General features: G+C 37.4%; 2 protein-coding genes across 3 annotated transcripts; both read left to right on the forward strand.

The window, feature by feature from the left end:
- Positions 1 to 16,541: 16,541 nt before the first annotated feature.
- On the forward strand, positions 16,542 to 31,464 carry dnal1 (dynein, axonemal, light chain 1). The gene is made up of 8 exons (XM_088648854.1): positions 16,542 to 16,616; positions 16,851 to 16,889; positions 18,299 to 18,408; positions 19,371 to 19,426; positions 20,261 to 20,316; positions 20,703 to 20,829; positions 25,924 to 26,064; positions 30,027 to 31,464. The coding sequence occupies exons 1-8, from the start codon at positions 16,557 to 16,559 to the stop codon at positions 30,074 to 30,076; spliced, it is 639 nt and encodes a 212-aa protein (XP_088504980.1). The 5' UTR covers positions 16,542 to 16,556; the 3' UTR covers positions 30,077 to 31,464.
- A 7,650-nt stretch (positions 31,465 to 39,114) lies between these two features.
- On the forward strand, positions 39,115 to 100,633 carry tedc1 (tubulin epsilon and delta complex 1). Of its 2 annotated transcripts, XM_088648855.1 has the most exons (8): positions 39,115 to 39,475; positions 39,890 to 39,980; positions 42,455 to 42,657; positions 53,031 to 53,195; positions 59,159 to 59,257; positions 74,663 to 74,749; positions 88,738 to 88,959; positions 99,816 to 100,633. In XM_088648855.1, the coding sequence occupies exons 1-8, from the start codon at positions 39,344 to 39,346 to the stop codon at positions 100,179 to 100,181; spliced, it is 1,365 nt and encodes a 454-aa protein (XP_088504981.1). In that variant the 5' UTR covers positions 39,115 to 39,343; the 3' UTR covers positions 100,182 to 100,633. The 2 variants fall into 2 exon arrangements, with proteins under 2 accessions (XP_088504981.1, XP_088504982.1); XM_088648856.1 differs by lacking the exon at positions 88,738 to 88,959 and having other exon boundaries at positions 39,116 to 39,475.
- Positions 100,634 to 144,179: the final 43,546 nt, after the last annotated feature.

Here is a 144,179-nt window from a genome sequence, read left to right on the forward strand (position 1 = left end):
AACCTACTGTACCTATGTCTTTGGTTTGTGGGAGAGAATCAGAGTACCTGGTGAAAACCCCCACAAACTGGGGATCCACACAGATAACACCCCAGAAATTGAATCCGGGATCCCCGTGTTGCAAAGCAGCCATGCTATCCACTGCACCATGTGACCCTTGTAGTTCAGATACAAAATACAGATTAAAAAATATCTTATTTCTAGGATTAAATTGGACTAACTTTTAAAATCATCTTTATAAGATGTGGATAATATCTAAAATATTGTCAGCTTAAAACTGGACTGGGATGCATTTGTGTGAAGCTTGCATCCTCTTCTGTGTCCACATTATTACTTCAATTCTTCCATCTTCCATCATCAAGTTAATTGATGTCTCTAAATTGTTTATAATGCCTACAATGGGCCAGCATTATGTCTAGGTTGCAGTCCTATATTTTACCTCTTCTTCCAGAAGGGTTATTACAGACAAACATCATCTTTTGAAATAATTGTTGATGTGTTGGTTGACTCTGTGATTGCACAATAGCAAATGGAGAATGTAGACAAAAAAAAATAAGCTTTACTACCACTCTCACTACATTAGAAAAAAGAGGGCATAAAACAAGAACCTGTTTTTTCAAACATTTCAAGATATTCAATAACTGGGGGAAAACTACAGGCGATTAAAGTTGAGAAAGCAGTGAGAGAGCAAATAAACCAGGAAATCTTGATAAAGATATCAGTATAACAGGCCTTAGTAGTAAAAAAGAATACTTTGGCCTTGTTATCATTTTCTCTTTAGAAAAGTATCCTTTCTTTCCCACTCAGGTTACAAATGCACAAAATTTATCATAAGGTAAATGAAGGGGTCAGTTCTTCCACTGGAATTGAATAGAAGATTCTTTTTGAAATTCCTCCAATGTTTCTGCCATTTAACAGTTAACTGTATTCTGCCGTTTTACTTTTATACTCTAGATCTCAAAATTTTATATTTAAGACAAAACATCTGTGAGGACGTTAGAGGTGGTTTTACCAATGTTACCACCTTCAACTAAAAAATATACCATATTTCAGTGTTCAAACCGAGGTTTTCAGTGTTCAAAAGAAATTGTTCTTAATTAATGCTTTAAGTTATAATACACAGCCCTGCTACATGAAAATTTAGCACTGTGACTAAAAAGATCATTGAAGTCTTAAATTCCAACAGGACGTGTGTGCATTACAAGTTGGACATCAGAAATTCTAATCAAATATCATTGGTCTGTAGTGTGTCCCTGAGGTTGCAGGAGAGTGACCCGGTTGTGAAGAGAATATTAAAACATCCCTTTGTGTCCTGTGCCTGATTTGTAAAAGGAATTTTCTTTCTGCTTTCATAGCTGCAGTCTTCTAAAGAACAGCAGAGCGAATTATTTAACTCCTGCATATACCAGCATCACTGCAATCTACTGTAGATACTCCTGATGGAGCACAAATTGAATCCAGTTACATAAAAAGCAGTGCATATACTGTAGCTATGCATTTATGTATAATACTAAGTCATGTAAGTTATTCTTTTCACCATTCCTTTGAGATGCTTTGCCAAGCCTTTGCTGGATTCACTTTGAGTTTTGAATAACTCAATAGTTTTGAATAACTTGAATATTGTCTGGGACTTACAAGGGCAGAGCGGTGGCACTGTGGGTAAGGATCTGTGCCTGTGGCTGGAAGGTTCCCAGTTCAAATCCTATGGCTAGCAGAAGAATTCTACTCCTTGGCCCCTGAACAAAGCCCTTAACCCCAGCTGCTCTGGGGGAGCTGTATAAGCAGCTGACACTATGCTCTGACCCCAAAATTGTGTGTCCCATAGACAGCAAGCTGGGGTATACAAAAAGACAAATTCCTAATGGAAGAAATTGTATATGGCTAATCTACTTTAGTGTCATCAGCTTTTGAAAAGCTAACTGCCAATGAGAATGAGGGTTGTATTTGGTCAGATGTGTCACACCCGTGTCATGAAAAAGAGTGACCACTTTTTACAGCATCTTTGTAGTAGGAGATACTGTAGTTCAAGTAGGTAGCTGCGTCACCATGCATAGGCTGCAAAGGAACAGGTAACGGGATTATTCTATGCTGAAAAGAAATGAAAGGAAACACCTGAATTTGCTCCACGGCTGAAACATTGTTTTTCCTTTCTTTTCAGCATGGAATAAACTCGTTACCTGATCCGATACGGTTCACTTGCACTTGGATTTTGAAACCCTTCCATCAGTATTGCAATCTTCCTGTGCTTGACAAGTGCTAACATACAAACAGCAGTATTGTCACCTATAAAAATAATTAATTTGGTTAATATCTGTCTTAGAAAATATTATATAATAAAATATTATATATGAGATATTCAGTTGATATCTGTCTTGTATATAAAATATACAAGTTAGTTGAATCTGATTTGCTATTTGTGCCCCTCCTTTCATTTTAGGTGCCAGAATGAATTGGCATGTTGTGCCCTCTAGGAATTTCATTCATATTGAAATAAGGCTTGAGAATGTTTACGAGCGCAATTTGTTTTTTCTCTAAGTTTTGAGATGACAGGGTTAATTATAATTTTTGGTAGCATTCACACTGCAAAAATATACAAAAATGTTTTCTTCTTTGCTCCATCATGATTTCATTTGTATTGGTATAAATTCATTTGTTGTTGATCTAACAATATGTATGATCTGTGAAATGATTAAAGGAAACTTTTGTATGCAGTTAATTGGCAGATAAAGTAAATCTGCCTGAATGCATTCATGAATCAATTGGCTCTTATCTACTGACAAATTTATTTTTCCTGATAAACATTCTCACATCTGCTAGTCACTATACCATACAGCACAAAATGTTTGGAAATCTTCTGAGTGTTGAATGTTGAACTCATAATTATAGAGCACACATTGATTAGTAACTAATCAGACTTTAATTGCTCTGGGGAAAGGGAACTACTCAGTGATTAGCATGCAAATTGCTGAGTCTTGGTTACAGTCAGAGAGTCACCTTCTCTAAACTCATTAAAATCCAGACTCAAAACCTTCTTCTTTAGAAAAGCCTTTACTTAACTGTTCCATTCTTCACCTCTCTGCTTTTCTTAGTACCACCATCCTCAGTCTCCTCTGTGTATTGTAATTGTTTTATCGTATGTATTATTTTTATTTATTGTTGTTGACATTCTGTTAAGCGCTTTGAGAAGCCACCTTTAAAGGCGCTATATAAAATAAAGTTCATTTATTATTATTATTACTTTCTGGCTTCAAGATAATTCTAATAGTTGTATAACCATCTATAAGGAGAGTTGCATTTTAAGGTTTGGATAACACAGTCAGGGTGTCAAATGGGAGGAGTAGTAGAGAGGAATGGACACAGTAGGGATAACAAAGTCGGGGTGCAAATAGTTGCATCAGGGAAGCATGTGCCAAAGACTGAGCTCTTAGAACAGGCACAAAATAGCAGGATTGTACAGTAACAGCTATTTACATTGGTAGAATGTTTTTTTTGCTGCCCCTTTTCTTTTTACTGGTTGATATAATTATATTATAGGTTTATTCCACGCTGAAAAGAGAAGAAAGAAAACACTATGTTTCGGCCGTGGAGCCTTCTTCAGGTGTGAGGCTTCAGTTGTGAAAGCTCACACCTGAAGAAGGCTCCACAGCAGAAACAATGTGTTTTCTTTCTTCTCTTTTCAGCATGGAATAAACCTATTACTTGTTCCTCAGCAGCCTACGCATGCTGGCGCAGCTACCCACCATAATTATATTATATCAGTTATATATTATATCATTGTATTGATAGTTTTATAATTATTTGGCTTCACCGCAATTGTTTGAAAAAGTTGTTGGAAATATGCGTGAACAACAAAGTTTCACTTGTGGCATGTAGCACCCATTTTATCTTAACTTTTCTGATGTAGCATTCGAGGGAATGTATTGTGCTTAGTGGTGCATTGTCTCCTCACAGTAAGGGGGAGAGAAACTGGGTGTGGGCTTTTATTTTCACTCTCCGTCTTCAATACACATTCCCAATAGTCACTGATGTAGTTTTAGTTTAGGAACTTTAACTCCACAGGATGACTTCTTGGCACAATCTTCATCTCCTGGTTACTAATGCCGCTTAACATAAGGCAAATGTTACAGAACTCCACAAATTCATTCAAATTACTTGAAAGTTTAGCTTTAATCTGGACTATTAAATATGAAGGTTTTAAGGTCACTATGTCTAATATATTTGTATAATTAAAATCTTAAATAAATACTAATAATAATTAAATAGAATTAATACTGTTGTAACAGAAAGAATAAGGTTCTTGATCCCGAGATGAAGTAAAACAGATGAGTTTATTGCATGCAAGGAACAATAAAGCCGAAGTCTTGTTTCCTGCAAGAAACAACAAAACCGAAGTATTGTTCCCCGTACCGGTACAATCTTTTGGGTTATATAGTATCTTCTTCTCCGTTTCTGACGTCACTCGGTCTGATGGTAAAGAGGGGGGTTCATGGTATTTGGCCAGTTTATGAGGTCAGTTTAAGATTACACCCAGGGGGGTTCCTAGCTTGCATCTGCAATCCTTATCAGTTAACCCCCTTTCCTGCCATAAACCCCAGCTTGTGACTTAGAAGTCTAAACCTCATACAGAAAGGATTAAATTCAAACCCCCGTCTTCACATCTTTCTTCATTCCCTCCTTATAAAATACGGCATACGTCAGTGTAGCCTATTTTTATACATACAATGTCAGGGCTGATCTTTCCTTTCTAGGTGAACAGGTATGTATTGCCATGACATTGTACGTTCCACGGTTATAGCAAGATGTGATACATGTTTTTGTGCACGTGATGATTACAATTACACATATAAGCAATACTATTCCTACAAATAAACACTGTAAAAAGTTTCCACCCCAGGCCCCAAACACAGACTTTTACCCAATTCCCCAATTTTCAGTATAATAGTCCTGATATTTCTGTCCCTCATTGTAATGTCTTGGGCCAGATCTGAGATGTGCTCAGAATTATCAGGAATATATGTGCAGCATTCCTCCTTGGGCCGCCAGTATATAATCTAAAGCTAGTCGGTTCTGCATGGCCACTGTTCTGAGGGCTACCATCTCATCATTAACAGCCTTCAGACTAGATGAGGTAGAATTTGCTAATTCCTCTAAAGTCGAGGCCATTTGAATTAACTCTCGACTCAGAAAGTTCATGCCGGCTTGTGGAAATATTATACCTAAATAATATTCCCAATCAGCCAGTTTTCTTTGTGGTCTATGGTTAGGTCCGAAGGGGCTGTGGGTTTGAACACGGATATGAGGAACCATATATCCTAAATAACATGAGCCAGACCACTGGGCTGGCAACCATGGGTAGGCTCGTTTTCCACAAATGAAGTATATTCCGTTTGGCGCTCCCCATGCCTCTGAAAATAAGAAGCTTATACCGAATTGTGGGGTGTGCCGATCCCATCCTGGAATTTGGAAGGTAGAGGTGGATATATCTGCAGCGATGGTAAGGTTGCAACGACTCCATCCAACCAAGTGCAGACCATTAGTGTGCTGAAAACATATGTTTCCCTCACGTTCCTTATTTAGTCAGGTATGGTGGTGTATGGCTTCTGTTATATTTAGGAGCGTAAGAGCCTGTGAAACTCGTGGGCTCTAAGCCTCGCTCCTGTAGATATTGTAATGTTGTGCAGGTTAAAGTCGTGTTATGGCAACCCCCATAGTTTGTCATATTAAAATCTCCTATATTATCTCTCCAAATGATCATGCCTATAACTTCCTCGAGACGCCAAGGAATGGCCCCCATAGGAAGTCCTCCCTGTACATATTTGGGTAATGCGGCACACACCCAGCAGGCACTTTGGTTGGTTTTCTTGGCTGTCAGATAGGAGAGGCCTAAAAAGGAATTAATTCCATGTTCTCCTTTGTGGGAGTGATGTTCATTAATCCCTGTGGAACATAGTCCTACAGCAACCATTAACGTTATTAACAGAAATGATTTCATTCTGAGTCTGCAACTGGGGATGAGGCTCGTCGGCAGTGTGACGCGTGGATCCAGCGATCTTTTCCTTCCACTCGAACCGCAGACTCGGTTGTCAACAGGATCTGGTAGGGTCCGTCCCACCTGGGCTGGAGAACCTGTGAGGGAAATTTCCTGATCCACACCCACTCTCCTGGGATGAGGTCGTGTCCTCCTTCAGGTGGTGGTCCCCACGCCTCCAGGACCTGCTCGCGGGCTCCTTGGGTGGCCTCTGTCAGCAACTTGCAATAGTAGAGGTAGAATGGTTGATCCGTCTGAGGAAACCCCAATGCAGGAGCCTGTAACAGAGCTTGTTTTAAATCATTAAAAGCATGTTCAGCTTCAGGACTCCAAGCAATAGGATCAAGGGACCTCCCTCCCCCCTTTAATAGGTCTGTAAGTGGTTTGGCCCTTTCAGAAAAAGCATCAACCCAATTTCTATTGAAATTGCACAGGCCCAGAAATGATCGGAGCTCTCTTACCGTATTGGGACTAGGGTGTGTTCGGATTGCCTGGGCCCGATCTTCTGTCAATTCCCTTTTTCCCTGACTAATCTTCTGTCCCAAGTAAATTACGGTGTCTAGGCATAACTGTGCTTTACTATAACTAGCCTTGTGTCCTTTTTTAACCAAATGGTCGAGAATAATTTGGAGGTCCTTCTTGTGGGTTTCCTCGTCAGGAGACGCGATTAAAATATCATCCACATATTGGATAACGACGGAGGACACTGGAGGCAACTCCCGGAGATGCCTCCAAAGTGCCATGTGATACATGGTGGGGCTGTTATGAAACCCCTGTGGTAACCTGGTCCAAGTATATTGTTCTCCATCTACAACAAAAGCGAACCAATCTTGTACCTCTGGGTGTAGAGGAACAGACCAGAACCCATTAGCCATGTCAATTACTGAAAACACCTGGTGCTCAGGGGTCAGCAGTTGAAAAATAGCAGAGGGGTCTGCTACCAAGGGGGTGAGACGGTTGATGTGTTGATTAGCTTTTGAGTAATCAACTGTGAATCGCCATGCTCCGCTGGCTTTCTTTACGGGCCATATTGGACTGTAGCTTGTACTATGTGTTTTTCGTACAATGCCTTGAGTCAATAGTTTTTGTATTACTGGTCAAACCCCTTCCTCCGCCTCTTTGTTGATTTTATATGGCTTTGTGTATGGCGGGGATTTCCCAGTAAATGTGGCGGGTTCCATATCCAGAAGCCCGCATTCGTCCTTATCCATAGTCCAAATTGAATGCCCTTTTAGTTCTTCTTTTTGGAGGGACCAGATGTTTACCTCCACCCTCTCCTCATGTACGGTTAATGTAACCCCTTGTAGGTATTTCAGAGCATCCCATCCCAACAGATCTGGGGTAGGTCCTACCCACATGACAGCGTTAAATGTTACCTCCCCATCTCCTAGTCTAATCTTGAGTTTTTGAGTTTCTCTGAGTATTATTCGATTGCCCCCTACACCAGTGGCCTCCAGCTCCCTCCCTGTGAACATGACACCACACCGTTTGGCTGACTGTTCAGATAAACAAGATAATTGAGCCCCAGTGTCCCATAAAAGTGACATTTGAATCCCATTACTCGTGCATTGTAATTTGAGTTCTTTTTCACTCAGCTCCTGAGATAGGCATAGGGAGGCCACTAGGGGGAGTCCTAGTTTAAAAGATCCCTGATTGCACGTTTGTCTGCTTCGCTCAAATCCTGTAATTGTGACAATAGGCTTTTTTGCCCCTCTCGATTCGAGGGATTGAAAGGGGGATCGCGGTATCTTCCAATCCTGCCTTCACTGGCTAATCGCTTTTTGCAATTCTTTTGCCAATGTCCGAAATTTTTACAATAATGGCACCGATTTGTAATTTCGCCTTTTGGACTTAGTCGGGTGTCAGGGCCAGCTCCACCCTTCAGTATGAGGGGTGTCCACCCTGTTTGTATTGCCCGCACCTTAGCATACATATTTCTTTCGATTTGCCGTGCCATTTTAACTATTTCCTCAAACTGTTTGTTCGTATCTTGCCCTATTTATTTTAACTGAAGGGCTTTGGCTATATCAGGCTTAAGACCGGCCAAATAAATTTGTTTAATCACAGCAGAGGCGTCGCTATTCACATCATCTTCATCACTTAGTCCTGAGCATTCCAGCCAGAGTGTGACGAAGCGGTCAGTGAAGTCGGCCACATCCTCGCTTTCTTTTTGCTGACACGCAGATATCTTTTTCCAATCTGTCTTTGGTGGATAATTTTGTTTAAGCCATCGCCAAACCCATTCCCATCGCCCTCCCCTGCCGTTATCCTCACACAATTGTTTAAGTTCTCCGACACGCTTTTCCCCAGTCCTTCTAAGGATCATAGCGGCAGTCAGGGGGGAGATACCATAAGTATCTTTTAATTCCTGAAGCGCACTCCAGGTTCGCTGCATTCCTAATTTCGGGTGCGGTACTTAAGCCCACCGGTCAATATCTTCCGGTTTTGGATTTGATCGTATGGGGGAATCAGGGAAGGTAGGTGCGATTGCGGACCCCCTCGACGGGGTGCGAGACACTTAGAGTGACGCTGTCATCAACAGCGCCAGCCTCCGCTACATCAGGCCCTCTCCCACTTAGGGTGAGAGTACAGGTCTGCGGGCGCCCTCTGTTTAAGAAGGGAGTTCCTGTTCCGTCTCTATCACACTCGTACCAGGTGTCATCCCACTCAGACCCCCCGTCTCCATATGGTCACTGTGGGAATTGATCCCAATTATTTTCATTTCCTGCCTGTCTGTTCCCTTATGGGAGAGCAAGATATAATTTAGTTGACGGTTGTAACACATTAACTAGTGCAGTGCGACCAGGAACTAATTCTTCCTTTAGTTTCTGATTCTCCTGCACTGCCTCTTTTTGCTTTTGTTTATACTCTTTCGTAGCGAGTAAAGTATCTTTTCTTCCGGGTTTTTGTTTTCCCCGTAAACACACTTTTAAGAAGTCACATCCCAATTTCTTTTTTTTTTCTCATGTATCTGCCACCACTGGTGCCGGCCGTGCACCAGGGTGGGAGCTACATGCTTGTGCTTTTGCCAATCAATACTCATATGCTTTCTTTACAGGCGTCTTCGCCCCAGACTCCCTCTGACAAACTCAACTTTTCGCATATTTTTCTCCTTTTTTTTCCCGTCAACTTACACTTTTCCGATATGTAAACGGACCCTTCCACCACTTTTTCAAACCATCAGTTAGCACACATGTTCGGTCTCTTTTACTTTTGTCGTGTGTGAGGTAATAGCTCATACAGTAAGGGGATGCTTTCACTTGAAAAACCTGTGCATTCCTGCACTCATTCAGCCAAGGGCGTCTGTTACCTCCAGATCTAAATGCCTCTCAGAGACTTTAGAGAGGACTTACACCACACTGTTCACAGGTAAGGAACGAGACCTCGAAAACCCCCTTTCTTGATCAGTAATTCACCATCCCCAGAACGCCAGCATTGCTGCTTTTGCCCCGGGGTGGACTTACACACTGAGCTCAATCAGGGCAATTCTCAACGTCCTTTAAATCCTGCTACTTAATGCTTTGCTCTTTTATTATGAGGTGTGTTTATGTTAGTGTCGTGCGTGTGTATATGTATTTCACAAACAAGGAAAACACCAAAAACATAAATATATATATCTCCTACTTCTGTTTCCTTTAAAACAAAAAACCACGCCACGCCAATCCGTGCACGATCAAAGCGTAGCTAATCTCAGGACCCCGGGCGCAATTAAGGCCCACACCAATCCTGGATTATACGTGCATTTAATGCACCACTCAGCTCCAGAACCCCGGGCGCAATTAAGGCCCACACCGATCCTGAGCCTCAGAACTCCGGGCGCAATTAAGGCCCACACCAGTCCTGAATTACGTGCATTTAATGCACCACTTGCTCCAGAACCCCGGGCGCAATTAAGGCCCACACCGATCCTGAGCCTCAGAACTCCGGGCGCAGTTAAGGCCCAAAACAGTCCTGAACTTCAGAACTCCGGGCGCAATTAAGGCCCACACCAGTCCTGAACTTCGCGGTAAAGGTCCAAAACCCGTTCAAAAACTCCACGCGCAATTAAGGCATACACCAGCTTCGAACGCCTGTACACAATACCGCGGACCGCCTGCCAGACCAAATTCTGGGCTTACAGAAAACAACCCATTACATACACCGGTCTTCCCCGGGCCAGAGGAATTCAGGAACTCACGTTTACTCTCTCATCTCGGGCGATTCTCGCAGGGAGCAGAGACTTCCCAATCAGTCAGAGAGAGTCTGGACTTTTTTTAAAAAAAGAGGAGTCCTTACCTCTTAGTAATGTGAGCGCTGACCGTCTCTCCTGCCGATGGGAAGTTCTGCGCCTTCTGGAGCATCCGCCGACTACGCCAAATTTGTTGTAACAGAAAGAATAAGGTTCTTGATCCCGAGATGAAGTAAAACAGATGAGTTTATTGCATGCAAGGAATGATAAAGCCGAAGTCTTGTTTCCCGCAAGAAACAACAAAACCGAAGTATTGTTCCCCGTACCGGTACAAACTTTTGGGTTATATAGTATCTTCTTCTCCGTTTCTGACGTCACTCGGTCTGATGGTAAAGAGGGGGGTTCATGGTATTTGGCCAGTTTATGAGGTCCTGGCCAAATGGTCAGTTTAAGATTACACCCAGGGGGGTTCCTAGCTTGCATCTGCAATCCTTATCAGTTAACCCCCTTTCCTGCCATAAACCCCAGCTTGTGACTTAGAAGTCTAAACCTCATACAGAAAGGATTAAATTCAAACCCCCGTCTTCACATCTTTCTTCAATACATATACTATATTGATATTTTTGATGATTCTACTGTTTATCGCCTAATATTGGGTGTCATACATGTGAGTTATTGGTTTGGTGGATACTGTTCCTTATAGGTTCAGACTTTGCGTTTTCACATTTAAACAAAATGCATGTGCTGTGTTGACATTAGTGGTTTTATAATAAATAAGCCTGTTTTAAGACTTCATCTTCATTACTTCATTACTTTGGCACTCCCTCAAAGACTGTATTTGGAAGATGGGAAGACAGAGCATAAAACAAAAACTCATCATAATCAATTAACAGGCTCTGGGAGGAGGAGATGACCGAACAAAGTTTTATTATTTTTCATGTTCTCCCGAAGATTGTAGAACACGGGGGACATTCAGGAATGTAATTTGCGTGATGTAAATTGAATGTAAAATGAATGCGTTTGTTCTGTCTTAAATTGTCACATTGTAAAACAATAAAAAAAAATTACTTTACTGGGGAGTGCGATGTTAATTATTATATCTACCCGCAATACGGAGCTGCTCAAGTATTATACTAAATGCTAACTTCATTGAATGACACAGCTTACAATGACACAGCTTCCAACAATTAGCTAACTAAAAACTACTTCCCTTGGAACCATAAACCACCTCACATCCCCTGTGAAGGGGAGGAACATCTATTGTTCATTTCCACAATACATCACATTAAAAAAAAATACTGTATAATAACAGAAATATGACATGAACACTGTATAATGCTGTACATTGTGTCTTCTCACCTTCTTGCCCCTTGTGGATAATAAATACACTCTTATTCCTATACTTAAATAAATATATTAAATAATATGTGTACTATTGACCTTTTTATTAAGTGATAGTAGTCTTTCATATATTAGTAGTTTGAAAGAACTGCATTCTCTCCACAGCATAACAGTTACTGGAAGTAGAAACATTACTTTCTACAGGACATTGTGCGATTAAAGGTGGTCCATCTCCATTTTTGTTGTGAGATGGTAAGGAGTCTTTCCTTTGCAGTATGTGTACAGTAGTTTGTAACAGTGCTGGTACCTGTTCTCACTTAGATTTCTCATCTAAGATTAGAAAAGTGGGAAGGCTTGAGAGAAAAAAAAATAGAAAAGTTTTACAAGGATTTTAAAAATGGAAAGAGAGCACTAGCTGGGAAGCCAATGGTGTGGTTCTAGGACGAACAATTTTGTTTTGTAAAACAGCCCTACTTTCTTTTTTAATATTAATTTAATATTTAACATATTAATATTTAAAATGTACAATTTAAAATTAATAAAAGTCAAAACAGTATATACTTTTGCTGCTATATTAATATAATGAGAGGTATATTAATATACAAGGAGATGTTTTTTAGTTCATGTAGGTAGCTGCATCAGCATGCGCAGGCTGCAAAGGAACAAGTAAAAGTAAAAGAAAATTCCATGCTGAAAAGAGAAGAAAAGAAAAACATCTTTTCATCTGTGGAACCTTCTTCGGGTGTGAAGAAGAGAGGCTCTACACTCCAAACCTAAAGAAGTCTCCACAGATGAAAAGTTGTTTCTTCTCTTTTCGGCACGTCTCTTAGATATTGCAAGTATTGGAAATAAAGTTGCCAACCAACTAAAATATACTCATATTAATTTTCAAGTTTTCAAAAGGCGCATTATCATTTACATTGGTGGTTATTTTATGGTAAATCACACTTAAAAGAAAAATTCTAGCAGGAAGTATATTTTTGAAGGACTTGTTGTGCTATAGCCTGTGTCGTCTTCTAACAGCTGATTTGAATTAGCACAACTGAATTGAATTCAATATATTGACTTTAAGATGGTTTTGACAACAAATACCACATACTTGATAACTCCCTTTGAACATTTGTGGTGTAAATTGTCTGCTGCACAACCTGTACATATTAGATACTTCACTCATTAAGTGAACTCATTAAGAAACTTGTTAATGGGACCAACATCAGTGCCTATGTTTATTACCCACCTCTTGGCTTGTCAGATCAGCCCTGACCCTCAAAATTAGACCTCTTGGAGGAATCAGCAGTGTAATCATGCACTTAAGAGAATGGTAAACACTTATAGTATGATTATTTTGTGGTTGATAGCAAAAACAAGTTAGCCCTTTATATGATGTAATTACATTATAATGGGATTGAGGATTACATCAACTTATGATATCATTGAGGCTGCCAGTAAGTAAAATAAATTGTATGCTTATTAAAGTACTGTATATGCATACTGTATATGCATACTGTTTATTTTAATAAAATATTGACTCAAACATAAGGCAGAGATATGACTTAGTAAATGTGACACCTAGCATTAAGGAAAATTCTGAAACACTCATAACCTGACCTTGTGAGAGCTCGCAAGCTCTGGACCTGGACAATACTGGGATGGGAGACCTTAAAATGAATCGAGATTTTTTCTGTCAGTGGTTTTTGCGTGCCAGAAGATGTCTCTCTTCCCCCAGATCAGAATTTCTAGACCCATGCTCTCGTACAGTGACTAGGGACACTCTGCTTTAGGAAGTTCTATCCATTGAATGTAACAATAAACCAAAGTCTTGATTAGATGGCCATTAATAATCCCATGGTAATTTTCAAAAGAGTATTGGTGTTAACTTGTTATGCTGGCAAGATTTCATTCTGGCCTTGAGCAACCTATCCTGCATAGTTCCCCTTTAACTGGCGAAGGAGTTTCTCACAGCCCCTCCTACTCTGTTGTGTAGTGTGGGTGCTTTGCTTCAGCCAGATCATATTAGAAGTGGAGAAGTTGGGTCCCCTTCTATGTGTAAAGCACTATGACTTCTGAGATGAAAACAATATATAAAGTTAAGCACTTATTATCATTTTTGAAAAAAAGCTACCACTAGAGGGGGTGAAAGGATCAGTGTGATTACATGTCTCTGCATCCATTGATTTTCCATTGATCCATTGATTTTCCTACACAGTTTACCTGGGAACCGATTGTCTTTTTATGAATGCTATTGTTTAGCCTACCAATTTCTACAGACTTTAGAAAAGGACTAAAGAAAACTTGTTTCCTTATGGGTCAGTATAGAAAATACATGTGTTAATATCTTTTTTAACGAAGTCCAGTTCCGGTGTACAGTATTTCTATAATGTCTGAATTGGGGTGTAGTAAACACCTATATGTCTCTCCTGCTAGGTCTAGGCTATACCACTCCATTCAAAAAGTGTAATACAAATTACAATAGACTGCAGTTCTCTTTTGTGGTCTGAAAACAGGGCTGAACAATATGCTGTACTGCATTCATAATATGCTGCTAGGTAACTGCATACTATACTTGGCATGCCCCAGTGAATACATACGAGCTTTAAAAATGTCTGTTACATTAACAGTGCAGCAATTTTATCAATTTGTTATACATTGCTGAACAAAAACGATTGAATCAAAAGGTGAAGACAACACCTCCCAGCTTCATACCCCAATTACATAATATGAAGGAGCCTGTATTTGATTGTGGGTAGCATTGTGGCACTGTGGTAAATATTGCTTACTTACAGTGCTGTGACTCATGCTTCAATTCTGGACCTGTGGTGCTATTTGTGGGGAATTTCTTTATGTGTTTCTGCGGGTTTTCTCTGGGTGCTCTGGTTTCCAAAAACATACTGGTAGGTTAATTGACTTCTAGGAAAATTGACCCTGGTGTGTATGTCTGTCCTGCAATGGGCTGGCATCCTGTCCAGAGTAAATCCTGCCTTGTACCTGTTTCTTGCTGTGTTAGGCTCCAGCGTCCCTGTGATCCTGAGTTGGATGAAGTGGATAGGAAATGAATGGAAAGATTGATAAAAGTAATTCGTTTGCTTTAAATTTTTTCTAATGCAATTTATGATTGTACCAATGTATACAGCTAGCCATTCTACTAAAAGCAATTTTGGTCAAGTACATTACCTAAAAGTAAAACAGCGTTATCTCCTTTGGAATTTGAATACATAATCTTCCAATTCAGAAACTCCTAACTCCTGCTCTACATTGTTCCCGTGAGTATTAAATATACCTATACAGCATAACATGTTTAATGTTTTTTTTTAACTAAATCACTATAGAAAATGTTGGGTATTTACTACATCCATAATAGTAAATCCATTCTTCTACCACAGTAGATAAGGAATACTGCGCATACATACGCTCTGGATACGTATGTGCGTGCGTGCTGAAGTTTAACAGTAATGAGCATGCGCTGAAGCCTAGTTGTGTCATAGCAACCGGGGAGAACAACATGGTGAGTGAGACCAGTTAGGGGCTCCGAGCACAACAAACATTGACACTCATATCGCTGTTTGTAGAAAATGTTAAATATAATTATATATTAATTACATTGCAATAATAACTCAGTGTAATGTTGGGATTAAGTAGATAAATAAAATAAACGCTTGTTACCTGTATTAGAATAACCCTGCCCGTCTCATAAGACATAGCTAGGAAAAGTGTGGCATTAATGCTCAGATTGTACCCGAATTTACTGAGGATACACGAAAAAATCGTTTTATTTACTTTGGTCTGTTATAGAAATGAACGAAGCAGCATATTTGTCATTACCTTGCAGTAGTATCTTTGTAAAAACAGTTGTCAAGCCAAGCGTGTACAGACGTTTACAGTTTTGGATGCTCTCAAATACCTTCGTATACTGTATGTTTCTGTCAAACGACTGCATTGCTGCATATGAAGAAATGATGTTTTTGTGTGTGTGTGTGTGGTGGGGGGGCATCTACGTTTTATATCCTTCTTTACAAATGTAGCATCAGTCACTGGGCTGTTAACATTAGAGGTATCTATGGAGGTTTGAGGTTTAACTGCTCTTTATTTTTTAGTTAGCTTTTGTTGATCAATTAATGTTCACTTAGCGACCACAAACATTTAGTATGGCTGAACGATTCTGTTTACTACACAATTTTGGAATGGGTTGATACATAAGTTCCTTGAAAACGTATTGCATATATTTTAACTTTTGCATACAGACATAGTACAGTTACTATGAAAGAAGCACATTTTTTTAGTTTGTCTTTCTAGTTGCAGCCTTGACTTTTGACCTTATTAAAGTGGCAGTGAATGTCATAACTTGCTCTAGGACTAACAATTGTGGTCTCTTAAGTGGGACTCCTTGTCAAATTGTTAGTGTTGTCTGGAAATGAAATGCCAGCATACTTTTGATATTGAACATGCTCAGATATTACAGCACTTTACAATGAAAGGCCTCTTTGTCCACCACTAGGTGCACTGAATCACTTGCTGATGTCTCTCAGTAACCAGAACAACATGTTGTTTACTAGGTAGACAATTTGAGACACCATCTAGAGAAATCTCAGAAAGTTGACTCATGTCCTTAATAATGCGTAATATGTGAATTTCAGTAGACGTCCATCTTTAGTTTTAATCTTTATTTGTTCACTTTTTAATTTTAAGATTTCAGTTATTTCTAATGATATTCTGTTTTGAACCTCATTAATCACTGTGGTCTGTAATGTTGTGAATCTCTTTACCAGCTATTTTTTTCTTTGTGGCAAGCCAGACAGGAAAAGTACCATTCGCTGAAAGGGAGATACAGCCTACTGTACTTCTCCCATTGACAATCTTACAGATTCATGAGTGCTCATGAAGTCTGAGTTTTTTTTACTGATATCATAGCTGACAGCAGCCTACACAACTCTGGCAGTGCCTAGCTATTGTTTTCCATTGTAATGTGAGGACTCCTGGCCACAGCACATTAATGACAGGGCACATGACTGACCTACTGTAGTAATGTATGGTTTGCAGAGGGTTCAGCCTGCTTTACTAAGAATTCCTGATGTTATAAACATTGTAAGTATTGAATAAAAAGTGTTTTCTTTTGATTTGGGGGCATGCTTTTCAATATACCATATACTGTAATGTATGATGCATACGGGTACATTCTAATTTCCACACTACAGTTGAGGTTTTTTAGTGAACTTTATTATCAAAATTTTTGGAAGCAGAAGCTTAGAAACATCTCAAGGAAAAAGTGATTATTCTTGTACTTATTCACCAAACTTATTCATTTTTTCTCTTTTTAAGGCCAAGGCAACAACAATAAAAGAAGCACTCGTAAAGTGGGTAAGTGAAGTGGTGAAGCATATCCCTTATCAAGGACTGTACTATGTATTTTCTTTTTATTGTTAAGTGTAATGGAGTGTATGTTGTATTAATAAACAGGTGATAGATGTAATACAGATTTTAACTGAGGAACTGGTGATGATTTGCTAATTTTCACATGTGTGATTAATTATTATACATAAATAATAATTTGCAAAATACAAAAATCTACATCTGTGGAGTTCACTGAATTAAATTTCTTCTGAAAACTATATTGTAGAACTTCCAGTATTGACACTCATTGCACCATTTTTTCTTAGCCTCCCATCTCTCACGTGAAAATTCCTCCCATTTCCTACAGTATATAGAATACTTCCCCCCACATGATACAAAAATCTACATAGGTAGGAAAGTAGAACACATCTGAAGAGTGGATGTTTTGAGCTGCATTTGCAATTAGAGACATTTTTCATTTATTGGTACCACTGTATAATAACAATATCATTGAATGTGACAGATGCATTTGTCTTGTGTGATTTGCACGTATACAAGGTATTTAATAAAAAGAAAAAATCCAACCATAAGGTACTTTTGTTCTTACTCAGTCTTATTCTGCAAGTCCTAATTTTCTGTAAGTAGTCCCTTTTTGTTTTGTTTTTTTTTTGCTGTTTTTTTCTTGTTCCTGCTTGTTAAAAAAGGTGTTTGAGAAGAATAAGTGCTGGAGAGTGTTGTCTTCAAGGTGCTTTTCAGCTCGATTTTGAGGCATGGTTTTGAAATAATCTGAAGTGATAATAGCAAGAAAATCTGATTCACTGTTTATAATGCCAAAAATACACCCTGGAGAGAGAAAAACTTTTTTAACATTTATTTACTGTTTTAGAGTAAAAAGAGCTACAGTATATATTTTAAAGTATATATTTCCTATATATATATAAGTCCTTAGATTAACAGATGCTAAACCTGTGACATTTTAAGGAAAAAGCCCAAATGCAAATGGCTTCATTCACTGTCCTAATACTAAGTGATGACCAGCGAATTTTCTTTGTTTTCCAGCACAAAATGAAAAGGTTAAATTCCGTGCATACTTTACAGTGGTGTTTCATGGTGTTTCAATTATGACTTCAATTATGGCATAGTGGTCATTCCTTTGTATTGCACACGCAGTGTTCTGAGTGACATCACTCGTTCTCGAAGTGGGCCTGAATGTGCCTTCTCCAGACTTCTCCCAGATTTTTTTTTAAATGATTGCAAATTGACTTCCTGATTATTAAACAGATTAAGCACAGATGATTAATTTGAATAAGGATTATTCTGTTTAATTAAATGCATATTGTATTCATTTTTTCATTTTTTTATATAGTGCTTTGTAATTGTTAAAGAACAAATCCCAAACTTGTGGCCAAACTGTAAGTTTCTTTTCTCTTAAACAGGAGGAGAAAGCAGGTGAAAAAGTAGGAGAAGCAACGGCAGTGAAACTGTATGGACAGATCCCTCCCATTGAAAAGATGGATGCCTCATTATCGACTTTGGTAAACTGCGAGTGAGTATACTGTATGATCAGTTTCTCAGAACAGATCTAGTTGCCTTAGCCTAATGTTTCACGTTGCTCAAGCACTATGTGTTCACCTGGGTTTCAGTTGTTGATCACTATGGCACAACTAGTCATTTTCTGGCCAGCCAGTCACCTAGGCTAGACTATCCAGAGCAGGCAGTGACTAAATGGAATACTTTGTATTCAATTCATTTTGAGGGATTTGTAATGAAACAGATTTGTGTGAAGCCCTGAATTCTCCATTTAGTTTGACCTTTGATTTGTGGCTGGTACACTTTTATTTCATGAATGTTCTATAACATGGTGTGCCTCTTGAAAATGAGCTATGTAAAAGAACTACAAGCATGCACTTTATTGCTTTCTCAGTCCACCAAAATAGTATTGAATAATGATGAGTACCACGTAATTGTATTTTCTTTGTAACTCTTATTTTCTACTAATCCTCACCAAGAAATGACAAAGTTAGTTACAATCACTTTTCATTTGAGTGCACATTCAAGGTATTGCATGTTATTTTACCTTATACGTAAACGCATACAGTGGTAGAGTTGTAAGTGATTTGTATTTGTGGTCATGTATCAGTCAGGTTATTGCAGCATAATTGTCTCCTGAAATGACACTTAAGTAACAAAATTGTTCGTTCTGTTTAGGTACGGTTTTCTTGTATTTAAATAGCTAGAAAAATGTAAGAGACAGTGACGGTTGCAATTTCTAGAACATTTGTCCATGACATCTCCGCATAAACTTCTATGCGGAATTATTATAATTTTATTATATATAAGCAGTAATATATATAATTCCCTTGCCAAATGTGACCTTTTAACATTTCTCTAATAAAATTCCTGTTTTATTATGCTTTCAAGGAAAAAATGTGATTGTTTATATAAAAATGTAAAAAGGTTACCGTAGGTCAAAATATTCATATTTTCTTTGATTTTCACTTAATACAGGAAATTATCACTGTCAACAAACTGCATTGAAAAAATAGCCAATCTCAATGGACTAAGTAAGTATAAACTGTGCAAAAAGTAATATCCATCTACCATACATGTCAGCATCACTGATTATGCAATGAAATAAATCTTTCCTTACTTAAGATCAAAATAACCCGTATTTAATGACATACAGTACAGTGGTTTCTGCTAAGGGAAGCTCCCATGCCATTAGCCCAAAACATAACGTCCAATTCCCACATTTAAATGAACTGTAAAGCTTTTCTGCTTTTGATGAGCTCTGTTGTACATGAAGCATCCACTGTTTTTACTTAATTATTAGCTTTGAGCACATAAAATGAATGTGTACTTAAACACATAAGTATGTTGTTTTATTTCTGTTATACAGTGATAAGCACGTCATAGAGAATATACATTTCACAACCTGTTTCAGGGTAGCTTTTGAAAATTAGTATGTTATATTGATTCCTGGTTTTAACTGATGCTGTCTTCTGAAAGAACACTAATGGTAGTAATTAAGCAGTTAAGTGAAAAATATCAAACTGTAATGCTACATCTGTTTTGTTATTAGTTTACTTCACTGAGCAGGTCAAGTGAGGGTAGTAGTAAATATTGTTTTGGACTTTTGGACATTCTGTATTTTATTTGACCAAAATCATTGTTCTTAAAGCAAATGTTTTAACTTTTTTTTAATGAATGTGATGATTAGGTACTTAAATAAGGTTTCTGTCATAGATAATCTATGACAGTCTTGGACATTCTTTAGTAAGTAACTTCTTGGATATGTCCTAAAATAAATGTATTTAAGCAGTTATTTTGTAGAATTGGATATAGATGATTTAATGCATACCTACTGGTTGTTTACACTTTGCTTTTTTCTCTCCTAGAAAATCTACGAATATTATCATTGGGGCGGAACAATATAAAGAATTTAAATGGACTGGTAATTTTTTTTTCTGGTAATTTGATTGTATCAATTAACAGTTAACATTGAAAAAGCAAGGGCAGATAATTAAAAAAAACTGTGTGTATTGATCCTTTATATAATGTTTTCTGTGTCATGCAGTATTGGATACTTAATTGGGTGTTTTATTATGTTCTTGTTTTTTGTATGCATTAAATATCAAACCAGACATTAATGTGTGAGGCTGCATTAGATATATCCTTATGGAACAAAAGTGAAAGTAAGCAGGAGTTAACCCATCCTGATACTTGATACTTGTATCAGAATATTGACTGGCATCATGTAGATAGTCATCAGGAATTTGATAGTCATTGTTTTCAGCAGTCACTAATCCTTCTATTTCACATTTCTGTTCTTCCCTGCAGGAAGCAGTAGGTGATACCCTGGAGGAACTCTGGATTTCCTACAATTTGATAGAGAAACTGAAAGGCATTCATGTGATGAAGAAGTTGAGGGTCCTGTACATGTCCAATAACCTTGTGAAAGAATGGGGTAGGCCAGTAAATAGTTGTCTCCATGCTCGATTAGATTTTAATTTGCAATTTAAATGTTTAGATTTAAATGTTTTATATTTTTCATTTTTACACCCACTGAATTTGAAATCTCCAGTTAGTTCTTTATGTCCCTGCTCACAGCAGTGGTATTTGAACAAAAGAGCTCAACCTATTCTTGGAGTAAATTACTTTTCTGGTTGAGTTTGCCGAGTTATAAGTGACCCCTGTAAAATTTTATAGTTGATCTTCAAGCCTCCAGATTTTTGGGTCCAGAAAACAATTTAAAAAGTCAGATTATTAATTCAAACAAGGGCTCAGTAAAGTTTATCAAGTGAGAGCACAAGTAGTATGAAGAAGAAACTGGGATGGGAGAACCCAGACTAATCAAGGCAAAGACAAGCAGTCAATAAACTAAAAGGAATCAATTAATTTCCTTTAGTATACTGAAATAATAGAAAAGAGCAATAAGTCCAAAATGTCACATTTTTTCAATGTGAAATGGCTACCATAGAAGCATAAATTGGTAGTTTAGAGTTACAAATCCGTTGTTAACTTTTACTACGCTGGGCAAACGTTCCAAGGTCAAATTCTTCCAGCACGGGGGTACCTTTAAAGCGGAGACGACGGCACCGAAAATTTTTGGCGCGCCCTCTCTTTAAAGCCCTGGCCAAATACGAAGACAGTACGTACAGTTATAATTCAAACGGAATTAAAAACTACACATCCCAGTTACCATGTTGGTGCTTGTGATCATTGCGTTTAACCAACGAAACAGGGCAAAAAATCAGTCACATGACTTTGGGGCAGAGTTTCGAAAGCTTAACCTATCAGCAACAAAGCGAAATTTACACGATAGGCTACCTCAAACTGTCAGTTACACGACTGTGTATGTCGCTTAAGCCACTCCTATTTGGCATTTTAGTTATGGAGGCGAGAAGACGCCCCCCCCCCCCTCTCTGGGTGTCTGATTTGCCGCCATGTTTAACCGTCCGTGTCCGAATCGCAGTAGCTACGCGTACGAAATAAAGTTCATCCCAGCTACAAAACATATCTATTTTTGTGGTAAGAGGGCGCAAAACATCAGTATTTACTGCTATTAATTACTGTACTATTTATAGTTGAAATCTGAGCCTAGATATAAAGTTAGATATAAAGTTAAAATCTCGACAAAGCAATGTAGGAAATATAGAGAAAATAAATCCTTTCTGACATCTAAAATCAGTTTCGATCAAGGTCTCTAAAACGAACAAGAAAAAGAGGATTTTTGGAGGGCAATTACGCTGTGTTTATATAGGATAAGTGATCTATGAGCAATCTAATTTCTTGTTTGTTTAAAACAGTGAAATGTCAGCTGCAAAAGATCGCTCCAGAAACAGCACTCTCTCTGCCTGTCATAGACGTTCAGGAAAGGCTGAATGAAGTCATGTCAAGAAAAATAATTCGGTGATCAATAATAACAGTTGTAGGACAAGAAACAAAAGATAATGAAAACTTAAGCTTTTTTAGGCTAAAACTCAAGTTCATTCTACAAATTAAGGCAAATGAAAATTCAGGATGTTAAAGTGCTAGAGGTGTAAAAAATACAAAAATGCACATGAGTAAAAAGTTTTAGAAATGGAGCAGGTGTTGCTTTGAAATAAGCAAACAGAAAAACAGCCATGACTATAGTGCAGAAGAGGGATGCATGAACATGTACATCAATTTCCCTTCATGATCAATAAAGTCTTATCTATAAACATGAAACAGAGTGAGGAATCAGAAAATTAGCATGCATAAAAAACAGCAATTCTGTCAATAAGCCCTAAATGAATTAATAGCAACCATGGTTTCATGGAGGGCTTCTCAGATAGTTGGGCATTCAGGTAGATTGCCAGGTGAAAGGATTTGTAAACATACTTTGTTAAAGCAAGTCAGTTTTTTCCGCAACACATAAAAGACATTTTTCCAAAGTTTAGCCTTTGTCACTAATGAAACCACTAAATAAAGACATAAATATAGAAATATTAAGATTTTTTTTATTCAATGTTGGTAGCAGGATGAACTGTGCTAAGTGTATATTTTGTCGCAGAGTTGCTGCAAGATGTTAACAGTGAAAAAAGGTATTTAGAAATGAGTTATTTCAAGAAGAAAATTTTCAGAATAATTGCAAATCTAGCAGGATAGAGAAAGCACAGAAAACAGGCAGTTAGATTGATCAGATTAGTATGAAAAGTTATTTAGCAAAGGGAATGAGAAGAGCGACAAACTAGTATACTTTAGAACTTTTTATCTGAACCAGGGAAAACTGATCATGTTTCTCTATAACAATAATAAAAAACTTTATTTTATATATCACCTTTAAAAGTGGCATCTCAAAGCAATACAGTAGATATAAAAACAGATAAAAGGACCACAGATTACAAAGTAAATATATATAAGAAAGACAAGCAGTTAGAGGTGCTACCAAAATTAGAAAATGAAGCAGATACAGACACTAAGTCTTCTGAAAAGAAAGGTTCTGAGGTTAGATTTAAATGCACTCAGGGTTTGTGACTGATATCACTGGGAATACAAATTGAGAGCTCTGGGGTGCAGCTAGTGAAGACCCTGTCACCCACAGAATGTAGATGTTCTTGAGGACAGCTAGAAGACCAGAGTCAGACGGACAAAGGTGGGGAGTAGACAGATAATAAGCCATATACTGTAGGTACTGAATGAGGATGAGGATTTTGAAGTTGACTCGAAACCTGATAGGTAACCAATGCAAGGACTTGAAAACAGGTGTAATGCATCCCTGATAGGATTCTCGCTGTCATATTCTGAACATATTGAAGATTGCTCAGTGTGGATTTAATTTCCCCAGTGAACAGGATGTGCATTTAATAATTCTAGAAAAAAAAGCCTTTCTTGATTTCTCTAGTTCTAAGTTTCTCTAGTTCCCTTTAAAATAAACTATTATTCCACAATGCAGAGTATTACATGGACAGTATTTACACATGATATTTGTGATTTAAAGAAATGAACACAAGCAGCTTTTGGAGATTTAAGTGTTGGCTGAGTTATTGCAGGATAAAAAACTAGAGATGTTGGTAAGAAAAAGATAATTTTGGGATAGCTGAGGAATACACTGATAACAAGAACACTTCCTAATGGGGTTAGGCATACTTTTGATGAAGATGATGAAGTTAACAGACTGTATGTTTACATAGATACTGAAATGAGGATTGTATTTTAGATTTTGTGTAGTTGCTAGCATTGAACTGTGTGTTGGATGCACATGAATTGAAGGAATGGGCAAACATAGCTGATGCGGATCCACAGAGCCAGCATATTAAGATGTTTATAATTAGAGGCAATTTGTTTAAATAACTAGGTATGGATACTGATGTGCAAGAGAGGTGGAAAGGCTGTTTCCTTAAGCCAGCACTATAAAATATTTTATTCTCAGTGAGATGCTGCCATTTCATAGTGGGTTTCTAACACTGTGTATAGTTCCATCCACACAGTGCCTTTACTTCCATCCATTTCTAATCTCTTTATCCAGTACAGAGGATTTGGAGCCTATCCCAGTAAGCAACACACACACCAGGGCCAGTTTTCCCATAAACCGATTAACTTACCAGTATGTTTTGGAGTGCGGGAGTCATATCACACATATGGAGAAAAACCATGTAACCCAGAGAGAACATGCAAACCCCACACACACAGGATGGCAGGAATTGAACCTAGGACCCCAGTGCTCCAAGATAGCAATGCTAACCACTTTGCCACCATTATAAATGGATGGATATCTTAGTTATCTTTCTAGTTCACAGGTTTGCATGCATAATTTAATTTTGAAAGCCACTGAGACATCAGGTACTACTGTTGTATTTATGAAAAAGAAACAAAACAAAAAGCATACTAACAACTGTGCCATCCTACTCTTTAGTTAATACAATTTATTATTTATAAACAGTTAACATTGTTAGCAAAATATTTTGAATTATATTTAACCCTATTTTTTCTTTAGTTTTGTATTTAACGTATTATATGATAGTCAGATTTAATGTATATTTGAACAATGAAAATATATTTTTACAAGATGCGGGGGAAAGTGCAACAAATTATTACAGTGCTAAATTTAATATTGATTGCTAATAGTTTATGCTAACACCTAACTTTCTTAATTAGATGTATTTAAAACAGTGAACTAAGTGTAACATACCATTCAGAAATACAATCGAGAATAGTTTTGTGGTGTTTGTATGGATGAAACGTTTCTAAAATGTATAAAGTAACAAAATTAAAGACGATTAAAATCTGTAATCTTTCCACTTGTAATGTCATTAGACAGAACAAGAAGTTTCTGCTTTGTCTAAGGATGGTATCAAAAAGTAGTCTGAGTGGTGAGAAAGCTGTGCTTAATGATAATTAAGTGACTTAAAAGTAAAAAGAGATGGTTCATATTGCTTGATTAATTTTAAAAACTAAGTTATAAATGCAGACGCAATTGCTGCCATAAGCGCTCCAGGCAGCAGAACGTTCGTTCTGTACTGCTGAGCTCCGCGCCTCCTCCCTCTCTCAGTGCCGCGCCCCTCTCTGATGGAGCGCAGTGGGCGGTACGCTATTTTTAGAGCCTCTGATTGGGGGAAAAAAAGACCTGCTGATCAGTTTCACACACCAGGAAGAGAAAAGAATGGGATTTTTTCTCTTCGAAACGTGTGTTGTCTTTATGAAATTCGTTTAATTAAGAAGTAAAAACCTTACAGCGTACACAAAGATTCTGAGCTGATCACGAGGAAGAAAAATCACCCATTTTTCACGCATAAAAAGTGTTTTTTAACTCTCGAAACCTGTTTTTATGTTTTAAAGTCGTGCAATGTCTAAGTTAAGCAGGAACACATCATTATATCTCATTATTTATTTATTTTTAAAAAATTTAAAAAATCGTTTGCCCAGCCTACTTTTACTATTAAAATTGTAACGTAATTGGAATGTGACTTTGCAGTATAATGGGATTGGCTGAGAACTATGTTGTTCTCAGCCAATCCCATTATACCAAGACTTTAATCATATCCTGCCAATCACTTGCCTGTATCAGTAAATTATTCTTTACTGTATGTTATTTCAGGGGAGTTCATCAAGCTGGCAGATTTACCTGCTCTGGTGGATCTAGTGTTTGTAGGAAACCCCCTAGAAGAGAAATATTCTGCTGAAGGCAATTGGATAGAAGAGGCAACCAAGCGACTTCCTAAACTAAAGAAACTAGATGGTAAGTTTTAAGTAGTTACATTTTTAACTAAAAACAAAATCCATATTTAAACACCAGTGTCTCCAAAGAATGGAAAAATTGATTAACCTAGTTATAGTATATAGATATTTTAATAAATAAGCAGTCAATTATAGAACTGTCAAATAATGTAGAAAGTCACTGGTTTCAAGCTTAGCTTGACTGTGTAACTGTGTAACTGTTTTTGGTGGCACTGCAATGTGTTAGAGTGTGAACTTCAGTGCCCTCCATAAGTCTTCAAAATGGCTATTTTTTCTACATGTATATACTCAAGCAGTTTGTATTTGAGATGAAAAGATAAATAGGAGGCAAAATTACAGAATGTCACATTTTCTGTGTTTCTCTACATATATGCTTTTTTTTAACATTTTAGAATAATACCTAGTTTTGTGTTCCGTCCCCCTATTTTAGTAAGTATTGGGACAAATTAAATAACCAATTAAGTAAATTTAAGTAGAATAAAATGTATTTTACCAAAAATTTGGTTGCAGATCTTCTGCACAAAATAACTGCATCAAGCCTGTGGCCACTGACATCACCAAACTCTTGGTTTGTTCTTATGAGATGCTTTGCCAAGTATTTGCTGCAGCCATTTACAGTTGCTGTTTGTCTTGGGATTGTTTCTGACTTCAATTTCCTTCTTAGCAAGTGAAATGCATGCCCGATTGGATTTAATTCAGGAGATTAACTTGGCCAGTCTAAGGCTTTCCACTTTTTTCTCCCCGATGAACTCCTTCATCATTGATATGTCATTGTATTGCTACAGTACATGATGAATCACCAGCCAATGAGTCTGCAGGCATTTTCTTGTACATAGGCAGAAAAGATGTTTACAGTATGTACACTTTTGAAGTTATTCTGCTGCTACAATCATTAGTAACATCATCAATAAAGATGAGTCAGTTCCAGAAGCATCCATGCGTGTCCAAGCCTTGACTACCTCCCCATGTTTCACAGATGAAGTGGTATGCTTTGGATTATCTGCAGTTCCTTTCTCCACTTTCTTTCACCTTACCATCACTTTGGGAGAGGTTTATCTTTGTCTGAGCTCTCTCTAACACTTTGATGTAGAACTCTTCTAGTGGCTCATCACTGTACTTTTAATCAAATTGTAATCTGGCCCTTTTATTTTTGGTTAAAAAAAAACACCTCCTGATGGGAGGTTTGTGTCTTCATAATTCTGTTGTTGCAGTCTTCTGCAAACAGTAGATTGTGATATCTTCACCTCTGCACTGTGAGGGTTGCTGGTGATTTTAGCAACAGTTGTTTTAGACTTTTTCTTCACAGCATTGATACTTTTACCATGATCAACTGTTTTCCTCAACTGACCTAGTCATCGCCGATTGCCAAGTATACCAATGGTTTCTTTCTTTTTCAAGATATTCCAAATTATTGATTTTGCAATGCTATGCCCAGTTTCATGCTTATTTAATTCTTCTTTTCTTTCATCATCCAAATTGCTTGCTTTTCTTTCACAGACAGTTCTCTAGAGTCCATGTTGGTTTAAGTCTGCTGACTCCTAAGGCAGACTCCAAAGGGAAGAGCAAAGGTTCAATCCAACACTACACATTCACTGATCTTTTATGTGTACATAATCAATACAACAGGAAATTCCTGACCAATAAGGAACACCTGGCAGCTAAGTGTCCCAATACTTACTCTCATCTGATATGGGGGGATTGAACACAAAAAATCCTATTATTCTAAAATGGCACAACATGTAAGTTGTGACATCATCAATATCGCCAAACATCACTAATACTGTGGAAACATCACTAATATGTGGAAAACACTGGAGTGGAAATTTGGCGCATTCAGAGCACATAGCAGCTATGTATACATGCACCATTACATTTCTAGCCAAGATAAGATTTGACTTATCTTATCAATTAATTGTGGTAATTAATTGTGGAAAGAAAACCAAATGCTTCTTCGTACCTTAAGCATTGAGATTTTCTATCCCTAGTTTACTATATCTTACTATGTCAGTAAAGTTGTTCTTAAACGCTCAGAAGCAAAAACATTACAAATGAGATGGTTGTTGTAAGTGTATGATCCACTGGGCACTAACAAAGTCATTAACAAAATCTACATGATGCCAGTCAATTTCTTGATTAAGAGAATACCACTATAAAATATATAGCTCTTCACCATTCTCCTTGATAATTGGCCCTTTTCACTTCATATAATTTGTCCATAGAGGACATTATTAGAAAGAGAGTTAGTCAGAAGAGCATGTTGATTTGGCACTGCTGTAAAAGAGCAATATTTTGGCAGTATTGTACTACTACCCCAGGCAACATCACCAGACGGCAAGCACATTGGTTCCCATGTGTGAGCCTTACACTTCTGTCTTGATCCCACAAAATTAGTAAATTTATGCTGTGTTTCCTGGTGTGGGCTACTGGTCACATTCAGCATTCCAGTAGTACAATACAGGATCTGTGGTCAACAGTGGCCAGGTCCAATTTAAGCATGCTCCAGTAACATGACTCAAATGAATATGGATTCGAATGTGTGCTGTCTCATTTCTACAGAAACTTACATCTAAGTCATTTTTCATAGACAAGTGACTAAAATTTGAAGGAGTCCTTTTTTAATGATTGAAGATGCAGTAGTGGCACAGGGAATATCAGATCAAGTGTCATCTTTGGGGTCCTACTTAATCATGGAAATTGCAAATCCCAAACATCCAGCTGCTAACACAATATACAGCACTGTACCATGCAAATGGTACCTCTGCATGTTACAGATTCTCTGGAATACATTGAATAAATTTAAATATAAATAAATACATTTAAATTAAATATAGACATAAAAATGTGAAACAGCAAGCACAGGTGGACCGGGTTCTCCTTGTCTGAGTTAAGTATAATATTTTTCATAATACATTATAGCATAAATGAACACCTTCCACGTCCACTTCTGTTTGTACTTAACTTGATGATTGAAACCAAATTAATGTCTGGGTCTTTAATTTCAGTGAAACAAATTAATAGTGTTCATAATATGCTTTGGTGTGTGGTGGTATTTTTTGTTAGGTCTCTGAGACTATGTGACTCTGTTATCCAACCAGTGTACTGAAATTATGGTATTGAAAGCAATCCCAGAATACTTCTAATTAATTTCTGGACATGTAAGAAGTATTTCAGACTTTTTTTATTATTTTAAGTGGGTAGCACTTTATTTGAATTTGATTTTATGTACGTACAATATCATGACATTTTGACTGAACTGCTGATTGGTTTACCAGACAAATTTGTTTGACCTCAAGGATATGATCATGACTTGTTTAACTCACTTTTCATTCTTCTGATAACCTAGTTTAGCTCTTTGATTTTTGCCACATGCTGTATAAAAGAACTGCTGACAATATTGTTTAACCATAAAATAGACAATACAAACATTTGTATACCTTCTTAAACAATATATGTTAAAGTTATCTAAAACACAAGCAATGTTAAATACTTTTCTTAGCCAGAATTAGATCAATTTAATCAATAATGGTAATTATGGTTTAAAGATAATTGTGCTACTTGAAAAATAAATACCACAAAACTTCAGCCATAATCATACACAATTCTGAATGTTATTATACGGTGAAATGTAACCTCTGTTGAGGTGTTTTGCTAAACCTGTATGTCCACATTCAAGTAAAACATGACCAATAAATATCAGACTGCTTCCACTTTTATCAGTGATGAAAAACTAAGACTTGTTTTCAATGTTGGAGTATTGAGTTGTCCGTTTTCAGCAATGATGTAAAAATTGATAAAATGAAAGGGGCCAAAAATGGTTCAGTATTATAGTCAAGCACATTGATGGATAACCATGTGGCATGTGTTGAGTTTAGCAAACTGCTGAAGTGAAAAGGCTACATTAAATAAATTAGCTTGATCTGAACACCAATATGATTCCTCAACCAATATATTCATTCTCTTTAGGAAACCCAGTTATCAAACAGGATGAAGAGGAAGGAGATGGAGAAAGCTAATTAAAAGCCGTGGCTTAAAATCTTTTTTATGTTATTTTTAAAGTTTTTTTTATTATTTTTACAGTTTTTTTTAATTGTTATAGCACCAGTACACTTTCATTGGACACTCCATGACCAATTGGTATTTTTGCTATTTATAAAATATGTATATGGAATCAACCAACTGCACTAGAGGCCTGATTCAAGGACAAGGAACAAGCAAGTATTAACTATTTGGTGTTCTGTCAACTCTTAGCTAGTTCAGGAAGCATTAATTTAAAGAATGCACTGTTTTTTTCTGGTCACATAAGCACATTTAGCATAAACTGGATACACCAGTTTCAGTATCACTTTTGATTTACATGTCTGGATGCTGTAATCAGTGAATTTATAGAAATGGTTGCCTCTTACTTACTTGAACAAGATTCTCTTTCACAGCAATTTCATATGCACAGTAATCTACCATATGTTAGTTTTGATAAATGTGTTTAAATTAAAATATTGAGTTTCCAGTGACACTTCAAAACCCCAACATGTCCAGTTTGATTTAGTAGAGGCATATCATAAGCAAAATGTGGTTTGGGTCATGACTATTTTTTCCATTATTGGCTATTATAGGCTGCTCAAAACTACCTTTTATGTTTATGAAGACAGTTGGCAGGATCAATTTCTCCATGTTGTAGCAAGCCTGACTTTCACGGAGCCTAGTAGGGGTCAAATTTTAGTACATTGCTACAATGTGCTGACTGTATTATGCTTCTATCTTGAAGCTTGTGCTGGTTTAACCTAGTTAAAGGACAACCTCACTGTCCATCATTGGCATGTACAAATTGACTTAATGTGTACAACAGTGATCAAAGAACCTCTAAAGTGAATGAAAAAGGTGAATCACTTTGGAGTTTTACAGTGAATGCAGTCTCATCTTTTTTTTTTCTGTGAACATGTGTCAGGAATGACAAATGTAGCCCATGTTCAAAGCATGGTTGTCTGTTAAATGGGATGGAATGTACAACACATTTATGACATACTAAACACACTGTTCAATTCACATAAGTTTAATTCCTTCTTTTTCACCTTTTATTACAACTTATTAAGGAAGACCTTGGGGTGTTATCCTGCCTACTGTCAGTTAAATGGTGTTTCACTTTGGTGCACTGCATTAACAAATGTCTGAGAGCAAGAAAAAAAAGTTTATTTTGTGAAAGAAAAAAAATCTATAGAATTGTTTACTTGTTAGATTGAAGAAAATATTATTTATAAAGTGATTTTTACTGGCTTGTAATAAATTATTAGATGAAGTATTTGTATAAATAAATATACAAGTTGAATGGCTATGTAAATAACACAGGTTGGATTGCTAGAGTGATCTACAGTATGTTCTATGTTTACATTAAATGTTTTTAAATTAACATTGTTCTGTGTTGTTTTTTCCTTGCATTCTGTAAAAAATGCAGTAGGTTATGTCATTTCTACATAGATTTAACTTTAAATCATTATTAAGCAGCATTATTTAAACTTTTTTTCCTATACTGTTTACTGAAAAATAATCTTCAGAGGTGATAAATTTAGGTCCTTTAGTCCATAGGAGGTGTTGTGTAAACCAGTGATTTTTTGTATTCTGAATTAAAAGACTCCAAGGTAGAAGTGTATCTGAAATACTTTGTGTTGAATTTAGAATATAATTGTCAAATGCCAACTGTTTATGTTTGAGCCATAGGCACTACAATACAGTAGTTAAGTTAGTTAAGAATAAAATGCAAGAATGTAAGAAAACGTCTTAAATGCTTTTTGTCTGTGGATTATTATATAATACTGCTGTGTATCCAGTATCCATATAAGCCTGTATAAGTACAGCTGTTCATATATTTTGTATCAAACTTTGTTTGATAGCTGCAGGTAATATCAAAACATTATGTATTTTTAAACAGTTACTTTTTGTTATAGCTCTTATTTAAATTGCTTTCCCCAGATAATCACACTTTGGGCTCTTGGGCTGTTATACAAGATGAATTCTATAGGATGTATTGCTGACAGAATCTACACCATTTTTTTGTATGTCTGTAAATGAAAATCCACCCTTTGTTAAAAAGTTTGAAATATTTAGTTCCTTGTTTTGACTTACATACAGCAGCAGTTCATTAAACAGAGGTAGTACATACAGCTGTATAACAGGAGTCCTTTTCTTTTGATATTAGATTTATTCTCTCCATAGAATTACAATAACTACGCTATATTATTAAATATTCAATGTTAAAGATATTTCACATGCTGTTCATAGTTTTAATAAAGACTTTTCATTTTGTTAAAACACAAAACTTTTTAGTACTTGATGATTCTTTCAATCTCATTTCATGATACAATACATTGATTTTGTATTAGAACAATATTTTCTTGTTTTAATATTTAATATATTTATAATGATGTTAAATAAAATTTGTATTTAAACTTCTCCATCTGTCCATTTTCTAACTGTTTTATCTAATACATGGTTGTGTGGTAGTCAGATCCTGGCCCAGCAAGTAACAGGAGCAAGGCATTATAAACCCTGAAAAAGACATCAGTCCATCACAGAGCACTTATACTGTAGACACAAATACTCACACCAGGGCAAGTTTTTTTTCCACAGAAACCAATTACCCAGGTGAACCACAGCCTTTGACACCAGTATATCTTTAGACTGTGGGAAGAAACCAGAGCACCTCGAAGGAATCCCAAGCAACCAAGGACAGAACATACAAAATCAACACCGATAGCATACCAGTTGTGGAATTGAACCAAGGGCCTCAGCACTGTGAGGCAGACATGCTAACCACCGTGCCACTGTACAGCCTTTTAAACAGTCCCATTTTCAATAATATTTTGGCGCCCTGATTGATCAGTGTGTCTAAATTACCTTCCATATGTATGTGTGGTCCTGCAACAGCCTGGCATCTCATCCAGGGTGCAGTCCCTCTTTTTCCCTTGTGTCTGCCTCACCTTCTTTAAGGATAAGACACTAACCTGGAGAACAGATACACCTGGGGAGTTTATGTTCTCCCCATGTTTTTGTGATTTTCCTTTTACATACTGGTAGGTTAATTGGCTTCTGGAAAACAATGGCCTTGGTCTGAGTGGGTGTGAGTGTGTCTGTCTTTGTGTGCCCTATAATGGACTGGAGTATCCTGCCTTGCACTCTGTGCTTGCTGGAATATTTTAGATATATATATTTTAAAGCAGTCAGAAAATGGATGGATAGATTTTTTTCAATTAATATAATCCCCCTAAAATGTAATCCTGGTGTCAACCTTTATAATAATGTGTAACGCCAAAGGGAAAATTCTGTCGTTGACATACTGTTCTAAAATAGAGGTGCTATTAGGTGCTGCATTGTACTGTAGTGATAATGTCTTTTAGAAAATTGTAAGAGAGTAAAATGTATTTTTTTATGCAGAGAATAATTTCTCAAATTCTTCCTAGTTGAAATGTTTACTAATTTATCATGTTTGTCTTTTAAATTCCCTGACATAGACAACTTCAGTACTGCTTCATCATTTGTATTCCAATTACCTTTTTTTCAGTGTTGAACACATGTTCTTTCTTGCCTTAAGTTATAACAGAGCTCTATCTTCCTGTGCTTTTAACCTCCAGAAGAAAGGTTATCCCCACTACATCCTTCCTTCTAAATGAGGATCCATGTCAGGTTAATGTCTCAGTACTCGGTAAATTCTTTTTGAAATATTTACCATTTCAAAAAGAATTTGTTATTATTAAGTTCTTCTCCTGTGATAGCCATAATTGAGCACAGTCTGTTAGATAAGACACTCTTTTTGACTTTTACTCCTGGTGAGCCTGTGGAGAGCCTGCAGTCTCTGAACAATAAACTGCTTGTGCTTCAGCTCCCACTGTGCTGGCCCACTGATTCTATTTCATTTTCAAACTATTGCTTGACATTACAAAACAATGCCATCACAGACAACCTGAAACATTAAATTATCAAGCATTCAAAATGGGGACAAAAGAAATCAGAGAATTAATGTCAGTTCAAAATGTGTTTTCTGTCAGTCAGATTGACCTACAGGACTGGAGCTTGCAGGCACCAACAAAGTTAACTATTTAAGGATTGTAATATAAAAAGCAGATACTTTCAGAATCAGAATCACATTTATTTGCCAAGTACATTTCATGTACAAGGAAAGTACTCTGGTGTATTTGATGCTGCAAAAACATATACACAAACAAGACAACAGACATCATTAAGACAGTGCACTTATTGTATGACGGGGAATTCTGGTTAAGCAAAAAAGACATATCTAGAAAAGAAACTGTAACCTGTGTGGGAGGGGTCATCAGCAATCTTTCCTTCCCACTTGCTCTGGAACTGTACAAATTTCAAATGGAGGGCACATGACAGGCAATGACCCTCTTCACAAAATGAACAAAACACACTGCAGTTAGCCTTTGGAGCTTGGAGCTGACAGATTCTTTGCAAAACCAAACAGTTATAGAGGCAGTTATAATGCACTCAATAATATCTCTGTAAAACTGCTTTAGAATTGGTTTAGTGAAACTAATGTTTTTCAGTTGGGGCAAAAAGTACATTCTCTGTTGTTCTTTCTTTGTGATACTGGTGATATTCATGTTCCATTTAAGGATACTGGCAATCATAACTCATAAACTCATGGCAATCATAAAAGGACTTTACCACACTCACAGCCACATCTTTGTTTACCAGGGGGAGTGGTTTGGGGGAATCAACCACCATTTCTACTGTTTTAAGGGTATTAAACTCGGAGTGGTTTTTAGCACACAATGAAACCAAACCTAATACTTTGTAGAGCCACCTTTTGCTGCGATTACAGCTGCAAGTCGCTTGGGGTATGTCTCTATCAGTTTTGCACATCGAGAGACTGAAATTCTTGCCCATTCTTCCTTGCAAAACAGCTCGAGCTCAGTGAGGTTGGATGGAGAGCGTTTGTGAACAGCAGTTTTCAGCTCTTTCCACAGATTCTCGATTGGATTCAGGTCTGGACTTTGACTTGGCCATTCAAACACCTGGATACGTTTATTTGTGAACCATTCCTTTGTAGATTTTGCTGTATGTTTGGGATCATTGTCTTGTTGGAAGATAAATCTCCGTCCCAGTTTCAGGTCTTTTGCAGACTCCAACAGGTTTTCATCCAGAATGGTCCTGTATTTGGCTGCATCCATCTTCCCCTCAATTTTAACCATCTTCCCTGTCCCTGCTGAAGAAAAGCAGGCCCAAACCATGATGCTGCCACCACCATGTTTGACAGTGGGGATGGTGTGTTGAGGGTGATGAGCTGTGTTGCTTTTACGCCAAACATATCGTTTTGCATTGTGGCCAAAAAGTTCGATTTTGGTTTCATCTGACCAGAGCACCTTCTTCCACATGTTTGGGGTGTCTCCCAGGTGGCTTGTGGCAAACTTTAGACGAGATTTTTTATGGATATCTTTGAGAAATGGCTTTCTTCTTGCCACTCTTCCATAAAGGCCAGATTTGTGCAGTGTAAGACTGATTGTTGTCCTATGGACAGACTCTCCCACCTCAGCTGTAGTTCTCTGCAGTTCATCCAGAGTGATCATGGGCCTCTTGGCTGCATCTCTGATCAGTCTTTTCCTTGTCTGAGCTGAAAGTTTAGAGGGACGGCCAGGTCTTGGTAGATTTGCAGTGGTCTGATACTCCTTCCATTTCAAGATGATCGCTTGCACAGTGCTCCTTGGGATGTTTGAAGCTTGGGAAATCTTTTTGTATCCAAATCCGGCTTTAAACTTCTCCACAACAGTATTACGGACCTGCCTGGGGTGTTCCTTGGTCCTCATGATGCTCTCTGCGCTTTCAACAGAACCTTGAGACTATCACAGAGCAGGTGCATTTATACAGAGACTTGATTACACACAGGTGGATTCTATTTATCACCATCAGTCATTTAGGACAACATTGGATCATTCAGAGATCCTCGCTGAACTTCTGGAGTGAGTTTGCTGCACTGAAAGTAAAGGGGCCGAATAATTTTGCACGCCCCACTTTTCATTTTTTTATTAGTTAAAAAAGTTTCAAAAATCCAATAGATTTCGTTCCACTTCACAATTGTGTCCCACTTGTTGGTGATTCTTCACATAAAATAAAAAATTTATATCTTTATGTTTGAAGCCTGAAATGTGGCAAAAGGTTGAAAAGTTCAAGGGGGCCGAATACTTTCGCAAGGCACTGTAAATGCTTAGCCACACCTGGTGACTTCTATCTGTGAAAGGATCAAAATCCACTGGCAGATGGAACATTTAATTACATTTAATACTATCATTCTGGAATGATAGTATTAAATGCAGAACTACAATCTTTGCATACACACCTGTGGATTCTAAGTGTTGAAAAATGTCATGAAGATCCATTTAACGGCATCATCCACTGACCTGTTTATATGTGTGCTTATATACACACTGTAGAAAATTGAGCTGTGAAATAGTTTTGAGATAACAAAGTATCATAAATTTGAAAGTCTTCATTATGAAGCAGTAAGAGCAATTGATCTATAGTCATTAAGACAAGCGATTTTGTCCTTCTTTGGTACAGTAACAATAGTGGAGGATTTAAAGCAGGCAGGATGTTACAGTGTGAATGGCTAAATATATCAGTGAACACCTCTGAGGTCTGCATAATGTCTCGATGTAGCAGAAGAGTCCAAGTCTAACTTCTTTCCTGCAGTTCTGTCTTGCAAAGAGCTTTTGAATTTCCCATTCTTTGATTATTAGAGAAGGCTGGAGAGGAGAGGGGCAGCTTGAGAACTCAATGTGTGCTACTCGTGGCTGAAAGGAAGAGGGAAGAAATGAGGGCAATGAGGTAGTAGAAATTGATGAGGTAATCAGAATGCAGGGGCTATGATCATTGTTAAAGAGCCTCTGTTTTTCCAAACCTCAGTAAAACCTACTCAGTCTATCTGGCAGAGACTAGTTAGCCATAACATTGGGAGGTTTCTTTTTATAATTTGTGATGATCTGAAGGCTCCTCCAAAGAGCAGTGGGGTTATTTTCTAACCACTGTTCTAATTTATTCCTATATTGGACTTTTGTATGTTTAATTACTTTGCTGAGTTGACATAGCTCTTCTGTAGTTCTCACTGTCTCCATTCCTATAAACCTGTTATTTTATTGTGTGCAGGTTTCGTAGCGCTTTAGTAAACCATGACTTACTGTATCAATATTGCACCTGACAAAAAAGATTTAGAGACAGAGACTAGTTAGCCATAACATTGGGAGGTTTCTTTTATATAATTTGTGATGATCTGAAGGCTCCTCCAAAGAGCAGTGGGGTTATTTTCTAACCACTGTTCTAATTTATTCCTATATTGGACTTTTGTATGTTTAATTACTTTGCTGAGTTGACATACAGTAGCTTCTGTAGTTCTCACTGTCTCCATTCCTATAAACCTGTTATTGTATTGTGTGCAGGTTTCTTAGCATTTTAGTAAACCATGACTTACCGTATCAATATTGCACCTGACAAGATTTAGATGGAGTACAAGTGTTCTGACTGAATCTCATATAAGAACTGACCACATTAATATATCCATCAATGCTGTCACTTCCCTTTGTCACTTTGAAACTTTAACAAGAGCTCTTTCTGTGCTATGCCAAGAATGAAAGTTTAATTGTGATGACTCAGAAAGCTCTTTAATGGCAAGGTAATCACTCAGCTCTACAGATCTAGACTTACCAAAAATAGCGATCTTGAAATGGGCCTATAATTACCTTTTATGCCAGGATCAAGATGAGGTGCCTTCAGTGGAACTTGGAGCTGTAGCTTGTTTAACAACAGATGATACTCTCTAAGATCAATGATCAATTTGTCATTTTTATTAGACAAGACATAATTGCAGAAAGGCAGGAGTATGGCAGAGGATAAGGATCAAAGGAGTCCAAGGAGCAAAAGACACAGGACTAGAAGTAATCAGAAGTAATTTGCACAAATATATGTAAGGAAGCATCACTATAAAGAGCAGTGTCTTTTAAGAGTGGATTTCTGTAGCAATGACCAAATGTCACAGAATTCTAGAAATGCATTATTTTGTTCAGTGAAGTTAGGAACAGGATGCAAATAGTTCAAGATGAAATAACCAGTTTCTCAGTGTAGAATTGATGCCTATTATTATCACAACTGTCTTTCATCATCTTTTATCATCAGATTTAGCTGTGTGGAAATCATTTAAGCTTTTTCAATTCTGAGTTCTCATCCCATGTGTGAATACCAGTCACTGGTACACGCTAAAAGGGAACTCTAAAAGTGAACAAAAAGGAAGATAAATGAGTATTCAAGAAATACAAAGTCTGTAGATAAACATAAGCTATTTTACAAACTGAAAGTACAGGAAATTAAGAAGTGACAATGGAAATGTGATTACAACATAGGAATAAATTAAGGCATAACTGCTACCATTATCAGAAAAATGCCAGGGCATATTTTTGTGTTAAGACAAAGGAACATAAAACATCTTGATTATCCTGTCAATGTGTTTGTTAGTAATCTGTTGATCTCTGTTATAAGAGATTATTATTATAACACGCTGTGTTTGTCTTGCCTTTAAAGCCATAGGTTATGTAGGTTCCAGCTTTCTGAACACTTTCAGGTGCAATCTCGTGTTTTGTACTTTGGCAGCACAACTGAGCAGAGTATGACCAGTCTGTAAAATATATGCATTACATGATTTTCAAATGACCTCACGTGATTTGATTATTTTATGCTGATAAACCAATAATAAGGGTTAATTGCTTAGCCCTGGCTGATAAGTTTGACATTTTACAGCACTGTGTAGCCGTTAGAATTTGTGTTGGGAAGGTCGTAAGTTGTAAATCTAAGCACCTTTTATACCCTTGAGTTAAGTACTGTATTTCATTTAAATTGTAAATTTGGGAATTTTTAGAATTCAACATTTAAAAAAGCAGGACCATGATCCGAGCAAGGTATTGACTTTCTTAAATCCTCACCCTGCGGTGTACAGAAAAGAACGTTGATAAAATGTTACCAAATTGCAAATAAAAAACAGTACAATTACAAAACAGAAGACGAAAAGCCAAGACAGGGGGCGCGCTAGGGAAATCAACAGTTTTATGTTCGAGGTTGACTGCTCTGTTTTGTCTTGTCTTTTTGCTTCTTTCATTATACGGAAGTTTTACACAGCAGTACCATGACAACGGTGCGTGATCGTTGTGCTACCGGGAAAATTAAACTCTCTTTTAACAACTGAGAAGTTTTGGTGATTATACATTTATTGGTAGATGTTGCAATAAACGAACATGCAACGCGAACGAAACGTGAATATGAAGGAGGTGATAGGATCGCTTTGCAACTTGCTGTCCAGACTGGGAGTCGACTCTGTTCCCAGCCCGGAGGCCTTCAGACGGGCCAAATTCGGCAAGGCGGACGGGGTGAGAGATCGTACCCGTGTTGTACAGTTTCACTGCAGCTATATTATATTATCAAATCCTAGCACAGGGTGTAAAGGCAGTTTTTCCTGCCTTTACACCCAAGAGTAGTGTAGCTACAGTATATTTAAACAGGATAGAGGCAGGTACTGCTAATAATCCTTCTATAATGACCTTACTCAACCTGCTTAAAAGGGGGAAAAAGCTCTTGTTCACCATTCTTATGACCCTAATTGAGCCATAATCTCAATTTAATGCTGGTATTGTACTTCAGCATTTACCTTTTTCTACATCAGGGTGTTAACATCGTTCGACAGAGTCAGGAAGTATTAGAGAAAACATGATGATGGTCTATCCTGGACAGCCTGTTCTCATTTATATTCTATTTACTGTATCAATTTTCTTGTTCTCTTTCAGACTGTTGAGTTTTGGAGGTTTTTGCACAGCTTGTTTGAAAGAGAAGTCAGTTTGGGATGTGATTGCACTGCCTTGCAAGAATCTCATATAGGTAAGTTCTGAATCTGACGGGGAAAAAAAGCAGATGCAAAACAGGACAAAAAAAAAAGATGGCTTCCCTAATCTCCCTGTTTGAGAAGGCATTAAGCCTTTGTGGTTCAGTAGCTGGTGATTGTTGATTAGAGTCTTTGGGTGCAAAGAGGATTTGGCTAGATGGAGACAGATTAGAGATTGGGATCACAGGACAGTGATTGACCTTCACCCTTCCTTGCATGGGCGCAGGAGTGAGGTGAAACAGTGAATAATAAAGAGTTGTTTTCCTCCTGCACTTCCCATAAAGCAGCTGCTGAATTTTCTAGCCATGAGAAGACAGATAGGCCTATATGCTGTTACAGATTGCTTTTTGAAAATGTTTGGCTGTGGGCTCTGGAATATTAGTAAAATTCCTTACCAAACAGAATCTGGAAAGGAGAAGGATAAATTGTGAATGGTTGTTTGAGTGCTGAAAGGACACACACTACTCTGTGTTGTCATTTGTGTGCAAAACAGTACAGTTGTGTGCAAAATTGTGGGCATTCCTGGTCAGATTGTACAGTATGTTGCAGTAAATCTATAAGTGAAAAGAAGTTGACAGAACCTCTGCATGGTACAAACTTAAACATGCCATCTTTATGCAAATTTGAATGCTATTTATTAACATTTTTATAGATAAAAATAACCAAACAGTGAATATGGCACATGCAAAAGTTTGGGCACCCTGTTAGTCAGTACCTAGTAATAGTTCCTCTAGATAACCAAATGTTATCTGTAGCTCGTCCTTGCAGAACCTTTTGAGCTCAGAAATATATTTAAATCTTCTTAGATGCTCTGCATGTTTGAAATCACAGATTTTTTAATAATATTTAAGTTTTGGGACTGTGAAGGCCATTCCAAAACCTTAATTTTTCCTGTAAGTACTTCCTGGTTGATTTTGAGGTATCTTTGTGACATATCCAACTTCTTTCCAGCTTCAATTTTTTCCACTGATTCTGGGACATTACCTTCTAGGATTTGTTGATATTTGCTTGAATCCATTCTTCCTTCCACCCACACAACATTTCCTGTGCCATTGGCTGCCATACAAGCCCAAAGCATAATAGATCCACCCCCATGCTTAACGGTTGTCAGGGTGCTCTTTCCTTCAAATGCTTCACCCATTTTTTTCCAACTATATCTTCTGTGGTTGTTGCCTAAATGTTACATTTTTTCAGCAGTCTACGGCACTTTGTTTCAAAAAGTTTCCAGCTTATCAAGGCTTTGCTTTGTAGAGTTTAGACGTTGACTTTTGTGATGAATTCGTAGGAGAGATTTTTCTGGGTCTCCAGATCTTGCCTTGACTTCAACAATTTTAACTCCTTTTTTTAAATCATTTATAAATGATGTTTCTGATATTTCCAGTTTGTAATTTGTTTGTAAAGTGTTTAGAGACCTGTTTATATGCTATATTCTTTTGTAGGAGTGAATTATATTTGTTTTCAAGTCTCTCAAGAGCCCATGGTTATTGAAAGTAGGCAGAACAACTATCACAACCTGAGAGTTTAGGAGAGTCAGAGTAATTGTTCAACCCTGGAATTGTCTTCATCTCACTGAATTTAAGGCTTAACCAGATATGCCCAAACCTTTGCATGCAAGTGTAACTCTTAGGAAGGTGGTAAGAGCAGAGAATATTGCTCTTCGCTGTAGAGTGAACTGTACAACAGGGCAGTGTATATTTAATGGGTAGAACAGCATAAGAAATCTAGGTAACTTGACTGAAATTGTTGTGGGAGTTTTTGCTAAAGTTTTGATTTTAAACACTATACACAAATTTTCCAATCTGTCTTTGCCAGCAGGCTAAGCCAAGGGTAGTCAAATGCTGGGCTTTCCAATCTGTTCCAGTGCACAGCTTGCAGACAGCTTAACAGACACCTTTAATGAACAGCTCTTGCTATGTATAGACAGGTTATTACGCTGAGAGAAACCAACCTAATTATCCAAGCATGAATAGTTTATATCTTTCAGCCTGTTGATGATGGACATGCATATAAGCAAAAAACAGCTTGCATCTGTACTGAGATCTGCTGCAATATATCCTAGCCTTTCATGTCTTTCTTGGACCATGGAAATCTGTTGTATCTTAGTTTTCCTGAAGAGTATAAACTCCTCAGTAGGCTCTCTAAAAAAAGTAATAGGTAAATAAAATGTACTGCACTTTTAAAAGTCCCGAAAAGGAATGAAAAGATTAATCTTTTTTTAAAGTTTTAGATAAAGTTGCATTGAGCCTAAGTTTTAGTTATTTGTAGACACTATTGATATATAAAACCACAAAAAGTCAATCATTTCTTATATTTGTTTAATCTGTTGGTTACCTTTTAAAAATAATTACACAAACAATGCATTAAAGCGATCAATCATTATCAGACAGTGCTAGGTTTTTATTTTTTATTTTTGTTTTTATTGTGTTTTGAAAGGCACTTTAGTTACTTTAATTTTGTGTTCTCTTTCCAGAGAGGCAGGTCAGTGTTGTGCAGTCAGCACTGTGGCACTGTGGCTACGGTGCATTGGAGTTCTATCAGCTGCCCACTGATGGCTCTCAGGGAAGCAGAGAACTGCTGCTGGCATTTTCCTGGCTCCTGTCCAGGGCTGGCCTGTTGGAACACCTGCTGGAGAAGTCCTGCCTCAGGCTGGAGGACATTACGCCCCCCTCTGTGGTAAGAGTGCTAGCAGTATGTCACACTGGAATTGGAGTGTGTGTTGTTGTACAATAATAAGAGCTATACATAGCTGTATTTTGATCTTACAGTACACTGGCTCTCTAAAAATAAACTGAATACCAGGTGGTGAAATACATTACTCAACCTAAATAATTCAGCATACATTGTAATGGTGGTAAAGCTGTTTGAGATCCATATGACTTCATAAGAGAAGCCAACATACAGGGATAGCCTTCTCAGCAATGGCAGTTTTATTCATTATACCCATTGGTGACCATGCAGTGTTACTACACTGATGGAATGAGCAATTGAATTAATTAAAAAGATATCTTGTCCTATTAAAAATGAGTATCTAGATGAAAACTGAAGAATTATAGCTAAAGAAGTCTATGTCCCATTTGTCTTGAAGATGCTCAATTAAAGCTAGCCAGGAAAGCTGTCCACAGGTGATGTTTGTACATATTTGTGTGCTGCTGTATTGTGTGTTGTGTGAGCATAACCTGCTAATATCTGAAGAACAGTTGTGCAATCCTATTAAATGTAATACTACTACTACTAATTCCTTACACTTACAGTGGACAGTACTACTCTCCAGCACCCCTTGTGTGTAGCACCTACCTGGATGATGCGACGGCAGCCATAGTATGCCAGTATGCTCAGCACACATAGCTATTAGTGGGCAGAAGAACAGTGATGAATCATCATAGATGTGGATTGTTAGGAGGTCATGATTGGTAAAGAACAGGGGGAAATTAGGGGTTACCTAGGGGTTACCCCTAATCTTTTTGAAAAACAGCTTGGTTTTTAATGCGTCATAGGCTGGTACCTTTTTTAGAGTATTGTGTCTCCATCAGTATACTGGGGCATTAGGACACACACAGATCGCAGGTTAAGCATCCCCTGCTGGTCCCACTAACACCTCTTCCAGCAGCAACTTTAGCTTGACCAGGAGGTCTCTCATCCAGGTACTGGCCAGGCTTGCATCTGCTTAAGTTTAGTGGGAGTTGCACTTGTAAGTGAGACATGTCAATGAGTCAGGCTTTTCCAGTTATAAATAATTTAAACTGACTGGTGATAATGGGATGTTCCACCACTCACTCTGCGTCAGTTTGTTAGTGCAGGAGCACTTACTACACAAGTAACAATAATCACCATAGTAATCCAAGTAATAATAGACATCTAATAATCTTTTTCTACATCACCTTTCAATGTACTGTACGTAAAATAACAAAAAGTAATGAAAGAGACAGGTGTGACTCACAAGATGTAATATGGGACATCATTCCACAGTCTTGGAGCAACAGTACAGAAAGTATGATTTCCCAGTGTTTGGAGCCCCATATTAGGAATTGAGAGTCCACAGAGCACAAAACATGTATAGGGTGTTCAAAATGTTCAAGCGCTTAAAGGTCAACAGCAGTATTGTGAATCTCAAACTGAAATCCTTATGGACTTGCTTTTGGATGTTGTGCCCTTCTCTGGAAATTCAGCTCATAGTGAAATGCCTAGAACCCCATTCCATTGCCTTCTAGTCCAATGGTGGTAGCTTGATGGACATTCTAATAATACATGTTATACATTATATATAAATTATCTGCGGTGATTTCTTTGTGTTCCAGAAAGAGACAAAAATAGCTCCAATTAAAAAACCTCTAGAATTGTAGCTTTGGAATTCTTTGTTTTTAACCTTTTCTCTTATTTGAATGCAGAAGTATGTTCTCCTCCTGGAATATTTGAGTAGAATCTTCCTGGACCTGTTTGAACTGCTCATGTGCTTCACTGCTTCTGAATGTTTGTATAGATAATGAATACTCACAATTAAAATAATCGCGTTGGCACAGTACATTGATTCAAACAATAGTGAAATCATCACCACATCAGCTAAAGCAATTAATGAGCACTTCCCACAAAATGGTGAAAACCATAGATGCAGATAATTACATGTAAATAGGCAGTGTGTGGGTCATCCTTTATTTTTATCCTTTCCCCTTGTTGGTGTTCAAATCCAGAATGTCTTTGTGACAGGCTGAGCGAATAAGGACTTCTGAGTTATGTTTTGGTATCCAGTATTAAAAAAGAAGAGGAACAGAGAACCTGGCTCAGTTTGATATCTATTGCTAGTTCTGGCTTGGTTTGCAATCCCTCCTACTTGGAATGCTGGCAGCAGTCCTGCTCCTCAGCACCCTACTGCAGATAAAACACTGTTTAAACAGGCCGTGGCACAGCTGTGGCTGGTCCAGGGCCTTTAATTACCCACAGCTGTGGCCCCTCCAGAAAGCTGTGGTGCTGACAGCCTGTCAAAATGTCACAATTCTGTTTGTCGCACCACAGAAGAATATCTTTAATTTCCTACTTTTCCATGTGGACATACATTTCATATGAGTGTAACATTGAATTGAATGGTTGTCTGAAACATCAGGACAAACTGGTTGGGCACTGTATGACACTGTTAAAAATATGTTAATCAATAATTCCTAAATTATTCATATTTTATTTAGCAAAGAAATGAGCTTTATGAGGCCTGTCTTAAAAATATTTTAATACAATTCTATTGGAAGTTTATTGTGGTAGCTAAAAAATAAGAGATGGTTTTTATTGATTGTTAAACTATATTGGCATTAGAACTTCTGAGTTTTTTTGGAGAGAAGTATTCATCGACACTTAAAGTTTTTTTTTAACTGTGATAGATAGATACTTTATTGATCCCGTGAGGGAAATTGCAGTGCAACAGCAGCTTTACACAGACAACACAGCCACAGTGTAATGAATGATACAATAATACTAATAGTACAATACATACAATACAATCAGTACAGTGAGGGGTGCACTAAAAGAGTTACTCACAGTCCGGACACACAAAGAACAAACTAGAACAGAACAGTATGCAGAAAAATCGTATCACACATATAAATATAAATATAAATGTATTGCATAGGTCCCTGGCATATATTGCACAAAAAACAGTTGTGAACGTGAAAAGAAAGAGAGCAGATGTAGCAGTAGATGTGTAGATGTGTTTAGTCCAGAAACAGGTCACTGTCAATGTTGCCTCTGCTCAGACGCAAGGTGGATGCATTGTACAGTTTTATGGCAGAAGGCAAGAATGACCTCCTGTAGCGCTCCCTGTCGCACCGTGGATGAATCAGTCTATTGCTGAACGTGCTCTTCATTTCTACAAGCCTGTCATAGAGGGGATGGGAGATGTTGTCCATGATGGCCTCTAGTTTGGACACCATTCTCCTCTCAGACACTATCTCCAAGGGGTCCAGGTCAGACTCAATGACAGGGCTTGCTCTCCTGATGAGCTTGTTCAGCCTTTTTGAATCCACTGCTCTAATCCCAGGGCCCCAGCATACCACCGTAGAAAATGGCGCTCGCTACCACCGATAGAACATATGTAGCATCTTACTACATACATTGAAGGACCAGAGCCTCCTCAAGAAGTAGTCGGCTCTGTCCCTTCTTATAGATGGCCTCGATGTTCTTAGACCATTTCAGTCTGTCGTCGATGTGGACTCCCAGGTACTTGTACGAGTCCACCATCTCCAGCCACTCCCATGGATGTAGACAGGAGTAGGTTTGACCTTTTTCCTCCTGAGATCAAATCAGTATGGAAATCCAAGCTAGCCTAATTTGGGTCATCAGGCAAATCCTAACTTAAATTGTGTATTTAGCATTTTTCATGGACAATATAGTAAGAATGAATAACGAGCATGTGTAATAATATTCTAACATGAGTACAACATTACCTCTTATGAACTAAAAATAAAATCCATAAAAATACAAACCATAACAGGAATGCTTTAACATAATTATTAAGGAGAAAATAAGATTTATGGTAAGTACTAAGCCTGTACTATAAATATACGATTACACTAATTACTATTATGATACTATATATAACATTCATGTATTATTATATTAGTTTTATTGTAACATGAAAAATGTTTTATTAGAATTTAGTATTAATCACAATAAGTTTAAATAATGTAAATTGCTACAGTAATTGGAGTGCAATGTTCAGTCCCTTTTAAAATAGAATTTAGTTAATCTGCCATTTTGATCTGTTTTTCAAAGGATCATATGCACTCTTGCCTGTGCTGAAAGTGTCTTTTAGTATTATGCTAGCTGTGTTAATCTGTCTTCCTTCTCTGCTACGCAGCTATTCGACTGCTGAAAAAGAAATTATTAGAGCAGATGTTTCGCTTCTTCTTTACTTCATTTTCTCCAGTTAACAATGAACCTGAACAAATCTGTCACTCAGTGACAACTGAAAGCAATGTTGTGTTCAACTGTTTACTTTTTACTTTTTGTATGCTTTCAGGTAAATTGCTTATTTAAATTGAGCACAAATCTAAAGTCCTTTGATCGTGGGGTTGCAAATTCTTTAATAATGGCATTTGTTAGTTCACAGAATTTTAAACCTTAATGTTGTACACAAGGCATGAATGATTAAAACATCATTCGCTGAAATATTTAAGGAGTTTTGAGTATAGGAATTCTCTTTGCGATGCAGTTGTATTTACCATTAAGGGTAAAATCTGAAGGATTTAAGAAGTGACATTTCAAGGACAGCCTGATGTTTATAGTGCAAGTGTTCATCATTAGCCAATAACGATGGTTGGATTTCTGTAAAACTAATATGTCATTCTCAAATGACTAAACAGCAGGATTTGTGATCTCAGGAGCCTGAAGTCTGTTTCTGCTGGTGCAATTCATGCATGTTAATTTTGTGCTAGCAGAACTCTTATCTTTTGACACAAAGGCTTCTCACATCTTCTCCTCAGAAACCTACAGAATTCTATTGAGAGAGATAAAAACTGCTTAATGAATGACACATAAGAGAACTGTCAGCCTGAGCAATTGGGATATGTTCATATACTTACATGCCCAAGATGCCAAGCTGGTTCCCAGCTGGTATGAACATTTAGAGCTCCCCAAATCAGGGTCCCCAAAGCACTTGTGGAGGGGTGGGGAGAATTGGCCTAATTTAGTTTAAATTGAGCTAATGTAACCCTATTCCCCCAGGTCTTGTGCTATTTAATAAAACAATTGTATAAAGAGTAAAGACGTCTGGTGCCGATTGGTCTGCATTTTCACTCTGGTTGTTTTCATACAAGGTTGAACTGCTCTCGCCATGGGTCTGGGGTATTATTTGTAGATTTTAGTGCCCTGTGTTATCTTTTGGTCAGAAAGAAGATAATTGAAAGCCATACAGTTGAAAAACAAAATGGACATGGTAAGAAGTAGTTTGTATATTTCCGCCAGTAGGTGTCAGCATAACTCTGACCTAGTTGAGAAAAGTTGTCTTCAGCTTCTTTCAGTTAATAAATTATATGTGGTGTTTCTTATGCTGCAAGATTCCACCTTCTGTCTCTCAGTCACTGTCACTGATTGCTCAGTGCTGAGATTGAGTCATTTGAGGGCTGAGTCATTTTTAGTGGCTGTGCTGTAAAAGTTCACAGGATAAGACTTGTAGCTAGTCATCCAGCTTCCTGGAATTGTATTTTTGAGCCTATGTTTACTTTTAGAAATACACTGGATATAATATAGCAAATTGGTCAAAAGGCTTTTGTTTTTTTATGACATCTGAACAATTTGATAATGTTTAAATATATTTATAAACTTTTTTTTACATGTAGGGGAATGTTATAATGTAATAATACATTACAATCAATACATTCATATACATTAACAAGATTTTTTTTTTTAATTCACAGCCCCCCATTTGGTTAGGCAATTCACACAGGAGGGTTGAAAGTGACACACACTTGCCTCACACATGATTTATTGTGCAACTCAGGCCCCGCGAGCACACAGCAAGCCACTCAGGTCACTGGTCCATGGCTAGCCCAGGATGTCCTGGCTAAGTATGAACACAGAAGCCCCCTGGGATTCAATGTGTTCATTGCCAATTCAGTGTGTTCTGACACTTGGTCTGATTGTACCTGGCTAACAACCAGTCCAGATTCAAAGAGACAGCCTCTTAACTGTAAGAGCTATCCTTCGCTCTAAGCAGAACCTGGATTGACCATGTAGTCATCTCCAATATACTGTACATATCTTAAGTGTATTAGTCACCCCTTACAAGTGTGTTATACCCGTGGGCTTGTAATTGACTGACATAGAGAAAAGCTTGCACTGCCTCCTGTCTTCCCTGAGAAAAAATATTATTATTACTGCTTGGAAAGAAGCTGTACCACATGGATTGCCGTAAAAGTCTTCTTAGAGGCTGTAGTTCTGAATTTTGCTAACTACACGTGCAGCCAATATTTGAATATGAATTTGAGGTAAACATGTGAAAAAACCTTTCTTTGAGTTAGCCCCCTTAATGATTATTTGCTTTATGCCTAGTGATAAGTAGCCCCTGCATTCTCTTATTTATTCTCCTCTTTATTTTGGGACTATAGGAAATGTAATGTTTGAGTAAGGATAATCTTTTCTGGTGATCCTTTTGTCTTGTTAAAGGCTTTGTCTTCATTGTCAGACAACACTATGGTAGAGTTGTAATGTGCTGCTACCTTTTTGTGACATTTGGATTTCGGTTCATTATTTCATATTCATGTACTGTAGGTCCCACAATAGTGACTCGGTGAATAAGAATTGGAATTGACCATTTCAAGATTGGTGGGCATTATTTTTACATTATTAACCAAACATGGCTTTTAAAGTGCAGTTTAAGTAAGTGTGAACATACACATGCACATGCTAATAGTTATGGATAGTTACTGTATGTGCTCCTATAATTGCCAAAAAAGAAAAATGTGTCCTTATATTTTATTTAGTGCACATCCCTACTGATGTTTAAATTCAGATTCGTCATTTAAGCTGTGAAAAAGATCCAGCTCTTCCTTAAGTCATGTTCCTTAATTTTGTATTGCAAAATTAACATTGTAATCTATTTGACTTGCTGTAGACATCACATAACACACTAACGTGTAGGTAAAGGTAAAAACAGTTGTCTTTCTGTACTCTGTGGTAAGCCTACATTTAATGTGATTAAACATTTTCAATTTTTTATTCCTCTGACAGAAGTACTGTATGCCTCAGATTTCTGTTAATATAGAAAAGGAATTTGAACAGCACAGTTTTCTGACATTTTTGACAACCAAGCCTTAATATATTCAGCTCCTTTTATTTTGGCTGTTTAGCACGATTCATACATTCCCCTACATTTAAGTAAATAATCTCCACTGTTGATGTAGCGGTTGTCATTCATGATTAAAACTGAGGTGTATTAAATGCTAGGAAATATGCAGCCCTTAATAACAGGGTGTTACAGCGTTATCAGCTTTTACAGTGCAATGAAATACTTTCACTTATCTTCAGCAAAATGCCAGTGAAGATGCATGTTACTTTGGAAAGACTGAACACATATTTTTGTAAAGAAAAATAAGTACAGATAGTGTTTTATAATACCATGCAAATTATTTGTGAATCTGAGAAGATGTCCTGTATTAATATCAAGGTCAAAGAAAATAGAATTATGAAGACTTGTGCTTATAAATTCACCTGCATTTACTATACTGTCTAAATAAAATATCTCTGCAGTCTTTTAATAAAAACATCTTTCAGTTCTTAATAAAATTGGTTACATTATTTTGTGCCAGTCTAAGTCTTATACTTCTACGAATGGTTAAGAACGGGTTAAGAAAATGTATGACCTAAAGGTATTCATTATCAGATTTACTTTTTCATTCTAGAGATCACTTGCTGTGGTATTGATGGTTGGGTGTTACACATTTTGGATAGTGGAGTCTTCTGCAGGCTCTTCTGCATGGACGTTTGGACCAGAACACTTTGAAGGTCTTTAGGAGTTGATGACTTGTTTCCTTCTGTCATTTCCAATCTTGAGCCCAGAGATCCTGACGCAACTATCTTATCAAGAACAGGCCTGTACCCTTACACCCGAAGAAGGCTCCACAGCTGAAATGTTGTATTTTCTTTATTTTCTTTTCAGCATGGTATAAACCTATTGCTTGCTCCTAAGATTAAGTCAGTACAATTAAAGGAATATAAAAAGCCATTTCCAATTTCAAAGGTTTTTAGTATTTGTATACTAAAAGTACCTTTTAAGTATTGGTTGGTGTTACTGTTCATCACTAAAAAAGTGATCAATTTTTTATATTGAAGCAAAGTCAATTAATTGAGTGCGTTTGTCACCATTAAGCTCCAACAGATATGTTAAACACTCTTAATTCAGTTAATCCAACTGAAGAACCGCTGCATGAATATGAAGTGAAAATGTATAGATTTTTTTAAAATGGAATACATTAAGAACCTTAGGCCACATTTATGATGGTTTAAACACTACTGAATTGCCACCCTTTTCTATATGTAGAAAAAATAGGTCTGTAAAACGTACAGAAAAAAAATCTTTTCTAACGTAATCATTGTTTACTTAATTCACAGTAGATATTTTTTGCTGCAGTACATAATATTAAGTAAGTTCTGTTTTTACTACAGTTTAACAGTTTAAGATATTGCTGGGTTAAAAATGTATTTTTGTATAACTTTTAGTTCTACTGTGCACATTAGAGTGACTGGATTATGCATTTCTACAGTGTTAAAAACATAATAAGTAAGACAAAAATATGAGCAGGCCATTTTGATTATTTTAGTAGCTAAATGAATATAAAGTTCTTTTCAGCAGCTACTTCAAGGAGTTCAGAGTTTGGGACCCCCTGTTCCAGGTGACAAATGATATGCGTAAAAAAGTGTTTTATGTTCTGTCCATCCATTTCCCAAGCACTATGTCCAATTTAAGGTCACGGGAGGGCCAAAGCCTATTCCTGCAAGCAACGGACAGAAGGCAGGATGCACCTTAAATGGGACACTACTCCATCACCGCACAGACAACAGACACAAACATGCATACACTCACACCTACAGTAGGGTGAATTTTCCCAAAAGCCAGTTAACCTTCCAGCATGTCTTTGGAATGTGGGAGGAAACTGGAGCATCTGGAGGAAACCCACATGAACATGGGGAGAACATACAAGCTCCACACAGATAGTACCTCAGGTCCCAAACGGAACTCAGGGCCCTGGAGCTGTGAGGTAGCAATGTTAACCACAGCTTCACCGTGCCACCCATGTTTCATACTCTTTGTCATAAATATTTTAGTTTACCCTTGTGACCCTGCATACGTGTTAAAATATTAAGTCTGAAGGGTCAGCTCAGGCAATGGTGGTCATAGCTTTAGGATTTTCTATTCTTTGGTCAAATCTACTTTGAATCACTTTTGCTACTGACTGAATGTATTGTTACTTAAATATTCATCTTTAATCTTGCTCTTCTGTGAGCTCAATGTACTGTTAAGCTAGGAAATTATTTTTGTGGTAAACTTAAAACCAAACAATATTTTAAACTTGTGAAACTTGCTCAATCTAAAATATAAAGCTTCAGTGTAATCTCCCTTGATTTCATTTCCACATTAAGCCATATGTAGAAACATGCTTTCTGCAACTCATGTGATATGTATATGTTCCTTGTGCGGATCACATTGTACAAGATAATGTTAAATTGAATTTGACAGTTGTCAGTCCTTCGTTTCATGTAAGTTTTTTTTTTCTACCAGCCCATATTGGTTTGTTACATCATACACAGATATAACTACTTTTCTACAACTTGTTTCCTAGCTATAAAGGACTCTTAATCGTGGATATAGATCAGAAAGAACTAAGGGTCTAAAATGGATCATTGCAGTATACAAAAGGTTATGTTGGACTCATTAGAGATTATGTCCCTTGTTCTTTCTTATTGGTTAACTAGTTTTCAGTGTAAGTACTTTGGTATTTTATAGTTTTTAGTTTGAAAATTACATAGATATACTGAGGGGCAAAGGAATAAATTGATGAAAGAGTACTGGATCCAATGGCATTTGTGCTTTTTAATGCCTCTCAGTATACTTGCATATTCTTGCATATTCTTGAACATGCATATTATAAAGAAAACAAATGGTATTTGACTCCTCCAAAGGAGGAAATGATTTTTGACATGCATGTCAGACAAGTTACTCTTGCTTAAAGGGGAAGGTCACAGTTATTTATTAACTAACAAATCCTTGTTTAACAACAAGTGACACACATCACACATCAGCGACTACATTCTCTGGTTTGGTAGTCTGTAGATCTGAGTGTTATCAACAAAGTGTGTTTCAGTCCTGCACTTAATATGAAAGCCACTCTGGACAGTGATAAAAAAGATTTTGAATAACATCCAATGTTTTCATCTCTCCTAGGTTGATGGAAACATTGTAAGGAGGGCAAGGTTGAATTGTCTATTTGAAAAGAATTGCTATTAAAAATTGAAGAATGATTGCCAATTCTGCAATGTCCTGTTTACACCTTATTTTACCTCTGTTTCAGCTCCCTCTGTCTGTGTGTGCTGATGGAGACCTGCCTGTGTCTGCAGAGGTTGCCGAAGGGCTGGAGAGCAGTGTCAGGCACCTGCAGTGGCAGCAAGGTAGACTGAGGCTCCATTGGAAGACTGTCCAGGCTTCACGAGAGGAGAGAGCTGTACTGCTGCACAAGGCAAGTATACACACAGGAAAGTTTTCTTCAAACCTTGAGCAATTTCAACCTCAACCCATGGGCAGAGCTTCCCATCTGGTTAGAAATTTGCCAGTAGAGTGTGTTCTGCTGTAACACGGTAGTTGCATTCCTGAAGATCTTTGCATTATGGAAAGGTTGTCTTATAATAACCAGTGATTCAATTATAATTAAGGGTTTGTGGGAAGATGTCTGGAAAACACCATTTTGCTTCATTTAAAAAAATAATAATTTTGAACATTGCTTTTGTGTTATTTTATCAAAACTGGTTTAGTATGTTTTTGTTTGTTATATTATCATTTGTTAATTGAATTCAACCCTGAGAAAAGCACAGTATACTTTGTCACTGTGCAGTATTAAATGTATCGAAGGAGGTGTTGTAGGCACAGAGAAATTGAGGATGGTTTTACATTTTCTACAACCTTAAAAGTTTTTAAATAATCTGAATAAATATTTAGGAAATGTAATTTTACATTATTCCCCCACTGTGGGAACGCAACTGTTTTTTGCTAACTAGATTCCACATACTCAACCAGAACTATAACCCCTTCATACTTGTGTTGTAAAAAATAGTCATAGTAATAAATTAAATGCCTTATTTCCGATTTGCACTGTGAAAACAGTAAAAGCAGAACTGACTGGCCATAATAGAAAAATCACTGAAATGAAGATATATATCAATATAAGAATTTACTGTAACTAAAGTTGTTTTTTTGGAGCAAAAAAAAACAAACAAATTTATTGGCCATGTAATTGGCTTGGTTTGCGATGATCAGGTAGACATTACTCCAACCTGAAATTGTCCAGTAAAAAGACTAGGTGGTGTGCTAGATAAATACTTTAGCCTGGATATTGCAGGCTTTATAAAGTCCAAGTTTTGCTGCTTGCTAACTTTGGCTGGTAGTGGAAATTCCTGAAATTGACTGAGTGCCACAGGGATTTTATATAGGGGTCAATGGTGGAAGGCAGAACACCAAAGAGAGCGATGGTTCTAAATCTGAATAAAAAAACAACAATCAACTAAATGGGTAAATAATGATGATGATGGAACTTACAGGGGTATGCTTTTTCTGGACCGTTTGTGGCTTGGTTGAGTTACTACTTGATTAACACTGTGGTCAGCAAGTCCTGCCACACTTGATTAAAATGTGTTTGTCTATATAAAGACATGTCCCCTGGTTAATGCAATAATCGTCTTTGAAATGCATTACTCCATTAGAGAATTAAATTCTCTGCAGACGGGGAAAGATACATTTACCAATAATAATAAAAAAAGATTATACACTCACAATTAATCCTGTAATAAAGTTATACAGTATGTAGTGCTAAATGGATGCTTGCACATGGGCCTCACAGTTACTCCTGTTCATATTTAAGCTTTCTGGGGAGAGAGCTTGGGACTTTCATGATCATTTTCTTCCGAATCAGTACAGAATCAAAAGGTCAGTATACATTAGAGAGTGGTCTTAAATCGGTAAAGCCCTGATGTCTGCCTTTCATTTACTGCTCCCTGCTTTTTCATAGTCTGCGTGATAATGACCTTACTTTCAGATCACACTCATGCCTACATCTTCTGTGTGCACTTTTATCATTAACACAGTGTGCATGGCAGAATGACCTGTGGGGGAACCCTGAGGTTTAACAGACACATGGCAGTCCATCATGATTGCTGACCTTTGAAATAACATTAAACTCCTGTATCCATGTTGACAACAGGGCTCCTGTGGCTCGTTGTCTTCAGAGGAAATTGCATAAAATAAATGTTGTCAGGCTGTCAGTAAGCTTAAAAGGTACTGATGTGATATATCGCTATGAAATCCAACCAGTCTTTTTTTGGCAGGCCTCATGGCTTTATTCATTTAAGATCTGCGATCTTGAGAACCCCTGAAAGAGTGTCTGTCCATCACACGATCACACTGCTGGGTCACAGAGTTCATGTTTATGATTGACCTAGTTACCTTGTACACACCAGGAGACGGAATGTCTCTATTTTTAAATACGATGCTGAAAAATAAAGTTTAAATTTACATTTAATATCTATGCATTATCCTTCTACCAGTATTATTAGACTTGGTAAAATATAATTAACTAGGTAATAAGAGTGTTGGAAATCAATATGGATACAAATAGTAGTATTTTAAAGCCAAATTAAAAATAAGATTTATTTTAGCAAGACTTTTATATGTTTTAATTACTTAAGACTTAATATGTGTGAAACATGGTCAGACATGATCCTGTCTCTCCTGTTTTACAACAGTGTTAGTAATTGAAGTATAGTTATCATTTATTATTATTGCCAGCAGCCATATCACTCTGCATCTCACGACTGGCAACCCACTGAAGCTAAGCAGGTCTGAGCCTGGTTAGTACCTGCATGAGAGACCTCCTAGGAAAAACTAAGGTTTCTGCTGGAAGAGGTGTAAGTGGGGCCAGCAGGGGGCGCTCACCCTGTGGTCCATGTGGGTCCTAATGCCCCAGTGTAGTGATGGGGAAACTATACTGTAAACAGGCGCCGTCCTTCGGATTAGCCGTAAAACTGAGGTCCTGACTCTGTGGTCATTAAAAATCCTAGGGCGCTTCTTGAAAAGAGTAGGGTTGTAACCCCGGCGTCCTGGCCAAAATTCCCAATGGCTCTTACTGATCATGGCCTTCTATGAATTGGCTTCATTACTCTGCTCTCCTCCCCACTAATAGCTGATGTGTGGTGAGCGTTCTGGCGCAATATGGCTGCTGTCGCATCATCCAGGTGGATGATGCACATTGGGGGTGGAGGGGAGTCTCCATTACCTGTAAAGTTCTTTGAGTGGAGTGTCCAGAAAAGCGCTATATAAGTGTAAGCAATTTATATAATTATTATTATTTTCTATTAGAGTTATGTTGCCTGTAAGAAAATAAATAAAAGCTTTAAATGAAAGGAAGCTATTTTTCTTTTAGAGCCATCTACTGTAGCTCATTTAATTTCCTGCAGTTAGGTGATCTGAGATCTTATCATACAGTATATATTTAAAAATAGTTCAACAGACGTTTTTTAAAATGCGGGGTCTCTCCTCTCATAGTTTCTTGAAGGTTATTACTAAAAAATACAATAGACACCTATGCAGTCCAGATTTCCATAACAAGGTTTAAGGTTAAATGGCACATAATCAAATGTTGCCTTGATCTAGAATGTACAGTATCAGGGGTGCCTGTGAAAATCATTGTACTGAGACAGTGAAGTGACATTTGTCATTTTTCTGTGTACTGTTGAAATCCCTTTTCTAGATGAAAAGATTAATATGAGGCAAAAGTACAGAATTTCAGCTTTTGTTTAGCCATTACATTATTATATGACATTAGAGCAATATCATTTGTTGTGTTCTATCCCCCTGTTTCAGGTGAGTTTAAGTACTGGGCCAAATTAATTTAAAGTAAATCAACCTAGGTAAAGGTAGTATTTGGTTGCCTTCTTCTTACATACAGTACATGACTGCTTCATATACGTGACCCAGACTCTTGATACTATACAGTATGTTCCTTTGAAATGCAAAGTCTCAGCTATAGCCAATTTCAGTTGATGCATGTTTGTAGGGTTTTCTGACTTTATTTCCATTTAAACAAGTAAAGTGCGTGCAGAAGAGAATTCGAATAAGAAGATTGACTTTACTAATTCAAAAGTTTCCACTTGGAACTCCTTGGTTAAGTGTGAGGTATATTTTGCACCATTGTCTTGCTGCAGGTCAACTCACGTCAACTCACGTCAACTCACGTCAACTCACGTCAACTCACGTCAACTCACGTCACACTGCCAACATGAGTTACATCATCAATAAAGACCACAGAGCCAGTTCCAGAGGCAGCCATGCATGCCAAAGTCCACCGCCATCGTCCTTCACAGATTTATTTTGGAAAAGTTTTGACGTTCATTTATAATGAATATTGTATAGAATTATTATATTGTATTTAATTAATATATATTTTATATATTTAATAAAAAGCTACAGTATAATGTAGCTTTAAGTTATAATGTTTCTAAAAATAGGTAATAAAAATACTGTACTTGCTGTTGTTATTGTTGTAAAAAAAGTTGTAGTACTGATTTAATACCACTTGATATGGAATATTAATATGGAATCATGGAACTAAAGACATTTTGGCAGCTGAAATATCACTTGTGGATATATGGATGTGTTCAGTACTGACAAGAAGAAATGCAATTGTTTGTGTGTTAATGCAGAAATCCAGGTAATTCCAAAGGGTTCACAAACTTTTTCTTGCAACTGTATTTTCTTACTTCTTATGTTTCTCTCTTTGTGCTTATTGGTGTTAAATTTCAGTTGCCAAGTGTCTGCTCAGTTCTTGAATTTCTTTTAGTAAGTCCCTTGCTCTTTCTTCTGTGTTTGCCATTCCCCTTATTTTTGCATCATTGACAGTTTAGTTAAGTTTGTCCCTTAAGATGACTTCTTGTTTTGTGTTTATTAACTAGTTTCTGGTCCCTGTGCTGACTTGCTGTTTATATCACTAGAGTGCTTTTCAACCACAACTAAATGGGCAACGCTGTGAACACACGTAGTGGAAATTATTCCAGACAACACACATGTAAAAGTAAAATCCATAGAGTAATAGAATAACATCAGTTTTTGTGCCACCAAGCATCGCTTGGGCATTACACCTCTTGGGCCTCTTAGCAGTCACTCAAGCAGATAGAGGCACGAAAAAATACTGAATTTGAAATCAGAATGTTATCATTGATTCCCAGGCAAATTTGACATTCATATTGTAAGAGGGTGCCTGATAGTTTTGGACAAGGCTGCATGTGTGATAATCAAATGTGATTGACGTTGATGTGCCAGAATAGTGTTTAATTTGTCCTACTCCACAGATGTCTGGAGCACTGCAATTTGCTCAGTTGGGAGTAATGCCCACTGTTAGCTCATATGAGGTTGACAGTGCAGTGTAAAATGCTGAGATTTGTAAGTTTTTCTTATATAGGTAATGTGTCTTCTATGAGAAGAATGGTCCAGCATTATATTTGTTTCTTTAACAAGGATGGTTTATTGATAATGTATTTGACCTTCTCAGTGACTACAGTTAAGACCTCTGCCTTCACATTTCGTGCCTTATGATTTTTAACCTTTTGCAGTTTGTTTTTTTTTGGGAGGGGGGGTTGTTTTGAAAAAAAGGTTTACTCTGACTTGCCTTAGAGCTTGTTAAAGAGTTTTTTTTTAACTTAAGACTTTAAAATGCATCAGGTCAGATGCTGCAAAGGCTTGTCTCCAATTTAGAGAGGGACGTTAGTTTAGCACCTGTCTCATCATATAGTACGTCTTCCATGCTCAGTGTCCCTTAGTATCATATGTGGAACATTTTAGTCCAGCGGGAATTAGACACTACTTCCAGCAACAATATGAGTTTCCTTTGAGCTCTGTCATCCACAAAGCAGTCAGCTTCAGACATGCTTGCTTCTGAGATCCAGTGAGATAGCTTGGTACTGTATACACAGATAACTGGAAAAATGTGGTGGGTACATCAGATTTGTGAGATTAAGAATGTTAAGTGGCTGTGTTACCCAAGGAGCAGAGAAGAGATATAGTAAAAATTCTTACAAAAAAAAACTTAAAAATGTTGACATACAGTATAAGCTGTCCCAAGAGTTTATAAGTAATAATAAGTGATTCTGTATAATATGACAATGAAGTATCTGTGTTGATAATAAATAAATATACAGTACTGAAAACAGAACAGTGGCATAGTGGTTAGCATTGCAGCCTCGCAATGGGTTTAGTTTTGGACCTGGGGTGCAGTTTATATATTCTCCCTATCATCCCATGGGTTTCTTCTGGGTTATCCGGTTTCATCCTACAGTTCAAAGACATACTGGCATGTTTATTTACAAACTGTATAGTTAGAAATAATAATACAGATATAACAAGTAATAATATAATAAGAGGCTCTTTAATCTGTTTTAGATCCATTCCTACACTAAAGGCTGTCAAATCATCCCTACAGTCAGCCATCTTTCTGCTGTGGAAACTAATTTCATCAAAGACCCCATGGAGCAGAACAGGGTGAGTGTTTCTCTAACAATTATCACAGTTTATATCTGTGTGTGCTGGTAAACGTTGCATGTGCTTAGAATTGCGAAGCTTACCTCATAGCTAGAACAACATTCTTATGTGCCATGATGACAGAGGTGCTTAATCTCACTTATCTCTGAGCAGATCCACAAATGTACCATTAATTCAAATTGTAGAGGCATCTATTTTGTTTAAAAATATTTATCCAGTAGAAGACTGCCTCTGACAGAAATCTAATTTGCTGTGAGGCTCTGGATGACAGGTGGGAATCCTGGGTTCGAAGAACTTGAAGATGAAACACACAGTTTTAAGTGGATTGCTTACGTCAGCATCTAGAAGACCTGGATTTCAGGTGTGGCCTTAATCACTGCAATACAATTAACAGTAATATGTATTTTATTGTAGGGTATCATCTAAGGATTAGGGGAAGTTCTAAAACAGATTATCTATCTGTAAAAGAATCTGTAAGAGTTTTTCAGGGACACTATTTTCCTCCTGAAGTGTCAATCAAGTGTGAATGGTTACTTGCCAGCTAGATATACTTCTCCATAGGAGGTAACCTAAAGTAGATGATTCTGTCTGAGTCCATTGCTAAATAATCATGTACTTGAGAAGGAAATGTTTTACATTTGATTTCAAACACCCTTAAAGCAGCATTTCAAACAGTAGATAACTGTTTGTTCTAGCTCATGACATGCTTGATTGGGGTAGGATTTTGAGATGTGGTCTCTAATATGTGAATATATAATATATGAATATATATAATATGTGAGTTCTAATATGTGAATATGTAACTGGATTCTGTTTTCTAGCGGTGCAATGAATAATGTTGTTTTTCCCCAGTGAAACCCTAAAGCCCTGGAATCTGTGAGATGGAGGTCAGTCATGGGGAGATGTTGAAAGCAGTAGCATACAGTAGGTAGCTACTGAAAAAGTTAATGAAGCTTTGGCCCTGACACTTTCTAGATAGTATTGAGTCCTTCCGATTTTGTGTATTTACAAAATGATAAATAATAAGCTTATTTTTAACTTAATATTTTATTCAAAACCTAATGCTAAAACTGAAGACTTATATGCCTAAGCTAAGTAATTCAGGTGGGTAGCTGCGTCAGCATGCGTAGGCCTCAAAGGAACAAGTAATAGGTGTATTCCATCCTGAAAAAAAGAAGAAAGAAAACACAAAGTTTTGGCCGTGGAGTCTTCTTCAGGTTTGAGCAAACCTCACACCTGAAGAAAGCTCTACGGCTGAAACGTTGTTTTCTTTCTTCTTTTTTTCAGCATGGAATAAACATATTACTTGTTCCTAAGCTAAGTAATGGTAAATATCAGCTAAATTTGACAATGTTGATTGTATAATTATTCAGATCAGTGAGCTCACTATTTGGTGTAGCACCTCTGGCAGCAATTAAAGTCACAGATCTTTTTGGGTAGGTCACTACCATCTTTGCAGATGGTCTTGGTGCATTTCTTGCCCATTCCTCTTGGCCAGAATGTATCTGGTCATTCATCTCTGCACTTTTTATGTTATACTCATTTGTACACAGTATTCCAAATGAGTTATTAAAAGTACATTGTACAATTTTATTTTTTATACTTATTAATTTAATTTTATGTATTGATTTAGTATTGAGATCGTGATTTGCCCCCACAGCTGAACAGGGGGCAAAAGATTTCATTTATATTATTGATTTTATTGGTAACAGTGCCTTGACTGTTTTCATGGTATGTTGCAGTGATCTGCATTCAAGCCTGCAATCAATTAGTTTTATTTTTTTTAATCATAAAAGCATTCAATGTTACAAGGGCTCTGTGCACCCACTTACCAGTGATGATGTGGTCTGAATTTACCGTCTTTGGCCACTATTAATGTAAGGGGACAGACTTGCAGTTATGTTAAATAAAATAAATAATAAATAAAATATTTTTTTGGCTGAATATATTGAGCTTAAACTCAGTCTTTTGTATTTCAATTGTGAAATTATTTCTTGTTATTTATACAGTTGCTTTTACTCTCCTTGGACCACCATCCAATCAAGAATCTGTGGCAGTAGTTGAAAATTACTCCAATGGTCCTCATTGAATTTAAGGGAGCTTGAGCGATTTTGCAAAGAAGAATGAACAAACATTAACCGTGTTCTCGTGTACAAAGCTAGTATCCAAGCACACTCATGGCTATAACTTCTGCCAAAAGTGCCCCTACCAAATGATGATTGAAATGAAGTGCATACTTATGCAATCAGTTTTTTCTATTTAATATTTAGAATTATTTTAGGAGGATCTGTTGGATTTTGCTTTCACTTTCACATTATACAGTGTTTTGTGTCAATTGATGGCACAAGAAAAAAAAAACAAATGATTAATGGTTCCATAACAGAATGTGAAAAAGTCCAAGGGGACTGAATGCATTTGATAGCCACTTTTTCAAAGCTTATAATATCTTACATGATGTATGAAAATAATAGAAACTATTATTATATAATAGTTATATCATAATAGAAATCTATGGGAATTACAGTAATAAAACAGAAAATAACTGACAAAATAAAATAACTGAGAACTGAGAAAATAAGCTTCTTCTTTTCACCTCTGCCTTCCATGAATTTAGTGTATAGTTTTCCATACTTGGCAAACAATATTGATTTAAAAAACATCTTGAGATGTAAGAAGAAGAAGTGTAATATAGAAAGAATAAAGAAACTCAAATCAGATCTAAGAATTTTGTTTGAGCCAAACTTTATATAGTCAGCTGGCTTGGGAAGAAGATTAGGTCAGTTGGCAAACAAACAAGTAAATGTAATTGTTTTGAATGATTTTAAGTGCTCACTATTCCCCCTGCTGGGTGTTTTCAGAAGAAATGATGTGAAAAAATTGTGTTTGCCATAGATTCTAAGTAATGGTAACAGCTAAATATTGCTTTTAATGGATCTCTGTTAAAAGCACAATTCACTACCTGTTCTCTGGTGAGACGAGTAGATCGAATCCTCACTATCTGTTCTTTACCACTGTAGGGGTTTTGTGAATTTACTGGCACAATAATTAGTTGTAACAGTAAATTGTGTGAGTTTACTTTGGCTATGAGGAATCAATCGTCAGAACAACAAGGAATCTTTACAAGGATTTACAACAACAGAATACATTTATTGATACATAAAAATAATGTGTACATAAAACATTCAAAATATCAAGCTGATACAAGGTACTACGGTTAGTATGCCATTGGTTACACTAACGTCTTAATCAGTCTCATAAAATAATCAACATTCATGCACTCTTAATTAACTACGGCTACTTAAATTAATTATATTGATAATAATGTGTTAATAAAATTTTAATTTTGAGAGGGCTAATATTGAATTATACTCATCCACATCTGTGGATTTGTAACTCCCACGCAGAAGGATGGGGGAACAGCTGACTAAATCCATTGCAGTGCTATTTAATCTTGCTGGCTCTGTGCCACTCCAGTCCTTAAGCAGTTAGAAGCATCAGGGAGAAGGATCCTGCTGTTGTCTCGCACTGGCAGTCGATTCCCTCAAATGGATTCTGCGGGTCAGCTCTGAGCTGAACTGGGGACAAAGTCTGCACACAGGGTGGTGTCTGCGCAGTCTGGGTGAGTCGCACAAAAAGAGGAGAAACTTGGTTTGCTCCTGATGTAGTGGCTACTGCTAAATAATGCTTTATACAGGATGGTTGACAAAAAGTCCAACCGTATTGCTCCGGTGATCAAGCAGGCGCACTGTGGTAGCTAGCTGGCCATGAGGTCTTGCTGCAGGCTGGAGCTCAGGCGGAATTCTCTTTACTATATGAATGGACTCAACCTCTTACTCTGTGCTTCAGGAAAACGTTTACAGTATGTCCCAAAGTTCAGACAACTTGTCAGTCAGCCAAGTTAGTTGAGCAGAGAAGAAGGCGAAGTTAGAGGTGATGCACTGCTTTTTAAGTGGGAAACATGTGGTTGGTGATCGGTCACGAAGCTACCAGGTGGAGTGGGTGCCCATACCCTTCAGGTCCCTTATTAGTTGGTCATCTTGTTGAATGATTGACAGTGGCCTGTGACTTTTAGGGTTATCTTCAGATGTGCCTTTGTCCCTCTGCCAGGCTCCAGCAGTGGACATCTGTCTTAACTGGATCTGGACTGTTCTGAGAAAGATCGTTATCCTAAAGATAAGCTCATCTCCCTCACTTGCTCACATGCAAGTCCACAAGGTCATCCTGTGGGTTAGACAACAGAGAGGGGCCTCTTTCGCTACATCCCTGTAACAAACAACAGGCTGTTGGTTTAGGCACACAAAGCTTGTTAGAAATCCTTAATATCACTTAATTCTAAGTGAAATGATAGGTCTTGTCCCTACACTACTAATCTGACTTCAGAAACACCTTTTGTGATGATGCCAGTAGGAGCTTTTTTTAATGCCATCTACTGGAGTGAAAATACAGGATGAACAATAGAACAGCAGACAAGCTTTTCCGAAAGGGTCCCACTGGTATACCATGGGAGCCCGGAGGGTTTCCAAATGCCAAACGTAGGGAAAAATCAAACAAATGTTTTGTGATTTTTGTAGAATTCAAGACTGTTCATGTGGTAATGTTCTAGTTTTATTATTTATTTCAACAGATTTATTATTTAACTGTGGTTCTGTTTATTTTGGTCTTTATTTTTTTGTATTTAGTACAAATATATTTGTTATATTTGTTTCAGGCAGCACTAACTCACATCTTTCACTACAATTATCAATTTATTTCTCCAATTGTATTAGCTGGCATACTGTGGGTGCACATGCAGATGATCTGTAGGTTTTCATCTGTTCATACACGCTGTACTGTATATATTACAGAAATTCCAGTATATATTCACTCCCTACCCATCTAAACTCCTTATCAAACAGAATATACATTTTACTTATCTGTTTGCTGTGGGAAGCTCTGTCTTTCTTTCTTTGTTGGGTAGGTTTGGGATTTTGGAACCGTCTGTTGTCCTAGTAAAGGACGGAGCAGAGCCACAAGCAGTCAGGGCGTCGAAGTGTTCCCTTGCTCCATAATTGTTTGATTGTTTTCCCTCAGCTCCATTTTCCTTTGACTACTGGATCTCCCTGCTTTGGATTATCTGCTTTCCTTCACATGCTTGCTGCACCCTGCTCAGATCCCAATTGGATTCAGCCCTCAGTTTCAAGACGACTGCTCAGCAGGTCTGCGCACTGGTATTACACTGAACACATGGACTTTTAAGATACGATGGCACTTCCTGAAAGAGTGGGGGCTTTAACCCTGGTGTTCTGAATAAATCCAACTCTGAACTTAAAAGCGTTACCTTAGTTCAATGTGAAGCAGTTCCTCACTTGCTCACCTGATCTGATGCTCAGTGCTGCTGCATAATACTGCATTGAAGCATAATGCTCCTGCAGGCTCAAGACTGGCGTGTTGTACATCCACAGCATAACTGTCACATTCTCATCTTGCAAGAAAGCTTCTCTGCAGTTACGAGAATCGTGTGTTTGCCCCACTGGAATATTGTCACATGGAAGGTCCCAAACTTTGTTCAGTGTAGAGATGTTGCTATCAAATTGCCAACAATCACTACTTGTGGAGTTTTGGTAGTGACTTGCACCCCAAGGTCAAAAAGCTAACAACAAACAAATGGACTATAAATGACCTCCTTTTTTCTTTTTCATGTTTCTTTTGATTTCACATTTTTTACCACTTTTGTATTACTTACCCACTTAGTTGGTTATCTCCAATTAGTATTTTACTAGAAACAGACCCAGTGATTGAGAATTTTTTTAAGACTGCTGTCTACCTCTGAAGTAATAAGACACATAGGCATGTTCCTTCTACATTTTCCTGCTTGAGTGCTTGGCACTTATCAGAGGAGCAACATGTCTCATGCCAGCATCACTGCAGGTACCTGCCAAGCCGAGTCCTTCTTCTGACATTAAGGGTGAAGACTCGCAACCCTACCTTAGCAGTGGTCATAGTCCTCTGTTTTTATGGTTAAATCTCTCAAACACTCCTTATGATTTTAAAATGGCTTGATGTAGATTTGGTTTCTTAGATGTTTTGTTCTGTCATGTGACTGGTGATGATATTACCAGTAATAGCTATTAAAGTGGAAATGAAACTCACAAACTCATAATAACAATAACAATAATAATAATAATAATTTCTTACACTTATAAAGCGCTTTTCTGGGCACTCCACTCAAAGTGCTTTACAGGTAATGGGGACTCCCCTCCACCACCACCAATGTGCAGCCCCACCTGGATGATGCTACTGCAGCCATAGTGCACCAGAATGCTCACCACACATCAGCTATCAGTGGGGAGGAGAGCAGAGTAATGAAGCCAATTCATAAATGGGGATTATTAGGAGGCCATGATTGGTAAGGGCCATGACAATGGCTTTTGAATATGGCCCTAAGAAAGTTGTCATCTTACTTGATAACTTTTTTTTAAAATGTAGGATGTTTTTATTTGGAGAATAGTGTGCCACAGCTAGTTATTTAATGGTATTTAATTCCCTGAACTTTTGTCACCTGCAGCTACAGCAAGGCGTGGTGTCTTTACAGTGTGCTACTGGTTTCCCTCAGGGGTGGAATAGACAAGACATGGAGGGTGAACTTGCACTAGTGCAGAAGAGCTACTGACAGTACCAGTCCTTTTGTCCTATATCTTTGTTTCATTTAATAAGAATTAACAGCCACATTTTTTAATTATATTCTTGCTGAGGACAAAAGGCCAAGTCAGCCCTGTGAGATTGTGAGATGACAGAACTGTCATCCTGATCCTAGAAAGACAAAAGGTTACCATTCTGTGCTAACTTGTCCCAGTGAGAAATCAGGACACCTTGAATTTTCTTTAGTGCTATAATTCTCCCTTCTCTCTCTTTAAATTTTGGGGATAAACTGCCTGATGGAATTTGTGAATTCATATGGAAAGAAAAATAATCTCATTGACTTCTTCATTCAGCAGAATGAACGATTTACAAGTGGCCTAGGAAAGGAAAGTTAAAATTTAATTTTGTCATCTTTGTTTTGAGTTCTGCTTCTCTTTGGTTTAATCTTGACCTTCCTGTATTTTCGCAGCCAGGAGTGTTTGGTCTTTACATATAGACTTCATTACTTAAGCCTATTGTTTTGGTCATATATGTACACGGTAGGGGTTTTGTGAATTTACTGGCTCAATGGTTAGTTGTAACAGAGAATTGTTTACTTTGGCTGTTAGGAATCAATTGACAGAAAAACTAGGAGTCTTCACAAGAATTCATAACACATGGGATGCATTTATTGATACATTATGTGTAGATAAAACCATTCAAGATATCAAGCTTATATGGTGTGCACAGAAGAGATACTGTACATTAAAACAAGGATACTACTGTAGGTTTAGTATACTGTCCATTATACTAACATCCTAATCAGTCTCACTAACATATTCAACATTCAGGCGCTCATAAGTAACTACTGCTACTTAAATGAATTAAATTGATGTTAACATGTGTTAATATAGCAATTTTATTTTTGAGAGGGTGAATATTGAATTCAGCTCATCCACAACCGTAGATTTGTAACTTGTGCTTAAAAAATGTACAGTACAGTAATTAAGATTTACTGAGCTTTCAACAGATTTAACCATCCATTTCATTACCCTACATTGTGATGCTCAGTAATAAAATACACAGTAGATAATATACTGTAAGTAGTAAAATAATTTGCCTCTATCACATATGCAATGCTGTTTACTCACATTTTGCAGTGAAAAAGATGTAAGATGATACGCAGAGGTTAGCACACTTAGGGGAAAGCAAAACAAGACTGAAGTGTAAAACAGCCCTGGTGGAGACAACATTACATTCACTCGTTGCTGTTTGTCCCGGGAAGGAACCTGCCTCACTACTTGCTCTTTCTTCATGTAACATAAACTCTGCTTACCTAGAAAATGTTATTATGGGACCACAAAAGTTGAATTTGTGCAAGTCCAGACCTGCGTAACCTAGGAAGAAGGTGTGCTTCATTTTTCATTTAGTATATAAATTCGCAGTTTAAGAAGATGTGGCATTCCCATTTTCATACCCTTCTTAAATGTATTTCCCCTTTCTTGTCCCCACTAGAGAAAACGGTTTACATTTTTTTAATGAGGAGTTGTAATCTCAATACAAGCAACCTGACTCTCCTATTTCTAACCTACATCTCTGTTGTGAAATGTTAACAAATTATGTTCCTCCCTAATGTTTCCCTTTAAGTCAACTGGTGAAGCAAGTATTCACTTCTCTACCTGATCTTATATGCAGGGGGGTTGCTGGCACATAATGGCTACTATGCATCTTTGTAAGATGATGCTGTTTTAGTGAAAGCTTTTTTCTTTATCTGAGTACAGTAATACAAATTTGTGTAGGAACTGGGATATTGTCAATGTACTGTAAGCACAGTCACTACCATCTTAGATCTTAGACTTTGTAAATCTTTCAGTCACTGTTAATGTAACAATTTACTAAGTCTGGAAGGGCAGCCAGATGTAATTAGTAGTACTGTATATATGTGGTATCTTGCATATTAAGATAAGATAAGATCACTTTATTAGCCATATACAATTTCTTGCATTAGGAATTAATCTTTTTTCGCATACCCCAGCTTGCTCTCCATGAGAAACAGACAGGGAGAGAAGCTTGGGGTCAGAGCGCAGGGTCAGTCATTGTACAGCGGTTAGTTGGGGTTAAGGGCCTTGTTCAGGGGCCCAACGGAGTAGGATTCCTCTGCCAGCTGCGGGATTTGAACCAGCAACCTCCCAGCCACAGGTGCAGATCCTTAGCCACAGTGTCACCGCTCAACCCATATTCCACTTCTTAATGACGAACCATCCTGTACTTAAAGGATTATATTAACCTGCTCAAGAGCTATGCCTCTCTATGACTTTATTCCCAATGTGTTTAGAAAACTCCTTGATCTTCATGGTTGATTTGTCTATTGCTCTTTGAGCAGTTGCTTGAAATTCAATACCTATCTGAGGGAATTCACGGTGACAGATGCATTTACTCTGAAGACAAGTTAAAGCACTTTGACTCCTCAGAGACCGAAATAATTACACTAATTTTGTGACCTTTCATGCAATTCTTCTGTACCTGAATTAATTTAGGGTTGCTGTAACAGAGGGATGAATACTTGTGCAATTGAGAATATTCTTATTTTCGTTGCAAATCTAACTTATTAACATATAAAGGCATTTTGTAAATTTATCAGTGTGGAGTAGATTTAGATTCCAGATAGTCCTGTTTGAAAGTGACATGATTGCAAGTTCAGACAGCAACAAAACTCTGCAGGTGGGTTGAGAATTTTTTTTAAGGAGCTGTACATGTAAAGATCTTGATTTATATAGTAGGATGAAAAGCTATATATACACCATAAATGTAAGGTAGTAGTACTTTTATTCCAGTAATTATTGTGTTTTTAAAAAATGCAAGTAATTTGTCCAAAACATATAACGGGACAGTGTAATGGTATAACCAAACTGTTTTGAAATGACTCATGTAATGGTATTTTTATAGACAGAAAACAATTTCAAATTAATGTTTAAATCCTCCAGTGTATCTGAATTCAGAATCTGTTAAAAAAAACTGAAACTTGTTCTCTGACATTTTTCTATTTCTAAGATTAAAATCTCTGAAGCTGCACTATTCTTGGTTACCGACTTTAACACAGATTCACCTCTGTATTCTTTGGCTTTTATTTCGTTTAATGGAAGGCTTTAAGAAAGCTTCAGTGTGTTCTCTCTTTATTACTGTTTTACAAGGAGCTTTTGTCTTGAGTTCAGCATGCTCAGGCCATTGTTGCTAAGGTTATGTATTTCCATACTATACGTCTTCAAAATAACTTCTTCAGGTGGTAGCGACTGCTCCTCACTCAGTGTATCATAGCACTCAAGGTGGCATTCTCCAGAAAAGAAAAGATGTTGCAAATATCATGCATACCCTTTTAAATTTATTTGTATGATTTATTCACACATGCATAATCTGGGTGACTCAGACTCCTGTTTTTCATATTTTCATCACATGAAAACAGATGGTTGAGTACTGTTCACCACATGGTGTTTTAATTGAGCGCAACCCAAGGTATAGAACTAAAGAAGCACTAAGATTTCTTTTTTATTTTAGATTGCTAGAAAAGTCTAAGAACTCATTTTACATGAATATCAAATAAAAAGTAAAACAATACCAGAAAATCCAAAGAAATCCTTTTGTAAGTTAGCTTCTAACTCAGCATTTGCAGTCTTTTTTTTAATACCTCACCATTATAGAATCCCCAGTTGTTATTCAAATGGGTTCACCACTGCAGCCCTGAGTGCAATACAGAAGAGGTGCAGACATCCTCCTTCTTTCTTACATCATCATTGGCTGGAGAGCTGATTAGATTGGTGCAGCACCCACTGATAACACAAAATCCCAGTTACTGGTGACAAATAATGAAATTCAGTAAATAACAAAAACAAGAAAGGTTTCATGGGTGTTTCTGAATTGCGTGTACAGGTACAGTGTACTGAGTGTACAGGTACAGCAGTGGACAAACAATTTAAATGTCTGGGTACATGAGAGACAAAAAAGTATAGTATGTTCAAATCAAGAGCTTCCATACAGGTGTGGAACAGATGTGTTAATTAAGCAATGGGCAGGCATCCTTAGCTATAATTTGGTTAGCATGACTGAAAGACATGGTCTTCATAGTCACCAGATCTGAATCCATTCGAGGATTATGAATTATTCTGGAATGAAGTCTGAGTGTGTTTTCCACGTACATCAACCAGACTTGAGCTGCAAATGGAGCCACATACCTCCTAAAGAATGCCAGACGCTGATAGACTCTAGGCCCAAAGCCCTAGTGAGTGACTTTATATTGTTGCTTCTATTCTGTTGTCTACTACATTTACATTCTTCTATGTCCTCATCAAGTTAATGCAGGGAAGCAATAAATAAAGCAAACAGAATGCTTGGATACATGGTAAAAAAGTGTGGAATTTAAATGCAGGAAATTTGTGCTTAAGGTCTAAAATGCACTCGTAAGCCCTGATTCAGAATATTGTATATAGTTTTGGTCACCATACTGAAAGGGATAATATAGTGTTAGGAAAGAATTCAAAGAAAAGCAACAAGAATGATACAGATCTGAGGTGGCTGTCATATGCAGACAGTTTAAATAGCTAATTTATTTTCCAATCTAAAACAGAGGAGATTATACAAAATCCATAGGGGTATAGATGGATTCAAACCAGAGGACTGTTCCACACACAATTGGCAGCTCAGTTACCAAGATGGTGCCGTTCCTCTCTAGTTTATGTTGATTATTTTCATGTTATGTCTCAATTTTTGTGTAAAAAATACATGTGTGGCCATTACAAAAGGTCTACAAAGATTCTTGGATCTGAGATTTTGAGCGTCGAATCTGACTTCAGTGGAAATGGAAGTACATGGCTTTGCTTCTCAAGCACAGGGCAAACAGGGACACAAATACAAGAGGAAGCGCGATAGGAGAAATGGTATGTTAGTTTGACTCCGGCAGCATGCCTTTCATCCTCACTCCCCAGTATCCTGCTTGCAAATATGCAATCGCTGGACAGTAAGATTGACTAAATTCCCTGTCAGATCAACACTCAGCACAACATGAGAGACTGCTGCGTCTCCTGTTTCACTGAAGCTTGGCTAAAACCCAGCATTCCCGATACTGCTGTACAACCTGCTGGATTCATGATATACAGAATTGACAGCTGATACTACCAGTAAAAAGAAAGGAGGTAGAATGTGTTTCATGATTAATAACCTTTGTTGCACTGATGTGGAAATTCTCTACAGATCTTGCTGATCTAATCTGGAATACCTATCAAATGTTACCCTGTGGTGTATTGTAGAACTGAACAATAGTTGTTCTTTCCCTTTTCCAGGAGACGTGGGGGGTTTATGTTGCATAATTATGGGGGGAAGTAGTTTCCATGGTTTTCAGTTAGCTTTTCATTGGAAGCTATGCTGTTCAATTAAGTTAGCATTCAGCGTTCTTCTGCATTTGCCCCTTTGTGCCTTGAAACTGTATATTTCTTGTGCTACAAACATTTCCTGCTTATAATGTCTATGATTGTGGAATTGTCTTGGTGCCTTCACTGTGCTACACCTCTGCATATCTCCAGATTTAAACCACGCTTTACTTTTGACCACAGATCTGGACTCTTTGACAACACCACAATTACCTGCATGCTGGTCACCATTGTGCCTGTGTCACTAGCCTGCTGCCTACAACACCTCACTGCCTGCAACTTCTCTATACTTTATCTTCCTTTTGTCCTATACGTGGGTTCACCTTACAACTCACACCTGCTGCTACTTTAAGTATCAGACATAACACATTTGCTGTATTTCTTACAATATACAGTGTGACAGCACACGGGTGGTTGCTGCCACCTTGGGGAACTCCTTCCTACAGATATGTCCCTCTTAGCCTACAGACCATTTTCGCACGTAAGCAAGCACCCTTATCTGAGAGTGGTGATGACTCAGGCCCCTCACCAGGACACCAGGAACACGTAGTGCCACATAGCCAGAGACCTCGGGGCCCTTAGCTCATGGACTGAGATTCAGAGTCTTTAATTTACTCATGCCACTGTCCTATATGATCTCCTCCGAGAACATAAAGGAGGTCCCTTGCCGAGTCTTTTGCTCACAATTCCCTGGGCTCAATGAAGTTCACTTCCAACCATCACCCTCAGAAGCTCAGGGAGCCTCCTACTCTCTTGCTCACTTGGAACCTCTGGCTCCTAGATGTCTCATGGAGCTTCCTGCTTCCCCAAGACAGCCACTGGTCCTGTCACAGCCAGTTAGCCCTTAGACTTCCAGGTCTGCTTCCAGCTGATGAAATGCTCCTAATGTCACCAGGCTGGGCTTCACACACACTGGGACAGACAAGCCTCACTCTTGCTCCCATAACTCTTAATGTAACTACACACTACACATTCTCATAGCACTTATCCACTCATAGTGAGACTCGGCACACTCTCCCTAATTAAAATAGACACAGAACAACTTTGGCACCTAACTCTCAGTGCCCCGTGCTGTGCCTCTGTGGCTGCTGGTGCAGCTTCTCCTTTTCTAGCCTCCACTGCTTTGTCACACGTGGAGATGCTGGCGCACCTCACACCTGTGCTCCGCCATCACTGCATCCCTCACTATTACAGTAGCTCCTATACTCAACTCACTCTACACACTGACCTCCTTGATAGCCCTTTTCTTCCGCACTGTAATAGGCTACCTTTCCTTTAACTCTCTAGGCTCCATACACTAAACAGTCTTTTAAGGCTTCAGTCACACAGTCCCCTCCAAGACTACAGTTCTTCCTGGTCCCTTCTGTTTTAAAGCTCCAAAGTTTTTCCCAGTTTCTTCCAGAACTGTGGTTCACTCTCAGTGCCCCTAATTGGGGTTTAGCTGCAGCCATTAGGCTGCCATCTCTCTGGCAACTGTAAGGCAGACATTGTCTTGCTTCGGCTTGGCTCTCTCACAGCCGAACCTCTGCATACGGAGGATCTGATCTCCCACTTCCGCTCTCGCCTGCAGCTAGTGCAAGACTGTTGGCTTCTTTGGGAAGTGTTCAGCTTATACAGTACTTAAAGTGTTCTCACAGCTGGGGCTCATTAGCTCTTAAACTTTTCTAAGATGTGGTTACTAAGGCAATGTGTCATTCTCTGGTGAGAGCTCTGCCTCCACACTGAACACATTCTGTATCTCCACAACAGGAAACAACAGTACTCAAACCAACCCAATGTTATTGCACTTAACGCTCCCTATTTTGGTTTTTGGTTTTGGTCTGAGATCTAGACTTATCCTCTATTGTTCAGATTCTTGAACACTAACTTTACCCGTCTCTTTAGATAAGTCAATTTTATAATCTTTGTAGATGTTGTTTTCTTTTTACTCAGTTTTGCCTGAGGCTGGGGCTAAATAAGTTGGACACTGCAGCTGTATTTATAATGTGCATCTCTAATTGATATAACCAAGAGGCTGCCCATTGGTATAATAGATGCTGTTTTGTCTCATCTGAGACTTTACCGTTCACCATTCTATCTCCCTGGGAGTATGATGCTTTCTGTTTGTTCCCATTCTCTTTTATAGTGAGATAAATCAGCTCACTGCAGTGTCTTGCAGACTGCATACTAACATTCTGTTTTGTGTCTGGAGTGGTCGCCCACTGGCTTTAGCAGTCTGAGTTGATTCTGTCATCACTCCAGATTCTTCTGCTGCAGCACACTACCTAACGAGCAAGATCAGCCGAAAAGTCCCTTTTTTATGGAACTGTCTTATCCTTATAAGTTGAGCAGTGATCCAGAGAACCCAACTTAAGCTCTGAGCAGAATCATTTACTAGCTGATCCACTTAGTGACTCATTTTTTAATTTTTCAAGCTACCATTTCATTTGATAAAAAGTGAAATATTCTGCTTTACAGCAGAATTAAGCAACATTATCTGCACCTTCTTAATGCCTCGGTTTAGTGTTTTCTTAGTTAAGCACAGACTGTCCCCTAACACAGATAACTGCAAGTTTAATTTAATTAAAATGTGATTAGGTTCACGCTGTATCACAAAGGGTTGCATTTGTACAGATCATTAGAATAAACTCCTTTGACTTTTTTTTGTTTTTTTGGAGATTTTGAGGCATTGAACAACTTGGGAAAGATCTGAATTAAGAATTTTACAGAGAACAAGATCCATTTGGAAGGAACAGCAGACATTTATCTTTTTTGTGCCTGAGCAAGGACCTCCAGGCATGGAAAGCATTTCCATTACAGAAAATATTTGCAACAGGGAGCTCCCAGTGGGTCTATTGTTGGTTTGAACAATTTTGAATAAACACAGTACAGAATTTGTTATGTTGTTATTTATTTAGTATTATTTTGGGTTTTGCCTTGAGGCTGTTTGTTCAGACATTTTTTTTACTGATTCAGAAAATTAGCACCGAAATGCTCTTAGGATGTGGGAAATCACAAAATGTACTTTGTTTTTGGGTATTTTTCTCTCTTTGCAGTTTGCGATACTTTACCATGTTATTTTAAAACATGGCATTGATAACATGGCACCATTCTAGTTTATAAAACAATCATGCTTTTTGAACAAGCTACCTATATTTATGAGCTCTTCATATACTACACATATATGATGTCATCATAGTGCAATTACTGTAAGTAAAGACGATGTACTCTGATGTTAATTCTTTGTTTTGTTTGTCCTTCTGTGACATTCATAGTTAAACCAGATCCCTCACAGTTCTTGCCTGTGGAACATACTTGATGGTTCTTCTGTCATTGCAGAGTCTGCTTGTGTGCCTACTGAGCTGAGCAGCATGCTGCTATGTGTATTGCAATAACCTCCCTTGTTTTGTAGATCTTGAAGATGCTGCAGTCTGAGATTGCTCTGCTGGAGAGTTACTTGGAATGGAAACGCCTGGAGCCACTATACTGGTGTTGGATGGTATGTTTCACTAAATGTTGCACACGAATTGTACATAATATCCTACTTTTTTATTTTCTTTTGCTCTGAACTTTTCAGTGCAATGCAGGAAAATAGATCAGATTCTCATTGCAGACTGGCTTTATTCATTGTAGGTTTTTCAAAGCTGCAGGCCCTTGTGCAAATTGGACTGATGGAAGAACAAACATATTTTGACATTGTTAATGTCACATAAGTATACTAAAACCACAGCTGCAATATTTATGGTATATGATGCAAATTGGCAAATTATTGTTACAGTTTTATTTAAAAAATGAATGGAACCTTCATGAGAAACATGAAATGGAAACAAAAGACAACAACACTGGCCTGGAGCTGGTTTTCAAGGATGAAGTTTGTTCAAGCAATTAGATTGATCTTTTTATGAATTAAATCAAGTCTGACTAAACTGGGGTTGTTTCTTGTTCTATTTTCTATTTATACTTAACTTATGAGGATCTGTAAAATGTAGTTTTCACTTTGACATTATAGAGTGTTTTGCCTTTTGATAGCCACTGTATGTATCTGAATTTGTTTTGTAGTCCTGCTGACTTTTGTAGGGTACAACACATGGCTTGGGGTGTGTACAAATATAAAATATATTTCTTCTTTTTGCATTTTTCTCAAAGCTGTCTGCTTCATGAAACACAGGAAGTTCACATTCTGATATGTGCGTTAAGTAACGATAACTGTCAATACCTCTGTTATATCCTTCAGTTCTCACAACTACTGTAGTTGTATTGCTATGTTAACAAAAAGGATAATATTTTAGTAAAATATTAAGAACAGATCACCTTGCTAACCAAAGACCTTTTATAATAACCAACAAAAGTTGCAACTTTGTACAAATTTGTAGACTTCCAGAGAGTGAAATGTAATAGCATAAAAAAGCCACAAATGAAATGAGGTCATTCAGGACATTTAGTCCATTTGGTAGATTTTAGCTAATTGATTTGAGGATGTAATCCAGACATTGAAAGAAGCCTACTGTTCTTGGATTTTAATGCGCTTCCACATTGCTCCTACTTGTGACCTCTTGTCAGTGATTTAGTGCTAATATTGAAGAAGTTCACTGAGTTGACTTTGTCAGTGCCTTTGAAGATTTTGAATATTTGGATCAGGTTTCTAGTGGCAGGGTGGTGCAGTGGTTAGCACTGCTGCCTTGCAGTGCTGGCCCTGGGCTCAATTCCAGACCTGGGGTGCTATCTACATGGTGTTTCTATGTTCTCCTCATGTTCCTACTGGTTTTCCTTGAATCAAGAGTTCCTGACTGATTCCTTCATTTGATTCACTAAATTCATTTGGCATAGTGAGAAGAATCAGGATTTGAGCTTATTATATGAGCACAGGAAATGGTTTAACTCCAATCCCGAAGCTTAGAGAACAAAAGAGAGAATGTGGAAACTCAAGTTGAATGTGATACAGTAAAATTTAAACAATCATAAAGTGTCAGACCCATAAAAACACATATATAGCCCTCATATAGCCTTTGAGGGCTGTGCATGAAGAATGGATTTTGCTCATTATTTCAAACAGCTATTGATTTAACTTTCCAAAAAATCCTGAGTTATATCAGAAAATAATAATAAATTCGGGATATTCTACAATAGGAAAGCACATTTCTGTTTTTAAGTTTCAATATGGTCTTCAACTGTGAATACAAATGTGACCTAAATGAGGTAAATAACAACATCACGTCCTGTTTTATTAGTCTTTTGTCATCCTTCCATTGTTAAATGTTTAGCTGATAAACTTGATTTGCTCTGACATCTGCAGAAATTAGAATGTAAAATTTATGTTACAGTTTTATTGTTTCTATTAGTTCTTCATTAATTATTTGACCTTACCTTTGGTGAGACCTTTGTGTTCTAAATAGAAATCTAAATTTTATGTCATGTTGTTGCTTTACTACTGTATGCAACAAACAAGCTAAGCTCTCATCAGCTTAACTGTCTATATCCAATATTTCCTCTAGGCTCTTTCCAAAAATATAATCTTCTTTCTAAAACTACATATTTTTTCATGTGGAAGAGGGAAAATTACCAACTTTTTATCAACTTTATATTATAGCTAATGTTTTGTAACTTCATAAATGATTAAGCATTATATTATTAATTATTTCTCTGAATAAGGTATTAGGTTGTGCTGTTTTATTTGATCATTTAGTTTTTAATTTTGCTATAGTAAAATGCTACAAAGTAATATGCTCTTCTACAAGCAAGCTACAGAATAAATATAGGGTCTAAGAAAACATTACTGTATTAATTGAATTAAATTAAATTGAATTAAACAAGTGAATCAAACTTTCCTATAAAGTAATTATTATATATAATAACTATTTTATATTATGTAAGTCATTGTTACCAATAGGGTGTCAAAAAATAGAAATTATAGGATGGGACTAACTATAATTAAAGTAAATAAAGATATGCCAAAAAGACATCTGAGCAGTTTATACAATTTTGAAGCACCTGAGTTCTTTATCTTCTGGCACACCACTGGAGAAAGAGTAATAAATCAAAAGGAGATCAGACATGCACAAAAAGGGTGTGCACAGGGTGATATAGCTGCTGCTTAAAACTATAGCCAGCAGCTATATCACACTGTAACTCTCAAATGGCTACCCACCAAAGCTAAGCAGGTTTTGTTGTGAGTCTGGCCAGTATCTAGATAATGTAGGAGACCTTCTGGGAAAGCTGAGGTTGCTGCTGGAAGAGGTGTGAGTGGGACCAAAAGGGAGCACTCACTCCGCGGTCTGTGTAGGTCCTAATGTCCCAGCATCGTGATGGGGACACTATACTATAAAAAAGGCACCGTCCTTCGGATGAGACATAAAAAAGGAGGTCCTGACTCTCTGTGGTCATTGAAAATTCCAGGGTGTTTCTTAAAAAGCATAGGGGTAACTGCAATTTGTAACCCCAAATTTCCCCCTGGCGTTTATCAATCACTGCCTCCTAATAATCCCCATTTATTAATTGGCTTCATTACTCTGTTCTCCCTACATATACAGTAGCTGTTGTGTGGTAAACATACTTGGTGGTGGGGGAGGGAAGTCCCCATTACCTGTAAAGCGCTTTTAATGGAGTTCCCTGAAAAGCACTATATAAGTCTAATAAATTATTATTAATACGTTTAACAAACCTCAGATTGGCAATTGAGCTCCTGAGACACTCCCATTTGCTTAGCGTGTAGAGAGAACACTATTCAAAATCTTGAAAAATCAGGTCAGGACAGCCAGTTTGAATTAAAGATTGGTAAATGATACAAATAATAGTAGAAAACAGGGGAGGCTTTGAGTTAATTCTAATATGAAACCTATCTGCATATTTCAAAGTGATTGATTTGGTAACTTAATGCTGGAAATGTAGGGAAAATGATGTAATAAAAAATAAAATTTAAAAAGCCATTATGATTCTAAATCAAAGTTTGCTCTGTAAGAATATTACTGTCCTGTATCCTTTTTATAGTAAGTTATTATTCAACCTATACTTAAGTTGTTATTCATACTACACTATACAGTAGTAAGTTATTTATGCTACATGTACAGTATTACATTCTTTATTGGGGAAGAAAAACAATTACATATACAGTCATGTGAAATGGAAAGTACAACTTCTTAAGATGTTATGGTTTAAAATACAATACATACCATTCTATGGTATATATTATATTTATGTTATTGAGCAGGATGTTAATGCATAATAAAAATAGAAAATCATATGTCTAATTTCAAGATACAAGATTAAGGGCTTCAGTTGTCTTTCCATTTTTTTTGTTTCATATGAGCAGAAATAGTTCTGGTGTTGAAGAATCATTATAAATTTGTAGCTCTGAAGTCAGGGTAACATTATTCTATTCTATTTAAAATGTTGATTGACAACCACAGCAGTTTTTAGAGATCAAGCTTAGTATGAACAGAGTGCACAGAGATGTACTGTACTGTACAGATCATCCTTTTTTTAATTTACCAAGAAACTCTAAATTTAACTGATGTCTGATTTAACACGCATTACAAATTCATCCTGATTCACAGCTCTCTGCAGATGCAAAAAATCAAATAACTCAAATTTGACATATTGTATCCATCTTCACAGTTGAAAATGCTTAGCTTTTTGGCAGGTAATAACATTTAAATGTCAAAATGGAAAGTAATACATGGTAAAGAAGAAGTTGAAGTTGAGTCAGATCCAGCCAGAGAAGAGCAAAGTGATAAATTCTTGGGCTCAGAGGAATTACCTACACTGACAGGCAAATGGAACTGAACCTCTAGTATCGGACAGAGAATATTACAGGTGAACCTGATGCAAGTATTCAAAATCTCAATTGACTTTAGAATTTTGCTTAAAATTGAGAACAGGGAGAAGTCGTTTATGCAAAGGATTGTATGGAGTATGGAATAAACTAGCCATGTGCAGGTGATACCCTGATGTCTTTGACGAAACAGCTGGATGTAATCCTTGGTTCAATTACATGCTAACTGCCAAATGGGCTAGATAAACCAAATGGTTTTGTAAGTGTCCTTGTGTTTTTGACAATGTTGTAGAAGTAGGGCTTTGTGTGAAACGGTCCTGTTTGTGCTGTTACTAAGTGCCATAACCCTGTGACAAATGTGGGAATATTTGAGTCATTTTCATTCTATTAGATACCAGTTAACAAAATTATCTATAATGTATTTTGCTATGTGTGGGTACCAAAATACAATTCTGATAAATCTATGAGAATTCTAATAATTTGCTTTTAATTAATATAAAAAAAACTTTCCTTTCAGGCATTTCTACATATTTTTTACTTGAAATTCAGTTTCTATAACAAACAGTTATTTCCATATAGAGTCACAACATGGCATTCCTAAAAATAATGAGTAAGGCAAGTTATAGTTGTGAGTCCTATAGCTGAAAATTAAATTGAATTGTGCCATGTTACCAGTTTTGAATGATCGTAAATCAAATGCTGGAGCTGTGATTTCAGAACTTTGCATATATAAATTACTTTGTATATTTTGTCCATCAAAATACATTTTCTTGAAATAAATAATATAATCGATATTGCAGAATTACCCAGGGTTTGTATAAATATAGAGAAAACACTTAGACCAATTACCATTTTTACTTCTTCATGCCATATATGATTAACGTAGGATGGTTATTTAAAAAACCATGTCAGGATAGTGATTCACTTTCTTTAAAATTCCATTGGTTAGTTAGTGGATGACGCAGTTTCATTCTTTGTGCCTGTGCCTTTCTTTGTAGCCTGATCGGTTGTTGCATTCAAAAGGACATATAAGCCATGTCACAACACCTCAACAATACAGGGAATATTAGAGCCAAGTGCTAAAAATTTGCATAAGATGAAGTCAAACCCCTTCATCAGGCTTGAAACATTTTTTAAAAAAAATTGGACTTGCCAAGCAGAATGTTACTTTATAAAGGGCATTTTTAACATCATGATAGAGAACAGAAGTTTATTTTTCTTTCCTGTTGCTTTGTTCCACTGACACTCTAATCTGTTTCTGTTCTTTAAGCTGCCAGTAGCTCAGTGGATATGAAATTTGTCCTTAATGATCTCAGTGCCAGAAAGCTCTCAAGACTGCAACAGATGTTAAAGAAAAATACAAACCATAAAAAACAATTTAAAAGTGTTGTTTTTTTCTTACGGTGTACTTATCACACATAAACTTATCACTGTATAATTCAGAATTTCTTAAAGATTTTTTGTTAATCATCTTACTTTTGAGTAGAATGTACAGAAGAATGAAGATAATGGCAGCTGATATTCGGCAGCTGTAATGCACATTATGAGCTTCATTCACAAAGATTTCGGAAATGACTGCAAATTCACCTGCAAATTCGGTGCAATTAGACATGAGCAATGTCGGTGCAATTAGACACGAGCAATGTAGAGGCTGCGTCTATAAAGGGCAATGTAAAATTACACAAAACTAAAAAATGCAAGTTATATTAAAAGATGTGCCTTATCAGAAGGTGCACCTGAAGAAAGGCATCTTAAGTGGAATATGCAGTGCTTTTGAACTTGCGTGGAATGATAGGAGAAATTTCATTTAGAATTTGTTTTTTTTTGTTGTTGAATATCAAATATAAACTAAGAAATGTTTAGATAAAATAATATCTTTCTCGAGATATACTGTATATGATCTCATTGGAGCTGCATATTATGAATGCTAGGGTGTAATGTGGTTTTAACTTGTTTGGATAGAAGGGAGGTAAATTGGCCCTATTGACAAGGTAATCCTGCTCCTCCACCATCTGCACCCCATAGTGAATTGATCAAGATCAGGAAGATGTGCTTGGTTGGGGTGGCTGAGCAGAGAACATCATGAAGGAAAGTCTTTAAATGAAGGAGAGAGCAAATGATTGATATCTATGTTTAGATAAACCACTCCTGCTAAAGAGGTTTTTATAGGAAAGATTCAGCTCATTACAACTGATTTCCATGAGTGCTGTCCAGGCATGTCTGATAGTAAGAACCATTATTTTAAGTACTATATACATATTTTTACTCTCATGACTACTGTCTTTCCACACCCTTTGCATACTGTACGTGCATAGTTTGCACAGAATTGTGTTATTGTAGAAATAGTCATCAATCATGCTATAGGCCTGTATCCTTACCATCCTGTAATTAATGGAAAACCAGCTTTTTTTAACATGTTCTTTAGGTTTTCATTATTTTTCTACTTGAGGATTAAAATGCAGTAATAATTTTACTGCAATTAATGTAGTACATCTACAGTATAGATCAAATGCTACTGAGGATTACATGTTGTTTTTCTGATTCATTGTTGTGAACAACAGAAAACCACGGTTAGAGCTGCATTAAAAAGAATATCCAGTTATATCAAAGTGTAATCTCCAATAAAATTAAATGAGTACTAACATTAAGCTATGTGGATGGATTCAGAATGAATAGCAATGAAGATATTATTTGAATATGAATGCATTTATTACACAAAATATTGATTGAAGGTTACAAAATAGACTATAGACTATAGACATAATAGACTGTATGCTTATCACTAGGTTTGATCTATTTTTAATTGCATTTGTTTCTGCAATTTACTTTTAAACGAAGCAACTGCTCCTCATTTTGTCAATTATAGGTCTACCATCTTTCATGTGTCATTGTGTGGCGACACATTGATTGTATGATGAGAAAGACAAATCTGTGCAGAGATTAGACCATTAAAAGACTTGATCAAGCTTTTATAGAAGATACACATTCATATTTCTGTAATGTTACCTTGTCCAGATATTTAGCATCTTTTTAGCTCTTTATCTATTAATCCATTTTCTAAACCTCTTTATTTAATACAGGGGCTCAGAGCCTTATCCACCAAGCAACAGGTACAAAGCGGGATACACCCTGGACAGGACACCAGTCCATCGCTGTGCACTCAAGTACAGTACACAAACATGCACACATTAATGCAGCAGCATTGCAAGGCATCACTGTGCTGCCCTCTGATAGTTGTTAATTCCATTTCACATTAAGTAGATACATAAAAAGCCAAGGATACAGGTAGTACAAGTATATTTGCATTATTTATAATTTTCTGAAAGCCTTGGATGTGGTTAATAAATGAAAAGAGATCATTCTGACCTAATTTAATGTATGTGAATGGATTGAGAACTGGTTAACAAGCAGAACAGAGTTAAAATTACAGGAGAGAACTCTAATTGGAGTTCTAGTCCTGTTTTTTTTTCAGATTTGCATAAATGATCTAGCTCTACTGTAGCTAGTCAAAGTTTCAGTCAAAAAACCTAGAACAAAGGCAATACAAAAAGACTTACAGTTTATTGTCCAGGACTGGTCAAACTGGTTGACAAATGAAATTTAACATAATAATAATAATAATAATAAATATTGCTTACATCTATATAGTGCTTTTCTGGACACTCCACTCAAAGCACTTTACGGGTAATGGGGAATCCCCTCCACCACCACCACCAGTGTGCAGCATCCACCTGGATGATGCGACAGTGGCCATAGTGCGCCAGAACGCTCACCACACACCTGCTATCAGTGGGGAGGAGAGCAGAGTAATGAAGCAATAATGATGGGGATTATTAGGAGGCCATGATTGGTAAGGGCCAATGGGAAATTTGGCCAGGACACCAGGGTTACACCCCTACTCTTTTCGAGAAACGCCCTGGGATTTTTAATGACCACAGAGAGTCAGGACCTCAGTTTTACGTCTCATCCGAAGGACGGCGCCTGTTTACAGTATAGTCTCCACGTCACTATACTGGGGCATTAGGACCCACATAGACCGCAGGGTGAGTGCCCCCTGCTGGCCCCACTAACACCTCTTCCAGCAGCAACCTTAGTTTTTCCCAGGAGGTCTCCCATCCAGGTACTGACCAGGCTCACACCTGCTTAGCTTCAGTGGGCTGCCAGTTGTGAGTTGCAGGTTGATATGGCTGCTGGCCATGGGTAACATGGGGGACTATTGAATATTACAGTACATACAGGAAGCAAACATGCATTATAAATATAAGATGGGTGATTCATCTTGAGGACAAAACTTATGAAGAGGATATGGAAGATGAGCATGAGAACATAAGAAATGTGATATGCAAGAGATTCAAAATAACCCATTTGGTATTTTGTATCTAACTGATCTGTGAAGACTTTTTTGTACTGTACATATCCATTATGAGCAATGGACTTTGTACTCATAAGTTTTAGAAAGCAATTTTGTACAAGCAAGCTTAGGTAGGAAGCGCTTGCCATGGCAACCCGCAACCACAAGCAAGGTAAGAGGAAGTCAGCTATTACTATTTCAGAAATTGAATGAAACTGAATGATTACAAACAAGTGCAAGTCTACGATAATAACCACTTTGTCTTTTGAAGATTGACTCTTTTTTAAAGCAAAATGTTAACAAGTACTAATATGCATACATACAGTATATGAATCTGCGTATGTGAAGAATTTTGTTACAATTACATTTTTTACTCTTTAATGAATAAAACAAGCAAATAAATGTAAAATAAATTATAATAAGATTAAGAATAGTTGACAGAATGAGGGTCAAGCTAAGATCATAAGACAAGAGAAGAAGTATAAGCTCCAAATAAGTAGCTGAAAAACAACTCCTTATTTGGAGGATGCTAGCCATCGCAAAACTGGTTTTGAAGTGGTAAACTGGATTAATTGAAGACAAAGTAAGACTGTATCCCCCACCACAGTCTAGCACTTCGAGAGAAAAAAAGCAGTCCAGTTAGAGAAAAAAGTTGAGTTGCAGGGTGTACTCTTTTGGAGCAAACTGTAACTCCCATGCATGTAAAATAAAAGACCTACGTTGCTGCAACAGTTGAGTGCCGCATGATTATTTACATCCCACAGAGGGAAGAAAGAAAATTTTATCAACATCACTCAGTTGTTGTTTGAAAGAAGTTGAGGTTTCAGGTTCAAATACATAGCTGGGTAGTACGTTCTCTACTCCCACAACCGTTTGAATGAGAAAGTGCCACCTGTTCTCATTTTTGCGATGCACTTCCATGTGGCATCTACTTGTGTTCCCTGGTGCTCCAACAAATCGAGTAAGCAAGGTATTAATCATTTCAGCTTCTGCTGCTGACATTTTTGTGGGCATTTTCCCTGTCACTTTGGAGAGAGTTGAAGTCTACCATAATAACCACTTCTTCTTTTGCAGATTTAATATTTTAAAGAAAATTGTAATCAAATTATATAGTGTTAAATTATCATTAATATTTTTTATTTAATTGTGTATAACACCATTTGTTAATATGTGTATAACATCAATGTTATACACTATATACACGTTTATATGTTATACAATGTAAACGGATCCATGTTAATAACAACGCTGGTGGTGTATAACAATATTTGCATATTTTTGTATTTATATATTTGGAGTGTGATCCATATAGAGTCTGAGATTCTTACATTTTCTAAAACCTATTTAAAGAATTATTGGCTTTTGTTTCTTGATCACGGAACAGATATAAGAAAGTCAATAGAAGAATTGTTTGAAAACTGTTATTTCAGATTTTGCATTTTCAGTCTATAGGACATGAAACTACCTCAAGCCAATTTGAGATGCATGCTTTTCTAGTTCACTGAATTTAAAATGTAGATACTGCTGGTTTACTGCTAAGCTTCCAAGCTTGTTACTTATTCTGGTCACCTGTAATGTAGTCCTCCAACCTTGAGAAGTCAGTGTAGTCCACTCAGTCAGAAATTATCTGCTTATCTCCTTGTCCTGAGAAACCAAAGTCTAATAATGCAATATCTGTCAGTGCCATCATTTTACAAAATGTATTCTAAATAATGTAAAAGGTACAGACAGTACAAAAATGCTAGCAAATGCCAATAGTGTGTAAGTAAAAGATATATATGTCGCTTGATACAGAAAAAGTCTTGTGCCATGAAAGAAAATTTAGTAAAGCTTAGAGGATCATAAGAACATAAGAGTTAGAGATTGTGCAGTCTTGATTTCTGCTGGAAGTAGTAAGATTAGTAATAACTGAGCAACAATTTCTTAATTTTCTAATATGCCATGAAATAATGTTAATAAGCAGGTATAAAATAAAAGAAAACAAATATATAGAGAGAGCTACTGGAATTTACTTAGGTCTTACATTCCAATCGATATTGGTAGGCCCACAAAAAGAGCAACAATGGAGAACAGAGAATAGGCTAGAGCAAAATGTTTGTAGCCTCTTGATTATGTTTTAATAGGAAACTAGAGGTCTAATATTCACTAATTCAAACTAATTTTAACTTAAAACTGAGGTTGCAACACTACAGTCTTTCATTTTGTGTTCTGTCACACTATAAGTATGCTTAAACTTAAATGTGTTAGATGTAGAATGGCAATAATGACCCCAAAAATAACAAAAGAACATTTTATAATTAGAATGATCTGCTGATTACTTGATAATTCCTCTCATGAGTTTTTTCAACATAGCTTAACCACCATTATTTAACCAATATTAAATAATTGAAGGTCTTGCTGTTGTGATTCGTTGGTAAATTTCAACAGCATGGACATATTTCTGATTCCAATTGTGAAGTTCTTTGTATGTTCAGTAGTTTCCACAACAGGGAATCTGTATGTGTTACTTTTCATTTTAGAGCAGTAAATTCTAGGCTTTTTTCAGTGTGCAAAGTGTATATTTGTGATTTATTTTTCCTTAAAAAAAAACATCTATCCAAATACTTTGTTGCGGATACTTTATTCCGGAGTGGATATGAAAACGTTACTGGTAGTGGAATTAGACATTTCCCCAAGCCCAGATCCCACGGCAACATGGCTGGCTTGTTTGTTCCAGATGGTTGTGACTCTGTGTCAGCCTTAAGATCCACCAACTTATGCATTTTCTTATTCACCAATCTGAAAAGAAAGTAATTCAGAAATATCTAAACTTACCTGAGCAGTGACTGTTTGCTGTTCCACTTCCTCAGACATACAGTAGGTTTGAATTTTAAGAAAAAATAATGCCTGGAGTCTCAGATAACAATTCAGAGACTTGTCTAACACCAGGATATCGGTAGACATGTCCTTGAAGCCAACCAGTATACAATAAAGTGTACATGTGTATGTCTATTTATAAAGAGAACAGTTAATTGTGACTAGAAGGCATAATGATCATTGCCACCAGTTAGGTTAAAAAGTTAGGTTGTTGTTTTATTCTGTGTTGTTGCAACCATTTCCAGACTTCACAATAGCGGATACATGAAAAGGTGTCTTTAAATTAAAGGATTTTCAGCTGGTGAAGCTTCAGCTCCAGTTTTCTTGAATGTGATGTTGCAGACAGTACTCAACTTTTTAGCATTGCAAATTGACGCTTATTAACACCTTATAACCCTAACAGTATAGGGGCAGAATGAGAGTTCCCTTCAAATAAGCAAAAAAAAAAACTTTTGCTTTAAAGAATCTTGATGCATTGCATAATTTAGCATGAAGGCTTCTCACAGAGTAACAATGTGGTGCTTTGTCTCCTGTAAAGGAAAACTTCATGCAGTTCTAGTATTTTGAACAATCACTATTTTTGAAAGAAAACATTTATCTGGTCAAAAAAGCAGTGCATTTCTGCATGGTGGTTAGGTTTCTTTATCATCCTTTTTTTGCATTTTTAAGATTTATCTTTGAAGAGTGAACATTTCCCTTTGACAACACACTGTTACCGATAAAGTCTAACTTTATTTGTGTATCCCACATTTATTAGTTGATTCTTAAATAGTAAACTTCCATATTTGCCCAATATAAAGAAATGCTTAGAATAGTGTGTCAACAATTATTACCTATGTGAGAGCCCTTTTACATATGATAACAATATGGAGTAATATAAGTGTCCAAATACCTAATGCTTTATCTAAAATTAAAAAGTTTTTGAAGTGACTCTGTAAAAGAAAGTTCTTCAGGCTTCTCAGAAAAATGAGCAACTTTGTGTTTGTTTTAAAGTGCTTTACACTCTCTGACTTTGGTATCATGCACTCAATGTGGTAGAAGAGGAAAATCAAATTTCCTCTCATTGGCCCAGACGCAGAAGCCAATTTTACAGTATACTCCAGCTCTTAAGGGTAAAAGTATTCATATGCCAACTTACCTGGGCAGCTCCTGCAGTGGCCACAAATTCACAAAGATATGTTACTGTGTTAGGCTGAGTTAGGGTCTGAAACAGCATTGCACCCTAATGATAGATGTCAGACTTTTGTAAATTGGGTCCAACAGTGCAAGTAAAATTGTAATTCTACATTCTTAAGGTGCCATCACGACTATTTTACACACATCACATAACAGAAGTGGATCACTTGCTAGAAAATCTCTAACCTTTAGCCGCTAGCCTTCAAAACTCTTAAGTTTTGAAGACTTCAATCTATCTGGGCATCTATGGGCGATTTGAGGTGTTTGGAAACACTAAGGTTCTCTACAGATAGAAATGTGGTTGAAATCAACAGAAATTACCTTCAGCAAGGAGCCTTATATATCTTAGTAGTAGCTCATTTAAATGAAAAATTTGGAAAATATTGTTTTTTCAACTTTCAACTGAAATGTCCAAAAAGGAATAACCATTTACTTCTATCCAAATACATTACAGTATGTTAGAATATGCTCAATCTTTTGCTAGGCATGTCATTTTTTTAAAATAAAAAATGTCCCCCTATGATTGCAATCACAATTGCATTAAATATATATCATTTTAATCATGTCCTAGAACATTCAGCTTTCAGGGGATGAAGACTAGACAGGGATGATCAGTTTGGATCAGATTGTTCTTTTTTATCCAAGTGATATAGCTTGAGATTGAGTAGCAAGCAGGGGCAATATCAAGTTTAGAAACACTGCCCACAACACATTGCCTTACTGAGGTAATTGTACAGTGCTGAAGAATTATATATTGTTCCTTTGCAGATGTACCCTATATTTTTACTGTATCTACCTGTAGAATTAGTCAGATTCTCCCTATATGCAAAATGTTTTTAACACTCTTCCACATTATTTTGGTCAGTCTTTGTGGTCTATGGTTTGTGTTCTGTTCCACAACTTAACTATTCAATAATGAAAGTTACAGATTTCAAAGAAGTGAGCAATTTATAGTCTCTGCAAGTACGTTACATAACTTTTGTCAGTTTCTGAAACTTTTCAGCCCTAATCCTGAAAATGCTAAAAGATCCACAATTTAAAATGGATATTAACTTTTTGATAAGTCAATATTTTTTTCTTTTCATTAGGAATTTTAGAGATGTCCTAGTAACTTGATGCTTAGTTTATCTAATTTAGCCGAGCATGCTATGTGATGAGATGTTTCAGACTGCAGCACCCACATTTAGAAACTAGTGTAACATTTCTGTGAAGGTCTGTGTGATCAAACCAAGCAGGACACTCAATTTGGTCTTGACAAGAGACCATTACCACTTGTATACATACTCATATGCACAAATGCAATTTTCATAATTTATTTCTGTCAACTCTTCTTCAGGACAGTGTAATTGATGCCAAGCTTGCAGATCCCTTGAAATCGCAAGGTGCTTTCCACAAGGATGTTGTTGCTATGACACCGAAGGTCAAGAAAATCAATAAGAATTGTTGCCAAGGCAACATGGAAATGAGAGAAATCAACCAACTCAGCAAGGTGCTGATGGAGCTTAATGTGGGGATACAGGAGGCTCTGTCTGCCAAAAGGACCACTAGGTGCTTATTGGTAAGTTGGTTTGTGCTTTCTCTGTCTCTATTTACTCCATACCAGCACAGCAAGAACACAGAAAAAAATCAATAAACATTATATTAGGCAGTGTTTCTGTGAGACATTTCATGGATTTAATATCAGTATTTTCTACACATAAAGGAACAAAATAAAAAATCATACTTTGCTAAATCCTTATTTCATTAACAGCATTTTGTTGGGGCTCCTGTGTTGCAATCCCAGCTGTGCATCAGGACAAAATGAATCATCTGGAACCAGTCAGCTATGTTTCTATGGATTTAATTAACGTTGTTTTTTGTTGCTTTTGTATTTTGATTACATAAAATGAAATTAATTCTTCTAGAAATAAATGGTTTACAGTATTTTAAATAGCATGAAAATGTGGCCTTTTTCAGAGTCTTGTAGTGTTCTTTTCATGGGAATGCAAACTGTTTTAATGGTTGGAGAAGATAGAGTGGATGATGTTTTGGGCTATTTTGTTGAGCAGAGGCACTAGGAAGCGATGCATGTGTTGTATTGTATTTTGAGTCTTGAAATTCTTCACATGTACAGGCCCCTGAAATTAGTAGCCTACAACAGGTTTGATTTTGCTTTGGACTTCAGTGATTAGAGATTAGATTATTTGTTATTTCCCAAAAGCATAATATACAAAATGTTACTTTTCCACAAGCATTATATACAGCAGTGGTTCTCAAACTGTGGGTACGCATACCTGCAGTGGTACGTGGCGTGCCGCCAGGTGGTATGCCAAATGACCCTGGAACTGTGTTGTGAGCGCTGAAAAAATCGGGACGGGTTTTCATATTTTGTATTTTTATACGTGTCGAATACGCAGCCTACGTACTACGACACAGTGTGCGCTAATACTTCAGTGGACACAAGAGATACTCTGTAATTCTATAGGAATGCGTGCTACGGACGCAAGTGACCAATTGTATTTAAAAAAAGCTACTGTATCTCCAGCAAATAGGGAGAAAGGAGAATGTGCGTGATTTTGGAACAATGCCAACGTTGTAAACACAGGAATGCATAGAAATACGTGCTACGAACGCTGGTAATCTTATGAGCACAGGAAAGCGTGAAAAATAACAGAAAAATATTTAAGAACTGTTCTAAGTTAATTTGAGAAAAATACACAGAGCGTCTCTGTGTTTCTCTCCCATGCGCATGAAATAAATACTTAAAATAAACACTGAAATAAAAACGGAAACGTGGAAAAATGCAAGCTTGCGGATTGCTAAAGCAGGTAAGCCCCACACTATTATGTGTGGAGAAAAAGCTGCTGAATAGCTCGACCTGCTGCCCCCCCTGAAAGACACAGTCATTCATAGAATTATTGAAATGAAGGATTATATCAAAAGTACGCTGACAGAGCGCGTTAAGATGAGCAGATGTTTTTCACTGCAATTAGATGAGTCTGTAGTCGATTTGGCCAATTTGCTCCTTTACGTTAGATATGAGTTTGAGGGTACGTCCCATGAGGACTTTCTGTTCTGTAAGCCGCTACCAACAGGAACTACAGGAGAGCACGTATTTCAGCTTCTGAATGAATTTATCGAAGAGAATGGCATCGACTGGATAAAATGTGTCGGAGTTTGTACGGACGGTGCTAGAGCAATGACAAGCCGACACAGCGGTGTAGTTGCACGAATTGGAGAGGTTGCTCCAGAAATTAATGGTTTCATTGCAACATCCACCGCGAGACCTTTGCCGTCAAGAAAATGCCTGACAATTTCAAATCTGTTAGACTGTTGTGAATTGTATCAAGGCTCGAAAAATTAGTTCACATCTGCTTTGCTCGACTAAACAGGCTCACCCCTCTCACTGAAATGGTGCTTTTTTATTTTTATGTGTTGTTGTTTTTTTCTGTAAAACTCTTTGAGAAGCCACATTTTAATATATCAAACAAAGTTTATTATTTTAATATTTATTATATGTATGTGTGAGTGTGTGTGCACATGCGCTCATGTTGGTCATTGATAATTTCTGGGGTTCCTATGAGATGATGACTTGTAGGTGGTACTTGGATGCTTTGGTTGGATTAGGGGTGGTACTTGGTCCAAAAAGTTTGAGAACCACTGATATACAGTAAGTAGCTGCATAGTTAATAAGATACCACTAAATAATCAACATATTTGAGTCATTCTGTGTCAAGTCAACCAGAATCCAGGACCCTGCTTGCCTTGGGGTTTTGATTTTTCTTGTATCTCAGCCTGTTTAATACCTGACCTCTGTCTTCTTCTACAAATATATTATAAATCTTGAGGTGAGAGGTCCTAGTTGAATTTCTAAACATATTTTTGTAAGTCCCAAAATGCAGAATAAAACAGCTGAATCAACAACAGTAAAAATCCAAAACAACCTTAAAAGAATTACATTAAAATAAATGAGCAGAAAATGGAATTTTGTGAGGAGATGCAGCAAGAACCACACTAGTTTCCTCTCTGAAGAGCTAGAGTTGATATTGGACAGATACATTTCTATATTTTGTATTTGGTTTGTGATATTTTTAATTTTGGATCTATCTCTGTGTTCCACTCAAGAACTATATGCTAGCTACATCTGATGTGCAAGTATCGACAGGAGTTTGACACCCCCCACTATTTGACTTGTGTGAATGTCTACTTTTTCCATCATTCAGGAGGATAATATTTAGAAAAATCAGAGCTCTTGGATCTGTGCTAACTCTGTAGAATATGTTCAGAATACGTTGTCCTAATTAATTAAAGTTTAAAAGGAAAATTCAAAAAAGGAAAGGGAAAAATCCAATGCCCATCACTCAAGCTTTTATTTTAATCCTTCTGAGTGTTCACTGCCCTCACAGCCTTCTACACCTTCAACTGTGTTGTATCCTTAGGATTTTGAATTCTGTATTAGTGCATGATGGGCTCCCTCAGTTCATTCAGACAGTAAACCACTCATCCTTGTCCATTAGCCAAGCCTTTGTCCCTCTAAAAATCTTACTAATAAATGTTCTGTTTTATTGCTTTTAAACCTATGTAGTTTTTTTACAGTTACCACTGAATTGTGTTGTGTTAGAAATACATTTAAGGGACATGGGTTTGGGTTAATGGTTGGAAGCATTAAAGGAAGAATGTTACCCTCTACAATGGCTCAGTTTAAAAGGCTATCAGTTGTCTAATAGTCACTAAAGACAGGGATGACTCCACTTGACTGGAAGATTGCTAATGTACCACTCATCCAAACAAGCAATTATAGACCAATAAGTCTTCTATTACATGTAGGATTGTATACTTACTGTAGCTATATTGTTGAAAGTCATGCCCTGGCTTATATATTACAAAACAGCATCCTTGGATCCATTAGTTAGCTAATTGATAGCTCATACCTAAACAAGGTATATGCCAAAATCCCTTCTCTCTATAAACGTTCTTATGTTCTTAGGCTAAAGTCTTTTTTATGCTAAAGCCAATAGCCTCATTGGATAAAAGTTATTCTCTCTTTATCCTTTGTTATGCTGAGATAGTAGGACTCAACGCTGAAGTCGTTGAAGGCCATGCTGGTCCACTGCAGGTCAACAGTAAATCTGTTTTTGGTTTAGAAAAGCAAGCCTGTCCTTAATAACACAAATTTTAAAATTTAATGGGCACTAGAACTAAGCATTGTAATGGGCCGCCATATGGAATCAAATTGTTTCTTGGTTTTTCAGGAAGAAGAAAGAATATTACATGGTACCATATACAATAATACACAAATATGAGCAATTATCAAGGCATTAAAGTCTTGTTATCTAAGCAAACTGTATAAATCCAGCAATAATGTAAAAACAGGAATAAAGGAGTAGTAAAAAGGAAACCAAAGATATGGAAAGATAAACGAAGGAAAGAAAAGAAATAAAAAAAATAGTGAAAGGACAGAAGAGGGAAGCCACAGTCTTCAAGGACATTCATACTGTATGTCTGCAAACTCTTAAAGCAGTTTAAAAAGGGCTACCAGGCAGAATATAATTGTGCAGTTGAGCCACAGAAGGAAAACCTATATTTTTCAGAGTGGAGAAAGTACATCACATCCCTTACCCAGTGAGTGAAGGTGGGCGCAACCGGTTGTTTCCAAAAAAGCTAAATCAAACGTCTCTCTGGTAAAGTGGAGAAGACAGTATAGTGGAATACATCTGGGAAATGACACCTCCAACACCTGGAGCTAATTTAAGCATAAAATCAGTAGAGTCTGAAGAGAGAGCAGGGAAATTTGGCACATGGTTTCAGATAAAGTGTTGAATCTGAAGGTGACAAAAAAAAGTTTGATTTGGGTAACTTAAATTTGCTCGATAGCTGTTCAAACAAGGCTATATTTCTTCAGAAGGTTCAAATCCTAAATCCTGTTTACATAAGAAATTCACAGTAGCCAGTGTAGTGCAATCCAGAGACAGTAGAGTGGAATACATCTGGGAAATGACACCTCCAACACCTGGAGCTAATTTAAGCATAAAATCAAATCAGTAGGTGAGTCTGGAGGGAGACCAGAGAAATTTGGTACATGGTTTCAGATAAAGTGTTGAATCTGAAGGTGACAAAAAAGAAAGTTTGATTTAAGTAACAAATTTGCTGGATAGCTGTTCAAACAAGGCTAAATTTCTTCAGACACTTCAAATCCTAAATCCTGTTCACATAGGACTTTCATAGTAGCCAGTGTAGTGCAATCCAGAGATAATATAGTGGAACACATCTGGGAAATGACACCTCCAACACTTGGAGTTCATTTAAGCATAACATCAATAGAGTCTGGAGAGAGAGCAGGGAAATTTGGCACTTGGTTTCGGATAAAGTGTTGAATTTGAGGATAACAAAAAAAAAAAGTGTGATCTGGGTAACTTAAATTTGCTGGATAGCTGTTCAAAGAAGGCAAAGCAACATCAATAAATACTGTAGGTCTGCAAGATGGAGGAATACCTGGTCTATAACAGAAGGAGGGAACAAATGGTTTACATGGAGAAGAGCACAAACATTGAAGGACTGAAATCCAAAGTGTTCCCTAAATAGAATTCTAAGTAAATAAATAAATCCTAAGAGACCACCTACCAGGGGATTAGTACTAAATTGAGAAACTGAGAGAGGAAGGAAGAAGCATAACAGCACAGGTAGTGACGAGGAAGAGCAGGATCTTTTGGTAGATATTAGAAATTGAGATTTTTCTGATATCTACCAAAATAATAGAGGGACTACCTTCTATATTGGCTAAAGGATTTTAAAAGAAGTTAGAAAAAAGTATGTAGGTACTTGTCCTTAGTTCAGCGAATGTGAGTGCTGTTTTTCAATTTGTCATACAAGCTCATCTCTATAATGTGTGTAGGTTAAATCTTGCAGTCCCTATGCATTGTAGTTTATGTTGTGCATTACACAGCACACACCACTTATGTAAGTGAAGCAGTCCAGCTCAATCTTTCCATTGTATTGTTCATGTTTTGAGAAAATGAAACTAATTTGCTTTCCCATGGATGTCAGCCCAGTGGATTAAAGGCTTTGACATGCAGTACTGTGACAGCCTTCAATTTACACACCCTTGTCTTTCCTTGTTATTTAACAGAAACTGATATTGTACCATATTCTGTATAGTAAATCCATTTTCTCAGTTTGTTTTATGAAAAGTACATCTTTCTCAGCCAAGTAAGCAATTCATGACATATCATTTGTCATGAAGAAAAATAAGACAATATTAAGAATATATAAAATGGCTAATGCTCTCATCTTGATGTTAGATTAACATGATTTATAGTAATTCAGATGCGGTGGTATACAGAGCTATATTTCTGTTCTTCTGTGTTTGTTATGTAAAATTGAAACACCTGCATCAGCATCGGCTGTGCTGGGCAATAATAGTTACCAGTATTGTTAGAATGTGAATGGCTTATGGTACTGCCTATCATAAAAAGGCAATACAAATATCGCTGCTCTTATCCTACCCTGGAATATCACAACATGTGTTGTGTTCAACACCTGATGTTCAAACTCAGTTTTACCATCAAGTCATGCTGCAGCTCAGACACCACTCTGCCTGAACAGGGACTGAGTGAAGATGTCTGAATAATTCCCATAGCAAAATTAGACCATTGCGGTACATTTGGATCATGGCCTTTCTGCTCATTTTTCTTTTGTCTACACATTTGTTTTACTGTCCTTGGTACACTAATTCATGTGTAGCATCCTTCAGTTTAGTGGGACACAAAACACTCAAATTCAGACACGTCATTTTTGCATTCTACAGGAGACCCACACAGTCACGGTTAATGAGAGTGAGTGGGAAAGGCATGTGAAGAGAAAGGGCTATTTCTGTTATGGCGGGGGTGGCTTTTTTAATTTCTGAATGTTTTGGAATACTTAGTTTTTTCACTAGCAGTAATTGACAGTGGGAGGATTTTTATGAGGAGGGCTGGTTAATTAGTGAATGCATGTTCTTTAAGGTAAACTATAAAATTATGTGAATGTTTTTATCCAGGTGTTCAGTCAGTTTTACAAATTTGATTTGCATATTAAATGCATGGTATATCTATAAGTGATGTGTATATATATGTGGTGGTTAAGAAGCAAATGTTCATATACTGTAGCTTACTTTTAAGAATGATCCTAAATAAAATAAATCATCACCATTTTCTAGCTGCTTCTTCTAATTCTGGGTTGCAAGGGAGACAAACCCTATCCCGGCAAGCAAAAGACGCAGGGCAGGCTACATCCTGGATGGGAACCTAGTCCATCACAGGGCAGGCACACAGACAAACACACACTCTCACCTAGGGCCAATTTTTATAGAAGCCAGTTTACCCACCAGTAAGTTTTTGGACTGTGAAAACTGGAGGAAATCCATGCAGATATAAGGAGAACAAGACTAAAGTCGTGCTCTTGGCACCTCCCATCAAATATGTCAAGCCAATGCAGTACACTGTGAATGGCTTGCTACTTGAATTTCAATCGAAATTGAAGAACTTGGAAGTGATATGTGATCCAGGCTTCACATTTGACCCACATGTTCAAAGAATTGTAAAAAAATCATTCTTCCATCTCAAATATATCACCAGACTACGTCCTGTGTTGTCTCTGACTGTAGCTGAAAATCTTGTCAATACATTTGTCTTTCCAGAATTGATTACTACAACACCCTACTCACTGGGGTATCTTAATCCACACTGAACAACACTGTTCATGTGTAAGTGATCGCATTACTCTTGTGCTGGAACCCTTGCACTGACTTCCTATCAGGTTTTGTATCAACTTCAAAATCCCCTTCCTCACCTATAAGGATCTTTATTGTTTACCACCTCCACACCAATCTGATTTACTATCTTTTTACTCCTCAGCTTACAACCTTCATTTGTCTAACTCTGGTCTCCTGTTAATCCTCAAAGCTCATCTACTGTACATACTATGGGTGACAGGGCCTTCTCCTGTTCTGCCCCAGAGCTCTGGAATTCTATCCCCAGTAATATCAGAGAGTCACTTTCCCTGAGCTCATTCAAATTCAGACTCAAAACTGTTCTTCAGAAAAGTTTTTATTTAATTAGTTCTATGTCTTCCTTTTGCTCCACAGATAATATCTCTGGTCTGGAATTGAACCCAGGGACCTAGCCCTGCAGCAGTTCTAGCCACTGTGCCTTTTTGCCATTCTAACCTAGATAAATTAAATACAATTAGATCAGTTATTTTCTCAGAATTGAAATAAGTCATAAGTAATTATTTATTTAATAGTTAAAAGTACGTACATATCTCACTATAACTAGTGTTTGGAATAAACAGTACATATGCAATATTTACATATTCATTTATTACAATATTAGTTTAAATGTATTAAGATAGTTAACAGTAACAGAATTGCTAAACAATATACTATACAAATATTATCTATTGATTTTAAATCAATAGCTGCAGCAGTCACATTTTTGTGCTGCTGAATTCTAACAAAAAGCCTTGCAGTTTAAGTTGACAGCAGCAGACCTGTACAAATGCAATGACACACAAACTGACATTTGATTACAATCCCATCTTGTAACTTATATGAGTTATTTTTCTTTTATGGCTGTTTTCATGTATTATTTTTAACCTGGAGTAAACATTTGAAAACTGACTTTGGAATTAGATATCTGTTTAGATGTTTTTGGTGTTTAGTGTTATGAAACATTCATAATTAATTAATATTCATATTGTCACAATATATAGTCACTATTTATTTTTTAAACCAAAAAAACACCATAACCCTTTGTTCTTTGTAAAATACATGTACAGTATATGCTTGCTTCTCTGGTCAAACTTGGGATTGTCCCGCTGATGAAGCAAAACAGCTATCTGTAGCTGCTATCTTTGAATTAAGTTACGAAAAGCTTAACAAATTAGTATTCAAATTTTAAATAATTTATTTCCGTGTATATATAGTATACTGTATAGTAAAATATGTTAAACATATCAGAGAAGTCAGTATAACCCTATTTTTTTTCTTTTTTTTAATTAAAGACTAGGCCATACAAAAAATATGTTTTATGCTAAAAATAGGAGATATAAATTTGTGTTAAGTATCAAACTGTATGTGCTTCGTATTCTCATGTTTCTTCTCAGGTGCGGAATATTGATTTGGAAAAACTTTGTGGATTTGAATTTGTATGTTTTTGGATCAGTGTACAGTACCACTTCTCATTTTTGGACACTAGTACTACTAGTAGTTCTCATTTTAACGCGCTGGACTCCGACGCCAATTAGAGTGAATTTGATAGAGTGTTTACATCAATGTGTGGGTGACACACAGGCAACTGGGCGATGTTTAGCTCAGTGGTCCTTCGGCCACTGTTCATCTCACATTGTCACATGCATTCGTCCCATTAAAATAAAGGGTATTTAAAAGGCTTATAGAAAAAAAAGGACCAAAGATAGCTGTTCAATCTCGATGCACCTATGGGCACATGACTCATGAATTTTTAACACTATTCACCATCCACCACAACACATGAGAACACGTCTTACCTTCACATTATATATGAAATTGATTAACATTAGCAAACATTTAGTTTGTTTGAAACGAACTTTTAGTACAATTACTGTATGTAAGCATCTTATAAAATAGGCATAATTGTTTTTATTTGGGAGTTAAAGCCTTTGTTGAGATTGGGCCTGTAATGCACACATTCTTGTGTTCTTGCGATACATTCGTTCTTAATTTACACAGTGTTTTTCAGGAATGCATCTCCCATATAAATCCAGTACTGCCTTTAATTAGATAAGGTATTTACAAAAGCAGATAAAACTAACTAAAAATAATTAAAATGTTAAATATTTTAATCATTGATTTTATTATTGTCATAGTGGTACCTATTTGACTAGTCAGAAACTTGGAGGCACACCACTGCATTTCCTCAAACCACTGTTGTATACAAATTAAGCTGAAGCAAATGGATATGCATGTTTATTCTAGTTGTTTCCTTTCACAACATAACTGATTAGAGACGCTGGTACAGAGAACTCAGCATAACTGATGCTTAATATTAGACTCATGGAAGATATTGCGTGTTGTGGATATTGCTTTGCTTTGAATAGGCTTTGGCTAAAGAAACACACAGACATTTTTTGATTGCAGCTAAAAAATGAGCAGTCTGGGATCCAAAGATAAAAGACCAGCAATCTTCCAGTCCTCTTCCCTGTATGTGTTTTTATCTTTGAGATTGTAAAAATAACTAGTCGCCTAATCTTGTTTTGCAATTATATATTTTCCTATTTAATATATCGGCATAATTTCAAGTTAAAATGTCTTTTTTTCTGGATTGTGCAAGTGTCTAATCTTATGTTAGTCTTCTGCTTTACTAAAAATAATACAGTAAGAATGTAGGAAGAAAATATTTTGTTTTGAAAATGGCCAGGTTGGAATATGAGCACCCTGATTCTGCATAGCACACCCTGGTTTTAAGGCTACTTAAAACATAAAGTAAAGTGATCTTCAGATCCTACCACTGACTCAGTCATGTCTATCGCAGAGATATGTGATTAATTGTTATAAAATCTACAATAAGTCAATAACTAGCCATGGCCACTAGTACCTTCACTTAAAGTTACGATCTCCAGCCTTCACGGTTCGTAAATCTGCTCATTCTGTTATTGGGGTGAATGCTGTCTGTAGACAAAACTCTCCATAGTCCTCAGCCCCTTCTCATTTCACAGCAGTAATGTATTCATGCTCATCCACAGCCATCATCCATGGTCACTATCACTGCAGTTTAACACTTTTCAAGATGAGCAAATCTCTGTTTTTGTTACTTTGCTAAGTGAATTGATTAAGTGCTTTTCAGGTTTTTCATGTTCTTAACTGCGATGGGCAATATTTCTGTAAGCATGGGCATAAGAGAGCAGTGCTTAAATGCAGGCTTTAGGCTGTCCATTCCACACAACACACTAATGTAGATTGTCTGGTTACTCTGATACTTAAACAGTATATTACAATTTTCAGTAAGAATGTGATCACAAATGTCTCTATTTTGAACTGATAGGTTCATTTTATTCTGAAAGTATATCTGAATGGCAAAAGGAAAAGCAGACAAAAACCCTTTTTTAAAAATTCAGTTTGATTACTGTACATTAAAAACAATGTAATAATTTAATCTATACATTTATTAAAACTTTATTATTATTATTATTATTATTATTATTATTATTAGTTGTAGTAGTATTGCATTATCCTATTTGAAGCAAAAACTAGAGAAATTAATTCTAAGTGCTTACAGTCCGGTATGTTTTTGCTTTTGAATTTTTGCTGTTTCATGTTGAACCAGTAACACTGCTTTATCGTAATTTAGGTTAATTTATTAAGGTTCAACCTTGTGAGAAATTAGTGTTATTTATTGTCTTCTTTCTTTTTCCCATTTGCAGCAGATGCAAAAGAAATGTCCAGATGCGCTTAACTCCTCTGTGGAGTTTGGAGACACTTTTGCAAATCTTCAAGAGAAAGTCAGACAGAAACTTTGTGCTCTGAGGACACATGGAGTGCAGAACAAATGTTTTAAAGATACCACCTTCAGGCTTGTTCTGAGAGAGCACCAACCTCAACAGCCTTTCTCTGAAAAAGCAGTGCAATCAGGAGAACTCCCAGCCTCCCAAGCCATTAAGGCGCTGCAGGAAATGGAAGCTGACTTTCAGGCAGAGCTGTGTGAACTGCAGCAAGCCTGCAGGAACAAGGTTTTGGAAAATGTGGGCAGGTTGGAGGGGATGATTTTTATCCCGCCAATGAAGAAGTGAACACCATAGTATTCATCAGGGCTTTAAATGACGACTGGCTCACTTCTTTGTGACTGCAGCACCACATCTCATCAAACTTTTCCCAGCTGGCTGATTCTTCTTCTTCTTGTAACACAGATTTCTCAAAATAGAAACATTTTGAAAATTACAAGAACTCACTAAGAAACACTTCAGAAAACAGTAGGAAAGAGTCATTCAATTCTTCCACTGAACTCTTAATGGATTTACAGTAGTGTGTTAAGTAGTAACAATAAAAAAGCATGTGTTTTAGCATTAATAAAATTACTAATTATACATGAAATGTATAAGAATGGATCAAACCAAGTAAAGTCTTGGGTACCTGGGTATTTTTTCCATGTTAAGTTAAACTGTATCTTGTATATTTGACAGATACAGTTTATTCCCTTGACAGAGTTGTCAAGGGAATAAGCTAAATAAATAATTGCATTTTGTATTGGTCTTTCCTTTGTTTTTCTGCTAATCTTGATGATTATTTTAATATGAGTTATAATATCCAGTTAAAATGTTAAAAGTTTTGGAGAAAGAAAAGATCCAAATGTTTTCTAATGAGATGAAAGTAGTATTAGTGTAGGTCACAGTTGTAGTTTTTCATACTGTATGCCAATGTACTGTATACATTTTTTAGGTTATCATAACCTAGTCTATGTCTTTTGTTAAAACGGAATGTTTAAACTGACCATGAACATGTTATACAGAAATTTGGGAAAGTTGCTGATTAAATTAAGGTTTTATAATTTTATTTATTTTTTATGAGAAATTTAAAAAATCAGAAAAAATGTGGTAAGTACTACAAATGAATACAATGCAAGAATATGAATTTTGTACTGCAGATTTTAAATAGTTCCATCCATCCATTTGTTTTTTAACCATTTTATCCTATATAGGAAGACAGGGGAGCTGGAGCCTATAGGGACAAGCAGAGGGTGCATGGCAGGATATATGCTGAATGGAATGCCAATCTCATGCACACACAAATTGCTCTCACACACACACACACACAATGCTCTCACATTCACTAGTTTTACCTCTCACATACACAGAAAACGCTGTCACATTCACTAGTTGGCAACACCACCATTACGTCGAAATAAAGTACTTATTTTGGCTTCGGTAGTTGCATGCTGTGTTGATGGAAGAACATTCATCGCGGGCGTCATAGCTGATGACAATGAAGCTATTGCTTCTGGTGTGGCTAAGATGTTATTAATTAAAGATATACTGTAGCTTGGTTTAGTGCTTTTGACTGTTGAGATTGATTTCTTTCGTGCATCTTGGAGCACAATAGAAAATTATTCGGCCAATCACATTGTGCCAATTAGACAGACCGTCTACATTGGGTCATAATTCACCTCTCACATACGTGAAATGCTCACACTCTCCATTTGACCTCTCACATACACACACAAAATGCTCTCGCATTCATTAGTTTTACCTCTCACATATAAAATGCACTCTCATTCACTAGTTTTGACTCTCAAGTTCACATTGTTAAGGAGTGTTTTATGTATATGTGCAAGGTAAAACTAGTGAATGTGAGAGCATTTTATGTGTGTAAGGTTAAACTAGTGAATGTGAGAGCATTTTGTGTGTATGTGTGAGGTAAAACTAGTAAATGAGCGTTTTCTGTGTATGTGAGAGGTAAAACTAGTGAATGTGAGAGCGTTTTTTGCATATGCGAGAGGTAAAATGGAGAGTGTGAGAGGATTTTATATGAATGTGAGAGGTAAAATGGAGAGTTTGAAAGCATTTTGTGTGTATGAGAGGTAAAATTTGAATAATTGTCTAAACAGCACCTTATAATTTCACAGTCAAGGATCTTGTTAACATTTTATTTTACACCTTGAAGTACCTGGCAGATAGTGTTCGAACTTTGTGTCCAGGCTAATTTTTAAAAGGAGAAAGGAATGATTTTGTTTCTCCCAATGTTCAGATATTACAGAATCATTTCTGTCCGAGTCCAAATGTTTTTAGAATTTTAGGGTTCATTGTTTGTTTTTTGGTACCCAGTATATAGTATGTTGTTACGCACCTTCATGCTCTGAATTGGTCATTCTAAATCACCAATTTGTATATAAAGAAATATGTTTATAAAGAAAATGAAACTCTGAAGAAGAAAAATATGCGAGCAGTTCTTTATTAGCTTTCAGAAAATGGTAACAGTTGGAAGGGTATAGAATATATTAACCAGTAATTTGATGTATTCTTTTACCTATGATAAGAATAGGAACGTGAAACAGAAATAGGGGCATTGAACTCTAATTATTGTTGTTATTTCTATGGAAAAACCTGCAGTTTACTTGCTGAAGGGATACTTTAAACATTTTGACCATAGGCCATTTGCTCCCTGGTGCCCTGCTTTGTGGAAAGTGGAGACAGCACAGCTATCACAGTAAAGAGGAGCCTCTCTTTGTGGGAGTGAGGTAAGATGGTGCTAGTCTGAATTCCCCACAGACAATATGCATGGGCTGGACTGGCGAGGGAATATATATTTCTTCTACTAAAAGTTCAAAGCTCTTTTATCTGCGCATCAAACAACCTGGAAACACACAGCAGGAGACCTATCCATCATGCATCAACTACCCATCAACTTCTGTTTTTTTTCTGATGTTTTACTCCTTTTAGTACAAGCAACACTGAACAAAGCAACACTTTGATTGATGATTGAATTATTTATTTAAAGCACGTACAATTGCTCTGGAACTTTGTTGTCCTGAATGTCTGTTGAAGGCAAAATGACTACATAAAATCAATTGGTACTGTATATCTTGCTGTTGATATATTTTTTTTAGAGAACAGTTGCTTGTTGGCACTGCTTTCTTCTAGAACTTTTTAAATAAGCGCAGTCCCAATTAAAATAAAGTGCTTACTCATAAATGCATTCACCTTTTGAACTGCATGCAAAGTACTCCTAGGGAACCTTCAATGAAATTTATTTTGAAATTTCACATATGTTATGCGTCACAATTAGAGGGAAGTTGTAATTTGCCATCAGCCAGCAAATCTGACGCTCACACAAGTTGTTTTCAGAACACCTTTGAGTGCTCTTATGTGTTCTTTCCTCCAAGAGTGTAAAAGGTGAAGTCTTTGCAGTTAAGGAGCTTGTTCTGATTGTCCTCTGTGATTGCACACATTGGAAGTACATGGCTATGCAGAATCATGGAAAGAAGCCTATACTCCAATATGCAAAGCCAAAGTGGAGTTTGAAATAGCAAATTCATTTCCTGTGACCACAACTCAGTGACTGCAGTGTTTTCTCTTTCACATGACTGCAGGGCTCACAAACACACTGCTTTGACATTTGATGTAAGTGTTTAATTATTTTGTTGTAGAATTAGGATATTATTTATGAGACATGTTGTATTTTATTTTATGTTCAATTGTTGCCTTGCATGTTGACTCATGAATTAAAAGGGTCTTCCATCATCTGGGTAATTGAAATGGTGTGGAAACTGAGGTAATCGTTTTTTATGCAAGATTAAGCCTTATTATAATATATTTTTTTCTAGTTGTATTCTAATGTAAAAACTGTGGTATTGGCCTAGCATAGTGAAAGATAACATGCTGTATACATATTCAGTTTATCTGACAGGCAAATGTCAGTCTTCAGTCCTCTACAGGTTTCTGTTTCAGATCTTTCTCCAGGCGTCTGTCATTAAGATTTCTAAGAATTTGTTTGGTGACTGAAGGTATATTTTACTTGCTAAGAGTGCTAGAAAGTCTTCCATATCCATTTTATAACATCAGTGTAATTGGCTGCTTGAAAGTATTACATTGCACTCCTCCCTCAGTGAAACAGATTATGTTCTTTTAGTAGATACAATCCCTCAGTCTCCCTCAATTCAGGAACATCACTAGGTATGAAAAGAATGAATGGCTGAAAGCTAAGTCTAACACCTTGGGTCCCATTTCCAGGAACACATCAGGGTTATGTGAGGGCTTGGCCAACACCCCACTTCTTTTTCAATTGCTTAGATTGTCATCACCTACCTCAAAGAGATAAACACTATATGATATGAGAATAGATTATATTTAAGCAGGTGTGTAGAGCGTCCCTGCTAAGGACTTTCTAACCAAAGTTAGGTTCTAGCGCAATATCTCCCATAGTGATCTAACACGTCAGAAACCATGTTTTGAACATAATGCTCACAATAAATCCACAAAATGTTGGAAGAGTATTATGTCGATACTTCTGTAACTGTGTAATCATTTACTAGGCCCAGTTCATGACCTGCGCCATTCCAAATAATGTCATGTTGATGTTAAATTTAGCTAACAATGATACAAGTGATTCTGAGTCTAAAGTGATATACAGTGTTTATGCAGTACAGACCTTTTTCTGATTTGGAATGTCTCTGATCCTGAATTTGAAGTAAAAAAAGGAAATCTAATGCATATCAGAAATCAGACTTAAGAAAGAGCAGGTACATGTTTTGGATATTATAGTTTCTAGTTAACAGTTCATGAGTAAGATATATACATATAGCAATTCATTATTACCCTCATGTTACCAAATTGGGTGACTTAAATCCATCTGGCCAGTTTTTTACAGCAGAGATTCCCAATTACACACAGAAGACCCCCCACACTGATGGACTGTCTTTTTAGAGAAGCTTACAATCTATTAGCTGAAGTTACATTTTCAAGGCATCATCAACTCAACTGCTGGTGGTTTTGAGTTGCTTATAAATTGTAATACTTTAAAGACAACTTCAACAACTGAAAACATTTAAATAGTTTAAATTCAATTCACATCATGAGTTCAATTAAGAGTTAAATTACATGAATGAGAACAAAAACCAGCAAGTGTGGTTTTCCGAAAATCATGTACTGTAGATAACATAGGCTGTGCTTTTAAAAGCATGTAACTTTTTATAATGCAAAAGATACAAAACATGATAGAAAATAAGTATATGGTGGCCTTTTCTTTTACATTTTGCTTACATTGCTGAACCAATATATTTTGTTAAGGGAAACATAAAAAAGCACTTGTCTAAGGTCCAGCTGAATGGATATCTTTATAAGTGATATAATGGATAATGGATATCACTGATATAAGTGAGCTCATAACAGATTGTGGCTCTGGTGTCATGAAGGCAACAGCTGACCTGTCTAATGTTTCAGTTCGGACTTCTAGGATTTACAAATAGCAGATTGCAGTTTTGACAATTAACAATTGTGTGACCTTCAATCAAGATAGTCATTGGTTAATTAGAAGAGTCTTTAAAATGAGGCACAGCAGGTCTAAATGAGTAATTGGCACATAGAGGGAATTAGACAAAACTTGGAAAAAAAGTGTTCCCTAGCCTGGAATGAGGAAAAGTGAGATTTCTGAAAGGAGTCTCATCAGTAATGGCTTGAGCTTGCTTGCAGACCTGTGGGACCCAGGGAGCAAGAAAAGCTTGAGAAAATATATTTTAGGCTGTACTAGGGGACAGGTTCTGAACAGGTGGCCAGCTGACTGGAGCTGTTAGAACCTGGAAAAGGGGTAGCACACACTTTCTCCCTTCAGCTGAGAAAGAGTCGAGTCAAATGTACTCCCTGAGACTTAATATCAGCAGAAAAATGGTTGGTCTCACAGAGTATCAGATGAGAGGAAAAAACTGCTGTGTCAAGGATTAAAGTGTTAGCTATAGAGAGGTGTTCCTGGCCAAATGGGCTCAGTGGGGAAAGTTACTGATTGGGGAGGGGTGTTACTGGTTGTTAATGAATAGTAAGAGTGAAGACTGGAGTTATTTATTTATTATTTTAGTTGAGATTGTGATTGGGCAACACATAATTAGTCTAATGTCATTGCCTAATGTGTTAAAGTGAATAGTGAAGATTATTAATTGGGCCATAAAGAGTTAATTGGGTTGAATACACCAGTGCCTGGAAATTAATGAAGACTGTGAGTGACAAGTCAATGAATAGATCTAGTAAATGTGATGGACATGTTAAGTGCTTTGTAACTAATGAACACAGGGAAAAATGAGAAGTTAGTGACTTGTGTAAGTAGGACCAAGTGAAGCGCAGCCAGGAAGGACAGTACAGTCTACCCTGAGAGGGGAACAGCATGATAGAGGGGGGATCCAAGAAGGGTTCTAAAAGATTCTGTAGATGGACAACTTTAAATGCACAAATCTATGGAGATACATTAGCAGTGTTGAAACTAGAGTTGGGGCATTAAATCTGGTTTTATTAATCAATAAAGTGCTTTATTAATCAATAAAGTGCACTCTATTGATTAATAAAAAATGGCAATTTTCCTGTAATGCCAGTTTTAACAGAATGTTTTTTGTAGTTTACATCAATGTATATGTTCTGTAGATATGGGTTGCAACATTGATGCTAATAATAAGACAAGTAATACAAAGTTAGAAGGTAGTCATAGCTATTCTGTATTAATTGAGAATAATTTTTAAATTTATTTTTGTGAACAAAAAAAATTACAAACTGACATACACACTTCCCCACCTAGAGCAACCAACAACTACTTTGCTCTGAACACAACCCTCTTGAAAAGGAAGGAAAAAAGAAAAAAAAATGAAGGCTTTCTTCTTTATTCCATATGACTTAGCCTTCTGGACTGAGGTGACCAGTTACTGTATACATCAAGCAGTGTGGGTACAGAAGGAAATACTGGGCCCCCTGCCTCTGTGATCTCCTGTCCATGATGGGCTATTTTGGCTATTTCTGAACTGTATCTGGGTAGAAACACAGCAGGAATACCTCTGCCAAGCAAGCAGGGCTGGATTCCTGCTGTACTTAAAAAAAGAGTTGTGTCAGTGTGTCTGTGAAGTTTGAAAATAGGAACCTAGGGCATGTCATGGCCTTCAGAAGAGTGACTTTCATACAGTACATTTGTGCACTGACGCAATGAATAAGGCTCTTTGTTTGGGACTGGGAACTACACAAGGATTGCTGTATCCAGGAATACAACTGGTCATTATGTTCACCACTTTACCTGGATCTGTCAAAAAGAATCTTAGCTGTTAAAAGCTGCAGCACAAGGATCAACTCCAATCATTAATATCCGTAATTCCAGCCTCTTGAACACTGGAATTGCCCAATGTATTAACCTTTTCATTTAAGTTATACTTCTTATTCAAGAACACATATTTTCACCATTTGGGATATTTTCTTTAGCCCTATACAGTCCTTTGTTTAATCTGCAGGAGGCATGTTCTGCACTTAGTGCCTGGATGATCAAATGCCCCAGCTACTTAGGATTTATGTCTTGTCACCTCAGACAATAGCTGATGGTGAAATGTAGAAAAAGAGCTTAGATTTCTATTGATGCATTTTGAAGTTTGACTTCAGTACTTACACTCACAAGGCATCTGAAATAATTGTGGGCTGTCATCATGCTAATCCCTCTCTTCTATGTGCTAATGTTTTCTTTTTCAAAGACCAAATGGGGGTTGTTACACAAAGCACGTTTAACAGGATTTTCTCAAATTATCCAGATTGAATTCTCCCAATGACCGACTTCAGGATTACTCTGGTTTCACGAATGCAGACTCTGGTTTGAGGTATCCAATTAAAGTGATTCAGGTTAAAAATGTCTGACTGTGCATTCACACCACAGTTCGCAGCCAAGGAGAGTTGCGCATCTGACCTTCATCCATGCCAGCAAAACCACAGCAAAAAAACATGCATCTTCATCCAGTGACCATGAATTTCCGCTCTTCAAGGAAAACTATGAGGATACAATCTGTTGTAATAGTAAAGAGGTACGCTGCGGCTACTCTAAAAGCCAGAGATGACACCTACAGGTAGCAAAGAACAGACGCTAAATTGAATGTGGAAGTTAATTATCAATCATATAAATCAAGATGTGGTCTGGGTCAGTAATTCGTCGAACAAAGCTGATAATAATAAGCAGAAATGCATGAAGGTAATAGATTCTAATATGCAGGGACATGCTCTGAGTTGGTTGATGAGCTGAAGGAAAAAATATTTGCCACAAACAAACCATGCATCAAAAAAATGTTGCATTTGCACATTTGCAAAAGTGCTCTTGTGCAGCACTCTGTATGTGGAACCTACTGCCCCAAAACGGTACTTTAGAAAGTCTTAACACTCACTTACAGACCTAACTTTTTGAATATAGGATTTATATTTGGTCTAGATCTATTTTTACTGGATCAATTTAATGTGTTAATTTCTTTTTACATCTTTCAGGTGTATGTTCTGTTGAATAGCACTGATGGTTTTGAAAAACTCTCAGAAATAAAATGTACTATTGTTGTGATGGTGATTTGGTTCCAGCAGCAGAGTGGTACAGTAGTGTAATTGTTAAATCTGCTGTCTCATAATTGCAAGATGTTGGGTTTGATTCTGGTTCTGAGTGCTGATCTGTGTATAGTTTGCATGATGGTTTAACAGTATGTAAGCATGTCTTTTCTCCAGAGGATCTGTCTTATTTCACCTCCAGCAGTCATGCAGGTTACATTTGACTGGCTAATCCAATTTGTTCATTTTTGCAAGTGATTGATCCCAGTTTGACTAGTACTGCTTATTAAACAAAAAGAGAATCATATGAGAATCGATAGCCTGCTCTCAGTTGTAGCTGTTGTTCTATGCACTTCCTCTCTCTCGTTCCTTTCTCTTATTTTGGATTTCTGAGAGAGAACCCAGCATATCAGAAATGAGTGCACACATTCACACTTCTCATTTATACCGGTCACAGTTGTTCACATCCTGGAATATTTGAGCTAATCTGTTTTTTTTACATATGTAAATTAATACAGTATGAATTGCACATTGGCGCATTGATTAGCATTGTTGCCTTGGAGTACTGTTGTCCTGGGTTCAATTCTGGACCTGGGTGCTATCTGTGTAGAGTATGTATGTTCTCATTGTGCTCCTGTGGGTTTTATCCAGGTGCTCCAGTGTCCTCCTACAATCCAATCCAGTTATTATATTATAATGGTAGTTTGCCTAGAATTTAAACTTAGAATAAATAACAAACAAGACACTGAGATTGAGTCTGATTTTATTCAAGTGAGTGACAGCTTAAAGATGCTATTATTTCCATGTTAACTGGTTTGTGACACCTGGCAAATTAGTGTTAAGAAATTAAGTGTAACGCAGCAAGATTTGCTTGGAATGTTGCCAAGTGACTTGAAATAAATGTGGATGCTGGCAGCATACGCTCATTCAATTTTAATGTCTTCAGTCTGTTTTCAATGTATTGCTGAAGACTAAATAAAAACCCTTGCAAACCTGCTTTGTCCTATTAAGAATAATTGCCACAACATTCTTCTGAATTTTATGGAAAGGCGATGTGAATAACTGCAATTAATTGTGAAGACTGTGGTATCTGGTGGATATAAACCACTAATTAGGGCTTGGGCCAGTTTACACATAATAGAAGTCAGCTTCAGAAAAGGAGTTCGACAACCCTTAAGATGTACAGTGACTGAAAAGGAACCATTGATATTTTAAAGGTGCACTAGTAAAGCTTCAAGGGGAATAATTTTGACAGATCAACTTTAGGGTCAGAAAATAGCATTTTCCAAGTAATGTTTTTAGTACCTGCTTTGCTAGGAGGCCTTTGAATTTTGTCTCTCTTACACAGTACACAGCAATTGATGGGGAACCATGTTACTCAGTCCACAATTAAATATCTTGCTGGACCCATTTAACTCAAATCATAATTCATTTTCTTGCTGGAAGACTCTGTCCTTGTGTGCAATGTGCAAGGGCACTAGGAAACAATATACAACAATATAGTGTCTCTCATCGCTCTGTCATTGCCATTGCCAAATTACCAAGACCAATAAGAACCTCTGGGGTGGAACACAGTAGCAATTCTGAATCATCAAAGCACAAATACCAGCAAGAATCTGAATGAAAATGAAACAAGAAACAAAATTCCATTTAACTTAAAACCATATGGCAAGACATCTGTCTCCAAAAAATTCTTTTTAGAATGGAAAAAAGGGATAAAAGTAGGTAAAAAAATCTCTTATTAGTCATCTCCATACTTTTTTTCAGATAAAATGTTTGAAGTTGTGATCAATGCGCTCTCCTACAATGGATCAGAGTCATCTTTCTGTCACCAGAAGTCTACAGTATGCTCTCAGTCACAAATCTGCATGACAGTAGAGTAAAACACAGCATTAAAATTAATAATAATCCTATGAGGGAAAAGTCTTCCTTGTACTACAATACATGGCATGATTTTTTTTGGAAAGGATTTTGAGGACAAGAAGTTTTAGATACCAAAACAATCTTTATTAGCAAAAGTGGCAAAACTTTAGTCGATTCAACAAGAGCACAAAGCCGTTACTTTATGTTTTATTCTTATTTCCCAGATGATCTTGTTTTCTATCCTCCTTTTACCTTTATTATTTTTATTTCTTTCATCAAGTGTCTGTTCTTTAATGCATCAAATGTGGGTAATAACATATTGAAAATGGATATGCAGTGAAACAGATTTGCATCCTCTTCTTCACCTATCCCTTATCCCAACTATCCCACATTGTAACAGAGCTACTTCAGACTGGGGTTATTTGTGAATAGGGGGCTCCATTCCAAACTCTAATGGTCCAAACAATTTAGTCGATCACTGTCTTTGTTGGAAGGGCGTAAACTAGAGCAACTGGAAAATAGCCACTCAAATATGGTGAGAACATGCAAACTCCACACCAAAGACATCCAAACCAGAAACAAAGCAAATACCCAAAAACTGTGATGCAGAAGCCAGAACACTCATGCTTCCAAGTTTCAAAATTAGTATCAACACAAGAAAATTCACAAACAAGAGGTCAGTTCATTTTGCTCATTTGGGCATTGAGTAGCAGACTGAATCTAAAATTTAATCCAATTACTTTATTTGTTTGAAAAATCTCACATTTCAGACCTGAAATACTAGGCTGATAAATATGTTCCAGATATCTACAAATTATTGACTAAGAAGACTCTCCTTTAGTCCCTTGTAAATAAAATCTCTACTAGTTTCCAGTTATGGCCTTATGTGCATGTTTCACGACTGAAAATGAAATAATCCCCTGGGCTAATCCTATTTATACAGTATATACCCCTTAGAATTTCATATATGTATCTTTATTATTCATATGCACGTTTTGCTTTATACCTAAGCATTTTGTTTCCTCTTTCATTAATCCTTACATCCTTGACAGGGCTACTGTATTTCCGAATATACTAGATCCCATAAACATGTGATAAAGAATTCCTAAAGTGTCTAATCCGGCCAAGTGTCCAGCCACAAGCACAAAGAAATAGTGCTGTTTCCTTTTCTTTACAGGAAGTGTGCTGGAGTATATTTTTTAACACAAATCCAGTCTTGTATCTCTCTTTCTTGTTAGCCATTTTTTGGTCTCTATCACAGTATTTGTTAGTATTATATTCTTTTTCTCCAGCCCTCTTGGTATTCCTACCTCATTGGCAGATTTGCCAAGACAACATTCATCCTCAGCCACTGTCTGTCAATTATTAGGGATGAGGTTGGAGGTGGTGTTCAATTATGGGAGTATTTCAGTTGGATGTCAGTTGTGGCAATTTAGTGATCATATGATGGATAACAGTAAATCAGTGGCCATATTAAAATAGTCATGTGGAATGTCTTCTTCACCCAAGTCTCTCCTTAGCTTTGCAATCTGGGCTTTCTACTTCAACTGTAAATGTGATATCTTATCTTCCTTGCCGCTGGCTGGCAGATTGAAAAACCATTGATGAAAAGCAAGAGAGAGTTGAGGCTGATGAAAAAGTAACACTTAATAATGATAAAAGGTGGAAGGTAACTTTTATGATTACACAGGGCATAGTTTTATTGCTCATTATTAAGGTGATGTTGAAAGAATGCAGAAAGTACTTCTTTATTGCTTCTTATTAAAAAAGGCAAGTTAGGATCCAAAAACGTATCATGACTTTGTTTTGGAACTCATGTTATTCAATTTGTAATAGAATGTAGTCTCTTAATGATGTTTTTCACACTGTTCTTGCTGTCTTCCTGCTATGGCATTTCTACTGAACTGTGGCAGGTTGTAAATGTATGTTTTTCTTCCAAAATCCTGCATGTCTTACTTATGAATCATACAAATGATCAGATCTAATATGATCCAAACAATTAAACCATAATCAAAAAGGATGAGTAATTGTTAATACTCAACTATACTTCCAGGATTTTTATTAAAAGAAACTACTTTAGGCTATGTACTGTACCGTATAATTTATGACAAGATGACAATATTTATAGACAGCCTGCTAGTTTAGAAACTATCATCTGTTACTTGAATTCTAAGTGAATGAAGTGATTCAGACAGACATTTTAGAATTATTATAATGGTCACACTCCACAATGAGCAGTGGGTTTGAATCTTATCAAGTCTGTTTGTGATGTACTGTATTTGCTTAGGAATACTGAGGCACAAAATAAATCCAACACTCTTTTTATTGGCAGATTGGATATCAAGCAGCTTAAAGACAGGGCTGAGCAATCAAATGGCAGTAGTGAGAAGGAGGTGGCTGGCTCACCAATGGCAGTGAGAGGTGGCAGGGATATCCAGTGGATTTCCAAAAGAAAAGATTCCAGTTTTGTGATGAACCTTGGAAGGAAATACAGCAAATTCCTAGGAACCAGCAGTAAGCAATAGGACGCGCTGGCTGGCTGGCTGATGCAATGTGTTAGCACAAGGATCACTGCCATTGAAGGTCAAAAGGCCAACACTTCTAATATTGCTGAGTTTTCTTTCCTCCAAAATGGGTCATACCTTATGGTTTCATCATTCTCATTTTTTATCCAACATGTTCTTTTTCATTTAGCCTCAGTTCCAACCATTTAGATGATGCACAGTTTTAACGTGTAATAAAGAAAAGTTTACCACTTTTCACTGTACAATAACATCCAGTCAGATCGCTCCAGCACAACTCAGAAACATAGATCAAATCAAGCTCTATGGAGAAAGGGAATTCTTATTTAATACATTTGGATCTTTTTATTGCTGTTTCATCAACAATAGACAGTATAATACAATCTTTACTATTTTAATTGTTTTATATGTAAATCTCACTAATTCACATTATATTAATATTTATAATGACATTTGTTTGATGTCTTTTACCTTTTACTTCTTCAAAATCCCCTCCTTTGGGCAAAGGGAAAGTCATCTTATTTAATACTAGGACAATCTTTTTTCGTTGTGCCCAGTGTGAGCAAACATCAAATCATCAATTTGTATAGAGGGATACAGAGTGTCTGATAATTGCTCCTGCTTGTTCACTTGACCTTGTCTTTCAAGTAAATAGGACCTCTTTCGCTGAAAGAAATAAGAACATGGATTTTGTATCGAACTCCCAGGACTGAGAGACAGGTCATATCCTCACCATTCATTTGCTTTGTAATTCCTTTTATTATCCTTTATAAACATTTTCAAAGGACATGAAATGAGTGATTTCAATTCTAAAAATACATGTGTAGGAACATTAGACCAAACACTAAATTTATTGATTTATGATGATACTTCTATGTTAATTTGTATTAAATGAATGTAATCACAAAGAAAAATGGGTTAGAATTTCAGCTTGTTCAAGATTTAAAATATTATAATGCTGAATGCAAAGATTCTAGGAAAATCTTTTATGTGGGCAATGAATATATTTCCTTTACTTTTAAGAATATTGCTGTATTTTGAACATTTGTACTGGAAGGTCAATATTTACGCTCGTGCACTTACCAGAAGACAATAAAGCCTACACCATAGCACCATAGCCTCACTCCATGTGTGAATTTATAATTTTTCAAAAACACTCTATTAAGCACAGATCAAAGAAATAAAAGCTAACCATTACCATAGATGTGGTATCTGATAAAGATTGACAGCCATTGAAAATATTAAGTCTTTGTTCCATCTGTCTTGTATCCAGGAAACTAATAATGAAAAGCACTTACCTGTGCATGAAATGAAAATAACAGGCTCTGTTTGATGGATGAGCAGGAGCAATGTATTTCTTTATCAGTAATAAAACAAAAGATTCCATATCCTAACCAGGTCATGTGATAATGGCTTCATCTCATGTGGCTTTTATCAAGGATTTGTCCATAAAACATTTCAACAATCAGTGGAATTAAATCTGTATTTTGAGTTGTAAACATGTAAATTGGTTTTGCATTTTTATGCTCACCAGTTTGGAATCTTGTGTTGTTAACTAATGTAGATCACCAGACACAGTCCAGGAGAGATGAAGGGATCACAGATATCCCCCAGACACATATTCTCATTTTAATAAATTAAAGGGGCACACTTCATCCACCACGACAAGAACCCATCTAGATAACACAAAGCAGCAGAACAACTGTACTAGCAGAACAGTTAGAGATACTAAAGGTTGCTTCACTAAATGAATTAGTATGGAAATTTAGAACAACCAGATTATACAAACCCAGAGTAGCATTTAGCCAGGATTATAAGGGGTTAACTAGACAATGAGGCCTACAAAAATCTAAGTATCTCATGATTTCCCAGGCCTGGTGTCACTTGGTTATGTGAAGAATCATGATAAAGAAGGCTAAGGGAATAGCTCAGGTGTAGCCAACCAATCAGCAGACACAAAAGGGCAGGGCTCTGCACTTGTAACTAAAATGTTGTGGGTTCATATCCTAAATGGGGCACTGTTATTGTACCATTGAGCAAGATACTTCACTCATATTGATTATATAAAATGCCTAATTGTGTAAACTAGAATAAATTTAACTGGTTGTGGCTAAAAGTGTCAGCCAAATGAATGTTGTGTTATTTTAAAAAAAAATCTATAGCTCATAACTACTGTACAAAAAATAACAGTAACAGCATATTTATTTTTCATCAATATACTGTAATATATGGGAAAATTCTTAATTTCTTATAATATATTAGAGTTGATACACCCATATTATTAAAATAATATTCTAAGGGTAGTAATTTATTGTGAAACTCCTAAATTTAACAATATATCATATTTCAATATTTCATAGTCTTGGTATAACAAACATCAATACAATCAGATACATACTGTATTCCTTATTAAGATTACTTGCATGTGTTCTTCTTTATTTGAAATCCTAAAATTTAGATGACAGAAAAAGTCATTATTTATGGTCTGTGTATGTATTTCAGTCAGGATGTGGTTTTTATGGTAAGTCTCTACTACTAAATGTCAATGAGACGCAGGATAAAGCTCAGGCTGTCTCTGACTGCGGTGCTGAGACCATTACAGTCATGGTTCATGCTAAATGGAATGCGGGGGGGGGGGGGGGGGGCAATGCTTTTAAGTAGGATAAAAAACATATTAACAATTCTATTTGCGTATAGTAGTGCTTTCAGAAAAATCAGAAATGCACATAAATTAAAAAAAAACTATCTCAAAAGAGTTGATTTTCAGAAGGTTCCTTAATACTGAAATATACTAAATCAATTTGACACATTGTTGTACGAGGAGTAATACTGTATCTACAGTATTTAGCATCATCCCCATTGCCAAAGATGGTAAAGCCCCTTAAAAAGCAATTGAGAAGACGGCATTTAGACCATCTGATTTATTTGATTCCTAATAGCTGATTGATCCCTAAGTAAATAGAGAGAGTCACAATAGGAGGATCTGGTAACTGTAGACTAGCACAACAGCAGGAATTGTTGCTTCCAGGGTTTCTGGCAACATGGAAAAGCAAACGACAGTAATCCCATGTTGCCAAGAGAGACAGAGCATCAACATTTTATCTCATTGAAGCATGCAGGTCTACCTCCTGTGTCATGAATATAATTTACCAAGAAAAAAATAACGTAGTTTATTAATTATAAGTTCATTATTCTCATTATATATCAAAAGTGTGTATGTGACAAGTTTGAACGGGTATGCATGATGCACTTTTATACTGTGTATGTGGTTTCCTTAGAGAAAATGAAACTTATAACATATCATTGCAGTTAGACAATTCCCATGTAATAAATCCCTAAGTCTGGGCATGCAGACAGGACATCAGTCAGATTCAATTGAAGTTGAATTCCAGCTTCAATTATTTGAATTCTTTTACAGAGCATATGGCCAAGCACATATACTATGTGGATTAGCTTTGCATACTCACTAAACTCATTAATCATAGGAAACCACCAAGAAATAAGTACATTAAGATATAGATATTTTGTAATATCATTGTGATGCCCTGACATGCCCCAGTGCTCCTGCAATTAACTCATCCAATTCCATGGCGCATTCCACATGTGGAAGGAGCTCAGGACCATCTTTAACAAGATCAGGCCAGGCTTATCAGCCTTCTTAGGGAACGTCACATACTATTTAAGCCCTGAGGGATCATTCCTCTGGGCTCAGACATTAAGTCAATAACCCTAGTGTGTTTGCCCTCTATTTCAGGTTTGCAGAAGGTAACACTAGTTTTCCCCAGTTTCTGGTCTCCCAGCTCCAGTTCCCAGACCTTCCCACTGCTAATCACTTATCAACCCTCCGTGACCTCATCCCAGTCCCGTCTGCCTTTCCTGCGCATCTCTCCTGCCTGCCGTTTTCATGCCTGCTTCATCTGCATATCTCAGCCGTCCACCATCCCTCCTTCTATTTCCAATTATTATTATCCAATACACTCCTTAGTCTTCACTGCTGAACAGGCTCCGTAAATAATTAATTTGCTGTGCCCCTTTTCCACCCATGGGTCTGGCATAACAATCATTCAGTCATCAATGTGACATGATGAACAGATGCTGTCCTAAAATCTATTTGTGTGTTGGTCTTTAAAATTTAGTAAAATGCTGTTCTACTTCTCTAGTTTCCTTACATTTGATTTGTTTTCCTTACATTTACTGTAATTTATCTAACTCTTAGAACTTAAAAGTTTCAAAGTGATTTGTGCTTCAAAAGGTTGCATGCAGGCTATCTTTCAATTTGTTTTTCTCCCAGACAAAATATACATGTCATTTGCTTTTCTTTCTATAGCTAGAATACTGTACATACTATTTAAATATAAAGAAGTACACATTTATATAACTAAAAGAGATGTTTAAATATGCACCTGATAACAGCTTTAAATACCTTGAGTTTATTTGATGTCATAAAACAGGGTTGATTTAATTAATTCTAATTAACAGAACATTGTCTAAATTGATACATCAACTAAAATCACTGTCAATTATTGCATGCCCTGTCATGGTGGCAGCACTACAAAATTAAGCAATTGTTCTTGCCGTGACAGCTGTTCTGTGCCCTGCCCTCCTCCATGGGACATTTGCACTCAGGAAGAGAGCTGAAGGCCTTGACTTTAGATTAACATTTGCATGAGTCACTTAAAGGGTACACTAGCAACACTTTGAAAGATGAACTTTTGTTTCTTCTCATACAGATCAAGTTCTGGTTTACAGGTTTTAAAACCTCCTTGTCAGTGCAATGCTCTAGCTACACCGAAAAAATGTAATGGAGTGTGCAAATAGAATCTTTATAGAAATTTATTTCTGGAGGCTTCGTTATACAAAGTCTGTTTTCTCCTTGTTGATATGTGTGCTTTTTTGGACTCAATGTTTCATTAATAGGATTGTGTAATGGTTAATTAAGGTCTGGATGTTCTCTTTTTTTATGTGGCACTGAAAAGAAGGTTGCGATTCTCATTAAAAGAGCTTGGCTGCATTATTGAGAAGCTAAATAGAGAAGGTGGCCACATACTCAGTCATTGGATACCAGTTGGAACACGTAATTAATGGTCTTCTAGAGCCTCTTTCTCAAGATATTACTTTTTATTCCAATACATCCTTTCCCTCCTAGAACACTGCATGAGAGCTAATAATACAAAACCTATCAGTCCTATCAGTCCAGTCAAGTTCAGCATGAAACATGAGCTCATGTACAAAAGACCATTAAACAACAGAAACATGGTCCTGCATGGATACATTACAGTATGCAAAGAACTGTTGATTTGTAAAACCATTTAACTTCCTTATTTGAACATAGAAAAGAAAATGTGGTTTATGCCTTGAATAAGAGCAAGGTAAGGTTAAAAGCACTTTTCAAAGAAATGTGTTTATTACTCTACTGATTTCCATATGAAGTAAGCTCTTACAGCAATTTTACTGACATTCTGAATCAAAAGTTTAGCCAAACTGGGAATTCACAAAATCATTTACTCTACAACATTGCAAGCACCATTTTTTCTAAAATCTGCATACACAGATTTAAAGGATGTGCTTAAAAAACACTGAAAAAATGAAACATATTCATATGTATTCAACAGTTTAAAATTTTCCTTTCAGACATCAAAGTCCCCATATAAAGCTGTTTTGAATATATTATAGTTCTCTATCAATCTGCCTGTCGGAAGAAGTAGAACACCATCTAATGTGCATACTTACAAATTACAGATCACATGTGAAAGTATTCTTTACCATAATTGTACTTGTACAATAAAAAACTTAAACCTGTGAAGATTCATCAATGATATGATCTTCATTTTCTTATGACCAGATTGATTTTACTTACTGTACATCTATTGTAATCATACAAATTCCCCTATAAGGAGACTCAAAAGAGATTGATTCTTGGACCATATGTCTGAGCATTAACCCATGAAAGCCTTACCAGACAGGTCACAAGATTCCAGAACAAGAAGCATTTACATTTTATTTTTCCCTCATTCGTTAATGTTCTGGGACCTGCAGACAAACAAATGAAATTAAAAAGACTTGCAGGAAGATGGACAGTGATCTTAAAATGCTTTCTTGCAGTGTTGTTCTATGATTAAATCCTATGATTTGTATGATTCTACATAAAGAAACTTGGAATGTGTCTTTAGAAGAGAGGGTAGACCTCTGTACTTTCATTAACTTTTATAGTAAACTATTATAATAGGATTTAATATTTGCCATTTTTTGCTTGAACAAGGCATTTCACTAATTAATAGTAATTCTGCAGAACTGGAGCTCTGAGAAAACATTATGTTAATGCTAAAACATTACTTGTTATTCTCAGTTTCAAACCCCAAGCAAGCAATTGCAAAAAAATGTTGGAACCAAACTATGGAAAAAATGAGCAGACAGAACATAGACTTGCTCTGTGTGTGCTGTCAGTGCCATCATTGCTTCTGTCTTTAGATCTGCTTTCCTGCCTGTCACATCTCAGCCTGAGCTACATGAGCTGTGGCATGAACTGGCTACTGCTACTTTATGTTTTTTTGCAACTAACCTTCCAGTGTTTTTTCTTACCATTAATAATTCCTCAAGTCTAAACAGAGGTTTAATAACTAGGTTGCTAGTAAATACTAAATAAATTGTAAGTGTAGAAGGTCTGAGGGAGTTCTAATTTGCTGTAAAATCAGAAAGTGTAACTGTAAATTGCAAGAGTACTTGACAACGTTTAGGAACCAACCTAACATAATAAGTTATAGTCTCATATAGGGATTCTAAATATACAATATACAATTTATTGATATAACCAAAATATGCATGATAACCATCAATGTAACAAAATAAACTGTATATCTGTGAGACAATCTGCTGTGAACACAAATGTTTGATCATTCACTCAGGAATTACAAAGAACAGAATTAATAACTTCAGAGTCAAATACACATTAATTACAACATATACTGTTCATGGGTTCAATCATATACAGTGGTGTGAAAAAGTGTTTGCCCCCTTCCTGATTTCTTATTGTTTTGCATGTTTGTCACACTGAAATGTTTCAGATCATCAAACAAATTGAAATATTAGACAAAGATAACACAAGTAAACACAAAATGCAGTTTTTAAATGACAGTTTTTATTATTAAGGGAAAAAAATAATCCAAACCTACATGACCCTGTGTGAAAAAGTGATTGCCCCCCCGTTAAAACATAAATCAACTGTGGTTTATCACATCTTTGGAAAGCTGAGTTCAATTTCTCTAGCCACACCCAGGCCTGATTACTGCCACACCTGTTCTCAATCAAGAAATCACTTAAATAGGACCTGCCTGACAAAGTGAAGTAGACCAAAAGATCCTCAAAAGCTAGACATCATACTGCGATCCAAAGAAATTCAGGAACAAATGAGAAACAGAGTAATTGAGATTTATCAGTCTGGAAAAGGTTATAAAGCCATTTCTAAAGCTTTGGGACTCCAGCGAACCACAGTGAGAGCCATTATCCATAAATGGCGAAAATATTGAACAGTGATGAACCTTCCCAGTAGTGGCTGGCCAACCAAAATTACCCCAAGAGCACAGCAACGACTCATCCAATAGGTCACAAAAAACCCCACAACAACATCCAAAGAACTGCAGGCTTCACTTGCCTCAGTTAAGGTCAGTGTTCATGACTCCACCATAAGAAAGAGACTGGGCAAAAATGGCCTGCATGGCAGAGTTCCAAGACGAAAACCACTGCTGAGCAAAAAGAACATAAAGGCTCATCTCAGTTTTGCCAGAAAACATCTTGATGATCCCCAAGACTTTTGGGAAAATACTCTGTGGACTGACGAGACAAAAGCTGAACTTTTTGGAAGGTGTGTGTCCCATTACATCTGGCGTAAAAGTAACACAGCATTTCAGAAAAGGAACATCATACCAACAGTAAAATATGGTGGTGGTAGTGTGATGGTTTGGGGCTGTTTTGCTGCTTCAGGACCTGGAAGACTTGCTGTGGTAAATGGAACCATGAATTCTGCTGTCTACCAAAAAATCCTGAAGGAGAATGTCCGGCCATCTGTTCGTGACCTCAAGCTGAAGTGCACTTGGGTTCTGCACCAGGACAATGATCCAAAACACACCAGCAAGTCCACCTCTGAATGGCTTAAGAAAAACAAAATGAAGACTTTGGAATGGCCTAGTCAAAGTCCTGACCTGAATCCAATTGAGATGTTGTGGCATGACCTCAAAAAGTGGTTAAGGTTCAAAAACCCTCCAATGTGGCTGAATTACAACAATTCTGCAAAGATGAGTGGGCCAAAATTCCTCCACAGCGCTGTAAAAGACTCATTGCCAGTTATTGCAAACGCTTGATTGCAGTTGTTGCTCCTAAAGGGTAGCCCAACCAGTTATTAGGTTTAGGGGGCAATCACTTTTTCACACAGGGCCATGTAGGTTTGGATTGTTTTTTTCCCTTTATAATAAAAACCTTCATTTAAAAACTGCATTTTGTGTTTACTTGTGTTATCTTTGTCTAATATTTCAATTTGTTTGATGATCTGAAACATTTTAGTGTGACAAACATGCAAAAAAATAAGAAATCAGGAAACAAACACTTTTTCACACCACTGTAGCTAAATCACATTCATTTTCAGACACAAGTAAATATATATTTACTATTGGGATCTTAACATCAAATGTATGTTTGCAGTAGCAGTTCTCAAGAATGATGTGATTAATGAAGTGTAATACTCAAAGATCCATTGTCCAGACATTCTTGATTACTTTAAAATTCTTGCTCATAAAAAGCTGTATGGGTTTCTGTAGCAGCATCTTTGTGCCGCGAGGGTGCTACTGTCTAATTTTGTTGATCAGGTGAATATACTGTAACACTGTATTCGCAAACACAAGATTTCTTCTGTTTCAGAGAGAATATCTTGGACAGAATTCTACACTTTACTGAGTCTGGCAGTCACGTGATCATAATAGTTAGTTGGCCAGTTTAGAGGGATTTTCAAGTGAGTGATTTAACTGGGGAAAAAGGACTGTGTTCCAGTTTATATGGGGCAACATCACCAGTTGGTGACTGACTAAGATACCATCAGATTTTGTTTATACAGTTCCCCAATAGGTGGAACTTTCTTTAGGTGGTGGATAGTGACCTTTGACCTGTAGGGTGAAGGGAAGCTATTTTCCAGAGATGAGGAAGGGGCTGTTCTCCTCACCAGAGCCAGGGATGGATGAGAAAAAACCTTGGTACATCTAGAAGTAGCTAGAGATGCTCTGGGCTCTGGGTTCTGAGGTCCTGAGGATAGCCATGACTGGCTGCTGCTACAAGGACAGGGTACCAAATAAAGGAGAAAAGTTGCACCTGCCAGATCTCCCTACAATGAAAAACGTGAAAGAAACAGAGTTGTTAGAAAACCACATACCTAGGAAAAAAGAGGGAGAAATATTGCCTTTTTGGGCATTGCCTGTGATGGAAAATGGGAAGAGGTTTCCTCAAGGACCCCCTTTTGAAATGGAAGAGGATATGGGAAATTGCTGATGACTCCAGTGTGCCTCAAGGGGGGAGCACCAGAGGAGCTAAAGATTGAGACACGGTGGTTGCTTTTACAGATACAAGATCTGGAGTTCTGATGGGTGCATGATCCAGGAGGAATAAAACTTGTCCCGCATACCCTCTCTTGTTTGCTTCAAAATACAGGGAGAAGCTGCTGTTATTTGGTCGGCCCTCATGAGGAGGGGGTGTATAAGATCCACAACAGGGATCACATTCCCTAGATTCCTCTGGGAGAATGATCTGTTGCTTAGTTACCTGACTAGTTGCAGGAAGCCAATTGATCTGGTGACTTTAAAAAAACAGGAAGAGGCTGTTTCCAGGATCATTCAGTAAGTGAGTGTCTGATTTCTGTTGTCCGGAGGACAGAAGGGCTGACCAGAGACTGGAGGAACTTGTGAGTGTTCTGAACATTTTGTGAAATAATGAAGAGTCTCAGAAAAAGACTGTTTATTTGAAAGATTTTGTTATGATGAGTCTGAGAGATGTGATGTTTTTTTAACTGTTTTGTCTGGAAGTTGGAAGCAGTTTAATTTTTCAGTTACTTTAGTTAAAGGCTTTAAGAAGTTTACTCAGGGCCTTGTAGAAGAGCTTAGACTTTTGTGTTTTTAACGGTTGTGGTGTTAATGGATTTTTCCCTGCACTGAAAAATAAATTACACTGTTGATTAAACCTTACAGTTCTGTGTTAGGTGTGTCTATTAACTTGGATCCACCTTTTTCAAAGATCCCGTCATGACATGTCCAAGGGTTCATCAAAGCCGCAATAATAAAGATAATCCACATAACTAGAATGTACAGAAAACCATTTTCCTACTTTTCTTTTGTAAAATCAGATTTACTTTGGCTGGACATTGTCAGTTTGTTGGCAAAAACCCCCATTTCAAACTGGAATGACAGAGAACATTTTGTTTAAGTCCTCTTTAATGCATTTATGCACACATCCTGAATTGGAGCCAAGCCTTTTTTTTTTGACATTGCATAAAGTATCACATCAATATTAAGTTGATTCACACAGTTGCTGGATATGTGAAGCAGCGCCTGACTATAGTGAAAATGAAACAAAACAGGCAACACACAGGGGCAGTCCACTGTGCTTCAGACACTAGAGCTTCAGACACTAGTTTCGGACGTTGTCATTAATAAAGTGCCCTTCAAATCAACTGTGTTATACAATAGAAAATATTTTGTGATGCTTAAGCTTGTTAATGTTGTTTGTGGTGCTTGGGTAATATTTCAGTAGGTAATTAATCAGTTTAGAACATCAACAATGTTGTTCCATTTGGAGAAATATGACATGGTATCTTAAATAGAACAAGTAAAGATTTATTCTTTACTTGTTCTATTTAAGATAGAAGAAAAGAAACACAACGTATCAGCTATGGAACCTTCTTGGGGTGTGAGAAAGAGAGGAAAGTCAGCAGCTAATAAAGCATGGGAGAACAAAAGCCAACAGTGGAGAGGAGGCAGGAGCAGGAGAGAAACAGAGTGGGCACTCAAGTGGTGTGAAGTCAAAACCTGCAAATGAATACGACATCTGTTAAGGACTAGGAGGTGGTTAGAAAGCCTGGTCTTGGAATAGATTACTGAGATGGAATGCCAGTTTCTTAAAGCTTGGTAGGATTGATTTTTGTCAGTTACTTTCTATTATTGCTGCCATCTTGAACCCTCTTCTCATCTTCTAGTTACTTTTCTCCTTCAGACAGTTGAGGCTATAGGATGTACACATTTGAGAATGTAAGGGAAAAAAATGGAAAATGGGAGATAATTCTGAGAACCATATAGAGCTATAAATACAAATATTATACAACACTCTCTTAATAATGCATTTCCAAACGTTTTGTTTGTTTGTGGTTATCCTCTTTCATATATTAAACTCCTGGCAGTGTCGCAGTGGTCTGGTAGTCAGCTTTGCTACCTCAGTTTTAGCTCTAGACTAGGTCACCTTCTAAATGAAGTTTGAAAGTTCTCTCCCTATTTCTATGTGGCTTTTTGCTGGATACTCCAGTTTCTCACTATCTTCACATAGTGATGCATGTAAAGAGCTTTGCGCTTCATATTTTTGCGTTTTCCAGTACAGTTTTACATTTTATTAGTTATAATACTATACTGTGATGGACTGGAGTCCCATCCAGGATGTATACTTTCTTGTTCCTGTTGCTTGCTCTGGCTCCCCTGCAACCCTGTACTGGATAAAGTAGTTTGAACGGATGGATGGATAATCATAATACAAGTAAAACCAATAAAAGTCCATGAACCATGCTGCAGCTAACTGCCTGTAATCTACATAATATATTCATATTCTGATGGATTGTTTAGTATACTTTTAGAAAACTAAATACCAGACCTTTCTAAAAATGGAGAAAGATGGCATGTCTGCTATCACCGAAAAAAAAAAACAGCCTGCTTCCTCTCAAAAGTGCATTTGCACACAGCACTTTTCCTTTTTAAAATTGTCTGGGGAAGTCTGAAATGTCCTCTTTGCCCCCTCCTGCCTGTGCTGTCCAGCTCAGGGTGATTAACAGACTACAAAGTGTTGATAACTGACAACTCAAACTAAACCTTGTGTTTTATAGAGACATGCTTTATTATTTGTTCGCGGTGCTTGGCAGTGTGAAATTGTCCTGGGATCAAAATGTTATCCTGGGGGGATTCTTCATTTTCTTTTTAATTACCTGCTAAAAACATGTTTACAAGCTGTCAGAGAAAACACTGACTGTGACGCCACCGGGAATCGACGATGTGCTAAGTGTACACTAGACAGAGCCCATAAATTAGAAATGTGACCTAAAAAAAACTGAAAGACAAAGTGCACCTGAAAGCCAGGCACCCTAGCACCTGATTGTGTCACTGCATAACCTTGCTATTTTCCACATTGCCATTCAGCGCTCAAAGCTCTGGGCTATTCAATCATTCAAATTCTTTCTTCCTATTTTGTGGCTTCAATACAAAACCCATCGCTCTAAAACCTTAATGACTTACAGCCTACCCATCGTATACAGTACCTGAGCTACTCAAATCAATTGTCTTTTCTTCACATTTTCATAATGTCCATTGAATGACCTTGTGGTCTGTGCTGCCTACTGCAAATAAAGCAGACCAGAACTCCTAATGCTGAGCTTCTCACATTTTGTATGAACTTGTATCAGTGCCTAAGCTGTTGTTAAGTCACCCTGAGGGATATCTATTTTAGCACTCAAAATAGCTAAAAACGTTGAAATAGAAATATTAAAACGTATGTATTGATACAATCATATCAAAATCAAATGTCAAGAAGTGTCAAAAATTGGTGCTGGGAGTTTTTTTCATTTCCGTTTTTTGGATACATTGGGAGAAATATGTGAAACAGGCAGAGTTAATCAGTGCACACTTTAAATGCACTGTCATGTCACAGGACCCAGGAGTGTAGCACAGCAGAGAGGAATGGCAAAGTTTTTGTTTTAAGACAGAGATTTGTTTCTCCTGTGATGCAATGGAAAATTTATAAATACTTAGACATAGAAGACAGCAGTACACAAATGATGAGGACAGGGATGTTAAATGCAACCTTGTTTATTTCAATGAAATTGGAATACACCATTGTGGAATACCTTCTCATAATAACTTTAAATATAAAACACAATACTATAATCCAAGTTCACATGACATAGAATCAAGATAAACTATGGTTGGGTTGGGAATTTTATGTCCCCCCCCAAAAAGAAACAAAAGAATGTCTTCATTTCCTTTTTCAGACCTTGGCTAGATGCTTTCAGCTTTTGTCTAAAATGTATTAATTCTGCTGAAGCAAAAAAAAATTAAAGCAATGACTTATTGTAATAAAATTTGCTTTAGAATTGATAACATATCAATCAAACAACAAACCAACAAATGGATAACTCAATCATACACTTTATTTAAGCCCAGTTTTGCATTACTGTAAATCATCAGGTTGTATGGAGAATAACATGTTATGTCAGAAAGTCCAAAGAAAGTCAGTTTTTTACATTATGTCAAGTTCTGAAATGCTCATTAACTGCACAGAAATCAGATCAAAGATGTGAGGGTCACTGATGGTTTCAATGTTGATCATTCAACCCTTCAATCATACAATCTGTTGAAACGCAAATGCAAACCACTCATCTTTTGAGATGCAATGAAAAAGACAGACATCATGTAATTTATGAGCTCTCTTGATGCTCTCCATGAAGCAAGTATGCGTAACATACGCTTTGCTGATTGACTGCAAAATGCTTTCTTTGTGGAGTTGTTTTGCAATTGCACAACAAATGCTTAAAATAATGAAAAAAAGATAAAAGCCCAATGCAAACTGGAGAAGTGCAAATGAGTTTGAATAAATTAATTTTCCAAGCATTAACATACTCTCTGTAGGATTTCAAGTGTGACTGTCTTTATCTCCATATTCTCCATGAACATATTTACTCAAGTATGAAGAGAAACATTATGTAATCCCATCCGGCTGTGCTAAGGCCAATTATTTGGTATCTACACCTCTCCAAAGAATTAGAAACTAATTGTTGTTTGTATACTGGAAATGTGACAAAGGACAAGTGTTCTTGTTATAACGCAAATTGAACCAATATCACTTTATTTCCTTTTCTTTAAACCCACATTTGAATCAGAGTGTAGAACATAGAGTCACCAGAGTCACACCTGACAGGCTGGACTAATGATGGAGGATGAACCAAACTCATTCCTTATAGAACGGACAATTTAAAGTAGCCAATTAACCTATCGGCATGTCTTTTAGAATTAGTAGTGTAGCTAATAAGACAGAATTAAGTGTTGCTGTGCTTTCCCAAATGAGGCCCCATCTCTCTCTTCATCTCTGTGGTGCAGCCACAGAGAAGCTATTCATGCAGGCTGATTTAAAGATGTTTTCTTTTGATAAGGGACAGCTCCCAAATGGGGATGCACTTAGCTAAGCCTGGCTATCATGATCAATGGTCATCCATTGGCGCCTATCTGTCTAGGGAGTGCCAGATGGACATCTGGACTGCGTTCCTAAGTGTCAGGAGTAAGTGACTCATATCTCACCTTGATCAACCAATCAGGGACTGCAACACTAACTAGCCGGTCTTTAGAGAGCAGCGGCGCAGGAGTCTCCACCAAGCCGCAACAGCACAGCTTGGCAACGAGCCAGAGAGTGCGGATTGGACAGCAACAAGCCTGCGACTGTTTCTTTGTGTCTGCAGGAGATCAGAATCCCCAGATATTGGATGAGTATTCAACTTCACTGCATTACTGCTCGAGAATTCAATTGTTATCCTAACTAGTTGATATCAATTTAATTCCTAAGAGTTATGTACTTGTTTTGAGTATCTAATGTAGAAGTTGTAACCAAGTTCATTTACGAAACGGTCTAAATGAATGATATACTGAACGTATGTCCTCTTGATATATGTAACTCTTCGTAACTGAATGAATATATATCTTTTGTATTCTGAAAACCCTCACGATAAGATCTGTTAGGTTTACATGCATATTCTATGTACTAATAAATGTATCCTCGTGTATTAGTACCTGTGTGTGTGCGTTGTTTGAGTTATATCGCAAGGTTGGATTCTAAAGCCATTAAAAGAATAATTTCGTGATTTACTGCCACAATTAATAATTGTCCCAGTAAATGCCCAAACCCCTACAGAACTGGTGCCACGTGAGAGCACACTACAGTAGAAAAGCAGAATACCTGGAAAAAAAGGCATGCAAACTGAAAGAAAACATGCAAACTACCCAAGGAAGTGTATCAACCCGGCACCAAACCCAGGTCACCACATCTTTAAAACAGCTGGATTAATGGATACCACCCATCCTTCCCTATTAGTACCAAATAGAAATTCATCTAGAATATAAAATGAGCTGCGGTGTGTGTAGAATACCTATGGCTTCTGTTGAAAAAAATGTTTGATAAAACCAGAGCACACTTTTTTTATTTGTAAATCAATTTCAGTAATAATCAAATGAGGATTTCAATTTTTATTTTTCAGTTGGGCAGAGGACACCTTATCGTGGAAGCCTAAGTAGAAGCTAAGCTTGTTTCTGAATAGGTCATGGATTTCATTTTACTGAATGCAATAATATCAATGCACTTAATATCCATAAATCCAAAGGAAACATCTGAAGATCTCCAAAACATACTGGCATCTTCAACACACAAAATGCCAAATAGAACCATTCAAAGTTGTCTGCATGAAGGCCTCTTTTGAGGGAGAACCACAAAATAAGGTGACTCCAACAAAGCTATCAGGCATCAGGATCATAAGGACTGACATCTGTTTCTTGATTAAAGCCGACTGCCTGTCACAAAGACAAATATGAGTTTGCTCTGAGGAGTGGTACTACATTGCTGTATAACATTTTTAGACTTTTTAAAGAAGGAATATTATCCAATATGCAAATGTTTTTTTTTGTTATTTAATGTTTGCTGCATGGATTTTAGGAGGTGTATGAATAAATTTGGAGGAGTATTTGTCTCTGAATGACTTGTGAAGGGTAAGTTTTCACTCAAGTACATTGGTGTATAAATAACGACCAATAATACATTTAGTAAATATTATTCCCCCACAAGACTCAAAATGTCTTCATGCATGAAGGAAACTAATATGCTGTAGATTTTTGATGCTTCAGCATGTAGATAAGACGGCCCTGTAAGTAAGAGAATAATTTAAATATTGGCATGGTGGCCTTTAAAGGAACATTTAACAGGAAATATCTTAAAAGTAGACTTATTTTCTTATCAAGGAGAATTGAAGGCCTTATAACAGATAGCCCAGGTATTGAGCCAAGATTTCCAGATATTCACAAAATCACTGCATGACTGATTTTATAACGGAGATGGTTGTTGTACATAATGTTAAATTGCTTTAGCAAGATCATTGTTTAAGGTAATTTATGCCTTAAAGGTTCCAGCCATTTATTTCACTACAGCTTAATCTAGCCAATATTGGATTCAGTTTCTATATCAAACTGAAAGCCACTTTCTTTACAAAGCCTGTTTGAGATCTTTGTAATCTTTGATTCAAGGATGCTCATATTCTCAGGAAACCTGAAATTGCAGATTTAATGCCTGTAGAAAGATATTGAGCACAGCAAAGCCATCTCTCCATGGAACAGAGGGTTTGTTGAGTGACATCCACATTATAGCATACTCACACATGTGGACTAAAACTTTTGCAGTATTTAATATACTTGAATGCCATAAAAATGTTTTTAACTGGTTATGAAAACTTTTATTGTGCTATTGAAAAAGTACTATTGAAAGGCATCTGTTAATGCTAGAAGAAAAGCAATGAGTTGTGTAGACTCCAAACTATAAATGATTGTCCTTATGGAAATGTTTCAATCCCCTATTTAAAAAAAAGGTTTTGCAGACAGGCTTCATATGAATTTCACAGATATTAGGTTCACATTGGGTCCAATCCTTCTCAGTATACTGTGCATATATACAGTATTACATATATTTTTCTGAATGAAGAAATATCAACAACAGCAATAATAATAATAATAATAATAATAATAATAATAATAATAATAATAATAATAATAATAATAATAACAATAATAATAATAATATGGGACCACTCCATCCACCATTCAATGTACAGTACTGTATGTTACATGACAGTTATTCAGCAGCCCCACCACACTGCAGCCCAGGTGGACAAGTCAGAAATAACTTCACTATTTAAATTAAAGAAGACTTTTAGTTAGACCTAACTGTAGAAGACCAGAGTGGAAATTAGTTAGGATGGCGGGGTTAAAACTTGTACTTTGCTATTTAATAACCAAGTACTGAGGGCCTTAATTAATACTTTATGTTATCTGCTGGACAACACTTACTACAACACAGTGTCCCTGTGGACTATACAGTGGCACTGGTTCAGAAATTCTGCCCCAGAGGGTAGATTACCACTAACTGGTCCACCACTGTCACTACCCCTTGCAGCAGCAATCTGGTTTTGATTGGAAGGCCTCTTGTCCATAACCACTTTCTTAGGACAGGCAAGAGAGATAGAGATTTCCCTGCCTATTGTAAGGTTATGAGAATTCAAGCAAAACACACTAAGAAAAGTATGTAAAAAGACTAAGAGTAAAAGTAAGTAGAAAGCAGTAAATGTTGAAATCATGTGTTATTTGGAGCAACTGAATTATTAACAAAATTCATATGTGGTAGGGAGAATGTTTCATATTTTGTATGGCAACTGGGACAAGAACTTTTGACTTCCTTTAGTCAGCTATCTATCCATGACTTTCATACAGTCTCCACAGCCCTGATACTGAAAGTGGCTTTGACTGTCTAGTTCTTTCAAGCTCCAGGCTGCCTTGGGTCTGTTGCACATGTACAACAATCAGTGAGAAAGAGAAAGAAAAAATAGAGGCAGCTATGTGTTTATTTGAGAAATAATAATTTCAACTGCAGACAGAATGGTGGCAGAAATTAGTATGAATATAGATACTGTAGTTTAGCTTAATATTTGATATGTGATGGAAAAGAATTGAGTTCTCCAAACAATATAAAAATCTCATAAATCTAAAGTTGGCATAATCATTAGAGATTAATAATGATAATTTAATTATAGAAATATCTACTAAGCAAACAGCAACAGAAAACATTCAGAAAAGGTTTCAAGAATTTGCCTGAAATTAAGAAACAACATGTTTTAGCCATTAGGCAAGAAACAAATAGCACTAAAGTATATTTCAGTCCCCATTACAATATGCTGTCCAATATGTTGTCACATTTACAGATGAGTGTCTAATAATCAAACACATCAAATGAATGGCAAGAATGGAACTGCTAGGTGTAATTGAATATTGCACCTCACCACGCCCAGGGATTTTGATTGATAGGGCAAATTCATTTGAGGTGTAACTTAGAGAGCAAAAGGTAGTTACCTAAGGACAAGAATGTAATGAAAAAGAATATTAAAAAGCTTTGAGGCACATTCGTTTTTATGAGTTTAATGGGTAACATGTGATAGACTCATAATACAGCCCAAAATTGTCCAGAAATCTACAGAACATGTTACTTGCACATACTGTATACAATATAAAACAATTAAACAAAATGGGTTCTTTTTGTCTGGACGTCATGGTGAAGACTGTCCAGAGATTGACTGCACAGACTACAGGCCCTAAAACAGAATGGAAAACCATACAGATTAGGCAGTTCTGAGAAGAGAATCGAATCTGTATAAAAAAGGAGCAATTGAAATGCAGTGAAAACATGGAAAAATATCTTGAAGTGACAATGCCAACCACGTTTAAAAGAAGTAGAGTTAAAGGTATTGTGGTGGTATACAGTATAGTTGGTGGTATATAACTCTGGTATCTAGTTACAGGTGGCATTGTTGTCTCTAAACTGCCCTCAAATATTTCAAAAGGTTCTCACAGTAGACTTGTCTTAAATACCTGTATAACCAATCTACAGTGCAGGACTGCTATTCAAAATATCCTTGAGGTTAAGAACTCTACAAGTGAAAACACTTTAGAATTAAGGAATAATGTTTTACTAGATGGGCAGGCATGAACATTTAATCATCACTGACAAGTAATCTTGAAGAAAAGCAGCCTGTGAAAAAAACACCACATATGTCAGTGTATCTTGTCAGGGTTAGTACAGAGCTCCTTAAGTCATTCAAGAGTAAAATATTATTTCAAGTTTGGCTTGAAGGTGGAATAAAAAAAATTCACTTGAAAGAGCCACAACTGCTTCGAAAACTTTTGTTTTATAAAACTTGAACAAAATACGTATGTTAGACACCATGCTTAATAATGTGAGTAGGTGTTGTTAAGGGATAGCTTACAGTAAAGCACCAAAAGGTTAGATTGAGTACATGGTTTGTATAAATCCAAGCTAATTTAAAGTACAGATGGTTTCTGTACTAGTATGCAGGCATGACTATTCCCTCTGCACTGTTATATTTAGTATTATTTATTGATTAAATGAACACCTTTGATGACATTTTAAGTAAATGTGAATAGAAATATATATTACAGTACTACTTAAAATTCACTTTAATGTGTAGTATTGAACAAATAACTCCAGGTATTTATCACATAATGAGCCAATGGTTAAGAAATCTGGTTTAGAAAACTGCCCTACAGCTTTTCTGAAATTGTATGGAAACCAAAGCATACACTGATAACACTGCACTGAAATATAAATGCACTTGAACTTTGTCTCCCAGGATTTTCACTAGAATGAGGAATATTTCATCTTAGCAACTCTTGGCATACAAACAGAATTTTTAAATGCAGTTTAGCAAATTATGACTTAAGGCATGCTTGTCACGATCGTAAACCCCTCCTCTTAAGGACGCTCCACCACTTCCTTGTTTAGTACACATTCCCTGCACCTGCCTCTGGTTCCTGCCCCTCGATCTATAAAAGCCAGGTGCTCACTCTCTTCTGGGCTCTGCACTGGTTCTCGTACCAGGTGAGTCCGGGACCTGGAAGTGCCTGGTCCCGTCAAGGTTTTAGTTTCTGTTCCTGTTCCCGTTCCCGTGCCAGTCCCGACCCGGTTCTTGTTTTAATCTCGTCTGCATGCTTTTTCCCTGTGTTTTCCTCACTCTTCCCTGGATCGTGTCATCTGCATAGAGTCCTGAAAGAACGCTTTCGTTACAATAGTTTAGAAGAGTGAAATTGTAAAATGAGGAGAGTTTGAAGTTTCATGATTGATTGAAATGTGATAAGACTCAAATAGAGATTACAATGGAAAGAGTCAATCTGGAACTGTCCTGTCCTCTGGTAATATTTCTGGATATTTGTTACAGGGGCCGGTCCTGAAGTGTGTTGTAAAAGGCCCTATGCGAGACGGTATAATCCGGAAGTGACTGGAGTAGGACAACAGGGAAAACACAGCTGTAACAGGACGGGATGACAGACAGAGGGCGGTGAGGACAGGTGCTTAGGGGGCGTGGCAAAGTCTGAAACTGTCCAAAGGAGAAATTGGGGCACAGTCCAAAATCCAAAGCTGGGAGGTCCATCCGAGACAAAGACAAGGAACGCACAGGACACAGAATCTAAAATCTTAACGGAAGAAGGTGCTCTGAGCCCCAGACTCAGTAGGTCAGGATGCTGTGGTGAAGCCTGTACCCTCAGGCCACTCCTGTGCCCGGTGGTAGGCGGGCTTCTTGGCGTCCGTCTTCCAAAGCTGAGCCCAGAACTGCGGGAACACAGGGCTTAAACAGGGGATAAGGGATGAGTCACAGGTGAATTTACTAAACTAATAACTAATACGTAAAGGGTAGGAGTGCCCTCTGGAGGAGGGATGACGACCTTGACAATATTAGCTTCCATCAGTGTACAGCCTTTGAAAGCTAAAGTCCAACAATAGTGTCTTTTCATGATGTCTTCCATTCCATCTTTGAATCCCTAGATGTCTATCATCTTTGCTTCATACAACACAGAATGAAAGAAGGCATAGACATTCCCTTTAAAATACTTGGTGTGAGGCGTCAATAGCTGTGCTAAGTCCGCAGGAAGAAGAACAAGGCATTTCTTACTGAGAACACTATAGATGTCGAGTACAACACTCACCACTGTCAGAAAACAGAGAAAACCTTGGCCATCTTCAATATATCTAAAACCAGCACCACTTGGCCCACTGTATACTTACCCTTGGGAAGTAAAGAACACTCCAAATGGGTTGCTTCACTGTCCCTTGTGTAGCAGGTTTTAAAACAAAAGTACTTATCATATATTATATAATTTACTGTACACCTTAATATCTTAGTCTTTGCCTGTTAATAAATCAAACCCACAAATTGACCATCCTCCATGAGAGGAGACCATTTGACCCATCAAGATTGTTTGGTTAATCTGGTTGCTAGTTATATAATGATCTGAGGATCCATTCCCTCATCCATTTTAATCAATAGCTTAATGAAGGAGCAATACATTTCAGCTGCTCTGATCAAGACTGTAATGACTTAAAACGTGTCCTCAAGACTGTTGGTAGAACTGGGACAACCAAAGGACTGCAGCTCTAGTGCAATCAGTCCTGAAACAAAAACTCTTTCAATGCATCTCTCCTTGTAGTCCTAGACTTTTCTTAGTAGGCATCTCACTAGAAGCTATCCTGCAACTCCAAAAAATAAATCAATGACCTCTGAAAATCCCCTCAGTAATAATAACCAGACCTGGGGAAAGTTAATTGCTTACTACAGAATAATACTGTTAAACCTAGCATCAATCACAAAAACAGTGGGACTGTCAGTTTTTCCCTCATACATCCATTCTAAGATATCTTCCTTCTCCATCAATACCTGTTGTAGCTAAGAAAGATAAATAACTTTAATAAAAAAGAATTGCATTTTTATTTTAAAAGAATAAAATGGCAAACTCCTTAGATTACTTCTTTGATTTTAAAATACTGACACATATAGAAATTAATAAAATGCAATTGTTTCCTTTTTTCCCTTTTTAAGGGTAAATCAGCAACTCTTCTTGTGATTAGCTTAAGAAATTGGAGACAATTTTTATTTTACTATTCACACAAACACACACATAACAAATACACAGATAATCAACAGTTATTGAATGAAAAGAGATCTCCCATCCCATAGACTGAAAGAAAAGCAATTTGCTGGCATCATCATCAGTTAAGACAAATCAATTCTCTTTCCATGTCATTGCTTTGTTACAATAATATGTGTGCAGCAAATATACAAAAGCAGAGTGGTACCAAACCTCCTCACAATAAGTAAAATCTTAAGTACATTAACTACTCAGTATCTGTTAGTAATGTATATCTAAATGCTGGAAAGTGCCTTCCCAGGATCAGATCTTGGTTCTTTTCTTCAATTTAACAATAAACTTCCTCAAAAGTGGAGTCACATGACTCCCCAAAAAAGAAAACACTAGATTTAAAGAATAAAAGCGGTACAAAAGCTGCTTTCAATGGCACGAATGTACAGTAGAACCAATTAATTAGACCAGTTATATTCTCCTATGCTGAGTGATGTCACACCTCAAAAAAGAATGCACTATACAATATCTCTGGAATGAAAGTAGCACTGACACTAATTTCAACAGCTATGTCATCATGCAACTCGCAACTCACAAGAGACATTATTAAAACCAGTAGGGAGCACATACCCTGTGGTCTGCGTGGGTCCTAATGCCCCAGTATAATGATGGGGACACTATACTTAAAAAAACCTGGCAACCACAAACCCTGGAGGGGAGCAACCTAACAGACCTATTGGAGGGACACTCAATGGACATTGAACGAACACGTTTTTATACAAAGCTTTATTCTCTTATTCCTTAAGGGATACTTAATACAGAGAAATGATAAAAAAGGTGTTAAAGAAAGAGATGGAAAAAAACACTATGGTGAAACATTAACCTCCATCAATTGAATAGCTAAATGCACATATTATATGTAATTTAGGTACTGCTGCTATGTGAGATCTCTGCATGATTGAATTAGAGGCTTTTCAATTCATTTCCAGTACATCACAATTCATTTCTTTCCAGCTGCATAGAAATCAGAGACATGAAGAGCTAATGTCAGTGTGAGATTTAGATAATTTTTCACATTACATCCTGAGAAAATCCTGTTCACCATAGGTGTGTATAGGGTGTTACAGTGTGTGTGGTATAATTCTAAAGTATTCTACAAAAATCATAAAATACTTACAGTACAGTACATACAAGAATTTATTTTTCACATTCATTTATCCCCTTAGTATATATTCTGGGTCCAACTAAATGTTCTTTACTTATTTCTGGCAAAACAACTTAACATTATATGGTTCATCAAAAAAACACACTATATGTTTTCAGGTCGACATTTGACATTATTGAATATGATCCAAAATGCTCTTGCTCAGACTATACAATACATAATATAGTTTTGAAATTTGTCTTAAAATATCCAAGCTTCTTTATTTATGGAATGGATAATTTTAAGTAGTCAACTCACCTTCCAACATATGGGTGGGAAGTAATCTGGGGAAAACCCACATGAACATTGGGAGAGGATGCAAACTCCCCACAGAGGAAACCCCAGTTAAGAATCAACAGAGAGATGGTTAACGTGCAAAAAAAATCCAGTAGTACCAATACAGATAAGGTGACTCAAAAGATTTTCTTTTAGCCCGCTTTCTCTTATTATATTATGTAGGGCGGAAAAGTTGTTCTTAAAGTCAAAATATGAGGGCACGTAGAACATGAATCAGTGAAAAAGTGGCAATACTAGCAGCACTAACAGGAGAGATTACCTTGAGATTTAAACTCTGTATTGGACTTCAGAAGATGCTGTAGCAAACACAAAAGGTAACATGACAAAGAAACAGGAAAAGATCTAGCTTTGAAGAAATTTTCTGGACAGAATGTAACGTAATTTATTCAAAGCAGAGCCTGTAAAAAAGAAGTATCTTCTAAATTGTGGACAGAAATTTCTCACTGGGCAGAGTGAGTGTCAGCTCATGGGGGACTCCTGCTGGGACAACGAAAAGAAGGATTATGGAAAAATTGAGAGAGGCTGGGGCTATAGGTGAGATTGAAATGCTCAACCAAAAATGGAGAGAAAAAGGGGAAAGGTGGGAGAGCAGAGCGGATTAGGAAAAAGAAGGAAAGAACAAAGGGAAGACAAAGTGTCCATAGTTGCTTGGAGCTCCAGCGAGAAGAAATAAGAAAACTATTCTGTTTGTGGGTTGTAGGAAGTGAAAGCGACAAAGATATGGTCCCAGCAATGCTGAGTGCAAAACATGCCCATCTGCATTGAAATGAAACACTGAGTGCTATAAAGGATATGAGAAGTTCTGTGTGCACCCAGGAAACATTTATGTTTAGGGGAGAGGATTTGCGACATGAGAATTTGACCTCCTCCCAGACCTCTGTTTCATAATGTAGTCATAGCCGTTCAGGGACGCCAAATATGTAACGTTGCCATAGCCAAAATGTAAATGTAGTGGCTCTCTGAAGGCACCAGTTCTGTAGGGTTTGGGCATTTACTGAGACAATTATTAATTGTAGCAGTAAATCACAAAGTTGATTCTTTTGATGGCTTTAGAATCCAACCATGCGACATAACTCAAACAACGCACACACACAGGTACTAATACACGAGGATACATTTATTAATACATAAAATATGCATATAAACCTAACAGATCTTATCGAGAGGGTTATCAGAATACAAAAGATATATATTCAATCAGTTACAAAGAGTTACATATATCAAGAGGACATACGTTCAGTATATCATTCATTAAGACCGTTTCGTAAATGCACTTGGTTATAACTACTACATTAGATACTCAAACAAGTACATAACTCTTAGGAATTAAATTGATATCAACTGGTTGGGATAACAATTGAATTCTCGAGCTGTAATGCACTGAAGTTAAATACTCATCCAATCTTTGGGGATTCAGATCTCCTGCGGGCACAAAGAAACAGTTGCAGGCTTGTTGCTGTCCAATCCGCGCTCTCTGGCTGTGTGCCAGGCTGTGCTGTGCGGCTTGCGACGGTGCACTGCTGATGCTCACTGACCGGCTAGTTAGTGTTGGCTTTAACTAGCAAAGTTGTGCTCAGGAGAAAAGTTACTGTGGGTCCCAGCAAGTCAGGAAGAGGACCGGTTCGTTCCTGATGAAGCGCTAGTTCTGAATAGTGATTCAGCTGTCCACAGTTCCGACCTGTTCACGAGGCCTGCTGCTGGTGCTAACCTCGAGTGGATCCTCTGGTTACTCTCTGGCAACCTCCGCTCTAGACTCTTAGAACAAAGGAAAGTTCTGGCACTCGGACACACTGGCCGTTCCGTGGTTGTCCGGGCTGAGTCTCAGGATGGTCAGGAGGCACGCTGCGAGAATGTCCTGCCCTTGGGAGCCTTCTGCTCCTGGGCCGTCCTGCCCTGGAATTCTCCTTTGAATTCCCTTTAGAAAAGTCCACAGAATTCCACTGAATCTTACTGAATCTTACTTCTGAATCTTACTGAATCTTTCAGGCTCTCTGTGTTGCCTGTTTTTACCTGGAGGAACTTCAGCTCGTTCATTGGCTGAAAGTTCCATGGGCATCAGAGTCCCACATGGGTTACTCGGCCCTACCAGTCCCGGATTGGTTGATCAAGGTGAGATATTAGTCACTTACTCTTGACACTTAGGAATGCAGTCCAGATGTCCATCTGGCACTCCCTAGACAGATAGGCGCCAATGGATGACCATTGATCATGATAGCCAGGCTTAGCTAAGTGCATCCCCCTTTGGGAGCTGTCCTTATCAAACCTTAAATCAGCCTGCATGAATAGTTTCTCTGTGGCTGCACCACAGAGATGAACAGAGAAATGGGGCCTCATTTGGGAAAGCTCAGAAACACTTAATTCTGCCTTATTAATAAGCCTCGCCGCTACAATAACCACCATTAACATGTAGGACAAAAAATCAAGGATTCATATAGAGAGTGGTGGAAGAATATACTTGTACATTTTTTAATTACATTTAATAATACAATGCTCAGTGGGTAATCAGTATTTTTTTAAATCAGCATCAGCATTGCTAATTGTTAATAAACACTCAAAACAAAACACTACAGATAAAAGGATATAATTGTTGTGCCTATTATTTCAATAATTTGTGGTATGTAAAGTAGATTTAAATCAAAGGTGGGCCATGATAGCAAATGAGTTTGACAATCATTCCCTAAGAGGAATCAATGTTGATTGTCTCACTTGCAAGTAATTTTTATGGATGTTTCCTGATTCAGTCATTTTCTTGGTTATTATTCAGCAATGCCTTATATGTCTTCAATACTGTATTTAACATTATTTATACTTTTGTTTATAAGTAATGTATTTAGCTATAGTCCATCCATTTATTTTCCAGCTTTATGCAATACAGAGTTGCAAGAGAGCCAGAGTCTATACTGGTAAACAGGCGCAAGGTAGGATGCACCTTATATGGGATGCCAGTCCATTGCAGGGCACACACAGATACTGATGCACACAAACAAGGGCCAGTTTTTCCCAGAAACCTAACTTACCGGTATGTCTTTGGATTGTGGGAGGAAACCGAAGAATCTATAAGAAACCCATGGAAACAGGGAGAACATTCTAACTCAACACAGATAGCACCACAGATCTGGAATTGAACCCAAGGCCCCAGCGCTAACCAGTGCTAACCACTGTGCCACCATGTTGCTCCTTAACTAAGTCATGAAGGTAAATTATAATTGTGTATTGGCATAAACTTTTTTAAACACAGGATCTGTGTGTGACTTGCAGTAGGACAGCTGCTAAGATGAGAAGAAAAATAACTAGTATGACTGTGTAGCGGCGAGGCTTATTAATAAGGCAGAATTAAGTGTTTCTGAGCTTCCCAAATGAGGCCCCATTTCTCTGTTCATCTCTGTGGTGCAGCCACAGAGAGACTATTCCCAGGGTGATTTAAGGTCCTAGGACAGCTCCCAAAGGGGGATGCACTTAGCTAAGCCTGGCTATCATGATCAATGGTCATCCATTGGCGCCTATCTGTCTAGGGAGTGCCAGTTGGACATCTGGACTGCATTACTAAGTGTCAGGAGTAAGTGACTCATATCTCACCTTGATCAACCAATCAGGGACTGGTAGGGCCGAGTAACCCACGTGGGACTCTGATGCCCATGGAACTTTCAGCCAATCAATGAGCTGAAGTTCCTACAGGTAAAAACAGGCAGCACAAGATTCAGATTCAGTAAGATTCTGGAGAGGATTCTGTGGACTGTTCTAAAGGGAATTCAAAGGAGAATTCCAGGGCAGGACGGCCCAGGAGCAGAAGGCTCCCAAGGGCAGGACATCCTCGCAGCGCGCCTCCTGACCATCCTGAGACTCAGCCCGGACAACCACGGAACAGCCAGTGTGTCTGAGTGCCAGAACTTTCCTTTGTTCTAAGAGTCTAGAGTGGAGGTTGCCAGAGAGTAACCAGCAGCAGGCCTCGTGAACAGGTCAGAACTGTGGACAGCTGAATCGCTATTCAGAACTAGCTCTTCATCAGGAACGAACCGGTCCTCTTCCTGACTTGCTGGGACCCACAGTCATCTTTTCTCCTGTGCACAAACTTAACTAGCAGGCCAGTGAGCATCAGCAGCACACCGTCGCAAGCCGCACAGCACAGCCTGGCACCGAGCCAGAGAGCGCGGATTGGACAGCAACAGCCTGCAACTGTTTCTTTGTGCCCGCAGGAGATCTGAATCCCCAGAGATTGGATGAGTATTCAACTTCAATGCATTACAGCTCGAGAATTCAATTGTTATCCCAACCAGTTGATATCAATTTAATTCCTAAAGGTTATGTACTTGTTTCGAGTATCTAATGTAGAAGTTGTAACCAAGTTCACTTTACGAAACGGTCTAAATGAATGGTATACTGAACGTATGTCCTCTTGATATGTGTAACACTTCGTAACTGATTGAATATATATCTTTTGTATTCTGATAACCCTCTCGATAATATCTGTTAGGTTTACATGCATATTCTATGTATTAATAAATGTATCCTCGTGTATTAGTACCTGTGGGTGTGCGTTGTTTGAGTTATGTCGCATGGTTGGATTCTAAAGCCATCAAAAGAATCAACTTTGTGATTTACTGCTACAATTAATAGTCTCAGTAAATGCCCAAACCCTACAGAACCGGTTTTCCCTACATTATTTGGCGTCCCTGGGTCGGTTTAATCTACATTATTTGGCGTCCCTGGGTGGGCATGGCAAGACTGAAATGAGTCAACCAAGCGGAATAATTCAATATAAAACGCCGCGGGTTTCATACACGACAATACAGTCGGCTGAAAGCCGAAAGAAAAAAAAAGTTCCCCTTGCTCTTTAAGCAGTGCTTGATTGTTTTGTGATCTTTTGCGATCTACCGGGTTGATTGCATACTTGATCTTGTGGTTTTCTGTGGTAAAACTGTGATTTGGTACTTAAAAGTAATACTCTTTAAGTTTAACGATGGTTGCTAAAAGGTCTGAATTCGAGTCGCTATTAAGCACTCTCTCTAGCAGCGACACGTCTGACCACGATCTCTTCCATATCTCCGTCAGCGGAGAAGCTAGGAGAATAAATCTCCATTCTCTGAGAGAGCTAGCGAAGGACATAGAGAGATTTGACCCCGCAGTGTCAGAGAATAATATCGAGAGTTATATTCAGGACCTCAGGTATAACCTGCAGTACCTGCCAAACGCCACAGAACAGGAGAAAGTGTTTCTGGTCAGGAAAACTACCAGCAGAGCTGTACATGAGTGGATGGCTAGGCAGATGAAAGAAGTCTGTAATGACTTTGAGCAGCTATGTCAAGCACTTATCGAAGAATACAGTGCGTTTATTGACCCGACTGCCGCGATAGCCGCCGCCCTTAACATTAAGCACGAGAGAGCCGAGTCCCCTCGCGAATATTACGAGAGACTTAGACGAACTTATTTTGCAGGGCGAAATGATGAGGGTTGCGAAGAGAACACACATTTCAAGGGTTTATTCATTGCGAATCTCCACCCATCAGTCAGAAAGATGATCTTAATGCATACAGATGCACAGACCATGAAAACGACTGATATTAAGAGATTCGTGCAGAAAGCCTGGGAGTATGATGTCCAAAGTCGCTCTGAGCAAAAAGCTGTTAAAGCGACTGTGTTCGCCGTCAGAGCCAGCAGGCTTAATTCCCCCCTGCTCGAAGGAGCACAGGCTCCTGAGCTGGCTAAGCCCCGTTCCAAAGCACTCACACAGGACCGCACCCAGCGTCCTAAGTGCCATGAGAACACCGGGGGAGGGAAAGGGCTAGAAAAAGCTGAACAAAAGGATTCAGTAGCCGCCCGCCTGGCCAGGCTTGAACAAGCTTTATTAGGACAGAGACAACCGCTCCACAAGGCTGCCGGAAGCGTGAATGAGCTGATACTCTCCACTGGAGGAGGCGGAGACCCGCCCCCTCTCCCTCCCTCAGTCTATCTGATTGAGCGGAAGGGTTCCTGCCTGGATGAATTCAGCCACTCCCAAGTGAGTGCTGACTCCACCCCTGAAGTCACAGAGCAGGCAGTAAAACGCAGAGGAAAAGCAAGAAGCTTTTACCTCAAGGCTGCCATGGGAGATGTCTTACACAGTGAGACACTGATTGACACTGAGGTTGAGAGGTGTTTGATGTCACACGGCAAGCTCAAACGGGTAGAAAAAGAAAAGGGCATGCGACTCAGAGAGGAACCTTTGGTGGATCACCAGAAAGGCAAGGTGTGGAAACAGGTCAAGGCTCCTAAGCCTTCTGTACAGAAGGAAAGGGGGGCCAAGAGGCAGACTGTGCTCACACAGTGCCCACCGAACACAGAAGCCCATGCGGAGATTCCTTCTGTTCCCTCTGGACAAGAAATAAAAATATTTTCTTGTTCCCCGGATATACAGGGAAGTCGTGTCCCGGCTGAGGTCACAACAGCCTCCCTGCCACAGGAGTGGTGCTCCAAGCAGCCGCCTGATCCACCAGGTATAGCACACACCTTTTACATCCCTAAAGAGGAGCAGATCTCCCCACCTGGTGATGAAAAGGAGCTTTCCCTGTGCACCCTGGCACCCAAGAGGGGTCAGGACCACCACCCTGCAGTGGTGGAAGGGATCCAGATGGCAGGAGAGCAGGTTGGTGATGTAGCCCTCACCCTTGGCCCTGAGAGGTCCTCTATTAGTGAGGATCTGCTTGAGCAGCTGTCGCAGGGCCACCGCCAGGTGCCCCTGGTGCAACATTCACAGGTTAGACAGGAGGTCCAGCTGGACGCTGAGACTACTGCGCTGTGGACACACCTGATCCCAGATGCCGATTCCCTCTGCTGTGACCCAGGGAACCTGCAGTCAGGTAACATTATTTCTCACAACTACCAGGTAGTGAGTGAGACTGACCTGATTGTTCCTGCCTCAACGGCAGGGTTGCCAACACACCCAGTCCCCCAGAAGGGACAGGGAATGATAGCCGAGCAGGTTTTCTTACAGCCACCAGCTCAGTCTGTCAGTCTGAGTCTGACCAACAGTGGTTCAGCCAGACTGGAGCTGGATGGTCAAGCCACCCGCCTGCTAGTGCAGGACATCGCAAAGAGAGGTATCAGAATCCCTGCCTGCACTGACATGGGCCTGGTGAGTGATAGTGAGTTCAAAGACTGTGAACTAGCTATCCCAGTGCTGGGGCAGCTCCCTGAACCCCTAGCGAGGGAAGGGGGGAGCGAGCAGGTGTCCTACACCCACGCCCAGCGAACGATTGTAAACATGCCGATAGAGGGATTCCTCAATCAGGAACTGTGCAGGGTGGACCTGAACAGTGAGAATAGGGTAACAATCCCAGATCACTCAGGTGCTCCAGATGACCATTCAGCCGAGGCTCAGGCATGCTCCACCGCTGTACCGCTCCCTGCAGGGTTCCTAGAGCACAGGCATGAACAAATCGAAAAAGCAGATGCCCTGGAAACGGAGGAGCAGCATCAGCCGCTGCGTCAGATCTCCCCAGATTTCCAGGATGTTGGTGCCCAAGATGCCACAGGGCATACTGAGAAAGACACCATGTACACGCTGCGCCAGCTTAGAAAGGCAACAGTCACTCAGAAGGAGATGACTGGGATCAGCCACCCGAAAAGACTTTTGGGAGGACTGATTGCTGCCGCCACTGTTGCACGTTTGCTTTTTCTGGTAGGTTTGTGTGCTACTGGCACTCTCACCCTGACTGCCCCAAGAAGGCAGGTGTCAGAGATGCCAGAGGGTAGTGACAGACTGTATCAACAGCAGCAAAAGTTGGAAAGCTTAGGGAAAACCCTACAGGCAACTTCCTATGCAACAGGGTTAAACCTTATTCCCCAACCAGTGGACATGATTGCCGGTGTTATACAGTGGGTTTATGCTTGT

Source organism: Lepisosteus platostomus, chromosome 10, assembly GCF_059453375.1.
Source record: "Lepisosteus platostomus isolate fLepPlt1 chromosome 10, fLepPlt1.hap1, whole genome shotgun sequence".
NCBI classification, from domain to species: domain Eukaryota; kingdom Metazoa; phylum Chordata; class Actinopteri; order Semionotiformes; family Lepisosteidae; genus Lepisosteus; species Lepisosteus platostomus.

Coding starts and splice junctions, on each gene's coding strand:
- dnal1 (XM_088648854.1), top strand. CDS start 16,557: ATGTATGGTTTGCAGAGGGTTCAGCCTGCTTTACTAAGAATTCCTGAT. Junction 16,617..16,850: donor TTCCTGATGTTATAAACATT/GTAAGTATTGAA, acceptor TCTCTTTTTAAG/GCCAAGGCAACAACAATAAA. Junction 20,317..20,702: donor TAAAGAATTTAAATGGACTG/GTAATTTTTTTT, acceptor TCTTCCCTGCAG/GAAGCAGTAGGTGATACCCT.
- tedc1 (XM_088648855.1), top strand. CDS start 39,344: ATGCAACGCGAACGAAACGTGAATATGAAGGAGGTGATAGGATCGCTT. Junction 39,981..42,454: donor CTTGCAAGAATCTCATATAG/GTAAGTTCTGAA, acceptor TTCTCTTTCCAG/AGAGGCAGGTCAGTGTTGTG. Junction 53,196..59,158: donor GAGCTGTACTGCTGCACAAG/GCAAGTATACAC, acceptor AATCTGTTTTAG/ATCCATTCCTACACTAAAGG.